General features: G+C 36.2%; 12 protein-coding genes, 2 long non-coding RNA genes and 1 other non-coding gene across 20 annotated transcripts; 12 read left to right on the top strand and 3 right to left on the bottom strand.

Annotated features, from left to right (window-relative positions):
• The first annotated feature begins 3,949 nt into the window (after nt 1-3,949).
• On the top strand, nt 3,950-10,335 carry LOC133877418 (uncharacterized). Its single transcript, XM_062315706.1, has 10 exons — nt 3,950-4,451; nt 4,710-4,784; nt 5,994-6,047; nt 6,307-6,385; nt 6,485-6,612; nt 7,085-7,168; nt 7,698-7,781; nt 8,078-8,229; nt 9,023-9,173; nt 9,544-10,335. The coding sequence occupies exons 1-10, from the start codon at nt 4,059-4,061 to the stop codon at nt 9,994-9,996; spliced, it is 1,653 nt and encodes a 550-aa protein (XP_062171690.1). The 5' UTR covers nt 3,950-4,058; the 3' UTR covers nt 9,997-10,335.
• A 790-nt stretch (nt 10,336-11,125) lies between these two features.
• LOC133877417 (uncharacterized) lies at nt 11,126-21,382 on the top strand. 2 transcript variants are annotated; one of them, XM_062315703.1, is made up of 11 exons: nt 11,126-11,534; nt 11,612-11,679; nt 12,504-12,587; nt 12,723-13,016; nt 14,938-15,077; nt 16,555-16,642; nt 16,928-17,110; nt 17,679-17,840; nt 20,248-20,441; nt 20,656-20,806; nt 21,209-21,382. In XM_062315703.1, the coding sequence occupies exons 1-11, from the start codon at nt 11,183-11,185 to the stop codon at nt 21,380-21,382; spliced, it is 1,890 nt and encodes a 629-aa protein (XP_062171687.1). In that variant the 5' UTR covers nt 11,126-11,182. The 2 variants fall into 2 exon arrangements, with proteins under 2 accessions (XP_062171687.1, XP_062171688.1); XM_062315704.1 differs by lacking the exons at nt 20,656-20,806; nt 21,209-21,382 and having other exon boundaries at nt 20,256-20,383.
• A 7,106-nt stretch (nt 21,383-28,488) lies between these two features.
• Nucleotides 28,489-34,051, top strand: LOC133878262 (aldehyde dehydrogenase family 3 member F1-like). 3 transcript variants are annotated; one of them, XM_062316794.1, is made up of 10 exons: nt 28,495-28,867; nt 29,016-29,084; nt 29,635-29,731; nt 29,869-30,075; nt 31,782-31,906; nt 32,054-32,158; nt 32,267-32,439; nt 32,585-32,675; nt 33,133-33,282; nt 33,598-34,047. In XM_062316794.1, exons 1-10 carry the CDS (start codon nt 28,670-28,672, stop codon nt 33,862-33,864), a joined length of 1,482 nt encoding a protein of 493 aa, XP_062172778.1. In that variant the 5' UTR covers nt 28,495-28,669; the 3' UTR covers nt 33,865-34,047. The 3 variants fall into 3 exon arrangements, with proteins under 3 accessions (XP_062172779.1, XP_062172780.1, XP_062172778.1); XM_062316795.1 differs by lacking the exon at nt 33,133-33,282 and having other exon boundaries at nt 28,489-28,867; nt 33,598-34,051; XM_062316796.1 differs by lacking the exon at nt 29,635-29,731 and having other exon boundaries at nt 28,491-28,867; nt 30,006-30,075; nt 33,598-34,050.
• A 1,134-nt stretch (nt 34,052-35,185) lies between these two features.
• On the top strand, nt 35,186-43,441 carry LOC133877144 (origin of replication complex subunit 1B-like). The gene is made up of 16 exons (XM_062315391.1): nt 35,186-36,436; nt 36,540-36,675; nt 37,580-37,732; nt 37,830-37,970; nt 38,055-38,206; nt 38,286-38,385; nt 38,509-38,631; nt 38,713-38,874; nt 38,988-39,045; nt 39,180-39,358; nt 39,510-39,624; nt 40,241-40,311; nt 40,903-40,998; nt 41,569-41,645; nt 42,466-42,549; nt 43,125-43,441. Exons 1-16 carry the CDS (start codon nt 35,544-35,546, stop codon nt 43,186-43,188), a joined length of 2,604 nt encoding a protein of 867 aa, XP_062171375.1. The 5' UTR covers nt 35,186-35,543; the 3' UTR covers nt 43,189-43,441.
• LOC133878728 (small nucleolar RNA snoR28) lies at nt 37,640-37,717 on the top strand. Its single transcript, XR_009901972.1, has one exon. It is a non-coding gene; the product is annotated as a small nucleolar RNA snoR28 (small nucleolar RNA).
• Nucleotides 43,442-44,546: 1,105 nt separating the features above from the next.
• LOC133877557 (polyadenylate-binding protein RBP47B') lies at nt 44,547-52,452 on the bottom strand. Of its 3 annotated transcripts, none has more exons than XM_062315905.1 (8): nt 52,240-52,452; nt 50,010-50,490; nt 47,331-47,407; nt 47,122-47,252; nt 46,623-46,719; nt 45,834-45,992; nt 45,248-45,348; nt 44,547-45,153 (listed from the first exon to the last, which is right to left on the bottom strand). In XM_062315905.1, the coding sequence occupies exons 1-8, from the start codon at nt 52,369-52,371 to the stop codon at nt 45,063-45,065; spliced, it is 1,269 nt and encodes a 422-aa protein (XP_062171889.1). In that variant the 5' UTR covers nt 52,372-52,452; the 3' UTR covers nt 44,547-45,062. The 3 variants fall into 3 exon arrangements, with proteins under 3 accessions (XP_062171889.1, XP_062171890.1, XP_062171891.1); XM_062315906.1 differs by having other exon boundaries at nt 47,331-47,404; nt 52,240-52,451; XM_062315907.1 differs by having other exon boundaries at nt 50,010-50,408; nt 52,240-52,379.
• A 1,201-nt stretch (nt 52,453-53,653) lies between these two features.
• On the top strand, nt 53,654-64,066 carry LOC133877558 (1-acyl-sn-glycerol-3-phosphate acyltransferase 2-like). Its single transcript, XM_062315908.1, has 11 exons — nt 53,654-53,780; nt 56,819-56,941; nt 59,280-59,319; nt 59,429-59,502; nt 59,890-59,949; nt 60,944-61,021; nt 61,102-61,260; nt 62,742-62,867; nt 63,333-63,425; nt 63,567-63,653; nt 63,726-64,066. Exons 1-11 carry the CDS (start codon nt 53,700-53,702, stop codon nt 63,948-63,950), a joined length of 1,146 nt encoding a protein of 381 aa, XP_062171892.1. The 5' UTR covers nt 53,654-53,699; the 3' UTR covers nt 63,951-64,066.
• A 7,245-nt stretch (nt 64,067-71,311) lies between these two features.
• Nucleotides 71,312-72,888, top strand: LOC133878328 (uncharacterized). The gene is made up of 2 exons (XR_009901879.1): nt 71,312-71,563; nt 72,375-72,888. It is a non-coding gene; the product is annotated as an uncharacterized LOC133878328 (long non-coding RNA).
• A 967-nt stretch (nt 72,889-73,855) lies between these two features.
• Nucleotides 73,856-97,929, top strand: LOC133877392 (xanthine dehydrogenase 1-like). The gene is made up of 14 exons (XM_062315672.1): nt 73,856-74,214; nt 77,102-77,201; nt 77,325-77,433; nt 78,278-79,783; nt 80,516-80,758; nt 80,904-81,218; nt 82,075-82,314; nt 83,315-83,599; nt 83,718-83,939; nt 85,367-85,528; nt 86,615-86,749; nt 91,587-91,823; nt 96,838-97,011; nt 97,284-97,929. The coding sequence occupies exons 1-14, from the start codon at nt 74,085-74,087 to the stop codon at nt 97,524-97,526; spliced, it is 4,101 nt and encodes a 1,366-aa protein (XP_062171656.1). The 5' UTR covers nt 73,856-74,084; the 3' UTR covers nt 97,527-97,929.
• A 2,153-nt stretch (nt 97,930-100,082) lies between these two features.
• Nucleotides 100,083-102,791, top strand: LOC133878388 (extensin-2-like). Its single transcript, XM_062316940.1, has 2 exons — nt 100,083-102,342; nt 102,468-102,791. Exon 1 carries the CDS (start codon nt 100,181-100,183, stop codon nt 102,314-102,316), a length of 2,136 nt encoding a protein of 711 aa, XP_062172924.1. The 5' UTR covers nt 100,083-100,180; the 3' UTR covers nt 102,317-102,342; nt 102,468-102,791.
• A 1,225-nt stretch (nt 102,792-104,016) lies between these two features.
• On the top strand, nt 104,017-104,664 carry LOC133877704 (uncharacterized). Its single transcript, XM_062316084.1, has one exon. The coding sequence runs from the start codon at nt 104,017-104,019 to the stop codon at nt 104,662-104,664; it is 648 nt and encodes a 215-aa protein (XP_062172068.1).
• Nucleotides 104,665-105,115: 451 nt separating this feature from the next.
• LOC133878389 (uncharacterized) lies at nt 105,116-108,070 on the bottom strand. Its single transcript, XR_009901890.1, has 5 exons — nt 107,781-108,070; nt 107,639-107,703; nt 107,373-107,437; nt 106,578-106,634; nt 105,116-105,433 (listed from the first exon to the last, which is right to left on the bottom strand). It is a non-coding gene; the product is annotated as an uncharacterized LOC133878389 (long non-coding RNA).
• A 1,672-nt stretch (nt 108,071-109,742) lies between these two features.
• On the top strand, nt 109,743-110,987 carry LOC133877703 (uncharacterized). The gene is made up of 2 exons (XM_062316083.1): nt 109,743-110,271; nt 110,383-110,987. The coding sequence occupies exons 1-2, from the start codon at nt 109,743-109,745 to the stop codon at nt 110,985-110,987; spliced, it is 1,134 nt and encodes a 377-aa protein (XP_062172067.1).
• Nucleotides 110,988-112,091: 1,104 nt separating this feature from the next.
• Nucleotides 112,092-113,183, bottom strand: LOC133877700 (glutathione S-transferase T3-like). Its single transcript, XM_062316081.1, has 2 exons — nt 112,764-113,183; nt 112,092-112,625 (listed from the first exon to the last, which is right to left on the bottom strand). Exons 1-2 carry the CDS (start codon nt 113,181-113,183, stop codon nt 112,092-112,094), a joined length of 954 nt encoding a protein of 317 aa, XP_062172065.1.
• Nucleotides 113,184-120,590: 7,407 nt separating this feature from the next.
• LOC133878130 (uncharacterized) lies at nt 120,591-122,651 on the top strand. The gene is made up of 2 exons (XM_062316638.1): nt 120,591-122,282; nt 122,407-122,651. Exon 1 carries the CDS (start codon nt 120,642-120,644, stop codon nt 122,223-122,225), a length of 1,584 nt encoding a protein of 527 aa, XP_062172622.1. The 5' UTR covers nt 120,591-120,641; the 3' UTR covers nt 122,226-122,282; nt 122,407-122,651.
• The last annotated feature ends 392 nt before the right edge of the window (nt 122,652-123,043 follow it).

The following is a 123,043-nucleotide window of genomic DNA, read 5'->3' as shown; positions in this document are numbered from 1 at the left end:
ACCATTTTGAGTGTGTGTATGAGCAACAGGATGCTCAACATTAATACCGATTGACATGCAATAATCATAAAATGCTTGAGATGTAAATTCACCCGCATTATCCATCCGAATAGATTGAATTGGATGATCAGGAAATTGTGCCCGTAATCTAATTATTTGGGCAAGAAGTCTAGCAAATACAACATTACGAGTAGAAAGTAGACAAACATGTGACCATCTAGTTGATGCATCTATTAAAACCATAAAATATCTAAATGGCCCACATGGAGGGTGAATTGGCCCACATATATCCCCTTGAATTCTTTGTAAAAATGATGGAGATTCAAGAATTACCTTAGAAGGGGAAGGTTTTATTACAAGTTTACCTTGAGAACATGCAGCACAAGGATAATCACTTTGTAAAAGAATCTTCTGGTTCTTTAAGGGATGCCCATGAGAGTTCTCAATTATTCGACGCATCATAATTGTTCCCGGATGTCCAAGACGATCATGCCAAAGCATAAACATTTTTGGATTAGAGCACTTCTGGTGCATCACAACATGTGATTCAATTGTTCTTATTGTTGTATAATACAACCCGGAAGAGAAAGCAGGCAGTTTTTCCAATATGAGCTTCTGGCCCGAAATTATTGAAGTAATATAAAGATATTCGTCACTGCCTTCATTAGTGGTTTCAACATGATAACCATTTAAACGAATATCTTTAAAACTGATTAAATTTCTTCTAGATTTAGAAGAATACAAAGCATCATCAATACAAAATTTTGTTCCTTTTGGCAATATAATATTTGCTCTTCCAGAGCCTTCAATTAGGTTTGATGAACCTGATATTGTATTGACACTAGCTTTGTTTAATATTAAGTATTGAAAATATTTCTTATCTCTAAGAATTGTGTGCGTTGTACAACTGTCTGCCAGACACAAATCTTCACCAATCATTTTGGAATTAATCATTCCATCAGTATGGCCCATACCTCCATACATAATAAAATAAATATTAAATTTCATTAATCAAAATAAAATAACAAAATAAATTTAAAATTGACAACATAATATATATATATATATTACTACAAGATTACTGTGATTAACAAAATTCATTTTAATCCATTTTTCTTTTTCTTTTATGGATGCTTGATATAGGTCGATCAGATGTTTAGGCGTACGGCAGGTACGCGACAAATGTCTTTTCATATTACACCTGTAACATTTATCGATCTTAATAGTTCTTTGTAGGTTTATTCTGTAAACCTTTGTTTTTATATTCTTTCGCCTCAGTGTGGTTCCACTTCTGGTGGAAATGAAAATTTCTTTTGTAAGAATTATGAGTACGTTCCCATTGACCTCTATAATATATATATATTCTACCACGTCCACGTCCACGATAATGGTTTCCTTTATTACCACAAAATGAGGTTCCATTTGCTTCAGGAAATGGTGTAGAACTCGTTGGACGAGATTGGTGATTTTTCATTAATAGCTCGTTGTTTTGCTCAGCCACTAGAAGACAAGATATTAGTTCAGAATATCTTGTAAAATTACACTCTCGATATTGTTGCTGCAGGAGCACATTCGAGGCATGAAATATGGTATATATCATCATAAGTGCACAGTTTTAACTGTGAGCTGATGTTAAAGAGTGCAACTTCAGGTGCATCCAACAATAATGAGCTTTTTGAGAGGATAACTGTCTTCTGGTACTTGTATCTCTCCCTCAAATTATTCCACAAGGTCAATGAATCTTTTATTATAAGGTACTCATTTTTATTTAATTCATCATGTAGATGATGGCGAAGAAAAATTATTGCTTTAGCGCGATCCTGCAGGGATGCTTGATTTTCATTCATTGCTTTATCACGATCCTGCTGGGATGTTTGATTTTCATTCTTAATAGTATTTCCAAAATTCATAACATCAATATTCATAGCATTATAAATGATAACATTTTAGTTCATATTAATCGCACATGGATCATAAGATTCATATGTTTTAATATGATTCTTAAAACAATAAAAATTTCTAAGCATATGTTAGAATGTTAATTAACAAAATAGATAATAAAATTACTAAATCTTAAAGAGACTTACATAAGAATATCCCACGGATAGCTTTTGATGTTGAAGATCAATAACTGGCTAGAGCTTCGTGCTGATAACGTGTTGTAAAATTAATGAAAATAACAAGACAAGATAAAGAGATTGTAAATATGAAATTAGTTCTTCAGGAACTATGTATGATTCTTCTCTATAATTGTGTATTTTACAAAGTATCCAATACTCCCTTTTATAGACATAGAATCATAGTGGGAGGTTAAGGAATAGGAAAGGATAGGACATGAATTAAAAGGCTACATCAATGTATTACATGAATGTTATGGAATTCTAAAAGATGACATGAATGTGTAGAATTCCAATAGATGAAACTAAATTGTCATCCACCAAATGCATGAATGCATTCATAACAATATGAAAGTTATAGGGAAGCTAAAGTGCTATTGTAGTATATCAAATAGTTAGTTTAGGGAGTGTATAAGGTATACATTGCATGTGGATGAATCTTGATATCAAGCATTTTTTATTTAATTTTTGGTTAAATAGCTTAGAGGTTCCTATGGTTAGAACCTAAATCAAATCGTGAACTCGGTTTCAAAAAACGTTATAGGTAGTACCTGTTTTTAATAGATATTCCCAATTAGTACTTTCGTCAGTTCGCTATCTAATTTTTTAACGGGCCTTTACGTCATACATCTTAGAATTCTGACACCTATTCTGGTTGCCACGTATCAAAAATGATATTTATGCTTTCAATGTTACATAGGTTGAGAAAAATTAATATATATATATATTTTAAAAATAAATAAATAAAACGTTATTTTTTTAATAAAAAAATAGGCTCGCTGAAACAAACCCAAGTGCATTGGGGGTGGCTCGGTCACCCCCTGGCCAACCCTATATATATATATATATATATATATATATATATATATATATATATATATATATATATATATATATATATATATATATATTTATTATTATTATTATTATTATTTTGTAGCTATTTGAGAGTGGTCGAACTACCCCCAATGGCCAACCCTTAATTTTGTGTTTTTTTTTTTCTTAGGCCTTTTTGGGGTGATTGAACCCACCATCAAGAGAAATGGAATGGTCGAGCTGTGCCTTGGAGGTTTTGGCCACCTCCATTTTGGTTATGGGGGTAGCCAGCCACTCGCGTTGTTTTTCTTTTTAGTGAATATATATATATATATATATTTAAAGGTATTTATTTTTTATTTTTTATTTTTCTCATCCTACGTGGCATTGAAAGTATAAGTATCATATGTGATATATATCCACATGACAACCAAGACATGTATCGACATTTTAAGGTGAGTGACGTGGAGGTCCGTTAAAAAATTGGTCGGAGGACTGACGGAAGTACCAACTGGGAATATCCATAAAAAATAGGTACTGCCTATGACGCTTTTTGAAACCGAGATAACAATTTGATTTAAAGCCTAACCACATGTACCTATGATCTTTTCTTTTTTTTCTTTTTTTTTTTTTTTTTATGAATAGATATCTAGCATTTCTCTTATTAAAAATGGTTAAATGCTCCACAGGTACTTTTGTTTTGGATTGAAAATCAAATAGTCGCTTTGCTTTTAAAAAGTGTCACAAATGGTAATGTCTTTAATGAAAAAATTCAGTTGATACTTCCGTCTAGATTTCGTCAATTTTTTTAATGGCAATCCACATCACACCACTTAAAATGCCGACACCTTTCTTGAATCCTACTTAACGGTGTATCACATGTGATACTCATGTTTTTAGTGCCACGTAGAAAAAAGAAAAAAGAAATTTTTTTTTTTATTAAAATAAAAATTAAGAAAAACATATTTGAAGTGACCGGCAACCCATATTGGCCATGGAGTGTCCGGCCATCCCATTTTGGCCGTAGGGTGGCTCGAGCCGCCCCCTATTTCTCTTAAAAACCAGCCTGGCTTCTATTGTCCGTCGACTTATCCCAAACTCAGCAACACATCATCGCGCGGAAAAATGCTGAGACCGAGGCTGGGACTGAGACTGAGGCCCATGCCGTCTCCGACTCTCTCTCGCATCCCCACCGTCTCTCTCCAAAGCCCAACTCTTGCTAAACCCTTCCTTCAACTCCGGAACCCCACCGGTACCAGGCTGCGATTCTTCTTCCTCAGACCTCTCTGTGCGTCCTCCTCTTCATCTTCCTCTTCCCCTGTGGTGCCCCAAATCTCTCACTCTTCGAAGTGCTTCGATGCTGCGGATATCCAGCCTTATCTCTCCTGCTGTATTCCCAACAAGCGCCTCAGAGTCGCCGTCCTTCTCAGCGGCGGCGTCGATAGCAGCGTCGCTCTCCGCCTCCTCCACGCCGCTGGCCACTCTTGCACCGCTTTCTACCTCAAAATCTGGTTCCAAGTACGCTTTCTTGCATGCCTTCGTGTTGTCCAAAGCTGAATGCAGTCTAATACAGTAAAACTGTGTGCTTGAATGAATACTAATAATGGGTACCCTCTGCTTCGACGCGTTTTCAGCGATTTCATTGAAGTAATGAGAGTATATTGAAGTTAGTGATGTAGTACATGAATTTTTTTCACATAAGATTGGCTAATCTGTTTAGCTTGTCAAGTGTTTCTGAGACTAGAATGCTGGTTCTGATGTGTGGTTTTTCTGTAGGAAGACTTTGAGAACTTTTGGTCAGAATGCCCATGGGAAGAAGATTTGAAGTATGCAAAAACCGTTTGTAATCAGGTCACTTTCTTCTCTCATTTGTGATTTTCTTTTTGAGCAAAAAAGTTGAGTTGTATTTGCAGACATAAGTGGCGTGCGTAGATTTAAATTTTTTTTTTTTGTTTTTTTTTTTAATGAATAATAATAATTTTATAGAAAGGAAAGCCCTCGTACACGAAAATTATACAAGAGAGCCGAATATTCTAGGCTACTACAATCTAAAAAAACAAATCAAATCTACCAGATTCTCTGAGACAAAAGTATGAACATTTATAATAATCCAATTCAAAAGAGATCACAGAAATAAGAAAGATTTTTTAAAAAGCACATTGGACTCTCTATCCTCAAAGAGACTTCGATTTCTTTCTCTCCAAATGCTCCACATTAAGAGAGCAAGAATAACTTTTCAGATTGTCTTTTTGGGGTGTCCCTGCCCTTGAATTTTTCAGTAATGATGACGCTATAGTATGTTACCAGGGCATGGCCCAAGAAACCCTGAAAAAGTTAAGAACTAAGTGCCAAAGATCAACAATATACTCGCAGTGGGTGAGAAGATGATTAATAGTTTCCTCATCCTTTTTACAAAGGCAACACCAGTTAGCTAGATGGAAAACCCGCCTTCTAAGGTTATCCGTTGTAAGGATTCTACCCATTGCTACTGTCCATAATAAGAAAGCAATGTGAGGAGGGGCCTTCACCTTCCGAATACTTTTTAAAGGGAATGAACTATGCTCGCGTGATTGTAGCATATTATATAATAGCTCTTCATTGCAAAGCTGTGGCGGCTAGAAGGAGTCCACAACATACTTTTCACTTCTCCCGAATGAGTTTTCAAGGAGTATAATAGATTGAGAAAGGAGACGAGATTCAAGTAAGATATAATTTTTAATCTTTCTATCGTCCAATTAAGCTTCAGTCTGGTGATTTACATCCCTTATTTCTATTGTTCTTTATATAATTTCCAGCCAAGGCTTTTTTCTTTTCCTTTTCATTTTTATAATTTTTTCTTTTGGTTTAGTCATAAATTGATACCCCTTGAAGTTAATTTCATATGTTGAATTTCTGCATAAAATTGCTAATCAAGCTATTGGATGAATAGCAAGCACGTGCATGATTACGATGCAAGGCTCTTGCTCTTATGTATGAAATTTTGAAGCTTCTCTTAATTTTCTTGTAAGGTTATGCAGAAGAGAGGTCTTACAACTGAAATTCGACGATATTTGGTTTCAGGTTGGTGTCCCGCTAGAAGTTGTGCATTTGACAGATGAATATTGGAAGAATGTGGTATGTATTATCCTTCTGATTGTATTTTCTTTGGGTGATGTTCAATTAGGACTCACTTCTTACTCTACCATCAACTGGCATTTATATCTGTTAACTTACAATTGTTTGATGTTCTATCATGTTTATGAATTCAAATTGATTATAATTTTTGTTACTTAGTCTTCTTCATAGCTCACAATCTTGTGTAGTGACCAGATGAAGTCATGAAAGATTTAATTTGGTTTTTTTAAGTGATGAGAATTAATGGTCAACATTTCAGGTGTCTTACATTATTGAAGAGTATCGATGTGGCCGCACTCCTAACCCAGATGTTCTTTGTAATACAAGAATAAAGTTCGGTATGTGATCAACTTAATCTAAAAGATGCACTTTTGACCATTGAAAAGTTACACACATAAACTATTCTTTTGTCTCTTTAAGTGTATGCCATTTTCCAGGTGCATTCATGGATGCCATCAGCAGTATGGAGTTTGACTATGTTGCTTCTGGACATTATGCAAATATTGTTCACTCATCTGTGGAGCAAATGGATAACCCTTCTGTTTTAGAACTATCAAAAGACATGGTACCTTCATGAGATGCACACCACTTATTTCTATTCTTTCCTGTCCCTTTTGGGTTTATTGCTCTTCTTTCTATATCCCAGGCGTGTCCAAAAAATTGTCCTGTTAAATTTGAGGTTTATTTACGGTATTATCTTTTTATTTCCCAACTGAGTAGCTGTTTTAAATGGTTACTTGTGCTTGTTTTTAGACATAAAGGCAACTTTTGTGATCATTATACAAATCTTCAAAGTTTTAATTTGCTTTAAGATTGGAACCTGTATTAACTTGGAGTTTTGAGTTTGTAAATGGGTGCTTGCGGTTCCCTACATGCCTATATGATGGAAGAAAACACAGGACTGCTTTCAGTGGTTTTCTTTTGCAATATGTACATGGCTCTCACTTTGGAAAGGAATATATATATATATATATATATATTTTTTTTTTCCCACCATATTGTCTGGTTTATAACATATTTTAACTTTGAATGTTTAGGTTAAGGATCAAACATACTTCCTTTCACATCTCTCACAGGCTCAGCTCAAGCGAGTTATATTCCCACTTGGTTCTATTCCAAAGGTTAGTTGGTACTAGTTTTACTGCAAGGCAGAAATTTTGGTGTATTAGTTTAAACTTTGTTATTTTCGTTCTGTTTTCACATTATCTAGTTCAAGAACTTAGGCAGCATCTGCTGAATATTTTATAGTCCTTGAAAGATTTATATGGGCATCATAGATTATATTTTCCAAAAGGCATGATCTTATCAAAAAGGATTGTTCTCATTCAAATAATTTGTAATACAATTACAATGTAAATTATTTGATAGATGTTGCCTTGACTCTTCTGCCCTGTATGCATAGGGTTTCTCATTGACAGTAGGCACTGGAACATTCACTATTGTAAACTTCTGAAGATTTTGCTAATTTTTTTTTTCGGTCAGTGTAATTTCTCATATGATTATGCAATCTCTCTTTTTCCATCATTTTCTTCTTTCTAGGAACAATTTAAACTAATCCTTTTTCTGTTCGTATCACTTTGTAGAGCACTTGCATTAGCGTCTTTCTACACTGATTCTCATCCCATTTTATCTCTACCCAATTTTCTGCAGGATGAAGTTCGTGATCTTGCTACAAAATTTGATTTGCCTAACAAAGATAGAAAGGATTCACAAGGAATATGTTTCCTTGGAAAGGTATGTCTATCACGCAGTTGTTTCAGATGCAAATCTATCCATTTGCAGTACTATCTCTGTCCAAAAAATTCTTTCCTAGTGCCAGCATTTGTAGTTGCCAAGCATCAAAATAGCATTTAATTATTCTCGTTATCATATGCCTCATTCATCCTGTAATTATCTTTTATGGATTTATTTTGAGTGGCTGTTATTTCTAACATCTTTTCTTCATTTTTTTTTAATCTTATGAGTGGTTTTATCACAAGGTTGAGAGTTGCGAATGCATTCATGAAACCTCTTTTGTCTTTTGGTTACAGATAAAATTTAGTGAATTTGTTGCTAGACAGATTGGGGAGAGGGAAGGTGTCATATTGGAAGCTGAGACGGGAGATTTCCTCGGCAAACATCGTGGTTTTTGGTTCTACACAATTGGTCAACGCCAAGGTCTACGTCTCCCTGGAGGACCCTGGTATGCTTTCTCATTATTATTTCTGGCATCATTTTCTTACTCCTTTCGTTTTAATTACTGGCTCCACTGTTTCCTTTTTGGACTTCATTGGCTCTTTATGCTTCTTAGTTCTGTTTTTTTTTAATGCTATTTTGTTTATTACCTATCAAAAAAAAGTTCTGTTTTGTTTTATCTGAGGTTATCTTGTATACTTCTTGTTTACTGGGGTGGAACATATTTTTAATGTATTCACTTATCGAAGAACAATAAATGCCAACATTTTTCTTGTACTGGCTCATAATTTCTGTTTCATTCATCCTTGAATTTTGGCCATTAAAAGCAGAAGTGCTACTAGCTTACCAATCAAAATAGAGTAAACCCTTTATTGAGCCCGCTCTGAATAATCCCCACTTTGCTGGATTATTGCCGATATAATCATAAAAAGATAATTTTTCTGGAATTTTTGTCTCTTGCCTTTGGTTGAACATGCTTGATACTCTTTAGCCAATTCGCAAGTGTTATATATATGTTAAAGAAGAATAAGAGTGGGCTGTTCTGACATTTCTTCCAATTAATCATAGCATTTATCGATCTAATAAGATATATTCCTCCATAATGTGATGCTGTGAAAACTGGATATTCTCAAATTGTTGTTACAAAAGTTACGTTACTTTTGTACACTTGAGCATGCTATAGTGTTGATTCCTATGATAGTTGTGTCCAATCTTGTTTCTTTTCAGAATAGGCTTTTCTTCTTTATTCCAACCTTGGTTCCCCTTATTAAGGAATTCTTCCCCATGGCGTATCGATGCAGGTATGTTGTTGAGAAGGATGTTAAAAACAATGTAGTATTTGTATCAAGAAATTATTTCTCATTTGACAAAAGAAGACGCACATTCCGTGTTGGCTCCTTAAAATGGTTTAGTGGGTTGCCTCCAAACCAGTTGTCTCAGCTCCAGTGCAAGGTAGAAGTATACAAATTCTGTATACATGATTCTTCATACATTGTGTTTTGAAAATACCATATGACGTTATTTCCCTTACTACTGCCCTGAAAATGATAATGGTTCCAAGTTGAGTCTGTGTGAATAGCATGCAGATAGCAGATCTGTTGTGCATGTGTGAATAAGAATCTGACTCTTTAGGGTTATTCGTTATTCTGCGATCTTGGAAAATCAGGTGGACTGCTAGTGATAGGTGCAACTTCTGGTCGTAATGATTTTGGGACTACCTGCCATGTTATGCTTCGTGCTATGTTGTTTAAGATTCCAATGCAGAGTCTCAAGTCCCCAATGCTATAAACTCAAAGCTTTACATGTTTCAATAATTTTTCAGGTGAGACATGGCCCTGGTTTTTACAATTGCAGCTTGACAATGGAACCTGGTGAAGATGGTTGTGAAGACATTGCAGTTGTCCACTTATCTGAAGATGATCAGGGCCTGGCAGCAGGGCAGTTTGCGGCCTTCTACCAGGGAAGTACCTGCTTGGGTTCCGGCGTAATTTTGGAGTCTTGGGATGATCAGGGTTTTCCTGTGTGTGCAAAGGCACTTGATATTGCAAGAATGGAAGATAAATCAAAACTTGGGAAACCAGTTAAGATAAAAGTTTTACCAGAAACTCCTTCGGGGTCAGATCAGAAAGATGGTCCAGAACTTTGTAGAGGACTAAAAAGTCCCCATGTTGCTGCCATTAAACATAGAAGACAGGCATCTAAGGAAGAAACAATCTCCAGATTCCCTGCGAATTGGCTGCAAAAGATTCGGGAGAAGTGGATGCAGATCTTTTAGCTTCTGTGATCTCAATTGCAGGAGAATTGACCACAGTTGGAGAGAAATCCTACTAGTGATAAAAAGGTAAGGAAGTTCATTGGATTGTTTGGTCTTTGGGTCGTGGCAACTATTTTACATCATCACATTCTTTGAGATCAGTTGATTGCCCACTTTTTCTTTTTCTTTTTTTATGGGGTGGGCTGAATCTGCACCAAGCTGCAGATATCCATGTATCTAATCTATGCTGTATTTAAATGACGATTTTAAATCCCTTTGAGCTTTAAAGAATTATTCACTTGCAAGGCATGAGGTACTATTTTCTTCAGCAATTGAGCTTCAGAATTCAGATCTTACTGAGCTGTAGATGTTTTGTCTGCGAGTATGTATATATGCAGATATGCAATTGTTTTTGGTCCCCATTAGAATATATAAGAAAACTATATATATATATATATTTTTATCGTTGTTAAATTGTTTATAAGGGAAAGAATATTGGCCGAGTGATGCATGAATCCTTCATCTAAGGAAAGAAAATTTAACCAAAACAAGAATCCCAGCCGTTTCCAATTTCACCCTGATTCTATAGGGTATTTCCCAAGTTTTTTTATTTTTATTTTTTTATTATGTAAATATATACCACATTTGAGTTACGGATCTATTTTATGAAAAATGTTGGAGCTAATACAACTTTTTCTACAATTTTCTTGCTAACTGTGGTAGTTTATAATTAATTAAAATAATAAGTGAGATTTTTTGCTTAATCATTTTTTTGACCGCAACAATTTTGTAAATAAATTTGTAGTAAAAGTTGTAATGTTTATTCATTTCAAATAAAATGGTGAGAATCCTATTTATAATCACTAATATATATATGTTTTTTTTTGGTTCGTAAACCCACCCCCCTTTTTCATAAAAAAAAAAACCTTTGTATCAAGATGACAAGATTGTTCTATATTAGTTCCAGCCAACAAAAAAAAAAAAAAATTGGGTATATTTTTCAAGAAATCAACAGTAAAAATTTAGAATATTAAGTATTATATCTAGTTAAATTATTAAAATTTTATCATATTAAAAATTAAAACAATTATGATATAATTCCAACGAATATTAATCCCGAAAAGGATAAACCCCTCCCCTGTGCTTTTAACCGCCAAACCTTTCCTTCCCAAAACGCGCTCTCTCTCACTCTCTCTCTCACACAGAAATGCAAGCTCTGGAGCTTCTCTACACTCCCACTCTCTCCAAAACCCTTTCCATCCTCTCGCCAATCCCCAAACCCCTCTCTCCATCCTTTCTTTCCCCTCCATTTCTCCGCTCTCTATCCCTCTCCCTCCCCAAACCCCGCCTTCTTTCCCACTGCGTTTCCCGCTTCCCCAACTCCAGTCAACAAGCAGAAAAGGCATTCGACAAAGACGAGCTCGAAGAAGTTGGCGACGAAGAAGCTGATGAATCCGACGGCGATGATTTCTCGGCAATCGATGTCGACGCGCTCGAAGAAGAGGCCAGAGACGCGGCTCGCGAGTACTCGAGCTCGTTGTCGCGCGAATTGAGAATAGGTGAGTCCGGATTTTCCATTCCGTGTGTGTGATTTGGTTTGTGTGTGTGATTTTTTTTATGTGTGGGTTGATATCAGAGGACGAGGCAAGTGATCGAAGCGAGAGCGGTGGGAAGCGGAGGAGCCGTAAAACTGTAACGACAAATGTTAGTAAGCATTTATTTGTTTTCTTTTCTGTCAAGAAGATAGCGGTCTTTGCTAATGTTGTGCAAACGATGAATTGTGAGAGGTGCTAAGCATGAGTAATTCTTGTCCACTTGTTTATTTGTGTATGAGAGAGAGAGCTTAGTTTAGCACTTACTGGAAAACGGTGCACCCACTCGTTTTGTTCTGATGATTTTTGCCTAGAAAATGTAATAAGTGGAAGCCCATTTGTTTCCAAAGGCTATAATCAACATGCGCATCTGGAAGCATGCTTCTATTTTTTTTTTTCCCTTGGCTATTACCAAATGGACAGCATTAGAAAGTAAAAGATCAATTATTTTCTTTTTAATTTTCTTGTGTTCAGCTGGTATGGATAGGACAAGGATTTCATGTTTGGAATTCGATTATGAACTGATATTATGAAACTAGTGTCACAAGTGAAGGTTGATTGTTTTTTTTCAATTTTTCATTGTTTATGTAAGATTTGCCCGAAGGATGTATTTTATGGGTACTTTTGTACTGGATACTGGTAGATACCTTGAAATTGAGAGCCACTTATTCAGAAGATGCAAGAAATTGAGAGTTCAAACGTAAATAAAGTTTAGGACTAGCAAAGGGTGTCTTTTTAACATTTATTATAGATATATGGAGAAACTTGTGAAAAAAGGACCTTAAGATATTGCAAGCTCCAGTAAATGCAATTAAACTGGTATTTCTTGATATTGTTTGATTGAGGTTTGAAAAGAAAATGAAAGTTAGTAATCACTTGCTAAAATTTGTAAATTTGATATTCATCAAAAAATAAACTTGTAAATTTGATGTGCAGATCCCTGACCATCTTCTTCCGAGAGTTACAATTGTTGGAAGGCCAAACGTTGGTAAATCAGCATTATTTAATCGTCTTGTGGGGGTACTTAATCATGATCTCTGGCTTTTGATTTTCTGATTAGCATTGATTCTTTCCCATACTCTGGGAATTAAAATTTGCAATTTCACATGTATGTTTTCACGCAACAAATGTTGACTTTCTTTTTGATTGATGTAGGGGAACAAGGCAATTGTGGTGGATGAACCTGGGGTTACTAGGGATCGCTTGTATGGTAGATCCTTTTGGGGAATGCATGAATTTATGGTGGTTGATACTGGAGGTGTTCTCAATATTTCAAAGTCACAGTCTGATGTTATGGAAGACTTGGCCATTACAACAACCATTGGTATGGATGGGATTCCAGTAGCCTTGAGGGAGGCAGCTGTTGCCAGGATGCCCTCAATGATTGAGAAACAAGCTGCTTCGGCCGTGGAGGAAGCATCTGTCATAATATTCCTGGTTGATGGACAGGTATTGTGTGTGACTATAGGATTACATGCATTGGACAGCTTTCTTCCCTTTATTATTTTGTTCAAACTCATGATCTTTTTCTTTCAAATTCCTATGTTTGTTAGTACTGGAAAAAGGTAGTATGTTCATTGTTGGTATATTTGGAACGTATTATTCCCCTGGACTTATCAAAATAAATATATCATATTGTTGGTTTTCTGGGGGCATAGGAAATTGGTAGTATTTTTATGCATAAATTTAATATTTTCCAAGGAAGTTATGTGTATGTTGAAGTCTTGAAGACCATTTCCCATAGTCAAGAACACGTTGACATATCTCAGGGAACATCTTTCCACCTTGAAATGCCTTCCGAGAAGATATTTCAATAGACAAAGGCCTTATGGGTTTGTTTGACTTTCAAGTTTTTAAGTGGGGTAACCGATGGTACAAGCAAGTTGTACTGATTAAGGTTGAGCTGGCTGTACAATCAGCATAGTTTTTCTGATGAATCATTAGTTACAAAATGAAAGGGCAAAAATAGGAAGCAGATACACACTTGTGCAAGGGGCCTGTTATGGTATATGGAAAGCTATAATTTGCAGCTTTTTTTTTTTTTTTAATCTGATGGATCAAGTGGTCAATGCAAATTTGGTGATGAGTGTGTTTGACAACTTGAAAGCTCTCATCACACCTTGCCCTGATAAACCATGTGATGACTGACATCCTCCTTTTAGGAACCAAAAGTGGAGATACCATTAAATTCTGTTGAAGTTGATGTCATCATGTCAAATGTTAACTGAAACTGGGGATGGGCTTTGCTTTTTCAAGCACTTTCTCATGGAGCATAGCTGTTCCTAGGTCTTACTTGAGTGGCTGCATGTGGGATATATTTTTCTATCTTAATGTAATAAACCTTAGGTAGAATACACCCTTGAAAACTGGCTTGCAAAGGGAGGAAGGTGTTCAAGAGCTTATATACACATGGTTAAAATTGCACTTAACCAATTTGGGACATTTAGAATCGTAAAAACCACCATGCTTCCGAATATGACATCCACAACAGCCCACTTTATCAACATTGACCCATTGGTAACGCTTTCCTTTTTGGCAACTCCACTTATCTATCCGTATTCAGTGACTTAACACTATGCCTATACATAATATTAAGACATTTTAATCCAACATATAAGTTATTCTCTCCGTAACTTGAACCCATGACTTAGTGTCTGCTCTGATACCAAATATAACTGACATAGTGTGTACTCTAATGCCAAATTTAACAGACCTTAGGTATAGCTCCCCCTTGAAAACCGACTTGGAAGGGAAAGGTGCCAAAGAGCTTATATATGCATGGTTAAGATTGCACTTAACCAATGTAGGACATTTAAGATCGTAACAATTTCCTATTCATCTGGCACCATACGAGGTTTTTCTAATATGGACTAGGCAAAATATCCTTGGAATACATTCTTGGGATAAGTTCGGTGAGTGCTTGACTGGTACAACTAAACAGCAGTAATTTTGCCGATGGCATGAGCAATCAGGGTTGATAAAGGCTCATGGATTTACAGTATTTTTAACTTTTGAAGAGCTTGCATGACTGATGCTTTGATTTCCTAGAATCAGCCTTATTTTCATGAATATAATGTCAATTCTGCTGTTTGGTGCAAGGATATCTGAATGAGGTATTCATCATAAGGCTAACTCTTTTTCATGTTCAGTAATGATTTAGTCTTTACCGTATAATGTCAGTTATATTTGTTCTTTATTGTATGAGTAGTGATTTAGTTGCTTTTTTCTTAATTTTTCCCCCTTTTTTTTTTAAGTAAAAAATAATCCTACTCATCTGCAATGTTTTCATTGGTTTCCAAATTCTTGTCCATGTGGGCGGGCTAGTGATTTTAATTTTATTGTACAAGGAAATGATGATAATGCTGAACAGGCAGGTTTGACAGCAGCTGATGAGGAAATTGCAGACTGGCTATGGAAGAATTACTCAAATAAGTGTGTTGTTCTTGCTGTTAACAAGTGTGAGTCTCCACGTAAAGGAATCATGCAAGCGTCAGAATTTTGGTCCATGGGGTAAGTTCTCTTATTTATCTCCTTTTTCTGCTCCAATATTGGGCTTAAATCAAATAGCAGATGCATTTCAGTTAATTGCGAGTTGTCCGGAAATACAACGCGAATTCATTCATTACGTATATATGTAATGTATGTATTATATAAATATGTGTGTGTGTGTGTGTGTGTATGTAATGTAACAGTCTTGTGGTTATATATGTGTACTGTAATGTTATTGTGCTAATTTCGTTCATATATGCATGATGGCGATATTTTATCTATCTAATGCAACAAGGAGCACAATCTTTCATGCTGCATATGAATGTGTAAAACATTTAAACAAACATGAATCTTGTATTATAATTGCTGATACTTGAACTGCATTAAATTCTGTCTCTAACACACTCAAAGCATTCTAAGATTCTTTAGCAGACTTCACTGCTGTATTTCGTGTATTATTTTATTTAAACACACAATAATGTTTGGTTGAGTACCATCTTCTAGTATTCTACCTTTGAAACCCATTGGTGCTACTTACTTGGTTGAGGTTTGCGAGTTGTAATCAGTGGATTAGTGCTCATCTTTTGCAAGGACTTATGGGCTTTTCTTTCCCTTAGGTATTATTCACTTGTGCATTCAAAAGGAGTGTCATTAAGGGAACCGATTTCTTGAGTGTATTGGGTTCTCATCTTAAAATACATTGGAGACTACCGTTATCTACCATAAAGTTCCACTCGACTGGTTTTTGTTGTCAATTTGTCATTTATCTTGTTGGTGTAACTTGTTGTGTTTGGTTGGTAGAGTGTCTCAGTCTTTAAACTTGTGAAAAAAATAGCGTTTTGGTATTGGTCTTTGTGTGTTTTCCCTCTTTTCTTATTCTTTTCTGGTTTCTGAAAGTTTGTTTCTTTAGACAAGAACCACCAATGGTCTTTGGACCAGATGACTTTCTCCTCCAGTGGAAACAGTGGTGGGTGATGTCACGGGTATCAAAGTTGTGTTTACCTCTTTTTCTTGCTGATTATTTCATTTTTCCAAGAATGAATATTCATTTTAAGAGGTTGTAAAACTCTTTGCTAATAATACTCATAAATATGATATTTCACCTTTAAAGTCATGTGGATTCTTTTGCAGACTTAACAGTTTTGCCAAGACAAGGTGAGAGACTAGAAATTTAGGCCATAAACCTAATTTCACGAGTTTAGCAGTTATGAAAATTCAAGTTTTTGCACCCCAATAGCAAAGTAATCTCCTGAATATTGATACTTTATCAAGCATGTTATGTCTGAGATTCTGCTGGTTTCTCTCTCTCTCTCTCTCTCTGTTTGTGTGCACAGTGTTGCCTTCTCAATATATGTAATATACAGTATCATTTTTGTAATTAACAGAATCTGGTCCTTTAATCAGGTTTATAGCATATATGTGGTGGACTCCAACTGCCTGTATCTTCATATATCTGGTTTAATACGCAGTGCATCTCACTTTTTGGTTGATTAACTAGGTTTTCACCACTCCCAATATCTGCTATATCTGGGACTGGAACCGGAGAACTTCTTGATCTTGTTTGTTCAGGACTGAAAAAAATTGAGGTTTGTATGTCCAAAAGTTGAATTTTAACTGACTGTTGTTTCAGTAATGCAGTTTTGATCAAATCGACAATCTGCTTAACTATTTAATGTGTTGATTACTGTTAAAATATATTCTTTTTGTGATATTTTCATGCTGAGCTTGTTGGTACTTTCACGAGTAGAAGTTCTCTATTGTTGCTAGCTTGACAAATTTGCACTTCTGGCTATTATCAATTGTACTGCGCGCACACAAAAAAAAGCAATTATTTTATATTGATTATATAATCTATTTATATTTGTATATAGGGTCCAGAGAATCTTGAAGAAGAAGAAGATTATGTTCCTGCAATTTCCATTGTTGGCCGACCGAATGTTGGTAAAAGTAGCATCTTGAATGCAATGGTTGGAGAGGATAGAACAATTGTTAGCCCAATCAGTGGTACCACTCGTGATGCAATTGATACTGAATTTACTGGACCAGGTGGCCAGGTTTGATTATATGAAAATATCGACTTGTCACTGACTGCTACTACAGTTTCATTTCTGTTATTACCAAAAACTCTGAATACCTAGATGTAGTTCATTATTGGTCTGAGCCAAATAATCCAATATAAGATGCATGATGATGCCCAAAATGTTCTTGTTTTGTACCTCTTTGGATGAAGATTCCACATTTTATGGTCTTCTAGGGAGTTGGCATGCCAAGAGACTGTCAAGTGAAATAGGACATTTATAGAATCTGCATTATGAGGGTTTATTTTGACTGCACAATGATGTCTAGCTGAGGCACTTAGATGTTATTGCAAGGTTTTCTTGCATGTCCACTCTTTCAAGATTGGAATAAGTATAGGTCTTTGGTTGTTGATTAACTTTGTTGCTTCGCATGCATTACAAATGAATGCATGCTATCGGACCAGTGCTGTGTATGTGCTTTAATATTGCTTGAATAGGAGACTAGTACCTATTAATACTATGAATCATTAATGAAAAGTGAAAAATGATTTTATTACACTTGCTGATTCTCTTGGATACTTGCACAATAATTACTTGTTTGCAGAAGTTCCGGCTTATTGATACTGCTGGAATCAGAAGAAGGGCAGTTGTAGCTTCATCAGGTAGTTTGACGGAGGCTTTATCTGTGAATCGAGCATTTCGTGCCATACGTCGTTCTGATGTTGTTGCTCTTGTCATTGAGGCCTTGGCTTGTATCACAGAACAGGTAGTACATCCATGTCTATTTCTGGGGCCATAATCTCCATAATGTCGTAAGAACATGCTTTAGTCTTTTATATAGGGCTGGAAATTTTTTATACGATCTGCAAACCCGACACAAGCCTAACAAGAAATTTGCAGGTTAGGGTTGAAGGGTCTGACCTATTTAATTAAATGGGTCAAGTTAGGATTGACTTATATAGTATTATATTCATGGTCTGACCTGACCTAAACCCAACACGAAATTAGTATGTTAGGGTTGAGGGGTTTGATCCATATAATTAAATGGGTCGAGTTAGAATTAACCTATATAGTTTTATATCCATGCCTAGACATGGCCCAAACCGAACACGCGAACATGAATTGTCACCTTTACTTTTATGCACTCCTCTGTGTTGGAAAAAAAGAAGAAAGAAACTGTATGGTACCTCATTGCAACATGTGGTGAAAAGTCATGCTTATGATGGAATGAACATGCTGTCAGAACATGCTCTGTAGTTTTCTGCCTTATTTTGTGCTGGGAACTGCATTACACCCCATTGCAACATGTGGTGAAAAAAATTGTGCCTATTAATGGATTGATTGATGCTACAAATTGTGATTACTCTAAACTGCAGGATAGCCAGGATCTATTTTCATTGAGTTAAATGATGCATGTCAATAAATTTTTGAAGTAATTACCCTAAAATGTGAAGGGTGTTAATTTTGAAATTATGGACGTTATTTGCAGTATATTATGTGAAGTTGGATATTGAATTATACTCATAAAGCACTGATAGCCTTCTTTTCTGGAGTGACAAAAATTTACATGTTGTGTGCTTCATGAAAACTTTCGACATATGCAATGCGTTTAATGATTTTATAATTCAGAAGGTGATCATTATTAGAAATAAGAACACCTCACCGATACAGCAATCCTTCCATAATTATGGTTGTTGTGGCATGTGCATCCCCTCCCCATCCCACCCTAAAATCCATTCCCTCTTAAATGTTGTCTATTTTTCTATCAAGCTCAACACACACTAACTATTAAATCACCAACTATCCCAAAAGCTTAACTTCATAGGAAATGATGAATTTTATCATTTAATTAATATTTTAATAATTATCAAAAAAAAAATTAATATTTTAATACTCTCATTCACGTGTGGGTTTAAACTCGCACTTAATAAGTGAGGTTCAATTTGTGAAATATTTAATTGAAATGAGATATTAACCGTGGAGTCATTGTTTGAAATAAGGACTTCTGCTTTGATAACATGTTAAATTACTAGTTATCTCAAAAACTTATTCTTATAAGAAATTATAAATTTAATAATTTAATTAATACATTAACACTAATGTCTCCCATCTAAGTGTAATCCTGTCTAACAACCTTAATCCAAGTGTAGGCGTTATGTGTGCAGAATAGGTAGAAAGTACGAAAATCAGGGTGTTTCCCAGGATTTGAACACAAGGTTGAAGAGACAAGAACGCCCTGTTACAATGTTTTGGAATTGACAGAAGAAAAGATAAAATCAAGGATTGCTTTATCAACAAAACTTTTAAGAGATTCTTCTCGAAACATATTTTCAAATAGTCTACCAAAGAGTTGCTGGCTCCTCCAAATGTACCACTTCAAAAGGTTAAAATACTTTATGTCCTCGTTAATACATTACTCTTTTGAAAGAATGCCGAAGGAAAGGGTACCCCACCCACGCTTCTTTTAGCACTCCCGTCCATTGTTTCCAGAACTGTTCCATTGACCAACACATGAAAAGAGAGTGTCTTACAATTTTGAGTTAGCACTTTTGGTCTGTGATTTAATAGTCAAATATGTAACCAAGTAAATTAAAAAGATAAAAATGTTCTCAAATATTTGCGGGAATTTTTTTTTGATAAGTAAATTTAGTTTTATTGAAAGCGTAAGCGCCCCTCCGTACACTGGAAGTATACAACAGGAAACACCTAACTAGAAAAGGAAAAAGAAACAAGAAAATCAGCAAAGCTGATGGATAAAGCTTAAATAAGTCCTAGTCATTTAAGCTTATAACACAATAAGCTTATATTTGCGTTTTATAAGCTTATTGTGTTGTTAAGTGTATAATACTTATCCATTTTGAAATGTGTTCTGGAAGCTTCAATTGTCTGGAAAACTCCAGGCATAATTTTTGAACAGCAGCCTCATTATCAATGTGGATCTTATATGATTTAGTTTATTTAGATTGGTATCTAAATAGAACTAATTCATTTAAGGTGAATGATAGTGATAACACAAGCTTCAAGCAATTTTGAGAGAATAAATTTCTCTTCTGATTTTCTCAAATATGGTATTACTGTTCTTTGGCCTGTTAATCGGGTGACAAGCTGGCTGTCTTCTTTCCACTAGTAATCAATTTTTAATTACATTTTATTGTATTTCCTGAATGTCCTAGGATTGCAGGATTGCTGAAAGGATTGAAGAAGAAGGGAAGGGGTGCCTGATAGTCGTAAACAAATGGGATACCATACCAAATAAAAATCAGCAGACTGCAACATACTACGAGCAAGATGTTAGAGAGAAGCTTCGTATTCTTGATTGGGCACCTATTGTTTATACAACTGCAACAGCTGGCGAAAGTGTTGAAAAGTACGTTCTGCCAAACTCTTCTGTTTGTTTTATAACTTACAGTCCAGTTGCATTGTTTACTTCCTGTGTACTGTGGGTTGCGCCCCTCTATGCCTTTTGAAATATACTTTACTTATCAAAAAAAAGAAAATGCATTACTGTGCATGATATATGGGCATCTTTGCATAGGAAGTCCTAGGCTAGACATTAGTCACACTATTGTTGCTGAATGCAGGATCATTGTTGCTGCTAGTACAGTTGAAAAGGAGAGGTCAAGAAGACTTGGTACTTCCATATTAAATCAAGTGGTACAAGAAGCTCTAGCTTTTAAATCACCTCCAAGGACCCGAGGTGGCAAGAGAGGGCGTGTTTATTACTGCACTCAGGTACGTTTGTATGCAATATCATCTTTTTATTGTGGTTCTCTTATGTCGATTATGAGTATTTTGCTGCACTTTGTCCATGATGCATTACCATAGTTCACGTAAAGAGACAGTTTATCACGTCATAATGTTATTATGTTAGAGCTGAAGTAATTTAAGATAGAATGTTGGCAAACAGCACATGATTTTAGTTCAAGTCCTACTGGATGTGGAGATGATGCTATGCTAGGGACTCACTTTAAGAAGTCCTCCATTTTGATATGTCCATAAAATGAGTCTAGCAGAGACAAGGACAAGAGGGATTTATGGATGTACACTTTTTGTCTATCTAATGAATGTATTTAAAGATGTATTGTATCATTGAACTCGGTGGCACTGTGTAGTTTACTTGATGCCCTTCTGCAGGCTGCCATAAGGCCCCCCACATTCGTTTTCTTTGTTAACGATGCAAAACTTTTCCCTGAGACTTACCGGCGCTATATGGAGAAGCAACTGCGTATAGATGCAGGGTTTTATGGTACTCCAATTCGGCTTCTCTGGCGCAGCAGAAGAAAAATGGAAAAAGACGAAGGTCAGTAGCAGCCTTATTTGTCTTGAAATGTACATTAATATATATATGTATGTTTGTATGTATATGTGCCTTATTTCCTCTTTATCTGTGATACTTGTGAGTTTTTATTGATTCCATGAACATAAAAAATCAGATTATATAGTACACGTGCCTGCAGCTCTTTTGCATAAATATGCGAATTCAGTCACAAAACGGTTCACAATTTTGAATGCCCACCAAAACATCTAATGAGTTTAAACGGCTATGGTTGATTTGTTTACAGGCAGAGCTGCAAGGACACAAGCAAATCTTGTGCCGCGTGACAGAAAATTAGCATTAGCAACATGAGTAACAAGATTCTCGTCATCCCAAAACCGAGTGTTTTTTTTTCCCCCTGCTGTTGTCAGAAGAGTTTTGTTTCAGCTGAAAAGTTGGTGCAGCTAACTAAAATCATCCAACCTTACTGATTGTTGAGTAGTGAAGCAGAATCTGGTAAGCTGCTTGTGAAGGAGGTAGATCATGAGACATACCGACTGAAATGTAGCAACAAGAACCATACCCCGACTGAAATGGGTATGTGTATATAATTAAGTCTGTAACTTGTACGTGCGGTGCCCCTTTGATCTGAGTGGGATGCCTTAAACAACCTACGTTGGTCCCTCATCTATAAAGGCTATCTAGCTGTTTCAACTTTGAAAGTTGCATGACTGTATATATGTATGGTTTGTCTAATTGTTTTGCCTTGCTCATCTGAAGAAAAAGAGGAAAAATATTCTTTTCTATAATTAACCAAGAAGACACCATTCAAAGAACACAATTAAGTTCATTTTCTTTAGAACAATGGATAACCTCTTGATGCAAAATTTGGAATGAAGAAAACATTCTCCAAAATTAGGGTTGGAGATTGTGTGTTTGTGTGTGTGGTATACCTGAATGGTATTTATTTGTCTGCTATAAATTCCAATATCACAGTCCATCTTCTTCACCAATTAAATAAATCAAAGTTAAGGGTTTTGGACCATAAATGGCATTGGAGAGATACCCAAAAGGAGAACATAACAGATAAAGGAGATAGGAGATGGGCATTACTTTTTATAAAAAGTAGGAAGACATATGATTCTCAAACATGTACATATTTCGAATACATATCAATTTAATTAATAGGCTGCATTATAAGTTGAATCCATTTTGAACGAAAACTTTGATATAAATCCAAAGGAGCTGGAATTAAATGGTGAGAGAGAGAGAGAGAGAGAGAGAGAGAGTTTCTAGCAATCCAATCAAATAATAGATCAACATTAATGAACTCCCTTTATGCACCCCCTTTGTATGGAGAAGCAACCGCAGCTCTTCTTGCAGCTACATTGTGCTCATCTATGGGACTGTCCCATATAACATTTGAAGGTGATTCCTTGACAGTTAACCTTGCCATCAATAATCCTACGATTACTCAAGACTGGCGTATTTCATCCATCATATCGGAGTTTTTTTCAACTATTTCCTCCACTCCTAGCTGGTCTGCTAGTAACATCAACCGAAGTGCAAACTTCTGCGCCCACTATGTGGCTGATTGGGCTGCGACTAGATTTACCTCTAGCTGCATTCCCACCTCTGTTTCATCGTTTAGTTCTTTTAGTTTGTCCATTCCTCCTTGTTTTGGAATGGATTTTTCTTTCTCTTTTAAAGTTCCTTGAATTCTTCTTGTAAGCTTGATTACTGTTGTACTTAAAAAAAAAAAAAAAAAACAAAAAAAAAAAAAAAAACAAAACATTAATGAACTCAAATGAGTCAAATAGCACCAAACTCGTAGGGCTGGCAAAACGGGTCACCCGACACGACCCGTTTAGCCTAGACCCAGACACGACACGACAATTTCACGGGTCACCCGACACGACCCGTGAGACCCGTTTATCATAATGGGTCGAATCGGGTCAACAGACCCGACACGACCCGTTTGACCCGTTTAGCTTAAAAGTTTTTTTTTTTAAAAAAAATTTTTTGTAATTACTTTTTTTTGTGGGGGGGGGGGAGCGGGAATTTTATTAATAAATAAATTAAAATCAGCTGCTAAAATCACAAAAGTCAGAAATTGGCAGGGTAAAAAAAATAAACTAAAATCTGTAGCTTTTGCATTTCAACCGAAAAGAAGAAGAAGAAATGTTTCGAAAGTTGACTCTGAAAACTATGTTCAACAATTCCGGCCGGCTTAACGCAAACCTTTGTAATATATCACCACTAAATTGGCAGCAGCTATATCTCCGCGTTGCATTTTTTTTTTTTGTTTGCAATAATAATATGCATTCGTGCTTGAATTGAAGGGCTCTTGATGATTAGCCATGAGGCCGGAGTCGGTGGGTTTTGTCATTTGTGTTTACTGAAACCGTTGCGCCCAAACCACGTAAGAAAGCATCTCCAGGCTGTTGATGGGGCATAGTTTAATTCGTTGACTTGACCCACTTACAAACTCGATCGCCCAACGTTAACTTCAATTCAAACTGTTCACTCACTACAAATACAATCCAAAACGACTTTGACTTTTATTTTGTTTGACACATTCAACTGTCTACATCCTTTTAAAATAACAATTGAATAATATATATATATATATATATATATATATATATAAAACTATTCTTTCTTTCTTATTTTAACACATATACAACTAAATTTTGAATCTACTATTTGATTTATAAGTTCTGTAAATTTAATTACAAATTTTTAAATGAGATGTGTAAAAAATATATTTATATCATTTTTCAAATTGAATAGAAAAAAATTATTTTAATTTAGTCCGTTAAATTAACGTATATTTTTGACGTGATCGTGGATAGCAGTTGCTTCACTAATTAATTAGGTTTAGGAAGCTTCACTTCCTTTGCAGCACATGTTTCCGGCCGTGTAAATCTCCATTCCATGCAAGTTGTTTTCATGGGGGGGGGGGGGTGGGGAGCGGGAATTTTACTTCTAGTGGGCTTTTTTTTCTTTTTTTAAATTTTTAATTAAAAAAAAAAAAAACCTAATCGTGTCTGGCGACCCGCCGCGACCCGACCAATATAAACGGGTCGTAAATGGGTCGATCCGTTTATGACCCAAACCCGTTTAAGGTTGACCTAAACCTGTTAATTTCGTGTCGTGTTGTCGAGTCGTGTCAAAATTGTCGGCCCTACCAAACCCCATTAAAATAAGGGAGAAAAGCATAGAGCTTTCGTGGAAAAAGAAGAAGAAGAAAGAGCTTGTGTGGCTGCGGGGCTTCTAGGGGACTGGGGGTAGGTCTAGTTATTGAACCATTAAATTCACAAATATTAAGGCTGTAGTTTTGAAGTGACAACCGACAAGAAAGAGCTTGCGTGGCTGCGGGGCTTCTAGGGGACAGGGGGTAGGTCTAGTTATTGAACCATTAAATTCACAAATATTAAGGCTGTAGTTTTGAAGTGACAACCGACAAGAAAGAGCTTTTGTGAGGCCATTGAAATATTGGCAACAACTTGTTCATAAAATGGGACCAATCTTCATTAAAATAAGGCCATGTGATTTCTATAATAGCCTGTACGGTGCGTTTAATTGACTGGTTGACAACGACTTGCATACAATGGGATTGAAAATAAAGTTGATAATTTTTCACAGCCCACAAACTTGATACGAATCTAATATGATATTAGCGATATTTGGGTTGAGGGGCTTAATCCATTTAATTTAATGGGTTGGGTAAGGGTTAGCTTATATATATAATCTTAAATTCATGTCTCGATACGACCTGAATCCAACACGTTATAAAAGGATTAGCAATTTTTGATACGAACCGCAAACTTGACACAAACCTAACATTAAATTAGCAGGTTAGGGTCGAAGGGTTTGACAATTTTTAATTAAATTGATCAGATTAGTATTTGCCTATATAGTCTTAGATAAGATCCAAATTTGACACACAAACATGAATTGCCATCCGTAACAAGTCACGACATTGGAAATGTTTCTGCATCAAGTCTTTCCCCTTGTATTTCGAACTTTATTAGCAATAAAAACCTCTATGAATCTTTGTCCCGTTTCTTATATTTGTTACTATATTTCCCCCGGCCACCCCACCCCACCCTACCCAAAATAATAATAATAATAATAATAACAAATTGGTCATTAAGGTTGCGTGTAAAAAGAAAATTAAAATTATGTAAAAAAAAAAATCGGATAAGCAAAATTGTAATACATGCACCTCATCATGGTTGTATGGTGAAGTAGATGAGTCTCCTGTAAATTTCCCAGTTCTCTATAATATACTATTAACACCTGCATGTCGGTCTGTCACCTAACTTTTGAAGCAATTAATAACATCCTATAAAATTATGAACAAGCTCATCCCTTAAGTTTTTTATTATTATTATTATTTTTATTTTTTTATTTTCAAGAAAAAATGAAGTTCTTGGATAATATTGGGTTCGGACTAAAATAGCATGTGAAAAAGAAAGAAAAAGATTTGCGTTGTCAATTGAAGGTCATAATCATGCATGCATGATGCGTACGTACCAACCGATCGAATTAAAGTTGTTGGGGATAAATCCCACTCAACCCGATCCAAAGAGAAGATTCAAAAGTCAAATAGGTCCAAACAGATAAGAATAATGATAAGATAAGAATAATGATCATATCAGAGGTCTAAGAAGATATCAGATTGGAAGTCTAAGAAGATATCCAATTAGAAGTCTAGTAAAGGATTGAAGTCCAATTAGAACTCGGACAGCAGTTCTAGATCAACAAGGAGCAGGAGTCCTAATCCAGGTTTGACTCCACTTCTATGCCTATAAATAGGCTCATACCCCAGGTATAAACTAAGTCTCAGAATTTTATGCATAGAGCATTATTTCTCTCACAGAAGCTAATTTAGGCATCGGAGCGGGACCCTCGGAAGGGTCCCTAGGTTTTGTTGTTTTGCAGAGTTATTGAGAAGCGTGAAGAACATCAAAGGAACGTGCAGATTCATACCATACCGGAAACTGTACCAACAAAAGTCATCTAGTGTTGTTATGATCATTAGTCATCGAATTAGGTGTTAGTTTGCGTTGTAATAAATATCATTAAATTTTGAGATAAGTTCACTTATTGAATACGTGGATTACATGTTGATTTTATATGATCTCACATATTCAATGGTGTGGATTTGCTCATTTTCTTGTGTGGAGACAGAGCCAGCCGGGCCTTAAGCAAATTAGGCGGCCACTTAAGACTCCCAATTTAATAAGGCTTCTAAAAAAAAATTAATAATATATATATATATATATATATTTAAAAAAAACATGTCTTAATTATCATCAATATACATTAATAGGCCCCAAAATATGGTAAAAATAAAATTAATAAAGGCATTAATATAATGTAAGACCCAATTGGCCAATTTTATAAGGCCCCAATTACGAAATATCAATAAAGATTATTTCTAAAAAAAATAAAAAATTAAATGCCTTAATTAAAAAAACAAGATGGAAAGTCTCCTTTAAAAAAAAAAAAAAAAGAAAAAGAATTAAGCCAGCTGTCCCGACGTTCAAATTTGGCATGCACGCTGGCACTGGTAGAGTCATGCAAGAATGGAAGGAGTGAATGTCGGCCAATGAAAAATATAGAACGAAAAAAATAAATAAATAAATTAAATGCTAAGAAGAAAGAAGATGGAAAGTCTCTTTCAAAAAATAAGACTGAATTAAGTCCAATTATTCCACGTCCAACGTTCCTTAAGTGATAAGTCCAACGTTCAAAAAGACATCAAATAATATAAAATGGAATAAATAAATGCTAAAAATAAGAAGATGAAAAGTCTCTAATTAAGTTTCCATTTCAAATCATTCTCTATATTTACCCCCCCCCCCCCCAAAAAAAAAAATCATTCTCTATATAAGTTTTTATTTTTTATTTTTTTAATCTCAATTTTCCTATTCAAGTCGATCTTATTTGAATTTGAATTTCTCTTTTCTTCTCCATTTTTATTATTTTCCTACAACTTACTATTCAAGTCCTTAAAATCATTCTATATCTGATCAGTGAAAAAAGAAAAGAAAAAAAATGTTAGTTACTAAAAACTCAATCAATCAATTGCATTAACTTTTTTATTTAATTTTAAGAAATAATTTTACAATAACTTTTTAATTTATTTTTATTATAGTCATAATATATGTAATTTTTTTTTTGTTATAAATCTTGTTTATTTAATTTGTAAATACTTTTAGTTATAGATGTTTACTAGAAATTATGCTTGTGGATATGAAAAACTAAAAAAATACAAAAGTAGAAAAATTAATTGAATCTAAAAAAGGATCTTTAAATAAATTTGTTATTGGCACTAAACAAAATATAAATGATAATTTAGTTGAAAAACACATAAATGAACAAGAAATTCATGAAAAAGAGTTAGAAGACAATGAAATAATACAATAAAAAGATGACATTGAAAATAATGATATTGACGTTCAATTATGTAATACAACAATTCTTGAATATAAAAATTTAATATGTAATTTTGCATCCCAAAAAGCGAGAAGAATGAATTTTGAATAAAAATATAATTTTAAAATAAATAATATTTAATTTTAAATAAAAAGACTAGCTTAACCTTCTCGCCTAAGGCCTCCAAATATATCTAGCCGGCCCTGTGTGGAGATGGACAAAAAATGTAAACAAAGCATTTCTCTTATAATCCCATGGTTTATAGGATCTCTATTATCTTGTATGTGTATGCATGTATATATCTTTACCCGATTAGGTATGTCAATATACAAAAAGAATTATTCATTTCATTACAAACTTTTTCTTGATATTAAAGCAAAGGTTTTGAATTCAAACATTATCTTCATTATTCACCTATCATTTTGCTTAAATATTCAACATGAGTGTCACTTTTTAAGAAATAGTTTAAGGGCACGCGTGAAAAGTATCATTAGTATATTAATTGAAAAGATAAAGCCTATCATTTCTTATGTATTCAAGCTTTTAAGATAAATTGTAGTTTAACTAACGTAAGGCAAGTCTTTTAGAAAGCCACGTTTTAAATATACCATTGAATTTGTTGGGTTTAGCAACAAATGAGATGGGTAGAGAATGAATTTGTATGATTTTCCAACTAAGAAAGTTATATATTATTATCTAATATAATTCTCTTGAAGTTTGTACAAAACCCAAAAATGTGAAGAGGTACATATAAATTAGAAAAAGGTGATGCTGAATCTCCTCTGAGCCCACTTCATTACTGTATGTTGGTAGTACACAGTGTGCATGACGAGCAGCCTTTATGAACCCCAACAAGCCCGCAAAGAGGTTACTCTGTTTCTCTCTAAACCATGGAGACTGTGAAAGGTTTGGAACAAGATTTAGAGAATATGAGGGAGTATTATAGGCATGGAAAGACGATGGAAGCATCTTGGAGGAAGTCACAGCTCAAAGGCTTGCTTACTCTCCTCAAGGAGAAAGAGCGAGATATCTTTAAGGCTCTTAAGCAAGACCTGGGAAAACATCCTATTGAGTCTTTTAGAGACGAGGTATGAATGTCTTTTTGCATTTTCTTGTTTGAAAATTAAAACTTCAAAAAAGGGTCAGAGGATCATCAGAAGTTTGTAATAATATCTTTACAAGGATTTAATCAGCAGTAAACTTGGCTTATTATATGTACACTGTCCTCATTTGCAGATAGGAACCTTGATAAAGTCTCTGAATTTAGCACTGGAGTCTTTACAAGAATGGATGTCGGGCAGAAAGGTAAGCTGATCATCCATCAGGCTTTATATGGCATTTAAGGGATGCATTTTTTGTGGCTTTGAAAATGAAGAACAGCAGAAAAAGAACCAATTATTTGGATGTCATTCCCTTACAACGAAACCCAAAAGAATATTTTGCTGAGATTCAAGAAACAAAGTTCAGCCATGCAGAGACTATGTACTATCGTATCCCCTTTCTGGGTGACCAAATAAAAAATTCATTCCAGAAAATGGCCTTTTGACACAGATATGCACCTGTCAGGAGCTCTTTGAGAGAGACTTTGTTTAGAAAATGGTTAATTTACTCATTTAATTAGGATTTTAACACTCCATCTTCATTAACGAGGTCTAACATGTAGAATATTTTTTTTTTGAAATGAAAGGTGAATCGATGGAAATAAAGTTAGAAATCAAGATTTTTAGCTCTAATACCATGCATGTTAAATCACTAGCTACTTATATTAAAAGCTTAAGCATATGTTATTCAGGAAGCTATTGGAGAGAAAGATATATATACTAACCACCACGTTTTGGTAATGTATTGTTGATAGGCTAAACTGCCACGAATTGCTTTGCTCACTACTGCAGAAATTGTTCCCGAGCCTCTTGGCCTTGTCCTCATTATATCATCTTGGAATTTTCCCTTTGGTGAGAAAAATACTTTATAGAACAAGTCAGAACCTTAAGATAGTTTTGTTCCCTTTTTTTTTTTTTTTTTTTTTTTTCCAACGTAACATAATTAATGAGGGTGATAAAATTATTGCCATTTTGTATACAAAATATAGGGCTGTCCTTGGAACCTCTGATAGGGGCAATAGCTGCTGGAAACACAGTGGTTTTGAAGCTCTCAGAGTTGGCTCCTGCTTGTGCTTCTCTTCTAGCAAATAATATCCCAACTTACATGGACAATAATGCTGTCAAGGTTGTCGAAGGTGGACCAGCTGTTGGTGAACAGCTCCTACAGCAGAAATGGGACAAAATCTTCTTTACAGGTAAAAACAGTGTGAAGCTAAGTAATCTTATATTTGGGGGCCTTAGGAGAGAAGTTTAAGTGAGACCTTTTATTTAAAATTAAATATTATTTAATTTAAAATTATATTTTTATTCAAAATTCATTCTTCTCGCTTTTTGGGATTCAAAATTACATATTAAATTTTTATATTCAAGAATTGTTGTATTACATAATTGAACGTCAATATCATTATTTTCAATGTCATATTTTGTTGTATTAATTATTTCATTATCTTCTAACTATTTTTCATGAATTTCTTGTTCATTTATGTGTTTTTCAACTAAATTATCATTTATATTTTGTTTAGTGCTAATAACAAATTTATTATAGATCCTTTTTTAGATTCAATTAATTTTTCTACTTTTTTATTTTTTTAGTTTTTCATATCCACAAGCATATTTTCTAGTAGACACCTATAACTAAAAGTATTAACAAATTAAATAAACACGATTTATAACAAAAAAAAAAATACATATATTATGACTATAATAAAAATAAATTAAAAAAATAGAACGATAAAACCTGATTTATCAAAGCTTGAATTCTCTTTAATCTGTATGATATAATTATCTAACACTTTTAACCTGCACAAAGAAAGGCAAATTAGTATAAAATTATTTATTAAAATTAAATAAAAAAGTTAATGCAGTTGATTGATTGAGTTTTTAGTAACTAAACCCTTTTTTTTTTTTTCGCTAATCAGATATGGAATGATTTTAAGGACTTGAATAATAAGTTATAGGGAAATAATTAAAATGGAGAAGAAGAGAGAAATTCAAATTCAAATAAGATCGACTTGAAAATGAAAATTGAGATAAAAAAAAAATGAAAACTTATATAGAGAATGACTTGAAATGGAAACTTAATTAGAGACTCTTCATCTTCTTACTTTTTAGCATTTATTTATTTCATTTTATATTATTTGTTTGGTAGTGTTTTTTTACCGCATGAAAGCCCGATCCTTATTCTTGAAGACTTGAAGTCTTGAACGTTGGACTTATCACTTAAGGAACATTGGACGTGCAGTAATTGGACTTAATTAAGTCTTATTTTTTGAAAGAGACTTTCCATCTTCTTTCTTCTTATCATTTAATTTAATTTATTTTTTTTTTTTATTTTTTCTTTTTTAAGGAGACTTTCCATCTTCTTTTTTTAATTAAGGCCTTCAATTTTATTTTATTTTATTTTATTTTTTAGAAATAAATCTTTATTGATATTTGGTAATTGGGGGCCTTATATATTAAATTGGGCCCTACATTATATTAATGCCTTTATTAATTTTATTTTTACCATATTTTGGGGCCTTATAAATGTATATTGATGGTAATTAAGACATAATAAAAATAAAAATAAAAATTTATTAATATTATTTTTGGAGGCCTTATTAAATTGGGGGCCTTAGGCGGCCGCCTTATTCACCTAAGGCCCCAGCCGGCCCTGTAATTTTTTTTTTTTTTTTTTTTGACATGCCGGCCCTGTAATCTTTCTTTCCTGCATTTGGGTTTTGGAAAATAGAATTAAATGTTAAAACTAATGTTAGGTGTTAAATCACCACTTTATCATAAAAGCTCGAAGTTGTGGGTTCAAACTCCCCCTTAGGTAAGGTCCAACACGTGAAATAAAAGCTCAAGCCGATAAAAAATGATAAATTTAATTAGGCATTTAATTTATATTCTTTAACACTAGGAAGCGAACGGATTGGACGGCTTGTTATGTCTGCGGCTGTGAAGCATCTGACGCCTGTTACTCTGGAGTTGGGTGGAAAATGCCCTGCTATTGTTGATTCCCTTTCTAGTTCTTGGGAAATGAAGGTAAGTTTAACATTAGCATATATGATTTGTTTGTTGTCACATAATTGCCCTCACCTTTGCGTCTCTATTTTGTGTCCAAAATTTATTATATAAAAATTTCATGTTATGACAATTTGCTTATTGGAGTCATTTTGTGCTAATCACAAGGTTGCTATAAAGCGAATTCTTATGGCGAAATGTGGGTCATGTGCCGGTCAAGCATGCATAGCTATAGATTATATGCTTGCAGAAAGGAAATCTACACCCCCTTTGGTATGAAAGTTTCTTAATATATATATATATATATCATATTTGGTACTTCAAAGTTTCTTAATTAGTTTCTAATGAAGCAATATGTTGAAATGAGATGCTCTTCTTTAGGTAGAGTTCATGAAGGCCACGATCAAGGAAATGTTTGGAGAAAACCCAAAAGAATCATGCAGTATTGGAAGGATAGTAAACAAACACCATTTCATGAGATTGAAGGATCTTCTGAACGACCCGAATGTCAAAGCTTCTATTGTTTATGGTGGTTCATCTGACGAAGATAACTTGTAAACAACATAATCTGTTCTCTTTTTGTCCATGCTGGTTAATATTGTTTAAGCTTTCTTTCTTTTGAGAAGTTTGGCTTATATGTGAAATCATTTAGTGTTCATATTTGAAAATGGGATTATAAACCTCCATGCATGCATGCAGGTTCATAGAGCCAACAATCTTGGTGGATCCCCCGCTTCATGCAGCAATCATGACAGAAGAAATCTTTGGCCCATTGCTTCCAATAATTACTGTAAGAGATACATAAGCAAGTATATATACAAACAGTTCTATTTATTGGTTTTGATGGGTAGTTTTGTCTAAAATCTGGTGATATCTGAAGAAAATCCAAATATACATTATTATTATTTTCCTAATTGATTAGGAAAAAAGGTTACAAGGGTGGATCCTTCCCACTTCTGATCCGAAAGGAAAAAGAAATGGGCGATTCAATTAATAAAAAAGGGTAGGCTTCCCAACAATTGATCTAGTATTTGGATGAGGGACAGCTTGAGTGCTCGGGGTTTACCCGTGCGTTAGCACAATATAATTTTTTAATTGACTGGAATACTATTTTCTTGGTTTTAAAGATTGAGAAGATTGATCTAGTATTTGGGTGAGAGACAGCTCGAGTACTCAGATTTTATCTGTGTGTTAACACAATATAATTCTATTATTTAATATAAAATACTATTTTCTTGGTTTTGCAGCTGGAGAAGATTGAGGACAGTATACAATTCATAAATTCAAGGCCTAAAGCACTTGCTATATATTGCTTCACCAAAAATAAATCTCTAGAGAGAAGGATGATATCCGAAACATCATCTGGAAGCGTGACATTCAACGATGCACTTATTCAAGTATATATGTTTCACTACTTTTATTAATTAAGCCTATGTCTGTCTATGTCTTGACTAAATTAATACGGCTGATTAAACTCTTAGCTAAATATTCTAAAAGTTTAAGCTTATACAAAAATTATAAATTTAATAATTTAATTAATATTTTAAAACTTATTCTCAACAACCTAGTAAAACCAAACATGTACGTAAAATATTTAACTGAAATAGTTGGAATAAAGCGTAGAGTTAGAGATCGAAATGATACATTTTATATAGATGATCTTGCTGGTACGTGGTTTAATTTGAAGACTTGTATTGGCTATGTGTGCGTAGTATGCAGCTGATACACTCCCATTCGGAGGAGTTGGTGAAAGTGGGGTGGGCAGATACCATGGGAAGTTCTCGTTTGACACGTTCAGCCATGAGAAGGCCATTGTAAGAAGAAGTTTCCTGACTGAATTTTGGTTTAGATTTCCTCCATGGAACACTCACAAGCTGCAACTCCTTGAGTGTACCTACAATTACGATTATCTTGGATTACTTCTTGTCATTCTGGGCTTGAAAAGGTGTAGACGAAGCTACCAAGCAGATTTTCATTGAGAGATACATATTTATTCACCCAAATAGTACGTAATTAACTAAGGGGAATATGTGGAGAGATGCATTCACGTACATGCATGTTCTCTCAAGTTTCTTTTCTGTCTTGTGTGTATAAAGAGAGGAAATATTGTTTCTCAAAATAATTGTGTTTTTATTTCATTTCTAAATATAATGCTGTTTGCATGTTATATATATATGTAAAAGGAAATCTCTAAGAGATTTATGGAAAACTTCACTTACCTCCCGCCCATTGTGTTACACATATGTAATTTTAATATAATGAATAAAATACAAGATATGTGTATAGTTTTTAATATAACATTTTCATGGGTGAAAAAGTTTAGCATTTAAGCATATTTATCGGCGATTATTTATTTTTCGCGCTAAATTCCAATCACAAGCTCCTCACAAAGTTTTTAGCTCTTTAGTCTGCATTATACTTTAGTATTAGCCAAAGTTCTACATTACAAACCCTAATTACACTTAAAATCCTAATTAATTAACTATTTCACCCAACAAGCTTTTATCTTCCATTCTTACTCGACCCTTAGGTAGTCTAAAACTCCAAATGTGCCTACTTAACACAACCTAATATTTTAAAACAACAAAATGTCACAACTTAACAAAAGGTCTCAAAGATTCTAACTTTATTCATTCTCTTCACACTTTCCTCTTGTTAAACAACCTGAGGGTACGTGTTCTATTGTGACAAACATAGAAGGGTTAAGCAATTATTTATGGCCAAAACAAAGGATAGTCTATAAAGTCTCAAACTTTAATACAAAATTTATTTATTTATTTTTTTTGTAAAAAAAATTATTTTTATTTGTATAAAAAAAAAAACCTAAGCTCTCTCTCTCTCTCTCTAGGTTTGTTGGGTGGCAAGCTGGGGTTTGCTAGGGTTTTCCAGCCCTTAAATAAAGTCTTTCTATGCTTTTTTGAACTTTTGGATGTATTTTTGTCTTATGTACAAACAATTTTCCTAAAATTATGCTATCTCATTCGTGGCATTGCCCAGATATTCTCTAGTGTCTGACGTGGCATCGTTAGAATGCCAAAACGGTCGTTCAAACATTTTTGCTAAATTATAGTTTATAAGTGTTTTTTAAACTTAAAATCTTCGGTGTCATCATCCTCTTAATCTCCAAAACCAAGCAAAACTCCCATCTCTCTCTCTCTCTCTAGGTTTGTTCCATGGCGAGCTGGGTTTGCTAGTGTTTTCCGACTCTTAAATAAAGTCTTCCCATGTTTTTTTTAAGCTTTTGAATGTATTATTGTCTCATATACAAATTATTTTCTTAAAATTATGTTATCTCTCTCGTGACATTGTCCGAAAGTTATCTAGTGTCTGACGTGGCATCGTTAGCACACCAAAACGGTGAGTCCAGACATTTTTGCTAAATTATAATTTAAAAGTTTTTATAAACCCAAAATCTTCGGTGTCGTCATTTGAAAGGAAAGCATGCAAAAATTCCATAAGCAGATGAGAAAAAAAAGAAGGAAAAGATAAATTGGGCAGTGAAAGCTACATGCGCACAGCGGTTCATTCAACGTTCAAAAGGTCTCGAAAATGGAGGGAACGTTTCCCGCCAATTATCTCTCTCTAGAAAAACACTCTCTTTCTCTTTCTCTCTCTCTCAAAACCCTAGCACCGCCATCACTGCATTGTCCGTACGTCAATGGCGGAAACCCCTCAGAAAGCCCACCAGACCCCAAGGAGCTCCAAACACCAACAACAAGTCAAACCCAAGCCCTCACCTTCTCTCACCCCTGCAACCCCACAAACCCTAGCCCCTCGGAGATCCACTCGCCGAACCTCCCTACACTTCAATCCAACCCCCAATCCCCACAAACACGACGACGGAATCGAAAACCCCATCGAGGACGCTGCAAAAACCCCAAGAAAAGCGAACAAAATCAGGGAGAGATCCGTTCGAAAGACGCCCCGGAAGTCGATCAACAATGCCGAAGAAGCTTGCATTGAATCAGTGAAAACACCGAAGTCTGCGAAGAAGAGTGAAAAACCGGGGTCGAAAAATGGAGACGATGTCGTTGAAGTTCAGGTATCGTTCTCGCCGGCATCTCCCGACCCGTCCGAATCGATGGGGAGGAAGAGGAAAAGAGGGGAAGGCGGGATGGTGGTCACGAGAGCTATGGCTTCATCAAAGTCGGAGAAGAAGAGGGGCTCGGCACCGCCACGGAAGCGGGTGTATTACAAGAAAGTGGTGTATGATGGGGGCGAGTTTGAGGTGGGGGACGATGTGTATGTGAAGAGGAGGGAGGAGGCAAGCTCAGATGGCGAGGAGCCGGAAATGGAGGACTGCAGGGTGTGCTTTAAGGTCGGGAGGGCTGTGATGATTGAGTGTGATGATTGTTTAGGTGGGTTTCATTTGAAGTGCCTGAAGCCGCCGTTGAAGGAGGTTCCGGAAGGGGGTTGGATATGCGGGTTTTGTGAGGCTCGCAGATCAGGCAAGGAGGTTGAGCTCCCGGTGCCACCGGAGGGGAAGAAGCGGTTGAGGACGATGAGGGAGAAGCTGCTTTCGAGCGATTTGTGGGCTGCCTGCATTGAAAGGTAGTAGCTTTTTGTTGTTTTTAGCTGAATTATGTGAATTTGTGATGTTATTGTAGTTTGTAATGTGTGTAGATTTGGTGCTTTGTTGGTTGGAGGTGTGCAGTATGTGGAAAGAAGTGGATGGTAGCTTTTGGTGTCGGGTATGTTGGTATATAATCCCGGAAGAGACTGCAGCTGGAAGACAACCACATAATTTGAGGAGGGAGCTTTATCGCACAAATGATTTTGCTGACATTGAGGTGGTAGCCGATATTTTCTCTTGATTATATAGCTATTGATAGAACAGATACCACTACAGCTGGGATTCGTAAAGTTGCCTACAGTATTCTGTTTGGGAATCTTTTTGTTCAAAATTCTTGTCTTTGACATTCTTACAATTCTGTATCTATTCTAGTAAAATAGTACGTGCTTTACTTGTTTATTTGTGTTTATCAGTGGAAATCTCAAAGCCGCTAGCAAACGAGCGAGAGAACCCCTAGCAACATACTCAAATTTTACTATAGGAAATAAGCATAAAGAAAAAAATAGAGAAGAAAATGACTGATTCAGCTCTCATTCTGGATGAGAGCGGATGTTAAAAAAATGCATGGATTTACATATAGTGATGTATCATTTCTGACAGCTGTTGAAGGTTCAGCAAAGAGAAAGTCCCAAGTCACCCTCCGCAGTAATGATGGACAACCAGGGACATCATATCTCCTAAAGCAAGCCCAAGTGATCTATTTTAACATTCCATAGCATATACCTAACTATCCAGTTCGGTGAAGTTAGATATATAAGTTTTTCATAATAATGCGCGGAAATACCTTAATTTTTTCGAAATGGGGATAGAACATTCATCAATAATTGTTTGACTGTTTCCATTGGCAGGTGAATTGAATTCAACCCAATAAGTACATAAAAGTAGGGCATCATGCTAATTGTTTTTTTACCATTTCCCCATAACTTTCTGCTTATATACACAGTCCACTGAACAATTTTGTTAAATGGTCTATTAGGTTCTGTAAGTTCAGAAGTATTCTGAAACTGCAAAATCCTCCTAATTTCTAGAACTAGCTTTTGATGATAGTTCAGGCATCAGCTTCCATTCTTTCTTGGTTATCATCCTTAAGTTTGTAACAATGCTAATGCACATTGCTGCAGATGGATTCTATTCTTAGACACTGCTCTGTCATGAATCCTAAAGAATATGCCAAGGCCATTAATGAAGGGGATGATGTTTTTTTATGTGAATATGAATATGACATTTATTGGCACAGTTTCAAGCGTCTTGCTGATATTGATAATGGTGAAGAGGTAAGAATTCCAGACGATAGAGGCAGCATTTGGGGCTTTCAATGATATCCAAATTGAATTAGCATTTAAGATTTATGGGCTTATTGTTATTTGGTAGGATGGTGAAGAAGTTGACAATGATGAAGATTGGACGCTCTGCAAGGATTCAGATTCTGATAGAGATGAAGACTTTGGACATGAAGAGGAGAACTTAAAAAAATTACTAACCAAACTTTCCCCAGCTCAGGAGTTGGCTGCAGTATGACACTATTCTTTAGTTCAAACTTGTGGATTTAAGTTTGGTGATTGCCAAATTAAAGTAATCTATGTGTAATTACTACAGAACTCAAGGAAGGGACAGTTCTTCGGACTTCAAAAGATAGGGACCAAGAAAATCCCAGAGCATGTAAGATGCCACAAGCAGACTGAACTTGAAAGAGCAAAGGCGACACTTTTGTTGGCATCATTACCTAAATCTCCACCTTGCAGGAATAAGTACGTGCAAATTGAAATGTTATAGGTTTTCTTATGTTCATTTGTTCTTACATTGCAATGAAGGACACTTTTTTTTCAGAGAAATGGAGGAGATTACCGCATTTATCAAAGGTGCCATCTGTGATGATCAATGTTTGGGACGTTGCCTATACATTCATGGTGTTCCTGGAACTGGCAAGGTAGGATCTGTTATAATGTGTAAAATATAACTCTGTTGTTTGAGTCATGCTTCAGATTCCCTAGTTTTCTTCATGCATAACAAATTTTACTTATTTGATCTTCTTATGTTTATGAATCTGCAGACAATGAGTGTACTAGCAGTAATGAGGAAGCTGAAGTCTGAAGTTGATACAGGAGGTGTAAGACCCTACTGTTTTGTGGAGATTAATGGTCTAAAGTTGGCATCCCCTGAGAGTATATACAGGGTAAACATATTAAATTGATCCTATTCTCTTTTTGGGGTTGTATTCTCCGGTTGTCCTATAGTGAATCCTATGTTCTTTCAGGTTATATACGAAGCATTAACTGGGCACAGAGTCAGTTGGAAAAAGGCTCTCCACTTGCTGAATGAGCGTTTTTCGGATGGAAAGAAAACCGGAAAAGAGGATGACCGACCTTGTATCCTGCTCATCGACGAACTGGATCTTCTTGTAACAAGAAATCAGTCGGTAACTGGTTCATGTTGTGATGTCAAATTTTTTTAATAATAATTTTAAGGTCATGTTTTTAAGACATTTGTAAAAGATTGAAAGTCACTTATCCATATCCCTTTTTCTCACAGGTTCTATATAACATTCTTGATTGGCCTACTAAGCCACATTCCAAATTAATTGTGATAGGTATGTCTTATGTTGATTAGGCTTCTTCCCAGCAAATCTAAATAACAAAAACAGAAAATCAAGATATTGATGGGGATGACAATGATGATGTTGATGGCTGCAATCTTATTTCTTTTTAATGAATATAAATTCAGGGATAGCAAATACCATGGATCTTCCAGAAAAGTTGCTACCTCGTATTTCAAGTCGTATGGGTATCCAAAGGCTTTGCTTTGGCCCTTATAACTATCAGCAGCTTCAAGAAATCATTTTAAGTCGTCTTAGAGGCATTGATGCATTTGAAAAACAAGCTATAGAATTTGCATCAAGAAAGGTCAGTGTTTTGCTATTTGTTTCATCATGAAACTTGATTTTGCCTCATTAATTTCTTGTCTAATAAATTGTTTGCAGATGATAAACACTCACTCTATGATATTGTTTGTTCATTTTTAAATTCAATCTTAACATTCTGTACTAATATTCAGGTCGCAGCAATATCAGGAGATGCACGCCGTGCTCTGGAGATATGCAGGCGGGCAGCAGAAATAAAAGATTACAATATTAAGAATCTGAAGTCCACTACCAATTCTGTTCCTTCAGGTATATGGACTTATTAATTTGTTCACTTACAGTGGACGATCCCTTGAAAGTTTTAGGTTAAATCTTGTTTTGAGTCCATTGCACCCATGCACAAGTGTAAAATGTTTTACCACATCTGTAGTGTCCAGCGTTGGGCAGATTGATGTGTACATCCATTTGATTTCATTTTGTAAATCAGTTGTCTTTTTTCTTTTTTTTCTTGATCTTGTCAATGTTCAAGATCAATTAGACTAGTACATCTGTGTGAAGAAAGGTTTGCATGTGGTCCCCTTTCCCCGAGGGGGATAATGTGTTTAATTGTGATCATATTTTACACCTTTCCAATACTTTAAGCTACTCCAGTGACTGCATGTTTTTAGCTCGGTCCAAATTGTTAGCTTTATTTTAGTTTTCTTTTATGACATTGATGGTATATGAGATGTTATTTGGCGCTCTTACATCATACGAGGACAAGGTCCTAATGGTAAAGAATGAGAGATGGACTAGAGAAATTAGCTAAACCATTCGTCATAATTGACCCTTCTTCCTATGTAAAATAAGTAAGACACTGCGTCATGAGAAGTAGGATTTGCTTGTTCTTTTCAATAATTTAATATAATATCTCTCCATTTTACAGGAAAATCACTTGTTAGTATGGCCGAGGTGGAAGCAGCAATCCAGGAAATGTTTCAGGCACCTCATATACAGGTCAGTTTAATATTTAGTGTATATGTAGTCAATAATGAATTGGGATCTATTTCTTGGCCACACCTATCCTCCATTTGTTCGAGTGGTAAATGACATTTTGGAAGAAGATTCCAAAATGGTCAAATGAGGCATGTAATGTTGTGATCTATATGTAATATGCTATGAGACAAATTAGATGTGGATGGACGGCCTTTCTTAAAGGTAGCATGCTGAGGGGAGAAGAAGCTGTTTTCTTGTGAGATATCAGAAGACTTGGAGAGTTGATTTGTTGTGAACACGTTGATGATTCAAGTGTTTCAGAGCCTATATAAGTGCCAGACTTGTTAAGAACTGTAACTCACAGAAGAAAAGCTACTGTTATAGGACCAAAACTATCACAGGGCACAAATCATTGAGTAACCATTGACTGATTGAATGCTTTTTCTGCCGCATCGGTCGACAAATAGGATTCATTTGCTAGCTTAGGAAATAGTCATTTCAAAGGGGTGACAATAATGATTTTTCATTTATATTACACTTGCAGAGTGACAACAATGTTGTGATCTTCTTGGGATATGCCTTAATAACAATTTTTGTTTTTTCCTTTTGCAGATAATGAAAAGTTATTCCAAACTGAGCAAAATCTTCTTGACAGCTATGGTGCATGAGCTTTATAAAACAGGAATGGGTGAAACCACCTTTGAAAAGGTCTACTTCTCAAACTTCTCTCGTAAATTTTTTGTTCTTGCTTTCTGTTTTGGTTATATTTGGATTTCTTTTCATTTTCTGACATTTCACAAATATTTCAAAGCAGAAACCTTTTAAACTCATCAAACATTCCAACTGGTGGAAACCTTGGAGCAAATTTTTTGTTTCTTTATTTCTTTTTGGGTCAGTTAAATAGCTGGCACCCTCAAAGAATCTGAGAGATTCCTTGATGGAATATCCAACTTCCAAGGACTGAACCCAGCCTTTTACACAAAGTTTGGGCAGGAATCTATTGGTGAATACTTGGAGCTTTCTGTATCCTGAATTTTGCTTCTTCTTTGCATAATAGATCAACTAGAGTGCTCTGCAAACATGAAAATATTAAGTGAAAAGCTCGACTGTAGTCACTGGATAGTACAAGTAGAAACTGAATAAGCATGACTTTTAGTTCACCATTACCCTCTGATGCCTTCAGCCAGCTGGAACTGTGGAAACTTTTTAAGAGTGTAAGAAATTTAAGGTTAAGAATACGTGTATGTGTATTTTATTGAATTTTTATTTGTACTGCAGTTGGCAATGACTGTATCATGTCTCTGTACAAGCAATGGAGAAGCATTTCCTGGATATGACACACTCTTGAAAGTTGGGTAAGTCATGTCATACTATTGTTTTCTTTCTATAGAAATTAGAAGAAAACATGGTCTCACAGTCATAACCTTTACATATACTTCAAAGGGCATATGGAAACGATGATGAAAAACTCTCTCTCCCATTTCAAAACAATTGTATTATGCTTTCTGTCCTCTTACTTACATATTTGATATTAGCTTTTTAAAAGCATAATCCCTTTTTCCTCTCTGCATTTCATTATATTTTCTGACCATTTAGGGATGACCCTTTCTTATATAGGTTTTATTATTAATTTGTTTATGTGCTTGTGGATGTAAATGACTTCCATCTTTATAATACATCATTTGTTATGAACCTAGATATCAAGTCTGTAGTGGAATAAATTAAAATAGGTTTTTAGAGGGAACCTGGGCCTCCTTCAAACATATGTTCGAAAAATAATTTTCTGAATGATTCCTTCATCAACATTAAGCAGTCCTTAAATAGACTTACAAACAGATAAGATAAATAATACTCACTAATGATAAACCCAATTTTAAAATAATGATAATAAAACTAATCTGAATTCTAATTGATAAAACTATCCTTAAAATAGCCATTAATCCTTATTAAATAAAATCCTACTCTAACACAACTTCTAACCTATTTAAGAATAATCCTATCTGTAACTGTATTTTGCTTGTAATAACAAATTGAGATAATTCTTTTTCAATTTCTTCAAGCTGTCCCCCTTAAATAATATAAACTGATATGGAATTCATTTAGTAGAGTTGATGTTAATGAATTCCATGTTTAGGTGAAAAAATGAAATTCCTTTATTTAATTTTTTTCTGGCAGCTGTAAGCTTGGTGAATGCAGAATACTTCTATGTGAATCAGGCGCTAAACACAGGTTGCAAAAGTTGCAGCTCAATTTTCCAAGGTTAGTTGTCTATCAAGCCCTCAGCTAAAACAGATTGGATCCAGTTGACCTTGCCATGTAAATTTCAATTACTGCAATTATACAAGCATGAAAGGAAGTGTCTTGCAACCGAACTCTGCCACTAAGCATAACTTTCTTGGTTTTCTATGTACATTTGCCGGCGCAAGGGCCACTAGTATAGAAGACTGTCAATACCAAATGTAGTTCCAATTTCATTCACTAATTTTATCCTTTATTGGTCCTTCAAATGCTACGTCTCTAATAGAAAATTACTAGCACAAGATTGAGGGTTCTTGTTTGACATTTAAGCTAGTCCTGTGGAATTCTGCCCAATCCTTAGAATTGGTTATCCTCTTAGACTCATTGTTTTTACTCTAGGATTGCCATGGCCACCATATTGAGGAAACTTTTTGAGAAGAAACAAACATTTATTGGTTAATTGTGATATTCTTTATGCATTTGCAGTAGAAAAAAGAAACAAACATTTTAAAATCGATCATTCAGGCATACAAGATAGCATCAGAAAACTTTGAAAGCATTGTAATTTTGACTAATTGCATTCTGCTATGTGGCAGTGATGATGTGTCATTTGCACTCAAAGACTGCAAGGAGATCCCTTGGTTGGCTAAGTATCTATAATTCAAGACCCAGAATCACATTCAATATTTAATTTCAGAGCAATTTTGACTTGGTTCTCAATACTTTTTTTAATTCCAAATTCCTATTAATTCATGTTATGTTATTGGATACCTCCATCTTTCTTTCCTTCTCTTTTTAAGTATGACAACAATAAGTTCATCTTGGAGAAATTGAATCTTTTTTTTCTTTTTCTTTTTTTGAGTAAGAAATTGTATCTTGTTTTGAGGCGTTGTTATTTTTCCTAATTGTAAACTTTGTGAGACAAATAAACTTTTAAATTTTATTTTGTTTTTGAACTTTATTCAATCTGCACTGTCTTTAACTTTAGCCCTATCATTCGCCTCATTGAATTAATTGAATTTTGACCGCCTAAATGCAAATTAATCTGAATTCCTTAGCTCTGGTTACTACCGTATTGGACTTTGATTACTCAAATTATTCTGCACAAAGATAGAAAGACAAAACTAAATAGAAATGAATTACCCTAAATTTTGGAGAAGGTTTGGGTTTATGGATTGCCTGTCGAAATCATTTTTCTGCAAAGAAAATAATAAAAATGATTTCCCTTAAATTTTTGCATAAGGTTTGGACTTAATATTGTTAAAAATTACATTTTTATCATACAATGTTGATTTGATAATCTCAACTAGCCTTTAAATCAGTTGTGAAAAAAATAAAAAATATAAAGGATTGGTTAAAACCGTTGTATCGGCATTTTAGAATAATTATTCTTGAGCTTGTCTTTCTTCTACGTTTATATAATTGTCATAGATGCAAATAGAGAGGGTTCAATCATCGAGCCACTGACTCAATCCAAAAGGTTCCAACTCGAGTAACCCTTTGATTGATCAAAACCTTTTTTTTTTTTTGAGATTTCTGATCAAATGCGACGAGTTGAATGTCATAAGTGGTTCTTTGAAACCGACTTGACTTCATTGTCTTAGTTCCAAAGGAAACTAGCGACCACCGCCTTCGGTGGCTGCTAGATCTGTGTCTAGCGGCCGTCGCCTTCTAGCTTTCAAGCCGAACTCAACTTCATTGTCTTACTTCAAAAGAGAACTAGTGAGCACCACCTTCATTGGCCACTAGTTCTGCCTAGTGGCCACTGCCTTCCAACTTCCAAGCCGACCTCCAAACAAATGTTGTCGGTGTCGACTCGGTTCGGCACCCCGAGGTGTTGAGTTGAAAGTTGGAAGGGTGGATATTTTTGACCCAGTTGGGTTGGTGCACGCCCCTAAAAATAGAAACAATCAAGCAACGATGCTAAGATTATTTATTAAACTAACCAATGATGTCTTGACCTCGTAGCTTAATCTCGTTATATGGGAAAGGCATATTAAACTTCAAAGATTCAGGGAAAATCACAAATGAAACGAGCTATTTATAACCAGTAAACCCAGGAATAGTAGCTTGGTTCAAGCCAACCTACTTGGAAAGATACAATTAGCAGCATGCAAGAGGAGCCAAATAATCTGCTGTTGACAACACATAACAAGCAACAGTCTAGATGTGGGTCCAAACTATTCCTATGCTTGAAAAGAGCTCTGCTGATTAGTCATTCTTCCAGTATCAACATCCACAACGCAAATAAAAGGAAAGTGTCACCAAAAAATGATAATAAATAAAGAAAAATAAAAAGCTCAAATCCACTAGGGCATGTTATACTGAACTCAAGCACATCCCGGCTGTTTCAACTCCAGATTGTAACATCATAGTCCAACTGTGGCGATGGTGCACCAAAGTGAAGCATATACTGAATGTTTTTTTCTCCAGGCTGCAATTTATCATGTCAAACTGCAAGCTTCTGTTCTCTGTCAGGGCTCCAGGAAACATGGAACAAAACCAGAATATCAAACAGGTTATCTTAGAGAAGCCTAAGTTTGCTGCGACAGGGACGAGGTTTTCTGCCATAAGGGCCGCCCTAAAATAGCACTTCCATGAATAGAGAGATAAGCGGCATTTAACCTAGCAACCAACATACAAAACAAATAAACAAGATATTAATCTTTTGTGGTTTGGTCCTAAATTTATATTGCAAACAATTGAGAAGAGAATTTACTTATCAACATCAGGCGTAGCCATGGGATCATATAATTCCTCCCTTTGTTCAACAGCTGGCACAGCACCTGCCATAGCAGCCACATCTTGTGCACCATCAACCTAGAAAAGAACCATTTAGGCATAGAGTCATTTTCAAGAAACTTGTGATCCATTTAGGCAACCAAATATGTTCTCAATATGTGTTCTCTCTGTTAAGTGAAAATGTGGGATGGACAATAACTATACATGGTTGTTTAGAAATAGTCAAAACCTGATTCTCATGTGTAGGAAGGGTAATAACAATACATGAACGACCATATATATTCCGAAACCCAATTTTAGAGTAAAAGTCAATTATTTCTAATTTCACATTTTTCTCATCAACATTTTTAAAATTATCAAGAAAAAACTTCATGGCTTAACAACTTAATTCATATATGCTGTTCACTTTCACTTGTTCCAGCACAAACTTAGTTGATACTAGAAACAATGGCTCACTTGGCCAAAGTCTTGGCCATAAAAAGAACAAATGGTTCTACTTCTGTTGACTAATACAGCAGCCCATGAGAAGAAACAAAAATTGTTTTGGAATAACATCAACTTACCTGCTGAGGGTACTGTGCATAACCAGGATATGAACTGTACGCATACAATGATGGATCATGAGTAGCCCCATAAGTATAGGCATCATAGCCTTGTCCATAACCATAATAAGCACTCCATTGACTCGGATCTACTTGCTGACCCCAGCTACCAGGTAAGTCCTATAAGTCAGTACCAAAATTTTGTCAAGGCTAGATTAATGTATATGGAAAATTAACCGCATGGGGAGAAATTCCGGTACAATACAAGTGGGTTACCATACAAGAGGTAAACGGAGACATTATGTTCATGTATACCTAAACCATGCCTTACCAGTAAAATGTAGTTAAAATTACAAAAATACAAACAAAAATTCATCATGTTTATAAAAGTTGGTATGACAGTTGGGGAGCTCTTTGATAAAGGCCTTAAATCTCACTCTTTGTTCCCTCCTGCTACTAAGACAATATATGGCTTAATTTACCGCCATTCTACCTGAAGTTTGTAACATTAAGTCTCAATTTATTCAGGTGTTCCTGGCTTTGAAATAAAGCATTACATTGCAAGGCAGACATGAGCAACAATATCCTTATTAACTGAATCAAAGTAAGCACTTAATAGAGAAGAGCTAAAAACAAGGCTAATGCTAGGGAGCAGCACTTTATCCAGAATTTATTTGGAAAAAGTGCTGCTCCAAGACACTTGTAATTATTCATGGAACAGTAAATTACAAATGTGTCATGGAGCAATACTTTTTCCGGATGAATTTCGGAAAAAGTGCTGCTCCCTAGCATCACTCTAAAAACAATCACCTGTTTAGCTGTCGGACTCCTACCCCAAGAAATGCGGACAATTTGTTGACCAATCATCTTTCCCTGCATCTTTTGGATGGCATCTTCAGCTGATGCTCTACATAAACAAATGACGTAGCAGAAATCAGGAACCCCGTTACCACAGAAAAGGATAAGTAGAGAAAAGACTCAGAAAAAAATTTGGAGTGAATTATAGAGTTGACTTTTTGCACTACAAGTTTTTCTTACATTCTTCCATGCTTCATATTTTTGCATCTCAATTTGTCTATACAAAATGGACTTGTAAGGGCTATCCTATAATAAGTCAACATTCTAGCATAACCACCAATGCTTTTATAAAAGAAGGTAAAAAGGAAAAGGGAAAAAGAAAAGTTCATTGGTATGCTAGTAGCTGCATGAGACGTTATCAGCAAAAAGAAATTATGGAAAAGTTTTACATCCACCGTCTAAATTATAAGAGCAATCAAGTAAAGGTTTCACACACAAGCAATTAACAAACCTTGTCCCAAACTGTACAAAACCACATCCTTTGCCCACAGGAGTCTTTACGTAGACAATTTCCCCAAACTGCAAAAAGGTTTGCTTCAACTCCTCTTCTGTGACATTAGGATCCAAGTTACCAACAAAAATCTGCAATAGGAAAAAAAAAATAGTATGAATAAGAGATGAGACATAAAAACCCAAAAGACTTCAGTATCTCTGACTTACTGTAGTATTATTGACATCAGAATCTGCTGGAGGCGTAGGCACTGGTGTGGTATACAATGGAGCTGGATATACCGCTGCTAGAAAAGTGCACAGGTAAGAGCACGTATCAGGCCCAAAATAGTATTAGAAAACCAAATTGAGCATGAAACACATGGTTCAAGCATGACAAAACCCATCTCCTATGTAGGCAAGATATGAAAATAAAGCAGTACTTGAACAGGAACCGAAAGCAGAAAGAAGATACCTTGTCCAAGCTCCAACTGTTATTCATTTTTATCTTTCTTCAGGTTGACACCTTAAGCTACTATACTTTTGATAGAACAAAGAGGCTTTTTATTTAAAAAAAAAAAAAAAAAGGTTATATAGACCCTTTTCTTAACCGCACGAGTAACATTGTTGCCAGATACCCCAGCAAGGGCATGGACATGGGTATGCCTACTAAACACTTCAAATAATGCTAAATATTTCAGGAAGCTGAAGAATCTGACACTTAAAGATACAATTGGATCCGTCAAGTATTCCTGAAACAATTGTTCCCTCAATATCCACAAGAAACAATGACTAGCTAAGACTATTTAAAAGTTGAGACAAACTCAGATGAGGTCAACAAGCAGGACATTCCACCAGAAAACTTTTCCCACCCAGAGAAATCCAGTAAAAAGATTATCCAACAGAATTGTATTGTGTACACATCATAGCAAGTAGATGATCTCATCATCACTTCAAAATGCTAAATTGACATTCTTTAATTCTGTCTGAGAACTTCACTCTGATACTTCAGATAGGAAATATTATTGGAAATATCTTCCCTCTAGCAACGACTGCAATATCTCCTAAAATATTGGTCTATCATTGGAATGCAAAAGGTAATACCCAAAGCACTGCTACCCTTAGCAAAAGTAGAAACACCAATAGACAGGGACTATGCATCAGAGAATACTGTTGGAGCTATATGACAGGACCAATCGATAGAAAGGCTCTAACACAGCAGGGACCAGGAGATTGGATCTAGCCATAAGAAGAATGGTTGAAGAAACCCTGGAAATTAAAATGGGCAGAAAAATATTTACTGCAAAATGTATTATTTATTTAATCAATATTTAAATTTTTGAACTTGGAACAAGCATGAAGAAATTAAAGATACTTCTTTAGAAGTACGAAAAGGATCCAACGACTTTGAAAGAATTTTCCAGAAAATCCCCAACGAAAAATACAAACCATTCCTTCTTTTCCATTGAATCGATCATAACCACTACCTATGTTCCACGAAATTGTGCAGAAAATTCTGTCTCTCTCACTCACATACATACACAGATGTGGATCTTCAATCGGATAGTGATCTCTCTGTGTGATATGGATGCTCACGGGGCACTTGCCTGTGATATTCTCAAGAGGGCAACATTTCCCCGATAGCAAAACTCTTGTGGAAAAAAGAGATTAAACAAATGGAAAAACCTTCGCATGAAAGAACCATTAAGTTAAAGAGAGAATTCATTGCTTCTTTCCTAGAAGATTTTTCAATGCAGCAGGCATGCTTTACAGGTTGAAAAAGTGAGCATAAGTATACTGAACTACTATATTTTCTATTGGTATACACAGCCTGAGTACCAAAATCAAAGACGTACTAAATTGATAATAACACAATCAAGAGGGTCCCAAGCACCTGTCACTCAATTTCTCTAGACAAGTACATCACCAGCCTATTTCATCACAATTTACTTCAACTAATAACCACAAGATAATAAAACAGTAAATCTAAGAGGAAGGGGAAGTTTGTCAAGTGAGACCTCATGACAAAATATCTCCATCAAGATAGTAGTGTTTTCCAGACAATGGACATAACATGGTCAAAAAAGAATGGAAAAATTACATTTAAGCCCCCAAAATTACTAGCCGTTTTGGAAGTAGCCCCTCAAACTACCAAAAAGACCCCATTTGTCGAAATATTCCCATAATACCCTTGCCGCGTGCCATTTTTTCAATTAAAAAATAATAAAATTAAAAACAAATTAACAAACAGAGAAAATTTTAAAATATGAAAAAAAAAAATAAAAAAATAAAAAAATAAAAAAATAAAAAAGGGCCACCCCCATTTTGGCCATGGGGGTGACTTTGCCACCCCCAAGGCCAGTTTGGGGGTGACCAAACCACCCCCAAGGGCCATGGGGGTGGTTCGGCCACCCCCAAGGGCCAAAATGGGGGTGGCTGAAACCACCCCCAAGAGGCTTGGGGGTGGCTCGGCCACCCTTGTTTGGCCTGGGGGTGGGTTTGGCCACCCCCAGATCGGCCAGTCAAACCCACCCCCATAGCCCTTGGTCCTTGGGGGTGGCCGAAACCACCCCTTTGCTCCTTGGGGGTGGTTCTGCCACCCCAATACTTTTTTTTTTCTTTAATTTTTAAATTGTTTTAAATTTTATTATTTTTTAATTGAAAAAATGACTCTTTTTTTTAAGTAAATAAAGTTTTATTGAAAGCGTAAGGCGCAAATTATGAAAATATTTCGACAATGGGGTCTTTTTGGCACTTATTGGTAGTTTGGGGGGCTACTTCCAAAACAGCTGGTAGTTTGGGGGGCTTAAATGTAATTTTTTCAAAAAGAATCTATGAAGATAAGAAAATGGGTCATCTGAGACTGCAACATGACATTGTTTCTATGAAAGTTAAAATGATATATATCACCTTTAGTTGCAGGATATGGTTGAAAAGGAGTGGTTTTCTTCGGCGTAGCTGCGCTAATACGCATTGGCCTAGTTGAGCAATAGACACCATTCATTTCAGACATTGCCCGATTCCTTTCTGCCTCATCAGAAAATTTAACAAATCCATATCCCTTTGAGCGCCCAGTATTTGGGTCAGTCACAACCTTGGCACCTCTAACAGATGGATATTGAGCTCGGAAGGTCTCTTGCAACAGATAATCAGTAACATCAGGTGCTAAATCCCCAACAAAAATAGAATGCTCAGGCCCAGCATCAGGACGCCTTTCCCCAATACCAAAAGAAGCCCAGTTCAACCTGAAAGTTAGCTCAGTTCCAGGCATTAGAGTCCCATTGTAAGTCTGCAGAATCCTTTCAGCTGCTGCATGGGAAACAAACTCGATGAAACCATAACCCTCAGGCTGGCCAGTGATCTTGTTACGTATAATCTTTATTGAAACTACCTGAAAAGAGTAAATTTGTCCATTTTAAAATTTAAAAAATCTCTTTCACCGCCATGCTACAGAACTACAAAATAACCGCATTGTCAAAGTTTAACACCTCATGACATCTAGCATTAACTAACTTATGAATCCCAAGGCAACATTATGTGACATCACTGAACAAGCTGGCATTTTGGCAAGTGTTTACAATGATTTTTACCATTCATGTTTTCAAATCACTAGTCACTATGCTTCACTGACCCATTTTCAACAGTAATCCGTAATGGAGCCTGATTCACATTAAAACTAATAAAACTTATTCTCAAACATGGTCAGTTATTTACCAATGAGCTTTAGCTCAAATGGTACTTCCTCCCTTTGTAGCAAGGGAGAGGGTGAGGTCGTGAGTTCAAGTCCCCATTGGGTGTGTGCTTAACTTACCAGTAAAAAAAAAAAATAAAAAAAAATGGTCAGTTACTTTAAATTACATATGCATGGAAAAAAAAAAAGAAGGCCCATAACACTTCCGAAAAGATCCATGTGAGGAGAAGGGATGCATACAACGCAACTTGATAAGCTAAGAGATGCCAAGTAATTCAGTTAAACTCCAACCTTCGGAGTACGATTAATTTAAAGACTCAGATTATTCCCACAGCAACTGTAAATAAGCACTAACCCTCTGTCCAATCCAATCTGAAAAACGGAGACCTATCCTGAAGTATTCAAACTGAAACACTCCTTCACTACGAACTTAAATAGTCACTCTTCACAATAGAGGTCTTTGGTTGCTAAGAAAATGTAGAAACTTTCTCAGTATATTTATGACATTCAAACACAAAATGCGGCGACTCATGGAACAATTTTGACTCCACTGACGATTAATTTTCTTCCTCTATATTCTTCTCAATCAATAACAACATAACAGTCGAGACCTTTCCTTTTCTTCTATTGACCAAGTTCACAATGATCAGACAAAGTACAAAGGTACTCTGAATCCCATCAAGTTCATATAGCCTATATATAAAGCAAAAGTTGCCCCAACACGCATTCATAACTTGTATATGCCCATAATTCACATAACCCCATAAGTAATCACGAATTCATACATATACCGTAATCAATTGGTTTGATAACTAAGAAAAATTCAAATTTTAAACACCAATCACAAATTAACTTACAACTCCCCCACATCGAAACCCGATAAACCGAACAATGACGTTTCATTTTTCATACTAAAAATAAACAAATACCCTTTTTTTTATTGAGTATGTGAATATGTAAAAGCCATTGAAGATTTTCAAATCCAAGCCCTCTACCACCTAGAAACATCACACACTCAAAGCAGCATTAGGAACCCTCAGAACCCAAATTTTAAACACCAATCACAAATTAACTTACAACTCCCTCACATCGAAACCCGATAAACCGAACAATGAAGTCTCATTTTTCATACTAAAAATAAACAAATACCCTTTTTTGTTGAGTATGTGAACATGTAAAAGCCATTGAAAATTTTAAAACCCGAGCCCTCTACCACCTAGAAACATCAAAAACTCAAAGCAGCATTAGGAACCCTAAGAACCCCACATCAAGAAAGCGAAAGACAAGATAACAACCCATAACCAACTGGGAGTTTAAAACTTCCATTTGGGTGTCTGAATTTGAAGACAAGCATCAAATTTTCCTTACATACAAGTATAACAAAATACATACATTTACACAAACACAGAGAGAGAGAGAGAGAGAGAGAGAGAGAGAGAGAGAGAGGACCTCGCCGGTCTGAGCGAAGCAGCCATGGAGGTAGGACTCGTCGACCCAGTACTGCAAATCACCTATCCAGAGAGTTCTGACTTCCTCCACCGTAGTTGGCTGGTGGTAACCCTGAGACGACATCGTTGCCATCACTGTTGTTGCCTTTGTATATGCTTGGTGGGGTTGTGACTGCGCGCAAATCACCCACCGCTCCTATATACCCTCTCTCTCTCTCTGAATAAGCTTTAAATTCTCTTTTTCTAGAAAAAAAAAAAAAAGAAAAAGAAAAAGAAAAAAGACAAAGAACAACTTTAAAATAAATAAACAAGCAGTTTTTTTTTTTTTTTTTTTTTTTTGTTAAATACATTTTTGTCATGTAGTTTAACAATTAAAAGGAAAAATGTTTATTTATATGGATACAGTAACGTGAATAACATTTTAAATATATTAGGAAAAGCTTCCCTTTTCATTATAATAATTATTATTATTATATAGTAATTTTTATAAGAGGAGATTCTACATTGTCCATTATGTGAGGTATATAAAAAAGATTGATATGAGTTTATGTGACTGACTCCTAAATCTAATAAATAATATAAATTTCGAATTATTCAACAACAAAAATGCATAGGTTGTGGACAAACAAAATTGATAAATTGCTTAAAATTAATTTTAAGCACGATTACTTTAATACCACGTTAAATTATTATTTATCTCAAATTTGATATGCATGTCAATGTCTTTGACGCAAATAACTCATGCATTGCACAGTTTAAAGATTAGTATTTTAATATGTAATACTAAAAATAATATTTTTATCTCACAATGTTGATGTGACATTCTCAATTAATTTTTAAATCAATCATTATTTTTTTTAAAAAAAAATAAAAATTGATTGAAACAGCCACACCCATTATTATAAGATAGTAGTGTGATAAAAATGTAATATATAATGATAGTAGTGTGATAAAAATGTAATATATAATATTATTCATCTATTAATATATTATATATAAGAGGAAATATATTAAAGCTTGGAGTTGGAGGGCTTTCAATGTGTTCCAGTGCATTGCATGTCAATGTGTTTCCTTCCCTAATTTTATTTTTATTTTTTTCAAAATATCTTTATAATCTTTTTAAAACCAATTTTTCACCTCTAATTGTTTTTTATTTAATTTTGCGCCCCACCTAAAATTATAATTCCACCCCGGGACTTTTAACGAAATGAGCGAGCGACGTGGTTGGGTTTTGAAAGCTGAATTGCAGAATGGCGAAAGCGCATGCAAAGCATATCAGATGCCAAAAACTGAGCGCTTCATGCAACGATAAAACGAACTCTTCGTTGAGAGCCCCAAATGCCTCTCTCTCTCTCTCTCTCTCTCTCTCTCTCTCTCTCTCGCTGTCTTTGCAGTTATCTCTCTGTTTTTTTTTTTTTTTTTTTTGTCTCTACCCCATCCCCATAGCAGGTAGGACAAGGCATGGCGATCCCAGCTGTACTTGTTGTTGTTCCTCTGGGCATGCTATTCATTCTCTCAGGCCTCATTGTCAATCTTATTCAGGTATTTGTGATAATACCCATTTGGTTTTTTTGTGTGCATGTCAATGTTCCAACATGTTATTTAATTCTTTGGTTTTGGGGTTCTGAAAACAATTTTTTCTTTCGATGTTTTATGCTAATTAATACTTTCAAATCATTGTTATTGTTGTCATCATCATCATTTTCTTGTTATTGTTGTCACATTATCATTATTTTTTTTTTCCTTCAAGGCAGATTGGTTTTTACACAAAAATTAAATGCTTACATTGTATTTCATCTATGTCAAACTTTTAGACTGGCATTTGGAATCAGTGGGGTCATTGGAAAAAAGAATAAAATGAAAACAATTGAAGCTATTTCCCAACTTCAAGGCAGATTGGTTTTTACACAAAAATTAAATGCTTACATTGTATTTCACCTATGTCAAACTTTTAGACTGGCATTTGGAATCAGTGGGGTCATTGGAAAAAAGAATAAAATGAAAGCAATTGAAGCTATTTCCCAACTTCTTGCTGATTGGTACACTAGGAAGTTCCATGGTGATCGAATTGTTCCCTTGTTACAGAAAAGTTGAGTGCTTGAAATGAATTATAGCGGATATTATAATTGATGGGGTCATCATGAAGATGACTTAAATTTTGCGGGGTGCATATGCTAGTCCCTTCAGAATTGAATGGTCCAGTTGTCACTTGAGTATAATTTAAAGGTTACAAAACCATGATCTAAAATAGGTTTATTGGAGAAAACATGAGCTATTACCACAACTAGGGGAACAAATATGCTGCCGTTCTTAAAATTTTCAATATCATATACACTGCTGCAATTTCTGTAATGGCTGCATTTTTGTCTGTGGGCTTTGAAGTTTGGAGATAAATTTCCTATGAAACACATTGGATAATTCTCCAAACATGTTCCTTATTAAGTTTGTATGATGCATGTGTAGATAAGGAAATAAAAGAACTCTTTTATTGGCTAATTAGGCTAAAAAGTACTATGGCAATGAAAACAATTGAAAAAGAAGAGCAAGGAGAAGAAATTAAGATTAGACAATAAGTTACATGGTTTGGCACTATGATCTAAGGTCATAAGGGGGAGACTAGCTAGAAGATCATTTTGCTAGATGAAGGAAACAAGGAGTATAATTGGGATTTAATTTATCAGATAGCTTTCTCTTGTTCATTAAACCCTGACCTTTGAATAAAACATAATCTTATGTTTGGGGTTACATAACATAAGAAGTTGTTTCTTGAATATCTCTTGGTAAAATAGCCAAGTGCACAACGATTTTCACCTTTGCTTGCATTTGGATCCACATTGCAGACATTTCACCCTATGTATAGTTTCTGTCTAGTCTACTCTTATAGTTTCACCCTTCGGTCACTGAGGTTTCCACTTCTTTTTTATTTTCATAAGAAAAATAATTTTTTTAAAACAAAAATTGAAGGTAGTATAGGAAAACAGAGGATGTTACTTATTTATGCAGGCTCTGTGCTAAAGTTTCTTTCCAAAAAATAATCAAGTATACCATGAGTAAAAAAATCCTGTAAAGTTGATGGAATACTTCCATTTAATGACATCCAAAAAAGTGGGATTTGAATCTATCAATAGAAGCCTCTTGCCCTCAAAAGTCTGTCTGTTTCTTTGCCGCCGTATAGTCAATGGCAACACATTCCAAGCTCTATTCCTGAATGAAGTAGGTTTCTATCAATAGAAGCCTCTTGCCCTCAAAAGTCTGTCTGTTTCTTTGCCGCCGTATAGTCAATGCAACACATTCCAAGCTCTATTCCTGAATGAAGTAGGGTTCCTTCACCAACATTGAAGCAGCACAAGCACCAATTAGAGATAACCCATCTCACACCCGAAATCATGAAGGCAAAAGCGCCTAACTCCATAGCAGTTGAGCAGTGAAGTAACACATTATCTGCAGTTTCTCCATTTCACTTACAACACATTCACTTTGAAGAAAGATCAAACTTTTACGTGATGTTTTCATTATTTACTTTACTTGTCATCATACCTACTGATAGTGGTTGGAGCAAAACTTCACCAACTTTATCTTACCAGTAGGCCTTCTCATTTAGAACAACAACTTTATGTCTTAAATTTACTAAATTTTTGTCATTTAAGTGAGTGCAATAGGATACCTTTTTGCTATCTTTAAGCGATTTAGGTCTTAGGATTGTTAACCGTCTCTTAGGAAAATAGCAAAGTACGATACATCTTATTATAGTTATTTATTTACCTCACATTTTAACCAATTATTATGACTTAGTAATTTATGTTCATCTTTGACATTTTGGATCAGATTTTACCTTGGTGTTTGGTTCGATATTCTATTTTATACTATTGTTTTTTCTTGCCCCAATATATCTTTCTTCCTCCTCTACCCCATCCCCACCAGGAAGAAAAGAAAAAGAAGGTAAAAGAAAGAGAAGAATGACAAAGAAAACAAATGTTCTTAGGGTTGATAGTCTGATAAAGCGAAAGAGGATTATTATCGACTTTTGTTGTATGTATTAGCAAACTGGTGGAATGGTAGATAAACTGTTGCTTTGCAGTGCAGCACAGCTGCAAAGATATGTGGCCTATTGTGTTTGTGCTATTTGGTGTTAAATGGGTTATGCTAAAGGCAGTGGTTGCTCTACTACGGAGTTGGAGAAGGAAGCCTGCATTATTTAGAAGCATAGTATGGAATGTGGTGCCATTGTGTTTCACTTGGACCATATGGTGGGAGACTGGACTTTTGAGGGTCTGAGGTTTCTATTGATAGGCTTAAGTTTGTGTTTCTGGAATTTTTTTATTTTTTATTTTTGAATTTTCTACAATTTTTTGTTGTAATGTTAGGGGGACACAGTGCACAGCTTCTGACTTTAGTCATCCATTTCTGTTTATTTTCAATGAGATTTTTGTTTACTTCTCGGAAAGAGGTTCTGTAATGTTACCACTGAATGGGATAGAAGATAAAAATCTTTATTTCATATGAAATATAACGCTTCAGTATATTTATAGTTTTGCCCTACTTCATACATTTGTTCAGCTTTTATAGATTTGCCTTTTCAGGCAGTTTTTTTCATCCTTGTTCGTCCGCTATCGAAAAATATGTATAGAAGGATCAACAAAATAGTTGCAGAGCTACTGTGGTTGGAGCTTATATGGCTCATTGACTGGTGGGCTGGTGTCAAGGTGATGGATTTCTTTCTTAGAACAGTTTATACATTTGCTTATTTATATGCATCTTTTTCCCATATTTTTCACCTTGCATCCCAGTCTCCCAGATGCTCATATAGTCCACATTAAGGATCTGTTTTTTTTGAAGTTGTGATTTCGTTTGGTATTAGGTGTGGTTCTAAAATAGTTATGATTAAATAAAAATCTTCTTTTTTTTCTTTGTTCTTTTTCTTTTTCTTCTTCTTCTTCTTCTTCTTTTCTTTCTTCCTTTTTCTTTCTTTCTTTTTTTTTTTTTTTTCTTTTTTTTTTTTTTTTTTCATATTGTAACATACTAACACTATTAGCCTTAATATAACAACGTACTGACACTTCTAACCAAATTTTTTTTCGTATTGCCAACCCTATGGAATGATGCTATAGATGCCTCCATATTGGTAAATTCTAGATTGTTTCCTCCAAAGTTCTAGCTCTGCTTATATTTGTGAAGCTCAGTTTTCTTTGTTTTTCTCTCTCTAAATCCTCCTTTGCACTTGAAAAACATTAATATTCATTAACTGTAGAAGTTGTTTTCCCATGCATGAGACTACATGCCAGAACTAGGAATTTGTCATAACATATGGAGCAAATTTTGGAGAATTAGAAAGAGAATTCACTTATTCTACATTTTCTATCTTTTTTTATTTTTTATTTTATTTTTATTTTTAAAGCGTATTGTTACTATAAATATAATAAGGAACAATATAGTTTGAATCTATACCTCAATTATTCTACATTTTCTCCTTATACTGCATAGTAACTAAGACCAAAAGTTGCCATTTTGAGTGACCTCTTTGCTAGAGGAGGTTTTCTTCGAAACACATTTTTATCTTCTTTTTTTTTTTTTTTTTTTTTTTTTTTTTTTTTTTTTTTTTTTTTCCATGCTCTTGACATATAAAACATCCAAGATTGCAAATCAACCCTTTACTTTTTTTAGCAGCAATAAAATAGTCCAAAGGCATCAAAACCTGAAAGAGAATACTCCTCTTTCAGAGTTGCCATGAATAAGTAAATTATTTGCTAATGCTCAACACATAGGTATACCACATATTTATGAGGCTAGCACCCCAGGTCAATTGTGAATCCTCCCAACTTTAAAGAGTGCCTACAAAATTGTAAGGGGTTTCATAGGAAGAGAGGCGATGAAAGTAAGGCCTCGTTTAGTTTGCGGAATGAGTATTACACTGGGAAAGGGAATAGTTATTACTCGGCATGAAAGAGAGTGGAATTGAATAGTTATTCCTAACACATACTTTAATTGGAATCGAATCAAAAATACTAAAAAAAAAAAACAAAAAAAAAAACCCACATTATTTCTTTTATTTTTTTATTTTTATTTTTTTAAAAAAATCAAATTAAAAAACCCCCACATTATTTCTCTTCTGTGGATGGCCAAGCCACCCCCAAATTCTCATCGAGGGTGGTCGCAGCCACCCTCGAAACCCATCAGTGGTGGCCTAGGCCACCCCCGAAGCCTATCGGTGGTGGCCTAGCTACCCCCAAATGCACAGGGGGTGGTCGTACCACCCCCGGCTCCATCTGTGGCTGGCCGACCACCTCACTTAGGATCATATTTTTTTAAAAAAAAATAATTGAGAGAAAATAGAAAATAATATGAGTGGTTTTTTTTTCCTGGAAAATGTAGTCTATTCATTTAGGAATACCTATTCCTCTCATTTTTGAGAGGAATATGTATTCCTCTTCGTAAGGGAATAATTATTCCCATTGAAATAACTATTCTAAGGAATAGACCCCTACCAAATAAAGAAATGATTATTCCATTGGAATAGTCATGCATTCCAGTATCTATTCTGTGAACCAAACGAGGTCTAAGTAAAGAGAGAAAATATCAAATAGGGAAATGGAGTAGGCAAGCTCCTAAAATCCAGGGATGAGGAGGAAAATATAAGTGAAGAAAATTTGGAGTTTCCATAAAAAGAAAAGCTCCATAGAAGCTTGGATGGACCTCACTAACAATAGGAAGCAAGAGAGAAAAAGATATGCACCTCAAAATAAGACAAAAAAAAAAAAAAAAATCACTTTTCATGTCTTCATCGTGTTAACTTGCCAGTATGGAAAGTAATTATGCCATTGTGTTGCTTTATTTTTCGTGTACAAAATTCTGCTTACATTCTCCGTTAACACCAAAACTATGATGGTTTTGGAGATTCAAAGTTTATTCTGAATCATGTGATATAGTTGTGGTTATTTTTTTGCATATTGATTCACTTACATGCCTAGAATTCCTCACCATTTGCGTCTACTTGGGTTTTTATATCCACATTGCAGTCTAACTAGTTAGACCTTCTGGATGCAGGTTGAGGTGTACACAGATTCAGAAACCTTTCAATTAATGGGTAAGCTAAAATATTTATTTTCCCCCTTTTTGTTCATAGTGAAACTCTAACTGAAAACAGTTGCGAATCTAACATATAGTAAATTATCTTTTATTGGAGATATATTCAGGTAAAGAACATGCACTTCTCATATGCAATCATAGGAGCGACATTGATTGGCTTGTTGGTTGGATTGTGGCTCAGGTAGCTTACCCTTGAGAACTTTAATTTTGAGGCAACTCTTATACAATTTTGTGTGTCCATATGCAATTTCTAGAAAACCACTTCTACCCTCTCCCTTTGTCTTGGGAAAGCGCAAGTGGAGGTAAAAGTTGGCTTTATCTATTATTTTAGACTAAGTTTTTCTTAAATCACATTTTGTTCCTTGTAATGAACCTGAATTTATCCGAAAACTTATAATAGCTGGTGAGCATTTAAAAACCATCAGGTGTACTTGAATATTCAGAGAACATGTGCATGTCATATACTCCTTAGGCCTCATTTGAAATTGTATTATATAGAAACTGTGACTTTTACGCATGCTTAACTTACTGCTCCTTTTCTTTCTCTTATTGGTGTTGCTCATGACAGCGCTCGGGTTGCCTTGGTAGTACACTAGCCATCATGAAAAAAGCAGCCAAATGCCTCCCTGTGAGTTTTAAATCTAAACTGTATTCCTCTGTTTTTTAATTTGACTAGTCATTTAGGAATGAATAAAAAATATTAGTTAGATCCTATGTTTAAGATTTTATTTGGGTAGCACTGGCAATTTGCAACTCCAGCTTCATTGATGAAGGTCATGGAACTGAAGATAGTTTATGAAACGGTTTCTCAATCTTTTATATTTATATTTTGGTAAGCGTGCTTTATAATAAGTATGATAGATATAATTGATGAAGTGAAAGAGAAAACGAACTTAGTTTTGAGATATTGATCACCTTAATCAATTTGACTGAAAATAATTTTATCCTAAATCTTTTGGTAGTTGCGACCTGAGGAAGCCCAATTTGCAATGAAGTGCACTAAAGCATGAGCGAATTATTTGGTTTAAATAAGTTGAACTTCATTTTCTAGAGGCTGAAAGAACAATAGACCTAAGTTATTAATCTCCCTTTTCCATGTCTGTTTTCTAAGCAACCGAGTATAGATTTAAGATTTTCCCTTATTTATGTATTTTGCAACTCTGTTACACTATAACATGTCATTGATGATATCTTTATGTATACTTCACTTTCTATTACTTATTTTCTACTCCTTTTCCAATGTGATACTCTGGGTTCTCTTCTGATTTCTGATAAATTTTTTACTATTGCTAACTTTGAAATATTTGTTTGCTCTCCTCCTAGTTCTTCTAAACAGTTAGAATAGCCATTACCTCCATCATCATCACTGTTGTTGTGAAGAATCAAATCATCAAACTAAATGCATTACTTGTGGAAATTGTTTAGAGGAATGGCTAATTCGATAAGTTAATTGAAAATTATATTTCGTGTCCATTGTTGGAAAGAATTTAGTGTCCATTGTAGGTAAATCTTTCCATTTGGGTTTGTGTAATTATTTGGCTAAGTTTCTTATTTTGAGTCATAGGTTAGAGATGATGTTTCTTTGATGATAAAGGGACAAAGAATGTGGTAAATTTTTGCAGGTCATAGGTTGGTCAATGTGGTTTTCTGATTATCTTTTTCTAGAAAGAAACTGGGCCAAGGATGAAAGCACATTGCAGGTACCCTTTAATGCATTTGAAGAGACTTGAATACATGTTTGCTGTGTCACATTCATATCAAATATGGTTTTGTGCTGCAGTCAGGTTTTCGACAGCTTGAGGATTTTTCATTGCCTTTCTGGCTGGCTCTTTTTGTGGAAGGAACGCGCTTTACACAAGCAAAGCTATTAGCAGCTCAAAATTATGCTGCTTCAAGAGGGTTGCCTATTCCTAGAAATGTTTTGATTCCTCGCACTAAGGTGAATTTAGCTGAAAACTTTTGTAATATTTTCATACGAAATCATTTTTGGTGATATAAGTGTATGTTGTTTCGTGTTTGAAAGTTAAGGGGATTTTCCTTTCAGGCTGGAGTTCATGTTAGTATTCTTTTTTTCTCTTCCTGTGGAACATACCTAGGGGAAGTGCCTTGATTTTCAAATGCTTACCAGTCTAACTTTAATTGAGCTGTAATCTTAGTAAGATTATTGCCACTCCTATTAGCACACAGACTTTATTGTGTGATATATATATATATAAAATAAAGCTTTGATGGGTAAATGGTTATAGAGATATGCTTTGGAGAGGGATGCTCTTTGGAGAAAGGTGGTGGATTTCAAATATGGAAGTATGAAGGGTGGTTGGTGCTCTAAGGAGGTTGGGGGTTCTTTTGGTTTTGGAGTTTGGAAGAGTATTAGGAGGGGATGGGATGCTTTTGCAACTCATGTGAGATATGAGATAGGGAATGGTTCAAAAGTTCTGTTTTGGCATGATGTGTGGTGTGGGGAGATTCCTTTGAAGACTCTTTTTCCAGAATTGTTTCTCATGGCTAGAGGCAAGGATGCTTGGGTGGAGGAGAATATGCAGAGACAAAATGGCACAATTCTGTGGAATATTTTGTTTTCTCACCCAGTTCATGATTGGGAGGTGGAAGCGATTAGTAGATTTTTTGAGATGTTGTATACTCTTAAAGTTAGAAGTGAGGGAGATGATAAAATGTGTTGGATTCCAACGCGAAATAAATCATTTGAGGTAAAGTCTTACTATAAGGTTTTATCTAGTCCTATTCAGTCTTCATTTCCGTGGAAAAGTATTTGGAAAGTTAAGGTCTCCCTGAGAGCTGCTTTCTTTATGTGGACGGCAACTTTAAGGAAAATCTTAACTTTGGATAATTTACGAAAGAGAAACATTATTGTGATTGAGTGGTGCTTTATGTGTAAGATTTCTGCAAAGTCCATTGACCACTTGTTTCTGCATTGTATGGTGGCTACAGAATTGTGGAGGACGATTCTGCAAATGTTTGGGGTGGAGTGGGTAATGTCGCGGTCGGTGAAAGATATGTTGAGAAGTTGGAGGGGGCAAAAGGGTAATCGGACATTGATATCGATTTGGCGCATGGCTCCATTGCGTTTGATGTGTTGTGTATGGAGGGAACAAAATGCACGTTGTTTTGAAGATTGTGAGACTGATTTGATGCATTTGAAAAGAATGATGTTACAAACATTGTTTATGTGGAGAGATAAATTTCAGTTTATGCATGAGTGTTCTTATTTTGATTTTATAGATAGGTGCTCTCTTTTTTCTTTGAATTAGGGGCTTCATGTATACGTCCTGTGTACTATGGGTTGCGCCCCTTTGTGCCTTTTGAATATACTTTACTTATCAAATATATATATATATATATTTATTTATTTTCCTGTCAGTTGGAGTATGTATTTTTGATATTGATTTAAATTGCTTTCAGGGTTTTGTTTCAGCAGTAAGTCATATGCGTTCATTTGTTCCAGCAATTTATGATTGTACGGTGGCCGTTCCTAGAAATCAGCATCCACCTACAATGTTGAGAATATTTAGAGCGCAGTCTTCTGTGGTAGGAAAACAAAAGACTTGACAACTTCATTTACCATCCTAATATTTATTGATAATATTGTAATCAATTGATTTCTGAGTATGAAATTATAAATTGACCTGATAAATGATTAGTGGTTATGCTTATTTGAACCCTATAGAAACCAAAAGAAAATTCCTGTTAACTGACATTCACAAACTGAGTCTCATTGGCTTTTAGCTAGTAGCAAACAACAGATGGACATCTTATACTGAGCAGGCTAGGTGGGTCATTGGGGCCCAGTCTTGATTTAGAAGACTAATGCTCTTCTCAAAAAATTTCAGCTTTTTGGCACCAATTTATGTGGTATATTGGGGAAGTTAGAAAAAAATTAATACAGAGAACCATTGTTAACTATTCATTTTCTTATAGGGAGTTGTGGCAAGAAAGTCATGAGAATATCCTTTTCATGTTAATAATAAGTGTCATTATTCTTTAATCTTACAGGTAAAGGTGCAAATCAGGAGACATTCAATGCAGGAATTGCCGGAGACGGTTGATGGCATCGCACAATGGTGTAAAGATGTATTTGTGACGAAGGTATGCAATTTGGTGTTTTAATATATTTGTTGAGAAGAGGAGTGTGCCAAATTTTGAAGGGCTATAAATGTATATAAATGTTTGATGTTTTCTATCTGTATTTATTTTTTGATTTTTTTTCCCTTTTCTCTAACCGACCAGGATGCTTTACTGGAGAGATACTTTTGTAAGGACTCATTCAGTGACCTACAACAGCAAGACATTGGTCGACCCAAAAAGTCTTTGTTTGTAAGATATCAGTCTCATAATTTGAACAAAAGTAATGTTATTATCCTTTTTCTCATTTTGTTCTGCAAACAGGTTGTGATTTCTTGGATATGTCTCCTTGTCTACTGCATCGTCATATTCTTTCAATGGTCTTCTCTCCTATCCTCATGGGAAGGCATTGCATTTTCAGCAATCTTCTTGGTCCTTGTTACAATTGTTATGCAAATTCTAATCCAATCTTCTGAGTCGGAGGGTTCTACCCCTGTCAGTATACTGCCACAAGACCTAACCGAGGAGGAGAAGCTTCTTCAGAAATAATTCGAGATTCAGCAGTAGTTTGTAGCCAGTCCATTTGTAACCACAAAAATTTTCTGATATCATCATGGAATCAGCCAGCTCACCTATACCCTTAATATAATGGCTTGGAAAATGTAGTATATGTTCATAGCTTATTATATGGGATTGGATAAGGCACCATATGTGCATAACTTACATTTGAGTTTCCTGGGGATCTCCTCAGAGATTAAAACAATATTCTGAGTCACAAAATCCTTCTTGTTCATTATCATTATCATTGTCAGTAACTGTACAGTATTGAATCCATGGGGCCACCTTTCTTATGCATAGAGTGATGACAAGCTGAAACAACTCCCAAGTCGAATGGCTCCAGAGAAGTATCTACGCTTTATACATTCTCTGGACTGGTGCCACTGGTGTTCTTATTTTGCTCAGCAAGGCACTTTTCTTTAGCCTCATTCTCAATTTGCCTCTGCAACTCCAAATTATCTTCAAGCTTTCTTTGCTGCTCCACATATTCTAGATGAGTAGGGTGCTGCCCCTCACAACCACCAGCTGGCTACAAAACAGAAAGGAATTGTATTTTATTAAGACCATGACAATGTTTGCTACACTAAAAAAGAAATAGAACAAAACTAGACAGTAATACAAACCTCAGAATCCTAAGCCTTTCTGTAACCTTTTCTCTTCTTTGATTTTCCCGGTCGTCGTTGCCTTTTTCCTTGGTCAGTGTTCTCCTTGGCATCAAGAGCAAGCTCTGTTAACAAAGCTTCTATTTCAACATTAGCCTTCTCTTCAGCATCTTTGTTGACCAGTTCCTCCAGGTGTGCCTGGAAAGAAAAGATGTATCCCAAAAACATCAAAACAGCAGTCGATCAAAATAAGGTAACAACATTCAAGAAAGAAAACATCAAATAAAAACAAACCTTCATAAATGACTTCAACAGGGGCACCATGACGAACCGATAGTCAAAAGTACTCACCATCCCAGCTGGCTGCCCTGTCTGCTGCATGGCAGCAAGAGTCGACAGGATTATAGCATCAAGTTGGTAAAGCTGCAACACTTGACATAGTGAGACCATAAAGGAACAAGCTTTAATTTTATTCTATGAATAAAGAATAATAAATAATTTGCCTCTCGATCCAGGCGATTTTTCTGCCTCTGGATTGCCATTTGAATTTCACTCTCTGCTTCTGTTTCCTTCATAGTACTCCATATGATATCCAACTCAGCATCATCGTCATCCTCAGTCTCGAGATCTTTCCACCGTTTGAAGAAGAGGGATACATAACCTTGTGGATAGTACCCTGAAATTTGTTCTCTTTTCGTATTTTCATCAACAAATATGCTCTCAACAGTCTCCAATGGTCTCTGATATCTCAAATACTCGCCTTTTCTTTCACACATTCTGTGCAAACGGCCACATTCATCTTTAACGATCTCGTAGAACTCCATTGCTCGACTTCTGCAAGCTTCTCTCCCACTTTTCCATGCATTTATTTGCTCCCCAATTGTAGAATTTGTAGGACCTTCCGTCCAAAGCCAAGAAACAAGATCAGTGTCTCCTCCTCGCAACAACATGTCATCAAGAAGGAGGGCGGATTTGTCGCAGCTGAGATCAATCGTCTCTGGAGTGATCAAAAGCAACTGATTGTCTCTAACGCCATCATCCTCCCACGTGATCTCACCAAGACAGCCCAATGCGCAAACACCGGCCAGATCTTCCAAGAACTCAAGAACACTGTTGAGTTCCGGAACTTCCAAAAAGCATATCAAGGGGAGTGAATGGTGAAGCCAATTATTATCTGTAATCACCAATTTTGGAATTTGGTTTTGCAGGAACTCAATTATCAAGCTCTGCAGCTTCTTGAGATGGCTCCAAGCAAGACATTGATTCCTCGTAAACAATTGCAGTTTCGCACGAATTCTGTCGATGATTTCTGCCCGCTCACTTTTCTCGTAAATATAAGGCCAATTGGCAGATGCGGACCGGAGTCGTTCCATGATCTCGGCAGCGGAAGTCGATTCCACGGGCTTCCAAACGCCGTTTTCGACCATGTTAACGGCCCATTCTGGGGCTTCAACCGGTACAATCGATTGAAAAATCTCAGACAGAACACCTAAATGACCGGAAATATGCTCGTCAGGGGAATCTTTATCACAAAGCTTCTCTTTGCAGCAACAGCACTCCCAAAACATCCATGTTCCCTTCTTCGTCGTCTTGGCGAAATCTATCGCTTCCGTCAAAACCTCCTTTGCCATTCGCAACTTATTCTTATCCAAATACGCTTTGAGGTCTTTGATTCCGATTCTCAACAACTCCCTCTTGTTTTTCACACTCATATTGTCGTTCCAGAAGGCCCTGACTCGACTGATCGTAGCGGCGTCGTTCGACTCGACTTTCTTGAACTTCCTTTTCTTTCCAAACCGGTCGTCCAGCGAGGGCCTCCGCCCTACGATCTCCATCTTTCTCCGTAGCGTAGCCTCGAACTCGGCCTTTACCTCCGCCAAGGAATTATCCTCTAAGAGTCGTTCCCACTTGTCCCCCCTGTTCCCACCTCCAAGAACGATGATGTGCCTCTTGGATTTCTCTGTGAGCTCCACGAGTGAGTTCCTCACTATCTTCTCGAGACGCGAGGCCGAGACCGGGATTGGGTCCATCGGATTCTTGATCAGAAATGCGCGTTCGCATTCTTGGACGGCGGCAATGTCGTACGAACCGGCTTCTTCTTGACCCAGGGCTTCTTTTTGTCGGGCGAGTTCGAAGAGCAACTTGGCGTGTCTGTGTACTAGGGAGATGGAGTTCGGGGACAGCGAAAGGGCTTGGTGTAAGAACGCAAGGGCTTCGTTGAGCTGTTCGAGTCTGCTGTTGGGGTCGCAGGTGATCGACGCGCTTAAACAGTGAATACCGCTCCGGTTGACGGGGTAAATTTCCGGGTGGCCTGAAGTGGAACAGGCTGCCTGCAGGGCTTCCCATGATTCGGCGGGGGAAGTGTCGAGGATTGTATAGCGTTCTTTAGGGATGGATGCTGATGGAGAAGCATCGGACGGTGGGGGATCAGTGGAGGGCGAGGGTGCCGGGCATGGCGAAGCGGGGTCCATTTTCTTGGAGGGAAGTGGAAAGAAAGAAGTTCGATTTAAATTTATAGACGGAAAAAGAAAGGTGGGCGGAGGGGTTAAATAGGTAATTTACTAATAAACCGGTTTTCCGGTTTCTGTTAATACCTACCAGATTGGATTTCTTAAGCGCTTTTCCTTCAATTTCTTTAATGCTAAATTGCTAATTAGATTTTATTATTATTATTTTTTATCTTCTTGATTTTCTTGGACGTGGCTTTTGCCCAAATATTACAAACATGGGAAATTATATATATATATACACTGTACATTACCTATTCAGTACTCCCTAATAGGCTATTGGTGCCGTTTTCCTAATCGGTATAAAAGGAAGTTCATTCAGTTTGCACCTTTTCCTAAGTGCCTCTTCAAAATCTATAAATAAGGGATTTATCCTCTGAATTTTGTTGGGTTTTTAGTATTGGCAATTTTAGTGTTAAAATATATTTTGTTGTAAGTTTAAGTCTGAGTTTAGTATGAAGACTTTGCTAAAAGAAGACATATCATCAGTATGAAGATTTTACTAAAAGAAGACATATCATACTTTGGTGTTCGAACGCCTTGTGAACATGTCTAGACAGGATTTTCAGGGAGCATCAAAGTATTTGCATGTTTGGACGGCCTGTGTTGATGTTTGGATAAATCTTTTAAAGAACTCCCAAGTCTTTTCGTGTTCGGACATAAGTTTCAGAAAGTTCTCATATGTTTTATGTCAGGACAGTGCGGCATCATGTCCAGACATTTAGGGCAATGAGAGTCTTGACGTCGCCTAGTAATCCTATTTCGTTTAGAACTAGGTTTTCTTTAGAAGCATATTTAAGGAGACTTCTAGGCAAGAATTTTTTGAGGATTCTACTCTAGAATTCAAAGAGTTTTTACTTTGTCATTAAATATTTATGTCAATTGCTTTTTATATTTTGGTGATTGTTTGTTTGTGGTTAATTCATTTTTTAGTTTCGTATTATATTGGCATACACCTATTCCAAGAAATTAATAAGAAAATATTCTTACATCACTGCAAAAACTTAGTAGTAAATGACAAATAAAAAAAGAGTCTAGTCAGCTTCCTCAGTCAAATTCTCTGCACCAGTTTGGCTGGCGCCGGCATTCTTATTTTGGTCAGCATCTCCGCTACTCAGCTTCAGGTGCTTTTCTCTAGCCTCATTCTCCTTGTTTTGCCTCAAATTCTCAGAAGTTTCTGCAATCTGTCTTTCAACCTTGTCATAGCCAAGCCGCCTAGATTCGGCCATTACTATCCATCGGCTCAGTTCGCTTAGAGGAACGCCAGTTTCACTTCACCCAGAAAGGAACAAAAAGTTTAAACACACATCTAGAAAAAGTTTCAAATTGCAAGTATGAAGGACTTGCACTATGTTACTATTCTCGTTTTGCTGATCAGCTTTTGGTGGGAAATAATTGCGGTAAAGGTCTTCTACAGCCAAACAGTAATCTTCTATATCCAAAACCAAACGGTACGGTGCTTTTCTACAGCCAAATCAGAAAGATGCTTTTGCATAGCCTCACCCTCATTCCCTTTTTCCTTTCGCAACTCAAACAGTCTTTGCAGCTCCCCATACTCACTCCTCTATTGACTTTGTTTATATACAACCCATTATAATCTCCAACAGTCGGTTTCTCGCTTTCTCTTTCTCGACGGAAGAGGCCGACGGGTCCGCGGGATTCCGGATCAGCAACGCCTGCGATATTCATTTGAACTGCTAGCTCTCAGTGTTTTTCCTTGTAAATGATCAAGTGTTTATGCTCTCTTGAACAACATGGAAACCAAAAGAAATTCCTATCAACTAATTAACAAGCACAAACTGAATATGGAGTAATTCTGCATGCACATTAAATGTCTATGAAAAAATGAGGTGGCTTTTAAAATTACCGGTCATTTGATCAAAATCATCATTTGATCAATCACACGTCTAATGGTAATTTTAAAATCCACCTCATTTTTTATGGACACTTGATTGACACTTAATGTACATGTAGAATCACTCGGCTCAACCTCCCTTTAAGAAGGGTATGATAAAAATTTAAAGGATTAAATACATTTTTGGTACCCGAGTTTTAAAAACTTTATTTTTTGGTACTTGGGTTTCAATTCGCATCACAGATGGTACCTCTGTTTTGGAAAAATATCAAATTAGTACCTCAGTCAAGTTTTTTGTCCAAAAACTAATGGCCTGCCAGAGGGTTGACACATGTTTTAGTATAAAAATAAAAAATAAAAAATAAAAAAATCTTTAAAAATTAAATAAAATATTAAAAACTTAAAAAAAAAAAATGAAAAAGAAGAAGAAGAAGAAGAGGGGTGGCCCATTTTGGCCAAGAGAGATGGGGGTGATTTGGCCACCCCATGGCCCAAAAAAAAAAAAAAAAAAAAAAAAAAAAAAAAATTGTTCTAGGTTTTTGGCCCTCGGGGGTAGTTCGGCCACCTCCAACCCCAGACCGATCAAGAGCCACCCTTTGACCAAAATGGGGATGGCTGGCCAAGAGCCACCCCTATTATTTTTCTTTTTATTTTTTCAATTTTTTTAATTAATTTTTAAAGATTCTTTATTTTTTTTATACTAAAACACGTGTCAACCCTTAGGGGTTGGCACTTGACGGACCGTTAGTTTTTAAACTAAAAACTTAATTGAGGTATTAATTTGGTCTTTTTTTTTTTAAAATAGAGGTACCATCTTTGTTGCGAATCAAAACTCAAGTACCAAAAAATAAAGTTTTCAAAACTCAAGTATCAAAAACGCATTTAACCTAAATTTAAAAGATTTTGGAGGGGCCAAGTATTACTTTTTCTAGGGGTGTCCGAATATCATTAGATTATAAAGGTATGAAAAATTTTCATAAAATTTTGGGGAAGGGGGTTTGCCGGGCAGGGCATGCTTAATGTGGCTCTGCCACACCATGCTCAATCGACCTCTACTGAGCTTGGTATTAGTGTTGATATATCTTTACTACTTATTCTTTATGGTTTGAACTGGGTTTTTGGCAATCATCCAAAATGTGTATCACATAATCTAATAAAAACAATTTTCTTAAACCAAATCCTATTTCTCATGTAAATCTAGGTCCCAAAACAGTATTTCATCATCATTTTTAATCCGAAAGAGACCTCTAAAATCAAATGGGTTGTACATAATTCCTTTAGGCCTAAATATAATTTGTAACACTTGAGAAAAATAAAAATTTACAAAAAGCATAAAACTTAAAAAATAGAACAAATTTGAACTTAGGACGCTTGTTAAATAAGGTACGGACTAACACGGGTTAATTGGCCCGAGGGTGTCGGACAGCTAGAAATTGATCAGAACTTGATTTGAAACTTATGAAATATACAAAATTTCAAATCGATCTCTTCCAAAGGTGTGAGGATACCGTCTAAAAGATGAGGCTTCAAAGATTTGTCTAGACTAACAAGGAGTAGCGTCCGGATGATATTAGATAATGGCCAAGATGGTACTTTTATGCGCAGATTTGATGGATGAGACGTGTTTTTAATGCGAAAAATCAGTTGTGGTCTGGATGAGGAGAATTATTCGTCCTGAAGAGAATATGGGTTTTATAGAAATATTTCGATAAAAGTGACATTTTTGATACACTTTAGTAGTTTGATGGGTCACATTAATACACTTAAAAATTCAGGAAGCTATATATTTTAAAATCAATTGTCAGTTCAGGAAGCTTTTTTATATTTTTTTCCTTCTTTTTTTCTTTTTCTTGGCTCAAAAATCTAATGATTAACCCTTTAATATATACAATAGTTGTTGGCCCGTCCACACCTTGATGCAATATTGGCATAATCCAAGCCTAAAACGAAGTGACTTTTGCTATAATTACTTTTTTTCCCCATTGTATTTGGCACCAAGGAGAAGAGGAGTATGGCTCTTTTCTTTTGAGAAAAAAAAAATATATATATATATATATATATATATCTAACAAACAGAGCAGTAATCTTTTTTAACTAGTCAATCGTGTTGTGTGCATGAAGTGTTCCTAACCTATTAGGCTCACAATGACACAACCTAAGCAGTAAGTTTAAAATGTCAATGCAGTAGCATAAAAGATTAGTAATTAAGGCATATGTTCTTAATTTTTTTTTTTCTTGGCTCAAAAATCTAATAATTAACCCTTTAATATATCCAATAGTTGTTGGCCCGTCCAAACCTTGATGCAGTATTAGCATAATCCATAAATCCAAGCCTGAAACAAAGTGACTTCTATTATAAATACCTCTTTTTGTCGAAGCAGTAGCACAAAAGGTTAATAAAGAATTTAATTTGTCCTTAATTTTATTTTTATTGGCCCAAATTTAACAACCCTTTGAAATATCCAACAGTTGATGGCCCCAGTATTAGTATAATCCAAGCCTGAAACGAAGTGACTTTTGCTATAAATACTTCTCTTCCCCCATTGTATTTGGCCCCAAGGAAAAGAAGTATGGCTAAAACTATAATATCCATTTTTATTTTTGCTATCCTCGTAATCTACGGCTTTCTTGTAAACGGAGGTAAGAACGCAGTTTTAAGTTTCATTATTGCGGCCCTCAAAGGGTAGTTCAATCGACTGGGGACCATGCCTCATAAAGCGGAGGTCACTAGTTCGAATCCCCCCTCTTGTGTGGATATGTCAAAAAAAATAAAAGAAGTTTCATTATTGTGCATGTTATATAAAGTCTTGTTTTCTTCTAATTATTGTGAGAATATTAACTAAATATATGATTAATCAACCATTTCTTATATGTTTAATCTTTTGGGATAAATTTTGATTTGACGTTATATAAGAGCAGTGATATTAGGTTCGAACTTTGACACTACGGTTTAACAAATTTCAATTAATTATGCAATGTGTTGAGTGAGTGTTAGAATATGAATTGAATGATTAAATTAACTTTCTTCTATTAAGTTAAACTTTTGAAATAATTGGTGATTAATTGATGTGGTATTAGAGCAGCATCTGCAATTTACCTCCCATTTCAATTAATTATTTCACTTGTAATTTAAAAATCTTGATGAATTAATATCACGTACAAGGTCGAATTTTGAGCAATTCTATAACTTTTGGATTTGTAGGCAAATTTTAGTCATATAATAGTACCATCAAGAAAATTTTCTCTAAAAATTGTTATACTAAAAAAAAAAAAAAAATGCAACATGTATCGATGTTTTAGAAATTCTATTTATAATATTAACATGATTTTATAACTCACAATATATATATATATATGTCACTACATTAGCCAAGAGAATATTGAGCAAATAGCAATATTCTCTTTTTCTTTCTCTATCTAATATTGGCTTTAATACTTCCTCCTATTGTAGAAGGTGGACATGAATTGGGTTCAAAACTTTCTCATAATATTCTACATGTAAGCAAAAAATTCCGGGGAAGATGTACTCATGGGCCACACTACACGGCTAGGTGTAGATTCGATTGCGTGTCGGAGGGTTATAAAAGTGGTGTATGCTTCAGCTATAAGTGTTGCTGCTTTTACAAGCTACATCCCAACCGGTAGAGAGAAAGATGCAAGGAGAATAAAGGAGACAGAAAAGGGGATCACGTCTCTTGAAGCGAAATGTCACTAGTTTGAATTTTTCCTCTTGTGTAAATATATCAAAAAAAAAAAAAAAAAGACAGAAAAAAGAGGAAAGGGATCGAGAGATATAAGGCACTACGATTGTAATTGTCTTACTAAAATAAATTGTGCACATGGTTGGGTTTGTGATTGCCACTATATATATAGATATGTGGTAAGATGTGTAGTTTAAAGTTGTTTGTAACAATATGTTGTCAGAATTACTCCATAATATAATAGATGGTGATACTTCTTAGAAACCTAGAAAATTTATGTTGCAATTTGCTACTTTATAATCGCAACTTTGCAGCCCATGTTTTGGCAAATGAGGTGTCTAATAATAATGTTGATCTATGCTGGTTGGAAGAGACTTTTATTGAGTGTTAGTAACATTATTCTCGAAGTGCTATGTCAACAGAGATAAAGATATGAAGTCTCACCTATGAAGCATCCCCAGTCTCTTGGCAGCCACCCCCTGCAGTAAGGTACAAAGTTGATTGGTAAGTGGTTGTGGATAAGAATTGTGGAAGTATTAGAATTGGCATTGTTGTAAGGGACTACGAAGGCGTTGTCTTAACTGCACGTAGTACTACTAGAAATTTGTTAGTTGAACCGTTGTGGCCGAAGCCTTGGCTACTTTACAAACAGTAGAATTAAGTAGAGAGATGGGTTTTAATGACATTATTTTGAAGGGGAATGCCCTACATATTGTAACATCGATTAAAACGGAGGAAAATTATTATAGCAAAATTGGATATATAGTTGATGAAATAAAAGAGGGTTTGCATTAGTTAAGATCGTGGAGCGTTGCACAGTCAAGAGGAGTGCAAATTCGGATGCTTATACCATAGCTCGAGAGACTATTTGTACATTATAAATAGGGTTTGAGTCGAAGAAACTCCAAAGTACTTAAGGAATTTTTGTCCTCAGATGAGTTGATGAATTTTCAATAAAAGTTTGACTTTTGTTGAAATAAAAAAAAAAAAAAAAACTCATCTGTACTCGTTAGTGTAGTTCATGAAAAGTTAGAATTATAAAATCGAATGTCTCATCAAAAAAAAAAAAAAAAAAAAAAAAATTTATATAAACGAATATGGATGAACCTAAAATTTTAAGGTCAAAGTTGAAATAAAGAACAAACTGAATATTTTTTAGGTAATTACATTAAAATAATAGTAGATATTGCGAGCACGTTGCAAAATTCATGAGTCATACCTTTTTTCCCACCATACACGTGAAGAAGGTACAAACGAATAGATTCAGTACCGACTCTCTTGCATTACGTCAGTCAAACAAAGAGTTTGCTGATGAATTATCGTCTTCTCCCAACTATTCCATTTCAATTTGATCACCAAAACCAAAATAAACGGAAAAACTCCGCAACACACTTTGAGAATTGCATAACGTAAAAGGGCGTGAGATAGTTTCGTTCTGATTTCGAATTCGAAAAAACAAAATGGGGTCTTTGAAGAACAAGGAGGACGAGCTGGAACAGGTCGGAGAGGAGGCGATACTGTACGTGAATGGAGTTCGTAGAATTTTGCCTGATGGGTTGGCCCACATGACTCTTCTTGAGTATCTCAGAGGTACAACATGGTTTCTCAAGCTATGATCCATTTCTCAGATAATTTTGTGATCTGGGTTTGTTTAGTTTGTTTTCTTGCTTAGAAATCAGAGGAAAATAAGAGAAAAGAAAAAAACAAAAAAGAAGAAAGAAAGAGTTTTGAATTTTTGACTTCGTTTTGATATGATGTGGGATTGCCTTATATATTGGGTTCTTTGCGAATCAATCATTGTCTGGTCGGTCGCCCCACTTGAAGTTTCTTATTCTTTTTGAATGATGCTTTTTTTGATTTGAATTGGGTTTTTGAAGTTTCTTTGTTTGGTTGTCCGGAAAAAATGTTGTGAAAGAAATACGAGAAATAGGAAGTGTTGAAACTTGACCAGTGGCGGAACCACTTTTGTTGTGGGCTACGGTTAAACTTACTTGATCCCATAGCTTTATGAATTGAATCCCATTCCTCTACTCCTAAAAAGGGAAAAATATCACAAGATTACTATATAGGTGTTGCTATAGTAAAGTTCGCTATGGATTAAGATGTTTTCGCATTATGAATTGAATCTTTTTTTTTTTTTTTTTTTTTTTTTTTTAATGAATAAAATTATGAATTGAATCCTATTCCTCTACATCTAGAAAAGAGGAAAAATATCACAAGACTACAAGATGATTGTTGCCATAGTAAAATTCATCATAACTAACCATTCTGTATTATATGATATTTTGCCACGCTAAAAGTTTATAATTTATATTCTTATTCATTGCAAAATAATATTTCATAATGTTGAATGGCTGGAATGAAAAAAAATTTGTGCCTATTTGGCTATTTTCTAATATATGGATATTTTTTCCTTAGTGTATATATCATCATTTACATACATTTGAGGGATTGTGACTTAAATTGCTTGGGTCTATAAATATCTTACTTTAAGAAGGGTATGATATAAATTTAAATGATTTTGGAGGAACCAAGTATTACTTTTCCTGGGGGTGATTGAATATCATTAGATTTTTAGGGAATAAAAAATTTCCAGAAAATTTTGGGGAAAGGGGGCAGGGCATGCTTAATGTGTCTCTGCCACCGAGCTCAATCCATCTCTACTAAGCTTGATATTATTGTTGATCGATCTTTTTACTTTTTTAATAAGTAAAGTATATTCAAAAAGCGTAAAGGGGCGCAATCCATAGTACACATGACGTATACATGAAGCCCCTAATTCAAAGAAAAAAGAGAGCACCTATCTATAAATTCAAAATAAGAACACTCATGCATAAACTGAATTTTCTCTCTCCACATAAACAATTTTTGTAACATCATTTTCTTCAAGTTCATCAAATCAGTCTCACAATCTTCAAAACAGCGTGCATTTCATTCCCTCCATACACACCACATCAAACACAATGGAGCCATATGCCAAATTGGTATCAAAGTCCGATTACCCTTTTGCCCCCTCCAACTCCCCAACATATCTTTTTTACTTATTATCTGTGGTTTGAACTGGGTTTTTGGAGTTTGGTTTGTCTGGTCTACATGTGGCTCTGCCACTGAGCTTGAACCACCTCAGCTAAGCTTAATAATGTTGTTGTTTATTCTTTATTACTCAATTATTTTTCATTTATATTTTTTTTGTGATTTGAATTGGGTTTTTGGAAGCTGGTTTTTTGGGTTAGCTTGAAAAGTATAGAGAGCAATGTGAGGAAAAGACATTCTTGAAGCTCAACTCACCTCAGTTAGGCGCAATATATGTGGGCTAGGCTTGAAAAGTATCTTTTACCATTTCCCATTTTTTATTTTTATTTATTTTTTTATTATTATCAGCAACCAAGAAAGGATTAACATTTGTTTCTGAGCTATGTTTATTTTATTTTTTGATAAAGTTTAACATATGCTTTTGCTTTTCTTCAGACTTTAATTTATAATTCTAATTCACCTCCAGTTAGTTAACCGTAAGTCATGCTCATTTTTTTTTTTTATAAAATGTAACTCTGTTTGAGTGCTAAGAAGTTTGATAAATGGAATGCTGTTTTATGTTCATTGTTGATTTGTCTCCCCTGGATTTCTGGCAAGATTAAAGAAGGGATTTAAATGGAGAAAAGAAAAAGACAAAAAGAATTACTATTCACCAAGCAATGTTTTTCTTGGGCTTAAAATAATATGCTATTTCGCCTGCTCCACAATTTATCGGTAACGGAGTAGCAGCTTACTAATAGAAGATAAGGAACATCTTATTTATAATTTTTCTTTGATGTACTGATAATATTTTCTATTCATCGTTTGTTATAATGTAATCATCATTTCTAACATATTGTAATGTTCCAACTCTAATTGCCTATTTGATTGAGGTCAAAATCTTGGAAATTTGCAGTACCACAAGAAATAGTTTATAATGGTGTCCAGTGCTTCTTTTGAAAGGGCTCTTTTCTAGCATAATTGAATTGCAGAGCTGATTGTTCTTGATGAAGCTCATCATATCATATGCTTTACCTGGACATATCAATATCTCATTTTTTTTTTGGCTTTTGATAAAAAAAAATCTTACTCTCTGGTTCTGAACTTTCATGCATTTCAAATGCCTGAGTTTAAGTTGTTTCAGGGTGGATATTTTATCTTAAATTTCATTAAAATGCTTTTTTTAGTCCTCTCTTTTTTCTTAATTGCCCATTCCTTTTACTGTCTTATCCCTTGATTGCTTCTTGTTCGTTTTAAATTTGGTGGCAATACATTGTTTTGTTATTGACTAAGATGTGTTCATCGTCATTGCTTTTTCTTTGTTTTATTGTAGTAACATTTTGAGCTCTGGTTTTATCATTTGTCCCAAATGTTTATTATCTACTTCCTCTTAGTGTCAGTGTATGTAGTCCTCTATGGGGAAAAACCTCATTATAAAATACCTTTTTCCATTTTGGCAATAAAGATATTGGTCTGACGGGGACAAAGCTTGGCTGCGGGGAAGGTGGTTGTGGAGCCTGTACTGTTATGGTTTCTCATTATGATAAAATTTTGAGGAGATGCGTGTGAGTCTCTCTCTCTCTCTTGCTCTCTCTGTCTGCATGTGTGCCTCTCATGTCTCCTTCCTGTGAGGGGTGTCCCATAGTATGTTAGAAATTGAAAATCTTGCTCTGATAGCTCTCTTTCAGGCACTATGCTGTAAATGCATGCTTGGCTCCTCTTTATTCTGTAGAAGGGATGCATGTAATTACAGTGGAGGGACTAGGGACCCACAAACATGGCTTGCACCCAATTCAAGTAATGTTTTCTGCTTTTCATGATTTTATCTACTTCTGTTGAATTTTATTATAGTTGTTTTTATGTTATTAAATATGCTCAGTTAGTAATAAAAGAACTTTGTCATTAATAATTCAAAATAGCTGTATAAAGCCCTATTTAGAAATCTATTTCCATTATTGGAATTTTAAAATATTTTGCTAACGGAGTAGAGTTTAGATCTGGTCCAGAACTCCCCCCCTTTGCGTTTTCTTTATGTTCCCCAACAGGTAAGATAATGTGAAAATTTATAACATTCTTTTTTCCTGTTGTGGAATTAATCTGAATAGGTGCAATATGTATGTGCATGATTTGTATGACAAAGGAATGTTGTGCTTAGTAATTTCATCACGAGTGTTTTCTCTAGAGATGAAAGAGAAAGATGTATTAATAAATTTAACAATTCATCTTGATATAATTGCAAAACCAATTTCTTCAAAGCATTGGAAAATTATTCTTTTCTAGAGAAAGTTGTTCATATCTTGTAAACCTAGTAGCTAGATTCAGAAAAAAAATCCTGGCAGCTAGTATTTTAGTTGATCAATTTGCTCTGCTCTTGAAAGTGCAGTAGTATAGTTATGTTTATTTTGAATCTCAGGTTGTCTGCATTTTGTATTCCCTTTATAACGTTGTTTACTGCTGGGGCAGTTGAATTCTGACTATTGAGCTGGAATTTTTGTTTGTAACTGTTTTTACAGTTGTGTTTAGTAAAATCTTATATATAAAAGAAGTGTTTATTTTGAATCGAACTTACTGCAGTTATTTTCTTTGGTTTTGAATTTGACTAACTGAGGTCATCAACCATATTTGTTTGAATGTTCTGCAGGAATCATTGGCACAATCTCATGGCTCACAATGTGGATTTTGTACTCCTGGTTTTATCATGTCCATGTATGCGTTACTAAGGTCATGTCAAACACCACCTAGTGAGGAGCAGATTGAAGAATGCCTGGCTGGAAATTTGTGTCGATGCACAGGATACAGACCAATTGCTGATGCATTTCGAGTCTTTGCCAAAACAAATGATGTTCTATACTCTGATATTTCTTCACTAAACCTTCAAGGAGGTGATTCTGTTTGTCCTTCTACTGGTAAGCCATGTTCATGTGGATCAAAATCTCCAAGTGGTACAGATTCCACCAAACCAAGTATGCCTTGTAATGATAGGTATGAACCTGTCTCTTACAGTGAGACAGATGGAAGCAGATATACAGAAAAAGAGCTTATCTTCCCCCCTGAACTATTATTGAGGAAATTAACTTATTTGAATTTGAGTGGTTTTGGTGGGCTTAAGTGGTATCGACCCTTAAGACTTCAACATGTGCTAGAGTTAAAAGCAAAATATCGAGATGCGAAGTTATTGGTAGGTAATACTGAAGTAGGAATTGAAATGAGGTTGAAGAGAATGCAATATCAGGTTTTGATCTCTATTATGCATGTGCCTGAACTTAATATATTGAGTGTTAAGGATGATGGCTTAGAGATAGGCTCTGCAGTAAGGCTCTCTGAACTCTTGAATGTTTTCAGAAAGGTTGTAAAAGAGCGTGATGCTCATGAAACCTCTTCCAGTAATGCCTTCATTGAACAGTTGAAATGGTTTGCTGGAACACAGATAAAAAATGTTGCATCTGTTGGTGGGAATATATGTACAGCCAGTCCAATATCTGATTTGAACCCCCTTTGGATGGCTGCTGGTGCAAAGTTTCGAATCATTGATTGCAAAGGAAACATTAGAACAGTCCTGGCTGAAAATTTCTTCCTGGGTTATCGTAAGGTGGATATGGCAAGTGATGAAATCTTACTTTCTGTATTCTTACCATGGACTAGGCCCTTTGAGTACGTGAAAGAATTTAAACAGGCTCACCGTCGAGATGATGATATTGCAATTGTAAATGCCGGGATGCGTGTTTATCTTGTGGAAAAATGTGAAAACTGGGTTGTTTCAGATGCTAGCATTGATTATGGTGGTGTTGCTCCACTCTCCCTTTCTGCAGTGAAAACAAAAGAGTTTCTCATTGGGAAGTATTGGAACCAGGAGCTGTTGAAGGGTGCTTTGAAAATCCTGCAAAAGGATATCTTTCTAAAGGAAGATGCTCCTGGTGGGATGGTGGAATTTCGAAAATCTTTAACACTTAGTTTCTTCTTCAAATTTTTTCTATGGGTTTCTCATCAAATAAATGGGAAGAAATCCATTGACAATGTACAATTATCTCATTTATCTGCTATACAATCATTCCACCGCCCACCTGTTATAGGAAGTCAGGACTATGAAGTTAGAAAACATGGGACTGCTGTGGGTTCTCCTGAGGTTCATCTTTCATCAAGACTTCAGGTATGTACATGGGAAAAATTATAGTTTTGATGGTGTTGTATCCTTGTTGATCTATCAAATGTTGATATGCATTTCTTTCTTTATTGGGATAATTACACTTAACCCCCCTGATTTATCCACGGTGTGGCGATTTACCCCCCAATGTACCAAAATTGGTACATGACCCCCCGAACTTGCCAACGTGTGGCAAAATCAACCTTCCGTCCAATCAACCGTTCGTTTGGACGGGAAATCAGTCACGTGCACGTCACGTGACCGTTTAAGACAGAGACCCTCCCCAAGTCACGTGACTTGCCCGTGACTGATTTTCCGTCCAAACGAACGGTCGATTGGACGGAAGGTTGATTTTGCCACACGTTGGCAAATTCGGGGGAGTCATGTACCAATTTTGGTACATTGGGGGGTAAATCGCCACACCGTGAATAAATCAGGGGGGTTAAGTATAATTATCCTTTCTTTATTTTATAATAAAAATTTGCAGGTATGAGGCTTGCATAACTTCTTCTCTGCTTCTCTTCATACACGTCACATGTGGACATTTGGAAATTTGTTCACATTTGCGGAGTATGAGGAGATTATCTTCTCATTTGTTGATTGGCTTAAATTGGGTTCGCCTTTATCTTAAATCATGTAAAAATGCTTGAGTTGTTAGTGATTATCTATTATATACTTATTCTTAATCGATAAAGAGTATTATCATGATATTTTTGTTGATATAATTACTTCTTCTAGGTTACAGGAGAGGCAGAATACACTGATGATACACCGTTACCGCCTAATGGTTTGCATGCTGCATTGGTATTGAGCCGAAAACCTCATGCCCGTATTCTTTCAATAGACAACTCAGGAGCCATGGCTTCACCTGGCTTTGCAGGCATATTTCTAGCTAAAGACGTGCCTGGTGATAATGATATTGGACCAGTTATCTATGATGAGGAACTATTTGCTACAGAATTTGTCACTTGTGTGGGTCATGTATGAAGCTTCCTGATTAAATTTTTTAATCTACTTCAATGTTCATTCATTTGGGTGCACTCTTCTTTTTTCTATGGGATGTTTTGGATCTCCCTTATCCTATTTCCTTTTTAATCCATGGAACTATGTATAAATCTGTATGCAGGTTATAGGAGTTGTTGTTGCTGATACACATGAAAACGCAAAACTAGCGGCAAGGAAAGTTCATATTGAGTACGAAGAGCTCCCAGCCATCTTATCAATAGAGGATGCCATCAATGCCAAAAGTTTCCATCCTAACACTGATAAATGTTTGAGAAAAGGGAATGTGGATCTTTGTTTTAAATCCTCTGAGTGTCACAGGATCGTGGAGGGGGAGGTGCAAGTGGGAGGTCAGGAACATTTTTACTTAGAGCCACATAGCAGCTTCGTATGGACAACGGATGGTGGCAACGAAGTTCATATGATCTCATCCACCCAAGTAAGTAGCTTGTCTCCTCTGTTTCATAGACTTATCCAAGCCATAGGCTTCTCTGAACCAATTCAGATTTAATAAGATATCTGATGAAATAGAATACGAATTCAGCCGCTTTTTGCAGTTTTTAGCTTCTTCACTACAAATTTCCGGATATATTCTGCTATATGAGTGTATATTGTTATTATGATACTCAGGGATTTTGTATCAGCAGAATATTTGTGTGGGAACGCAGGATGTTTACATAATAAATAAGAAGTTCAACATTGGCTTTACAGCATTCTTATTCTTGAATTGGACTAATTGGCATGATGAAATTTTCCCAGCAATTCATTTATAGAATCAAGATTTAGCATGACTTTTACCTGATCAAAGTGATGGGCTTCAATATTCCGATCCTTCTTTCTGTATAGGTCCATTTGATATCTGCCATAGTCTTCCCAGGTGCCCAGCTGTTTACTGCTCCTAGTTATCGTTTTAAAGTAAATGCATCTCTTGTGGTTAATTTTCAGATTGTACTGTCTATGTTAGCAATTCTTGCACATCTGTTTGTCGGCATGTGTTGGTTCAAAGCCACAGAAGTGACCTCTGATAATTATTGCTTGCTACCTTTTGTAAAGCTTTCTGAAGGCTGCTTCTTATAAAAACCTTTATACTCACTGTATAAATTTATGGTATGTTTTGTCTCTTGTCCCTGGTCTGTACATATTTCTTATGTATTAGCAATACTGTTGTGAAAAATTGCAATTCCACTGCCTGGAAGCTTATTAGTTGCCAACGTCAATTCGGATGTCTCAAAGATGGTTCTCTGATTGCTTTAACATTTTTCTATTTTAAGATCACAGTACAACACTTTGTGTAGGCCCCTCAGAAGCACCAGAAATACGTTTCTCATGTTCTTGGTCTTCCAATGTCAAAAGTGGTTTGTAAAACCAAGCGAATTGGTGGTGGATTTGGTGGGAAGGAGACAAGATCAGCTTTTGTTGCTGCTGCGGCTTCTGTACCGTCATATCTGTTGAATCGACCAGTGAAATTGACATTAGACAGGGATATAGACATGATGATAACTGGGCAGCGTCATAGCTTTCTTGGGAAGTATAAGGTATTGTATTCGTTACTCTAATTTGATTATGCTGTAGAATCAGTATACTTAAGTTCAACAATTAGTTCTATTTCTACAAGACCACTTGATAGTGTTTAAGATGAATTCTGAACATATATATGTGCTAAAGGATTCAGTTTTGTTTTAGTTTTTGAATTTCTTTGACAAACTTGAAAGAAGGATAAACCGATAGAGAAGAGTTTTTGGTTCAGCCTCATATGTCAAGATGTTGGCTTTTAGTATATACAGGCCTGATGACATCTTGTCATATGGTTTTTTTACCAGATGTGACCAAAATCTTTTAAATCTGGTTTTACTCTTGCTTCTGTTCGAATTGGAAAAAAAATGTAATCTCAGCTTTCTTCTTCTTCTTCTTTTTTTTTTTTTTTTTTTTTTTCTTGGGGGGGGGGGGGGGGGGGGGGGGTGGAGGGGGGTCAAGGGGAGAGAGATTGTACAAAAGGCTCAGCAGCACATATTGAAGTGAGCACCTATCCTACTACATGGTTTTTATTAAAATGTGACAAAAATTCTCTAATATGGTTTAAGTCTTACTTCCTGTAATAAAGTGAAAATATGTGAGAGGGGTGTTGGTGGTTGTAGATAAGGCCTTTTTTTTTTAAAAAAAAAAAATATTTAGCGTAAGAAATGGAGAAGAAGAGGAACGTGAAGAAACACTGTAGCTCGTGCACATGTTGGAAACACTGTAGCTCGTGCATATGTTGAATTTATCTATAAACTGCTACTGCTCTAATTCTTTTCATTTTTTTTTTTTTTTTTTTTTTTTTTTAAATCTTGTCATTAAAGATAAAGTACTCGGCTTAAGCTAACTCTTAGGCTGTGTTTACGGGAAATGTTTTCCGTAGTCTCTGGTGTTAGTAGCGGGCAAAAAATGTTGGTTGATGGAAAACAATTTCTTGAGTCAGAATATTCCCAACCTACTCCACTTTTTATTGAAAGTTAATGTGATGGAACAAAACAATGATGAAATGACATGACTTAGGTCGGGTTCACCAATGAGGGGAAAGTGCTTGCTCTGGATCTTGAAATCTACAATAATGCTGGAAATTCACTGGACCTTTCTCTTGCTGTCCTTGAGCGTGCTATGTTTCACTCAGATAACGTCTATGAGATACCTAATGTGAGGATTATTGGAAGGGTTTGCTTCACCAATATCCCCAGTAACACTGCCTTTCGAGGATTTGGTGGTCCTCAAGGCATGCTTATTACTGAAAATTGGATTCAAAGAATTGCAGTAGAACTCAAGAAAAGCCCGGAAGAGATAAGGGTAAGTTGTATAGTCTCCTTCATTTGTCATTCTTTTGATATGGCTGCAGTTTATAATCACTACCCTCATTGTTCTTATTGTTTTTCCTATGTAATTTTTCGTTTGGGTTTCTTATCAGGAAATTAATTTTCAAGGTGAAGGTTCAATATTGCACTATGGCCAACAACTTGAACACTGTACCTTGGCCCAGGTCTGGAATGAGCTGAAGTTATCTTGTGACTTTTTGAATGTCCGTAACGAAGTTAACCAGTTCAATATTAACAACCGGTGGAGGAAGCGTGGAATCGCTATGGTACCGACCAAATTTGGCATATCCTTTACGGCTAAGTTTATGAACCAGGTAACAAGTGAAACAATATTAGTTATTAGTTCTAGAATCATGATTGATGTTTTATTTTTAATAATATATAGTGGCTGTATATGGAATTACTTGCATCTTTGTGGATCAGTTTGGTTGTGTCCTCTGAAAGAAGTATTATTACCTGAGAGGATACACTCCTGCTGCATGAGAGCAGGGGCGTGGCTGTCCGGGATGAGTCTGAGTGAGGTTCCTGTATTTGTAATTTCTTGGTTCATGTAACCTATGCCAGCAAAACAGGATAGAACTCCCTTGGATATGTACTGGGAGATGAGGAGCTACTGCTAAAAAATTTTGCTTCTATATTTCATTCTTGCCTTTGAATCTATCCATTGGACAGAGATCTTTGGGGTAAAATTTATTGTCTGATGCCTGATTTGATTATTATGTACTAGAGGGTGGTGCATACTGTGTGGTTTCCTTTCAACATATTAATTCTCCCATCATGTTACAATTAATCCAACCTGCTTGAATTACAGAAATTTATAGTGGGCGTCATGGATGAGGTGGCACAACTTTGAGTTATCGAAACTTTCATTTTACCACTTAATGGTTGTCTTGGATTGATTGTCTATTCTATATGTTGCATGATCTAAATATTAAAATATTCAGTTATTAAATGAATAACTATTACATGCCATTTGCTTCCTTTGCTCTTTTCTTTGCTTTTGTGTTTTGTGTGTCTGTGTTTTTTTTTTTTTCCTTATTTTATTGATGCATCTATGAACTCACTAATTAATATTTTTTTTTTCCTTTTTATGGTTTGTTTTTACCATAATTATTTTGATTCCTTAAATTGCTATTTAAATTCTTATTTTTTTTTTCCTTTTATTCTTCCTACCATGAAATTCTTGTGTTTTTTTAAAATGTATGAAAACCTATGGATACACATAGCGGTATGATTTAAGAGCACAATTTTGCACATTTATCTTTCTTGAAACCTCAGCAGTACATTTGCACATTTAAGAGCACGATTTTGAAACATGGAACCAAGGAGTATGATTGACGTATGCTGCATATTCTGCATGGTATTATGTCTATTCTCTCTCTTGAAGTGTTACTACAGTCTGTTTCATCATTCCAAATTTTGATAGTCTGTTTCATCATTCCAAATTTTGATACAGTTTGTTTCTTCATTCCAAATTCTGATGAGTTCTTGGACGCAAAATACATCTTTAACTTGCTTCATGTGATGCATTGAATTCATTCTTATCATCTTTTCAAGTCTAACATTTTCCTACAACTTACATATTGATCTGTTCTGTATATTTACAGTTGTTTCAACCATTTCATTACTGGTGGAATTGGTTTTGTGTTTATTATTTTGGGATGTGACTCTTGCATTCTATGTTTATTACGGAATCATGTTAACAGAATCCTGATTGTGCAAGTCTTCCTATTGACTGTAGGCTGGTGCTCTTGTTCATGTTTATACTGATGGAACTGTTTTAGTTACACATGGAGGTGTTGAAATGGGGCAAGGTTTACATACGAAAGTTGCTCAGATTGCTGCTTCTGCCTTCAATATCCCTCTCAGTTCTGTCTTTATATCAGAGACAAGTACTGACAAGGTAATCAGCGCCCCTTTTGTTAAAAGTTTTACATCCTGTTTCTTGTAAAGTAATTTACAGTAGACCAAATTCGGTGGAAAAACCTCTTTGGTAGTACTGGTGGGACATTGCATAGCTGTTCCTGTTAGCCAAGTATTAGAAATGTTGAATACAAGGGCATGGATGTGTAATACTTTTCCTTATAGTTCTAGAAAGCCTCTCCTTGGTATTACTTGCGGGACATTGCATGGCTGTTCCTGTTAGCTAAGCATTAGAAATGTTGAATACAAGGGCATGGATGTGTAATACTTTTCCTTGTAGTTCTAGAAAGCCTTGACGTATGTGAGATGATGATGGAATCAAACATATAGGAATTCCATATGCCTATCTCACATAGGGAGCTGCACCATTAACAAGTTTTGTAAAATTTCTAACTCTATTCCATTTTAAGAGAGGATGCCCCTTAAGTGCTTCTATTTGTCAGAACAATTCAAAAGGAAAATGTGATCATGTTTGGCAACCATCTCTCAGCTCCCACTCTCTCTCCCTCTTTTTTTTTTTTTTTTTTTTTTTTTTTTTTTTTTCACTTCTCCCAAAAAAGTCAAATCCAAAACATTCTAACCTTTTTTTTCACTTTTTATATCACATCAATCATTTTTTATTACTATTCAAATAACAAAACCCACTACAAAACAAAACTTTTTCCACTTTTCTATAAAACAATTCCAAACTTTTTAATACTTTATATCACATCAATCACTTCTTACTACTATTCAAACAAAAATTTCACAACACAACCATTTACCAAACACACCCTGTGTTTTTGCTTTCTAATGGATTCTGAAGCTCTCTGTATTGGCAGTTTTGTGACAAGAAAGGTTTTCTGTCACCAGTCTCCATAGAACCATTTGATAACATATTTAAGTGGAAGGAATTAATTCTTACAAGATTCTGCATGTGAACTAGAAATAGATCATGGATTGCTTTTGAATTAAATATAGTCTTGATTTCTTTTATTCTTCATGCATAAATGTCTACATGCATGAATAAATACATGTATTGTATACAGAAGCAATCATATGTTCATGTTGTTTTCATGGTGGTCAGGTTCCTAATTCATCACCAACAGCTGCTTCTGCAAGTTCTGATATGTATGGATATGCGGTTTTGGATGCATGTGAGCAAATAAAGGCACGTATGGAGCCCATTTCTTCACAAAATAATTTCAGCTCATTTGCTAAGGTACCTTCATTTTCATAATTTTGCATAAAAATTACTGCACCTTGATCCTTGGATGAATGGATAAGTTCCTTTTATAGTGTATGATCTGTTTCTTCACAAGTGTATGATCTGTTTCTTTTTATCCTTTTCTTCCAAGAGCAATAAACAAATGCTTAAGGAAATGGAGAACATAGTATTTGATGTGAATGATATCTTAGATGTATAATATTCTTCTCCTGTGTTTTATTATAAATAGTGTGGTTAAGAAAAAGTAAATTGGAGTTTGTTATGTATAAGAAAATGTTTGTTGGAATTCCTGCATATATATATATTTTTTTATAAGTAATTTCAATATCATTAAATAAGCGCAAATGGGCACAAACCTAGTACATAGGGACTATACAAGAGAACCTTTACTCTGAAGAAAAAGATGAACAAAAGTTCAAAAAATCTTCGAAGCTAGAGACAAGCAAACTATGATGTGCAAATATCAAAGTATAGAAAGTGCTGAACATGATCTTCCGCAGCTTTATCACCAAAGTCTTTACATTTTTTGTACATAACCTAGTACATAAGGAGTATACAAGAGAACCTTTACTCTGAAGAAAAAGATGAAAAAAAGTTTAAAAAATCTTCAAAGCTAGAGACAAGCAAACTATAATGTGCAAATATCCAAGTATAGAATGTGTTGAACATAATCTTCCGCAACTCTATCACTGAAGTCTCTACATCTTCAAAGCTCCAAGCATTCCGCTCTCGCCAAAGGCACCACATTAAAGACGATGGAGCCAACCTCCATACTTCCATAACTATACCACGCCCTACCTGTCCTCCTCAACTGACCAACAAATTGATTACCCATCTAGGCATAATCCAATCTACACCAAACTGATTAAGAATGAAACTCCATAACTATTGCTATTTCACAATGTATTAGTTAGTTATCAATAGACTCTCCACTCTTTTTGCACACATAACACCACTCAACCACCGCAACATTTATTTTTCTCAAATTATCCAGTGTCAATATTTTTCCTAAGGCCACTATCCACACAAGAAACACCACCTGCAAGGGATCCTTGATTCTCCATATACTCTTCCTAGAAAAAGGGGATCCATTCGGACTAATTAACACTTGATAAAACGACTTCACTTCAAACTTGCTCCTTTTGGAAGGACTCCATCCTTTTCTATCCTCGTCTCCTTGTCTTAGTCTGAAAGAATACAACCTCTTAAAGAAAGATAATACCATCTCCACCTCCAAATTCTGAACTGATCTAGTAAAAATTACATTCCAATGAAGAGTCTCTTCTCTAAACTGCAAGTTATTCACCACTCACGCATCCTTTTTCTGTGCAATACGGAACAAATCTGGATAAGATATCTTCAACGGACTACCACACCACACATGATGCCAAAAATTAACCTTTGACCCATAACCCACCTCATGTCTAACAAATTTTGAAGACACCCCCTTATAAATTTCCATACTCCCACTCCAAATGTCTCTGTTACCCCCTTAGAGCACCAACCTCCCATTATGCTATTATATTTAGTCTCTATTACCAATCTCATAGTGCCTCTCTATCCGTAGCATACCGCCACAACCAGTTTCCCAAAAGGGCTTGATTGAATTGAATCAGATTTCTAACTCCCAATGCACCTGACTTTATTAGAGTACAAATCCTTGCCCAATTCACTAAATGAAATTTAAACTCATCCCCAATACCACTCCATAAAAAATCCCTATGAAGTCCTATTAGCCACTCCCACTGGAATAGGAAAAAGAGACATAATATGTAGGTAAATTGGATAGCGTACTCTTAATCAAAGTCAATCCATCACCCTTAGATAAATAAAGTTTTTTTTCGATCTAGCCAACTTATGTTCTATTTTTTCAATAATGCCATTCCAAATGTATGACATTATAAGAAGCACCCAATGGCAAACCCCAATACTTCATTGGAAATGAAGATACTCTACAACCCAGAATACTGGCCAGTTCTTCTACATCTTCCACTTCACCTACACGAACAATTTCTTGTTTTGCTAAATTGATTTCCAATCTCGAAACTGCTTCAAACAATAAGAAAAATACTCCGCAAATGTTGAATTTGTTTGGAATTTGCATCACTTAAAATTAAAGTACCATTGGCAAATAGTAAATGAGATACTAACTCTTCATTATTCCCATCCCCACTAAAAAACTTGACAAAAGTCCCCTATCCACTGTAGTAGCCATCATCCTACTCAATGCCTCCATAACCACCACGAATAATAGTAGCGATAACGGATCCCCATGTTTCAACCCACGAGAGCTAGAAAAAAATCTAGATGGTGTACCATTAATAAGAATGGAAAATTGCACTGTAGATATTCAATGTGCTATCCAATTTCTCCATTTCTCTCCAAATCCGCATCTCTTCAACAATTAGAGCAAGAACTCCCAATTTAAATGATTATACGCCTTCTCCAAATCCAATTTACACAACACTGGGTTTCCTCGATCTGATCTGACTATCCAAACATTCATTAGCGATTAGCACTGAATCCAAAATTTGTGTACTTCCAATGAAAGCATTCTGTGAATTAGAGATAATCTTTCCTAACATTGATTTTAGCCTATTTGCTAAAACTTTGGAAAGAATCTTTTTTTTTGATAAGTAATAATTTCATTAAAAAGCGCAAATGGGTGCAACCCTAGTACACATAAAGTATACAAAAGAGCCCATAATTAGAGGATATAAACGAACATGAAAGTAAAAAAATCAGCAAATGACATACGACCTGGACTATGCGCCGAAACCCACAGATATAACATATTGAGCACATTTCTACAAAGAGCCCCAACTGTAATCTCCACATCCTCAAAAAGCCTAGAATTTCTCTCTCGCCACAAGCCCCACAAAACACATAAGGGAACCTGCTTCCAAATACGGATAGCAGAACGACGACCTAGCAAAGTGCCCCAACCACTCAATAAATCCATAACACTACTAGGCATAACCCACTCCACCCCAAATAAGCTATAGAAATAACTCCAAACAACCCGTGCCACATTACAATGAAGAAGAAGGTGATCAACGGATTCCCCATGCTTGTTGCACATGACACACCACTCTACCACCACAATACCACGCCTACGTAAATTATCATGAGTTAAAATCTTTCCTAAAGCAGCTGTCCAAACAAAGAAAGCCACCCGCTTTGGAGCTTTAACATGCCAAATACCCTTCCATGGAAAATAGGCCGTCTCGTGACAAACTAAAGCTTTATAAAAAGTCTTCACTTCAAAATTCATCTTCTTAGAAATATTCCACACCACCCTATCGACCACTCCGAGCTGAATCCAACTAGAGTATAACTGTTCATAGAATGATATCACCATCTCCACCTCCCAATTCTGAGCATATCACGTAAAGAGTACATTCCAAAGAGCCACACCTCCTACCACCGACAAATTATTCACCACCAAAGCATCCGGGGAACGAGCAATAGAGTACAAAGCCGGATAGCATAACTCGAGAGGCCTGTTCCCACACCATAAATCATGCCAAAAGCGAATATAAGACCCCTCACCCACCTCGAAACGCAAGTACTTGGCTACAGTATCCCACCCCCTTCGGATAAACTTCCAAACACTCACACCATAAGGTCCCATCACCGGTAAAGAACTCCAACCTCCCCTCACACTCCCATACTTCACCTCAATCACCGATCTCCATAACGCATCACGTTCCTGCGAAAACCTCCATATCCACTTCCCCAATAAGGCTTGGTTAAATTTAATAATATTACGAACTCCCAAACCATCGACCTTGATTGGAGAACAAACTTCATGCCAATTTACTAAATGAAATTTAGTCTCATCCCCCATACCATTCCATAGGAACTCCCTTTGAAGCCGCTCCAATTTCTTGGCTACACTCACAGGAACGTGAAACAGAGATAAATAATAGGTAGAAATGCTGGACAGTGTACTATGAATCAACGTCACCCTACCACCCTTAGATAAATAAAGCTTTTTCCAACTAGCCAGCCTTCGCTCAACCTTCTCAATAACCTCATTCCAAATAGGAAGAGATTTAAAAGATGTCCCTAACGGCAGACCCAAATATGTCATCGGCAGAGACCCAATTCTACAACCCAAAATATGTGTCAACGAATCCACATCATCCACCTCACCAATAGGGACCAATTCGGATTTTCCAATATTAATTCTCAACCCAGACACTGCTTCAAAACATAAAAAGGTACACCTCAGATTTCGAACATGTTCAACCTGTGCCCCACAGAAAATATAAACCTCACCCACTAAGTTAATTGGCTGGAAGTCCTTAACGTCTATAGCTCATGTTTTCTTTGGTATAAGAGAAACAAAAGTTGCATTAAGACCCTTCACAAACTTCCGTTGACTATGAAACTCCTTAAAAACTGCCATGAGGTCCTCTTTCATTACCTCCCAACACTTCGGGAAAAAAGGCTATAGTGAAGCTATCCGGCCCTAGCGCCTTATCACCATTTAAATCCCTCGCTACCTCCCACACTTCTTGCTCCTCAAAATCTCTTCCCAACCAATTACTCTCTTTCGCGTCAATGGAAAGGAACAAAAGGCCATTCACCTTTGGTCGCCAAGTAAACTGTTCGGAATACAATTGATTGTAGAATTGCACTTTATGCTCCTTTATTTCAGTAAAGATAGAAGACATGGAACCATTGATTACTAAAGAATCCATGTTGTATAGCTTCTCTTTATCATTAACTTGTTAACTCCAAGTACGGTTTTATATTGGGCTCCTTTCTTTTTGCGGGAAATTTTCTAATGATGAGAACTTTGTTGTTTTTCAATTATTCCCAGCTGGCAACTGCATGCTATATGGAGCGAATAGATCTTTCAGCACATGGATTCTATATTACACCTGAAATTGGCTTTGATTGGACGACTGGTCAAGGAAACGCATTCAAGTATTACACCTATGGTGCCGCATTTGCGGAGGTTGAAATTGACACATTGACTGGAGATTTTCACACAAGGGAAGCAAACATTCTCTTGGATCTTGGATATTCTCTCAATCCAGCAATTGATGTTGGACAGGTTCTTTTCTTTTGACTTCTTTTTCTTCTGTCTCTCTCTTTAAAGTTTTAATTTCCTTTTTCATTTTCTCCATTTTGTTCTAAGGTGTCAAGTTATTATGACACCTTTATGCAGGATCTGCAAATTTTAGCATTGCCTTTTAAATTTATTACTATTATTCCTTTCTTTTTTAATACATATTTTTGGCTTAGTACATCTGTGAATCCCATTATTTTATCCTTTAATCTTTTCTTTTCTTTTTCTTTCTTGTAAACTGATTTTAGAATCAGATAGTTAAAAAGACACAAGGGATCTGTTTTTGCAATGGAGGATGGCTTTTTGATGCAGGCCAATTTACGAACAGACTAGTTTTACTAACAAGTCATATATTGTGATTACAATATTGGACGAAGGCAGTCTTGGTGGCATTGGAAAGCTTATTCAAAGGATAGAAAGTCATATTTTCATGAAGATTTTCCAATTCCAATGTTTACTTGGTCAAAACGGACCATCAATAGAAGTTCAACAATCTAGTTCGGGAAGCTCGGTAGATTTTATTTTTTTATTTATTTTTGAAATAAAAATCAGCTTCAACGACCGAGTTGCAACAAGATAATTTAGTCTTTTCTTTTTGCAGGGCTACAACCCTATTTTCTCTTTAAGCTCAATAAGGATGGCCTGGCCACCCAATATGTTGTTTTTATCATTTTTCTATCAATAAGAATACTCTAGGGAGAGTTTTTCTTTAATTTTCCTACAAATCCTTGATTTTTCTTGGTTTGTGGAAGAGGTGTACGTTGTGTGATTGTTAGATTTGGGGCTCGCTACACCGCACTGTATCAATTGGTATCGGAGCCAGGGTGCTTAGCATCAGTTGGTATGAGAGCCTAGGTTTTCTTTCTTACTTGTAGAAGACCACGTGGAGGAGGAAATAGACATGCAACCCTGGTAAAGTGTATGCACATGAGGAGACAACACGTGATGAACAACTGATGACACGTTTGCAACGCTTAAGGAGTGGATTATTGGGTTTGGTGATCAAATTGAGCGGTTTGGAGATCAAATTGTTACACAAATTGAGTTGCTAACTGAACCATTTTGCTGTCATGGGTGATACAAATGGGCATTGCCGTCAACCAAAATCCACGTTTTGTGGAGGAGGGTGACGAGTTTAGTGTTGAGGAGGCGCGATTTCAACAGAAGGAGGTAAGGCTTGATGCGCTATATAGTTGCGCGCCACCTTGACTGTTGTTAGCAAGCCTCAAACCCATCTATCAATTCCATTTCATGTGGAGGAGGAAGATGAATTTGTTGATGAAGTTGAAGACCCTTTTCAATGTTACTTGGATTGGAATTCTCCACCAATTTATGATATTGATGTCAATGATGAAGCTCTTGTTGAGGTAAGTTCTTTGTCATATGATCAAGAAGTTGACCAAAATTGGGAAACATACCATATGTTTGATGAAAGTCCAAAGAGTGAAGTATTTCAGTTGGGTCTTGAGGAAATTAATTTTGTAGATTTTCTTATGGTTGAAATTTTCTATCAAGTTTTCCTAATCAAAATTTTGATGTTGGTTTCGTTAAGTTGGAGGAAAATTTGATTTCTAGTCGAAGAGAAATAAATGATCATTTTTGGCAAAATTTTATGGAGAGTGAGTTGGAGAAAATAAGTAAAGGATGCGTGAAAATTATATTATCTCAAGTTGGTGTGAAGAATTTCAGAGCTACTATTCAGAGTCATGTGGTTAGTTGCAAGATATTTCTTTTTTGATATCAAGTTGTTTTGCTATTGAGAAGGATGGGATGAAAGGGATTGATTGGGTATCGGAAAGATCAAGTCAAGGTGGACTCGAATTCAAGGACGAATTCTTTCCAACCTGAAGAGGATGATGCAGGGCAGTTTAAGAGCAAACAAATTTTACTAAAAGGGTCATATCTTGTGATTGCAATATGGGATGAAGACAATCTTGGTGGCATTCGAAGTAGATGTCTAGGTCGAACCTATATCGACCGAGGTGATGATGCATCAACTCCATACAAAAACCTGAGGCACTCTATCGATGACTCGATCATTGACCAAGGGGCTCATTAGGATTTTTAGGTGTTTTTTTTTTTTTTTTTTTTTTTTTTTTTTTTTTTCCAAATAAAAAGCGGTTCGATCAACCGAGTTGTGGCATGATAATTTTGGGTTCGTTTGGCAAAACTATTTAGAGGGTGCTTTTTACTTTTTGGTTGTGACGTGACAAGATGAAAGTACTTTTGAGTGTTTTGTGTTAAGCGTTGTTTGTTAATGCTTTTGTTTTTTACTAAAAAGGAAAAAACCTACCCTAAAAAGTGTTGCCAAACAAGCCCTTAGTCTTTTGTTTTCGCAAGGCTACGGCCCTATTTTTTTTGTTTAAGCTCAATAAGGACAGTCTGATCACCCAATATGTTGTTTTATCAATTTTCTATCAATAAGAATACTCGAAGGAGAGTTTTGCTTTAGTTTTCCTACAGATTATTGATTCTTCTTGGTTTGTCGAAGAGTTCTACGTTGTGTGATTGTTAAATCTGTAAACCACTGCACCACACTACATCAGTTGTTATTAGAGCCAGGGTGCGCTTCGTTTGTTGGTATTAGAGCCTAGGTTTTCTTTCCTACCATGGCACAAGGAGGACCATGTGGAGGAGGAAATAGACATGCAAGCCTTGGTGAAGTGGAGGAGCGTGAGGAGACATGCGATGAACAATTGATGACACGTTCGCAACACTTGTAGGAGCAGCTTGTTGGGTTTGGTGATCAATTTGAGCGGTTTGGAGATCAAATTAGTGCACAAATTGAGGCGCTAACCGAACAATTTGCCACCATGGGTGGTGCAAACGGGCATTGCCGTCAACCAACCAAATCCACATTTTGTGGAGGATAACAAGTTTAGCGTTGAGGAGGTGCAATTTCAATATAGCGAGGTAAGGCTTGATATGCTAGATCAGCTGCGCCCCCCCTTGACTTGTTTGATTTTTAGTGGAAGAGAAATAATCAATATTTTTTGGGATAATTTTATGGAGAGTAAGTTGGAGAAAATATGTAAAGGATGTGTGAAGATTAAATTATCTCAAGTTGGTGTGAAGACTTTCAGAGCTACCATTCAGAGTCATGTTGTGGTTAGCTTCAAGATATTTCTTCTTTGGTATCAAGTTGTTTTGCTATTGAGAAGGATGGGATGAAAGAGATTGATTGGGCATCTGAATGATTGAGGCAAGGTCAACTTGAATTCGAAGACGAATTCTTTCCAACCCGGAAAGGATGATGCAGGCCGGTTTATGAGCATACCAGTTTTAGTAAAAAGACCATATCTTGTGATTACAAAATTTGATGAAAACAATCTTGGTGGCGTGGGAAAACTTATTCAAAGGGCTACAAAGTTATATTTCACTAAGATTTTCGAATTCCAACATTTACTAGGTAAAAACAGACTATCAATAGAAGTTCAACAATCTGGTTTGGGAAGCTTGGTTGAACTAGATTGATCGAGGTGATGCATCAGCTCCATACAACAACTCGAGGCACTCAGTCGATGCTTGATCGACCGAGGATGGCTCATTAGGGTTTTTAGGGCTTTTTTCGCTTTTAAAATTAGCGTTTTTTTTTTTCTTTTTTTTTTTTCTCGAGATATAAGAAGCAACTTGATTGACTGAGTTGCGGTTGGATAATTTAGTCTTTTGTTTTCACTTCATAGATAGCGCATTACTTAAATTTATGCACTGATAAATTTTTGTTTAGGTCATTTTGGAAATTCAAAGTGATGGATTTAATTGTTAAGCAGTTACCATGAATTAATTTACCACCTATATATTGAAGTCATCTTGTGTTGATTGGGTTTATACAAATAGATTCCACAATATTTGTTCTTGAAGTCCTCTGTTGTCAGTTACAAAGAGTTAAATGGGAATAACCCACTTTGTGGTTTAGTGAGCATTTGAATTTTGACTCAGATAGGGGGTGCATACTCCTGCATTCCACATTTGATTTTGTTGGATGCTTTTATGTAGACATTTCCAATCCGACACAGCTAAGACTGTTGCAGTTTCAGTTTCCTTAAATTTCACCTAGGCCTTGAAGAGAATAGTCTGATTTCGAAGGAAATTTGGGTGTTTTTAACTTGTGCTCTAGTTTCCATTCCTGAAGTTGAGATGTTTTATTTGTGAAGGTTATCAACATTGCCTTTTATAACCCCAAACGGTTGGTTTAAGTGGTAAAGATCTTGGTCTTGGTGGCATTTCTGCTAGGTCTGAGGTTTGAATTCCCTTGGGTGTAAACAATTTCTTGAGCCAGTCCGTCGGCGATGCCCGACAGGGGTGAGTACACAAAGTGGCCCTGCCTTGAAGGGGTTCCTCGCTGTAATTTTTTTTTTTTTAAATAAAATAAATAAAATTGCTTTTTATGGGGTAAACTGTACAGTATCAGACTTTGCTGCTTTGTTCTCACCATCCTAGACAAAGTTCATACTGCGGACCTGCGGTTTACATTTGCAGATTAATTCAAGTAGGATGTAATTGCCTCTGCAAACTCAATACTAATCTGTACTTCTAGTTGCCTTCAGTATTATGTAATGAACTGATAATGTAACTGAAAGATTAAAACCTGTTAATTGAATTATCAAAGAGCTATACAGTTGTTTGTCATTTACAGATTTACTTATCTGATGTTTATACGGTTTGAATAAATCCTGTCTATATTGGTTCCTCAGCCTTGTAATGTTTCAGCAGCTTAAAATCATGAACCAAGTACTGAATCCTTTTCTGGCATTCCCGTGAATGCCAGTCCTGCCTAATATTGATGAACTTTGGAAACCCATGTTTGAACTCCAGTGTCATTTATTTCGTAGTAGCTGATATAATTGTAGAGTAATATGTTCTGTGTGGTGTCATGGACATTTGTAGTGATCATTAATTGCATCTTGAACCTGTCTTTTCTTGGAGCTTGTGCACCTGAAACCAAAACAATGTGTTTTTATCTTCTCATGATTTGGTGCATGCTTTGATTTTCTAACAGATTGAAGGAGCCTTTATACAAGGTGTAGGTTGGGTAGCCCTAGAAGAACTGAAGTGGGGAGATGCAGCTCACAAGTGGATCCCACCTGGCTGCCTTTACACATGCGGGCCTGGAAGTTACAAAATTCCTTCTATGAATGATGTCCCTTTCAAATTCAAGGTTGCACTTCTTAAGGTACACTCAACTAATTGCTTCTCAATTACCTTTGTCAAGAAAGTGCAGGAGTGGGGAGGGGGGTGGAGTTGCATCCTGATGTTCCAAATAACTGAAAATATACCTTTATATTATGATTGGTTGTTTTGATATGGAATCATCTTTATTATCATAAAGAATCTCTGCAAACCCGGAGATTTGGTTGAAAATGAAAAACGTAGGTAGAAATAATATTGTCAATTAAATCTATGTTTTTACTTCTCTGGCTTATGTGTTTCTTTGCTAATTGACAGGGTCATCCAAATGTGAAGGCTATTCATTCATCAAAAGCAGTTGGTGAGCCTCCTTTTTTTCTGGCCTCTGCTGTCTTTTTTGCCATCAAAGATGCCATTATAGCTGCCAGAGCAGAAGTGGGTTGTAATGACTGGTTTGCTCTGGATAATCCAGCAACACCTGAACGCATCCGAATGGCCTGTTTGGACGAGTTCATCACGCCATTAATTAGCTCTGATTTCCGCCCGAAGCTCAGTGTTTGATCCACCGGTCTTGTTTCATTTGCTTTCATCATGTACGGTTTCTATAGTTTTAGGCTATTAGCCATACCTCTGTTATGCACGGCAAAGGCAGGGAGGGCACCCTTCTTGCAACCAGTTCTTTCATGTTACTCTCATGTTAGTATGGTGCAAAAAATGTAATTACAAGCAGTTATTCTTGAACGAGTCAATAAAAACAGGCTTTTTTTTTTTTTTTTTTAATTTTTTTTTTAATCTGTATTATAGAAAAACAAGTTAATGCTACAATGTCCTGCCTGAGAATGTGTAATTTAGAGACTAATATAAATAATTCCTTGACCTCATGGGGATGTCATGAGGTGAGCCATAATTTATCTTCTGGGGTCCAAACTAATAAAATAATATTGGATTTTTTGTCGTCAGTAAATTATTTTACCTAATGCAAATTAATATAACCTATTCTTCTTGTAAGTAGCATCTGCGCATTAAAAAAAATATATATATATATATATTACTTAAATATTTGAATTTTTTTCTTTGACAAATAACTGAAGAATTAATCGATTTTTGGTTTAGTTTTGCCAAAAAAAAAAAAAAAAAAAAAGGTGAACAAATCTATGAACTTCTTCATTTAAAAAATTATGTTGTGAGAGGCTTCAATGAAGTTTCATTTTCATGGGACTTTTAGACAATTTTCATAATTTAGAGAAGATGATAATCTCTAAAGTTTCAATATTCAATCAACACGTACTTTAAAACAATAAAAAAAAAAGAAAAGAAAAAAGAAATTCGACTGTTGGACACGTGGACAAAATAAAGCAATTATTTTGAGAATATATCAAAGAGATCAACAGATCGATGGAAAGAACGAGGAAGAAATCTTCATCTGAAGCCTTTTGACTCTCCTTTATAAGAAAAGTCTTTATTTGATAATCTCTTTCGAATTAATTAACACCAATTAAGCTCTATAACTATAAGATTAATGTGTACGCTAATTATATCTAGATGACCAAACTTGCTTATAATTTTGCCAATTTCAGTGTGTTAGCCAATTGGCTAGCATAATATTAACGTTACGTACTTTGACTATTTCACACAGATGGCGATATATAATGTAATCAATTCGTAACATGACCATTTCACTCCACATGATGATAATTTGATAATGTAATCAATTTGTAACATGCTGTCACCATGACCAATTATTATTATTATATATATACTTTCGCATTGACTTGGAAATTTCCTAATGAAAATGTGTTAATTAATGTTATAGGCAAGTATAACCTTCCCATGACGGATTCGGTTTTTCTCTTAGTGTCGGTTTAGTTTAGAAGTTTCAAAACAAATTTAATGAATTAACGCGATTTTTAAAAACACATCACTTGCCTATTGCAAAATGTGGACTCACTTTTTGAAACCGCCATTTTTTTTTTTTTTTTTTTTTTTTTTCAAATGCACTCTTAAATGAGATACTTTTCGCAATTTTGTTTAAAGATGCACATTTAGCTTACGAAATCGTGAGCCAAATGCATTATTAATTAATAACCTATATACATATATTAGGAAAGGGTTACGGCCGGGTATCAAAATCATGTGTCGTTACAACTTGGATTACATAGTTGAGTTGAAAGCGAGTCATATATATATATTTGTTGAGATTTGTGTATAAATCTAAATAGAATAAAAGCGGAAGCAAGAAAGAGAAAAGAGACAGAAAATTATATTGCGAGTATATTCTAACAATATGAATGACTATTTGGCATAGAATATTTCAAAGTTTCATACCTCATCACGCGGTTATCTTCTCCAAAAATTGCTTTTAAATGACCTGGAAATTATACGACAAATGAAACTGACACTTCATCAAACCTAAGCTTTGTCGGCAGTGAACAGCTGTGAAGCCATAGAACAGGCAATTATCTTGAAATAGTCATAGGCTTAATGTTAATTATATTAGCTGACATTATATCATTGTCAAAATATTAATATTTGTCAAATTAAACTTGGTATTAAAGCCATTGAAAACCTTTTATACCTTTTAATTACTTAGATCCAATAATGTTTTCACACCAGCTGCATGCATGTTAGAACCTGTTCAGTCCCAAAATCTTAAGCTGTCAAAAAGGTGCTTACATAGGCTTGATCGATGCATGTTAGTGCTTGATTAATTTAACAACATGGATTACGTAGCTTTTGCTAAAGAGATGAATGGATTACCTAGAACGGTGATGACTGACCAGTTCTACCTCCTCACAAAGTGAAAAATCTTCTATCAATTAAGCCCCATTTTAAAATTTAATTAGAGTTCTTGATCATGAATATTTCTTGAGTCAACCCTCTCTCTCTCTCTCTCTCTCTCTCAGCTGGACTATTTCAAGGCATAATTAGCACACGACTCAATAAGCTAGAGCATTCAGATCCCAATGTCGTCGTCGTATATTTAATTAGAAAAAAAAAAAATAATAAGGAAGGGAAAATTTCAAACCTAAATGATTGATTGGTTATAGGTTGGAAGCTTCATATACTATAAAACAAATGATCTACTCATTGAGGGAATGGCTATATAAACTGTGAGCTTCTCGTGAGTGCTCATTCACAAGTAGTCGATCTAAATCTTCAAGCTAGGCATAGAAGTCGATCACCTAACTTGGGGGAGTTTCTAGTGTTGCTCAAAAATGGCCAATCTTTGGCCTCACTTGGCCTGTGTATTGGCATTATTCTTATTGGCCACCAATGTAGCAGCCGATGAGAAGCCTTACATTTATGCATCTCCACCTCCGCCACCTTACATTTATGCATCTCCACCTCCGCTGACTTACATTTACAAGTCTCCTCCACCACCTCCTTACTATTACAATTCACCACCACCACCAAAATTCCATCACCATCCATACCACAAGAAGTCTCCCCCTCCACCACCATATTATGACTATAAGTCACCCCCACCCCCACCGCCATCACCATATCCTCCTCCATATATTTATAAGTCTCCTCCACCACCATCTCCATCTCCACCTCCCCCATACATCTATAAGTCACCGCCACCTCCATCACCATCACCTCCACCTCCTTATATCTACAAGTCCCCACCGCCACCATCTCCCTCACCTCCCCCTCCTTACATTTATAAATCACCACCTCCTCCATCTCCGTCTCCACCTCCACCCTATGTTTACAAGTCACCACCACCACCATCTCCCTCACCTCCTCCTCCTTATGTTTACAAATCACCACCTCCTCCTTATGTCTACAAGTCACCTCCTCCTCCATCTCCATCACCTCCCCCTCCCTATGTTTATAAATCACCACCTCCACCATCTCCATCACCACCTCCTCCGTATGTCTACAATTCACCACCTCCACCATCTCCATCACCTCCTCCTCCATATGTTTACAAGTCACCGCCTCCCCCATCTCCATCTCCACCTCCTCCCTACATCTATAAATCACCTCCTCCTCCATCTCCATCGCCTCCTCCTCCTTATGTTTACAATTCCCCACCTCCCCCATCTCCATCACCACCTCCTCCCTACATCTACAAGTCACCACCTCCACCCTCACCATCCCCTCCTCCACCTTATGTTTACAAGTCACCACCTCCTCCCTACATCTATAAGTCACCTCCTCCTCCATCTCCATCGCCTCCTCCTCCTTATGTTTACGATTCCCCACCTCCCCCATCTCCATCGCCACCTCCTCCATACATCTACAAATCCCCACCTCCCCCATCTCCATCACCTCCTCCTCCCTATGTCTACAAGTCACCACCTCCTCCCTATGTCTACAAGTCACCACCTCCACCATCTCCATCACCACCTCCTCCCTATGTCTACAAATCGCCACCTCCTCCTCCATATGTCTACAAGTCACCACCTCCACCATCTCCACCTCCACCTCCTCCCTACATCTATAAGTCACCTCCTCCTCCATCTCCATCACCTCCTCCTCCTTATGTTTACAATTCCCCACCTCCCCCATCTCCATCGCCACCTCCTCCCTACATCTACAAGTCACCACCTCCACCCTCACCATCCCCTCCTCCTCCTTATGTTTACAAATCACCACCTCCTCCATCTCCATCTCCACCTCCTCCCTACATCTATAAGTCACCTCCTCCTCCATCTCCATCGCCTCCTCCTCCTTATGTTTACAATTCCCCACCTCCTCCCTACATCTACAAGTCACCACCTCCACCCTCACCATCCCCTCCTCCTCCTTATGTTTACAAGTCACCACCTCCCCCATCTCCATCTCCACCTCCTCCCTACATCTATAAGTCACCTCCTCCTCCGTCTCCATCGCCTCCTCCTCCTTATGTTTACAATTCCCCACCACCCCCTTCTCCATCGCCACCTCCTCCATACATCTACAAGTCACCACCTCCACCCTCACCATCCCCTCCTCCTCCTTATGTTTACAAGTCACCACCTCCCCCATCTCCATCTCCACCTCCTCCCTACATCTATAAGTCACCTCCTCCTCCATCTCCATCGCCTCCTCCTCCTTATGTTTACAATTCCCCACCTCCCCCATCTCCATCACCTCCTCCTCCTTATGTTTACAAGTCACCACCTCCTCCCTACATCTATAATTCACCACCTCCTCCATCTCCCTCGCCGCCTCCTCCTTATGTTTACAATTCACCACCACCCCCATCTCCATCGCCACCTCCTCCCTACATCTACAAGTCACCTCCTCCTCCATCTCCATCGCCTCCTCCTCCTTACTACTATAACTCCCCTCCTCCACCATCCCCATCACCACCCATTCCCTACTACTACAACTCGCCGCCTCCTCCCATCGCTTACTAGACCAATCTATATTTCTCTCAGATTACGTAAGTATATTACGTGGAAGCATTTTCTTTAATTAATATACATACCTTGTCGTTTTTATTTTTCTTTGCTTCAGTTTTGCCATCATTTTGTTATTTATCATGATTTGGACTATTTTGTTTTGCAGTTTGTGTGTTGATGAAAAGAATAAATGATGGTGAAAGATCAGATACTGCGATCGGGGTTTGTTTAATATATGGCATCGTTCAATGTCAATCAAAAGAATCCGCTGAGACAAATGGGCATGACAGACAGAAGGGATCATTACTGATCATACTTTGCAGCGCCTTTGCAAAAGAAGATTTATTTTCTCGAGTTGTTTTATAAGTTTTTTATTTCTTAATTGGAACCTATTTCTTCATTCGTGGACGTACATATGCTAAATGTGTCTTTTCTTTTCTATAATTAATTGGACTATTTCTGTCCATTCCATATATATGTGGTTAAGTCATTGACTCTCTCTCTCTCTCTCTCTCTCTCTCTCTCTCTCTCCCCCAGTTTTTACTGTTTTTATAATCCTGAAATCACTCAAATAAAAACAATTCAAACTGAGGAATTCAAAATCGTTTAATTTAATCACATGTTATATTCAGCCATTAACAAATAATCATATGACCCATGCATAGTTATCTAAGTGTAAAATGGATTATATAATTGAAAAAAAATGTACACATGCATGGATAGTCTTCTCAATTGCCACTGATGATTATTTAATTTATTTATGAGAGTCGGTCGATCTGGAGGATCGGAGAGCTTTGTCAGGGGAGGGAGGATTATTAATTTATGCATATATAAGGCTACAAGATCGAGATAGGAGATCGATTTTTAAGGAATGCGAACAAAATTATAAAGACAGAAAAAGGGACAGAAACTGTTTTGAAAACTATAAGTTGTACGTGAAATTTGCATCAAAGCAAAATTATTGAATTACTAAAATTTCTGGACTACATTTAAGACCATATATCGATCGTATATATCATTGGATATATAGAAGAGAAGTATATATCTCAAATGAAAGTTTCTCATTCATCCAAAAAAAAAAAAAAAAAAAAAAAAAAAAGAAGTATCTCAAATATTGGTTTTACCTTTAATTTTACTTTGCCGTGCACATTAATGAGCAACACCAAGACCTTCACCGGCCAGGTAAACACCATGTAATTATATGACAGTCCAATTATATTGTATGAAAACTTTATATATATATTCCAAGATTACTGCTAGGATTGATTCCTGGTTAGCCAGAAACTTATCCTTTGTTGGGAGGTTACAATTGTTGTCTTCTGTTCTTCTTAATGTGCAGGTGTATTGGACTAGGGTGTTTATCCTTCCTAAGAAAATTATTCATATGCTGGAGCAAAAATTCAATAGGTTCTTGTGGATGGGTAAGGATTCCAAAGCTCATGCAAAAGTTGTTTGGCATCATATTTGTGTCCCTAAGAGGGAGGGCGGTCTGGGGCTTAAAAGGCTAGAAGTGTGGAATTAAGCTTCCATGCTGAACCATATCTGGTCCTTATTTGCAAAGGCTGGATCTTTATGGGTTGCTTGGGTGGAGTCTACTTGGTTAAAAGGGAGAAGTTTTTGGCAGATCCCTATACCACAAGCTTGCTCTTGGAGTTGGAAGAGTTTGTTAAAACTCCGTGATATTGCAAAATCGTTTATTTGGTTTAAGGTTGGCAATGGTAGTAGGATTTTCTTGTGGTTTGATCAGTGGCATCCCTTTGGTTATTTGCTTGATAACTTTGGCCACCGTGGTATATGATGCTGGTTTTCCTGTTGGGGCTAAGCTGTCCACCATTATTAGAAATGGTTCTTGGTTTTGGCCTTGCGCTCATTTGGATACTATAGTTGCAATTCAAAGTAAACTTGCTGATGTGACTATTGGGAATACAGATCTGCTGGTTTGGAAGTCCAGTAATGGTATTTATTCCTGTTCTGCTACTTGGGAGTTATTGAGAGAGAAATGCCCTACTGTGGTATGGTGGAAGATTGTTTGGTTCTCCATGTCTATACCTAAACACTCCTTCATTCTTTGGTTGGTTTTCCGAGAAGCTCTTGTTACTAAACTACGGATGTGTAGTTGGGGCTTTACAGGGCCTTCAAATTGTCTCTTCTGCCATGGATGTATTGAGAGCAGAGACCATCTTTTCTTTCTTTGTGGGTTTAGTCGAAGAATTTGGTTTGCTCTTATGAAGGCTTGTGGCTATTATGATCCTCCTTCAGACTGTGATTCAGTTGTGGTTTGGAGTGCTGCTAGGCTGAAGGGCAAAAGTTTAAAATCTTGTCTTGCAAAACTTTGTCTTGGAGCTTGTATCTATCATTTGTGAAAACAACGAAATGCCCTGCTTCATGGCATTACTCCTAAGACTGAAGAAGCCATTTTTGGCCAGATTAGATGGGAAGTACGCTCCAGAATTTTGGCAAAAATTTCGGTAAAACCAGTGGATAGAGATTTACCTCTTGCTTTGCAGTGGAATCTCTTCCCGCTTTTGTAATTTGTTTTGGTTGTTGTCCGGTCGCTTGGCCTTGTAATGGTTGTTGGTTAGCTGGTTTTATGTTTTGTAGTTAGTGTGTTTCCTGGTTTAGGAAACGTGAATCCAGGTAGCTGGTGTGACGACCCGTTTATTTTTTTATTTTTTATTTTATTTTTTTGTTTTGTTTTGAAAACATACAAACGGATCTTCACAGTGGCACGACTATTTGTCGCTCAGCCAACATAACGTATACGTTCCATAACATGTACCTGATAATCAGAATTACATCTAACACAATGGAATATAAATATCAATGTGCAGCGGAACACATATCAATAGCGGAATTACATCTAATACATAACTGTTATCAACAACAAGAGCCATTTACAAGTCTATCTATTTAAGGCTTATAAACACATTACACTAATTACATACCAAAATACAGGCACAACAAATACATGTGCCACGTAGGACACGAGCCATAAATAAAACACCCAAAATGCAGACTACCCATGAGTCTGTGACTTATGACTGTCGCGATATGCTCCAATCATAGCATCCCATACGCTAGTGGACGAGTCAATATCTATATCCGCAAAACCTGCAACCAAAGTATCAATGTCTGTATGGTTGCGGGGGTTGCCACATCCGTACAGGTGGAATTATGAGCCCACCGCCTTAGCATAAATCAATACACTAAGACCTCAGAGGTATACTATTCACTGAGTTTTCGCAAAGAACCAACTTTTCCCTTTTTTAGTCGTGAGTACACTATAACAGCTACCAATTTTATAAACTTTTGTTTGAAAACCCTCATAACTGATATAGCAAACACCGGCTAATAGAAAACATTTAAAGCATACTACGCAGCTGAGCTTATACGTAGAAGTTCCATTGTTAGAACAACTGCATACATCCTCACCTACTATAATACTTTTGATGTAGTGAGACTTAGAAAACAATAGTATTTAAATCATGCAACCATCCGATAGAAATATACATAAGTTCTTTTCCATTGAGACTCTTATGCATACTAATACGTCTAGCATAAAACTACTATATATCATAACATGGAAACAATTCAATTATTATGAAACAAATGCTATGCATGCTTGTCGTTCGTTTGCCTAAGGGAATTGAACCCCGGTCTTGTTCGATGCCTAAGGGAATTGAACCCCGGTCTTATTCGTTTGCCTAAGGGAATTGAACCCCGGTCTTGCTCGATGCCTAAGCGAATTGAACCCCGGTCTTATTCGTTTGCCTAAGGGAATTGAACCCCGGTCTTGCTCGATGCCTAAGGGAATTGAACCCTGGTCTTATTCGTTTGCCTAAGGGAATTGAACCCCGGTGTTATTCATATGCCTAAGGGAATTGAACCCCGGTCTTGTTCGTGTCATGCTTAATGCTCATGTTCAAATATTATACATTTAATTTCATGGACATGCCTTTAACACATGCTTTATTCATAAGATATAAACAGTTCAACATATCATTTTCTCAAACAATTTGCATAACTTAAATTTCCAACTGCAGTAGATTATAAAACACTTCAAATCATATCTCAATATGTCAAACATATTTCATACTCATATCTTAAATCATCTTAAATCACATAAACATTATTGTCATATTTCAACATAATTAAAACTACTCAAAACATCCAAAACATATAATTAACATATTGTCGGTTCGATATGAAAAACACATTATTTGCATTTCTATAAAATACATAAAAAGTAACTTTTCTCAGTGAGTAGAATACTCACCTTGGCTGCGCGGATATTAAGCACTAGGTCTCCTAGACACCACCTTGCAATGCGTTACTGTGAAAATACACATTGCACATTATTTGACATTTCTAACATTAGACCGACATTTAGCTCTTAAATTACTCAAGAGCTAACCATTGGAAAACCCATAATATTTTAAGGGTCCCAATTACGCACCCATAAATCTAGACACTACCTAAACTCAATTAACACAAACCCAAAATATTTACTTGGGGTTAGACATTAATCACAATCTAAAATAATTACCTATAACATCAAATATTAATCACAAATTATATTCACTAATCTATAAATTATTTTCACTAATATTTTCCCAATATTATTAACCCAAAAATTATTTTCATTAATCTTTTACAATAATTATTAACTTATTAACATAATTCATTAACACATTTAAAATAACATTAACTCATAAGAAAGTCTTAGGGTTAACCTCGAAAGTACTATTTAAACTAAATACCCATAATTATTTATTTTTACTAATATTAGAACTTAACTCATAAATACTTATTTTTACAAAACTCATAGCTACTTTAGGATTAATCATCACTATAACCACAATTAATCTACAAATTAACAATCTAAGTTTTAAACACTTAAAAACTCCAAATCAATTTAACCCATCAAATTAGAGTTTCCAAACTTAAACCATAATTTATAAATCACTACCCCAAATACAATATTATTATCCCATAGCATATATTAAAGGTTAATCACATTAAAATAATATTTTAACAAAATACTCAAAACTAATGTCTATGAAAAACTTACCAAAAATTTATCAAGCAAAGACCAAATGTTCAGGAAGCTCCTACCAACTTCAAACCACACAAAATCTAGAGAAAACGCCAAGTTAAACTCATTTTTACAAGATTTATCAAAAATCTCTAAAAATGCGAGTTTAGCGATTTACCTCAAAACGTTCGGTCAAAAGGTAGATCGAACTTTGAGGATCACGTTAGCATTTATTAAAGGTTAATCACATTAAAATAATATTTTAACAAAATACTCAAAACTAATGTCTATGAAAAACTTACCAAAAATTTGTCAAGCAAAGACCAAATGTTCGGGAAGCTCCTACCAACTCCAAACCACACAAAATCTAGAGAAAACGCCAAGTTAAACTCATTTTTACAAGATTTATAAAAAATCTCCAAAAATGCGAATTTAGCGATTTACCTCAAAACGTTCGGTCAAAACGTAGATCGAACTTTGAGGATCACGTTACCGAAGTCGGATCTAAAATCGAATGGCTAGATTTTCGTAGATCGGCAATTTTTTATACGAAGAACCAAGGAGAAAATGAGAGAAAGCCACCGTTTTTCCGGAATAGCCGAGAGAAAAGAGGCTCTGCCTCCTTTTAATGCGTGGCGTGCGCTTACATAAAGGACAAGACCTGCTCCTTGTTTAACACCCATACTAAAATTGTTTGTCTTTTATTCATTGCTTTATTGTTTTTCTTTGTTTGATTTCTTTCCACACACTAACTCATCTCCCTTTTTCTTTTACCATTTTATTTTCTACATCTTTCCCATTTTGCCCCCTTTTTATTATTATTTTAATGCCCATTTGGCCATTGTTTTTTCTAAATGGACGTTCAGCCTTTTGATAGCCATTAAGAGCATCCTCGTCAACCTCTCTAAAATTTTCTCCAAATTTAACTCAAACAATCTACTTTTTTGATTTTATCTCTTACTTTTAAAAAACTCCATACATCAAACTCTCTAAATATTTCTCTATTTTAACTAAATATTATATTTTATTAGTTTTGAAAATAACTACTTTAACTGTCAAAATTGATTTCCTTCATCAACTAAGGGTGCGTTTGGGATTGCGATTTCGTAGACAATAAGTGGGATTTTAAACCAAATCGCAGAACATAGATCGTTTGGGAACTGTGTTTTTAAAAATTGCGATTTGAAAACGCAGAAAATCTGCTTTTTCAAATCGCAGATCAGATGGTACTTTTTTGAAAACACAAAATTTTAAAGGTAAATTCGCGATTTTAAAGGCTAAACTGCGATTTTACCAAACGCTTAACTGCGTTTGTAAAAATCACTTTTTTCAAATCACACATTTTAAAATCGTTATTTTAAATCGCACTTTTTGAAATCGCAAACCCAAACAGACCCTAATTTAAATTTCCTAGCCTTCATCCAACGTCCAACATTAATTCCCTTCAATACTGTGCTTTAATTAAATTAATTGAACCAATTAACAATAAGCCTTGACTTTCAAACCACTGTGCTTTAATTAAATTAATTGAACCAATTAACAATTAGAGAGATGAATGTCCAACGTTTAACGTCCCTCATCCCTCAAACCACTGCACTTTAACGTCCAACAACCAGCCAAAGAGAGATGAATGTCCAACGTTTTTTTTTTTTTATTATTATTTTTTTTTTATAAAGAACGTCGAATGTTGTTGTCTTGTTGAGGACACTGTGATTTAATTAAATTAATTGAACCAATTAACAATTAGCCTGGACTTTTATTGTCTTCAACAACCAGCCAAGCAACTTATTTACTGCACTTTAATGTCCAACAACCAGCCAAAGAGATGAACGTCCAACGATTTCTTTTTGCTTTTTTTTTTTTTTTGATAAAGAATGTCCAATTGTTGTCTTGTTGAGGAGAAGATGAATTTATCGATAATAAATTTGACAAATACCAAACATCAAACAAAACTGAGCGTTCCTTTAAAACAACAAAGGAGAACATGAATTGATAATAAATAAGGCATGACAAATATCAAACAAAACTAAGCGTTCCTTTAAGAGAACAAAGGAGAACATGAATTAATTGATAATAAAGAAGACATGACAAATATCTACCAAAACTGAAACTGGACGTTGCTTTAAGACAACAAAGGAGAAGAATTTGTTGATAATAAAGAAGACATGACAAATATCAAACAAAACTGGAACTGGACGTTGCTTGAAGACAACAAAGCAGAAGATGAATTTATTGATAGTAAAGAAGACATGACAAATACCAACCAAAGTTGATTGAAGTCCGAATTTTAAACGTAGCAAAACTCATAGAGAGTTCTTCAACTCAACCTTCTTGAAGAACTCGGTAGAACTCATCTTGACTCTCAATATTTGTTTTCTTGTTATGGCTCGTTCTTCTTTTTACAAAATGCTTCTTATGGAATCAGACTCTGATGAAGAATTAGAGATAATTGCAAATCTTGCTATGGAAGAAGAAATATCAACATCACATGGTCGTCCTAAAAAATGTCGCACATTCATTCGGCGTGACCGCTTGCAAGCCGGGGAAGATCTTTTTCGTGACTATTTTGCTGAACCACCAATATATCCTCACAAATATTTTCGAAGGAGATTTCGAATGAGTCGTGATCTTTTTTGCCGTATTCAATACGCGGTTGAAGCCAACGATCCGTATTTTGTCCAAAAAAGAGATGGTTCCCAAAGGCTCGGTCTTACTTCCCTTCAAAAGATTACTGCCGCACTTAGGATGCTTGCATATGGTGTTACAGCTGACTTTATGGATGAATACTTGAAGATTGGAGAAACCACTGTCGTTAAGAGTCTTAAAAGGTTTGTTCAAGCAGTGATTTCAGTTTTTTCAGAAGAATACTTAAGGTCACCCAACAATAAAGACATCGCTAGATTGCTAGCGGAAGGCAAAAACTGTGGATTTCCAGGCATGTTGGGGAGCATTGATTGCATGCACTGAAAATGGAAAAACTGCCCAACTTCATGGCAAGGTATGTATTCTGGTCATTATCACAAACCAACTATTATTTTGGAAGCAGTGGCTTCATATGATCTTTGGATATGGCACGCTTTTTTTGGTTTACCTGGATCTCATAATGATATAAACGTACTGGAAAGGTCATTTATATTTTCTGACCTTGTTCAAGGGCGTGCTCCTCCTGTTAACTACACCGTTAATGGTCATAACTATAATATGGGATACTACCTTGCTGATGGCATATATCCACAGTGGGCGACATTTGTGAAAACAATTTCATCTCCACAAGGAAATAAGAGAAAACACTTTGCTGCAGCCCAAGAGTCAGCAAGGAAAGATGTGGAGCGGGCATTTGAAGTACTTCAAGCACGATTTGCAATAGTACGTGGACCTGCACGATTTTGGAAACTTGAAATGCTCAAAGACATTATGATGGCATGTGTAATTCTACATAACATGATCGTTGAAGATGAGCGGACTAATAACAGAGACGAAGACTTTGAATATGAACAACTCAATGAACCACTTGAACCAGTGACACTCGGGGCTACAAATGACTTTAGTGAGTTCATTCGACGCCATCATTCCATTAGAGACAGGGAAACTCATTCTCAACTCCAGTTGGACCTTGTCGAGCACTTATGGCAACTACATAGCGAGGCATAAGAACTACAGATTAGTTATGGATATTTTGTACTAGTTATTAATATTAGCATGTTATGTTTGCATGTTATGTTTTTATTATTTTTTTTTTATTTTTTTTATTTTTGGTATTGTGTTGTAATGACTAAATATGTTTATAATGTTATTATGGGTGTCATTTCCTAACTCTAACTCAAAACTCATTGTCTACAAACCATGGTGTACCTACGGTTTTTTGGTTTACTTTTACAAATAACTCCAACCAATGACAGGATTGAAAAGACAAAGCTTTTGCTTAACATGTGTTTTTGAAGTTCTTTTGCTTGAGTACCTTCTATTGATGGGTACCAAACTAATGGTTTTATTACAGAAAAATGCAATCTCGTAAACAAATTACTCTGTTGTAACGTGAATCTTGTAAGTACCAATGTGAATTTAAAATAAGCTGGATAATTTACTCTGGACACTGGAAGATTCTTGTAATTGTCCAAGATTATTACTTATGATGTACTTTGCTCTTCATGGGTCACGTATTAAAGTGTAGCTGCATTTATACTTGAAAATAAGCATTGATTGGGGTTATTAGATGAGAGGAAACCAAAAAGAGGCTACTGGATCGAGTAAACCCAATGACAATCACAAAGAGCTAGGTGTGAAAAACAAGTGCAAGATGTTGGGGGTTAGCACACATGCTTCTCTGCCATGTTAAACTATTCCAATTGAGCTGCTTGAATGCTCACCAGTAGTCTGTCATCCTAACAGCTTCTATATTTTATAACATGCAGCTTGAATGCCACCGAATATAATTGATTCTAGTATTGAATGAAGAATTAATTGCATGGAAGGCACCAAAATAAATCCAACATATTCTTGTTGCAACAAACTTCAAATACCAAAAAACTAATGTTCAACAACATCACCATATTCCACCCACCAAAAAACTAATGTTCAACAACACCACCATATTCCACCCATATCATTTAAATTACATGAGGATTATCAAAAACCTATTCAAAGCAGTCATGGATATTAATTTCTAAGCATAATCCTAGTCAAAAGTCCTAGCCTAGCAAAATAGGACATAATTTTGTGTGGTGCTTACACTAAAAGCATGGGCCACTGCAACCTTCAAGGATTGTGAATTTGACCTTCAAGGATTGCCTTTTTGCGTCGGCGAACATATTCTTGGCCATCTTCATCCAATTGACTTATATCCATCAACATAAATTCTTTTATCTCTCTCTGTTCTTCCATTCGAAGTGCTTTTTCTCTAAGGCGCAATTCCTCATCTCTAAGGCGCACTTCCTCTTGCTTAAGAAGAAACATCTCTTTGTCTTGCTCACGTGCTTCCTCAAACAGTTTCATTTTCTTCTTCTTGTCTTCATTTATGTCACTTAGTATTGCAATAACACTTGGATTCGATTTTTCTTTGCTCTTTCGTTTCTCCTTTTCGGCTTTTCGGCCTATTGGTCGCTCTATGCCTTCAAAAGCTTTGTGAGAGGCTTCCTCATCACCTAGATTTATCACAACTAGTTTTTTCTTCAATTTTACATTGTCCATGTGAGCCATCCATTTTGGATGAAACCTCAAAATAAGCCACGAATGTTCAAAGTGAAAGGGTGATTTTTGAATATCTAAATACATTAGTCTTGCCTGGCCAATCTGAAATTCATTAGCAAATACAACATAATTAGAATCTTTACAATAGGCACACTAAACATGATAATGTGACAGTATATGTGCCTTACGTGCTCAATGTATCTACCACTTAACACACTCAAGACCATAATTAGAACATACCTTGTCTTGCTTAGTCAAGCCACTTTGTGACCTCTTTTCAATTTGGGCTAAGAAGCCACAAAACTTGTTTACCGCAAGTTGAATCGTTGACCACCGATTCATTAGAGAGGTCTGATTACGGTTGGCTCCAAGTGTCTTGTGTTCGTGAAAGTAGTCACAAATTCTTTCCCAATAAACCTTATGTTTTTGCTGATTTCCTTGAACGGCATCCATGGAAACATAAAGCCACGCCTCCACAAGCAAATTGTCCTCGGCAATGGTGAAGTTGCTACCCCGACACGATTTTTTAATAGTAGGTTCAACCTCAACTTGGGGTGAAGCCTCTTGGTGTTGACTGATTTCATTTGTGCATTCAAACCCAAGATCATCTCCAGTTATAAGATTGGTGTAGTAACCGGATTGAGGAGTTTGTGAATCCATCACTAATCAGCCCCCATAATCCAAACCACACACCAAAATTTAGTTAAAACCTTAAACAATAAAACAAAATAACCAATTTAAGAAAGGAATAAGCAACACAAGTAGCTTTAGCATGAACTCTAGAAATATTAAACAATAAATGTGATTGATTGATTTCTTCTTATCAAACCAATTTATAATAGAGTTAGGATGTCTTTATATCTAACTCTGTAAATGTGTTGACAGCAGACCATGATGTAGCCCAAGATGCTGCTGTCAACACAGTAGCCCAAGAAACTACCACTAAGACACTGCCACTGAGGCAGCACACGTTGCACCAAAAACAACTACCACTAAGCTGCCTAAGGAAACAACATCTGTCGATATTGCAGCACTTAATGCTGTAATATCAAACACTGCCAGCAAAGGGAAGCTTCAAGACCTACATGGAAACAATCAGCCAACCATTGATGATGCAGACACTGATTATGCAGCATATCATGCCACAATATCACACACTGTCAACAAAGGAATTTCCCAAGACATGCATGGAGACAATCTGCCAATAGCCAATGATGTCAACACCACACCCGCCAATTATGCAACACATCACACTATGAAAGGAAAGAAAGAGGACCAAGAGATGTGCAATCAAATTGTTTGCAAGAAGAACGAAAATTAAATTAAATCTAAACCATTAAACAAAGACCTTTCTTTTACCAAATGAAAAACAAAAACCAGAAAGAGGAAGGGTACAAGCAGTTGTCAACCTTTAATGGAATAACACGATGGGATGAGAAGGCTAGCTAGAATGATTTAATGGAATATCATCAATGAGTCCAATTATAGTCTAGTAGTAAACATGGAAGAAATCAATAATGAAATGAAATTCAGAGAGGGAAGAGGCTAGGAACACAAATATTTATGTAGTTCGATCTGTAATTTCATTTTATATGTTAAAGCCTCAAGTGTTAGTGCAATCAACGGCTCTTGAAGTATAAAAATGGAGAAATAATGAAAACTGTAGCCCATTAAGGCAAGGGGACCTAATCTAATTAAGTATTCATTATAAATAATCCAACCCCTCTTCCCCTAGTGTTTATAAACATGGTGATCATAATGCTCTGGCACAAAGCCAAGAAAACCAGCAAAAGCTCCAAAACCCCCCAAATTGCAGTTTGCCCCATTTGTAAATATGCAGTTCTCCTTATGATATCTTGCTCCTTATCAAACCAAATGTGCTTGATTGATTTCTTGCTTTCGTCCTCTTTAGTAACCATGTATATTTGCTGAAATTTCAGATTCAGGAATGCACTGGTGATCAAGAGAACAAGGTGTCGTGCAATACATATGTGTGTATTAAGATGATATTAAAAAAATTGAAAAGCCAAAAGGAGTTATGTTCCATCTCTGCTCCCATAAATAGGAACTGTTCATCTAAATAACAAATCCACTTCCCAAAATCAAGAATGCACAATTTGTTTTAAGAAAGGAGTAAGCAACACAAGTAGAGAGAAAAAGCCAAAGGAGAACTTTTTAACAGTAGAGAGAAATAAGCAACAGAGGCTACTCAAAACAACACAAATGAGAGAAATGCCACAAGAATTTCATGCATTGAACCAGGAAGATACAAACTGGGTTGGTACCAAACAGAGGCTACTCAAAGCAGACAAATAAAACTTAATCTAAGAAACCCATACAAAGAAACATCAACAAACTCATCAAGCTGCAAATGGGGATAAAAGAAAACCCATACCCCTTTGAACTAAACCCATTCAGAGCCCCATCCCCCTTTGAACTGAACCCTAAGAACCCAAGCAACCGAGAGAGAGAGAGAGAGGGAGAGAGAGCGGTACCGAAGCAACGGTGGAGCTGGAACGCGCGAGCTGGAGTCTCCGTTGAAATCGCACAAAGTGAAGAAATCGCACAAAGCAAAGCACACAGTGAGAAGAAGGCGCCAAAGAGAGCTGGAAAAGAAACTGGAAGGCACGGAGGAAAGTGAAAGAAGCGGGAGAAAGGAAATAAAATGATATCAAATGAATGGCGTGAGAGCAGATGTGCGTTAGACTTAGAGAGACTTTCTGACAAGAGTTATTTTGAGGAAATTATGGCCAGCTCGATGCACGACAGGTTTTGAGGAATTTCTCTATTATTTGGTGAAATGTTTGAATTACCGACTTTGATGTGGATGCTCTAAGTTTGCTTTTATTTTTCCCCCCCACCCTTTATCAAGTAGTTACGATTCTTCACCTAACCATTCCTCTTTTTCTATAATGGCTGATAGCCATCATTTGTATTAGACTTCATTTTATTTATTTATTTATTTTTATTCCATCTATCTTATTTATTTAATCTTTTTATTATTCTATTTATTATTTCTTTTATCTTACATTTATTTATATTTCCAATTATATATATTTTTTTTTGTTCTTTTCTTTAGACTTTAAGAATATCACTCATATTTTCTTTTCATAGCTACCATTGACACTTCCATAGGATAAAAATAAAACAATGTGTTTTATTTTACCACACCAAATAGACTTATTTTTATTTAATTATAATAAACCCATTAAATATTTTCTTGGACATTACAGCTGGAGTGACTTTCTGTATTGTTGAGTTTGTTCTATAAAGGTCTTAATTCATCCAAAAAAAAAAAACTTTATATATTATATACAAGATGATAATTAACCAATCTAATTAATAGTCGTTGTTGATAGATATTTAATTTTATCTAGCTAATCTGTTAGAGCACTCTCAGTAGGTTTTCAACCATTTTTCCTATATTTAGGGAACAAAATTACTTTTTGATTCCCTATAAAAAAATCCTCACAACAGATTCCTTTAATTTTCCCTATATCAAATAAATGCTCTTTCTTTATCTTATTTTATCATTTTTTCTCCTTCTTATTTTATTTCTTTATTCATTTTTCTTTTTTTCTTTCTTCCTCTCTCTCATCTTCTCCAAATCCCTCATCTCTCACCTCCGCCTCCCTCACCCTCCACCGCCACCTCTCCACGACCTCCTCAATCCTCTCCCCAAATTCCACCACTCCTCTCACCTCCAAGCAGAAGACACGATTTGTGCTCTCCCTCCTCAAGTCCGAGCAAAATCCCCACACCATCCTCGACATTTGACGTGCCGTGTCCCTCAGCACCGACAACCACCTCGACCGAATTGCCTTCTCCGTTGCCGTTTCCCAGCTCTCCGGCTCCTTGTTGGCCTTGACGGGAACCTCATCTCCGATGTTGCTTACGTTGATTGTGTTGGCCTCTGCGTTGATGACGACCTTGAGGGATTTCATGGAGGGGCTCGCGTTGCTTGTTGTCGGCGGCATTGACGAGGATCTCGTCGAAGATCTTGTATTTTTGTGTTTAGCCGTGAATAGATTTTCGGTGGGGTCCTTCGTTTGAGACGATGGAGGACGGTCCTGGACGGAGCAAGGAAGAAGGAGAGAGGAGAGAGAATAGAGAAGATGTGTTTTTGTTATTAAAATAATTTGTTGGAAAGCTATAATGCTTCCCAATGTATTGGAAAGCACTGTAGCTTCCTAACAAAAAAAAAAAAAAAATGCAAATTTAGGGTATCTGCTGTGAGTCAGTTTTTTGTATTTTTCATAAAATTTTTCCTAAATATAAGGAAGTGAATCAATATAGGGAGTCTGATGGGAGTGCTCTTAGAGCACTAGCAGCAGACACCCAACAATTTTTCCTAATTTAGTGACAATTTAGGGAATCAAACCACTTTTTGATTCCCTATAAAAAAAACACCTCACAATAGATTCCCTTAATTTTTCTTATATCAATAAAATACTATTTTTTACTTTTTTTTTTTTTTTTTTTTTTTTTTTTTTTTTTTTTTTTTTTTTTTTCTCTTTCTTGCTTTGTCGTCTTCTCCATCATCTCCTCCATCCGTTCTCAAACTCTGGTTCTCCACCTCCAAGCCGTCGATTTGCTTTGCAGCTCGCTCGATCTTCCACCAGACGAAGCAGCTCTGTGACGTCAAGCGAGCGAGGCTGGACTGCGCGGAGGAGCGTGGGAAGTACACGCCGAATGGACGTGAGAACACCGCCTTCTAGGGTACCTTGGCCGAGCTCGGCGACGGCAACGGTGGTTTTGGAGGTGGCGTTTCCTGCTTTAAACGCCCCGACGAATTTTGCAACCCCATTGCCATTCTCACCTTCCCAGCCACCATTGGTACCAATCCCTCTCTCTCACTTTCTCTCTCTAGAAACACGCTTTTACAGTCCTGGGTTGGATATCTTGTTGGCTTGTTGCTCTGTGGATTTCTTTGTTTTTGTGAGAAATGGCCCTTCATTCACAACTTCTCTCGTATATCTTTTGAGAAGAGGGACAAATTCTGTAGAAATGGTCTACAAGGGCGTGAAGGAGAGGACAGAAAAACAGATGTACGAGGACAAGGGCGTGAAGGAGAGAGGAGAGAGACGTGTTATTTTATTTTATTAAAATAATGTGTAAGGTAGCAACAGTGCTACCCAAGCAAGTCCATGGATAATAAGGAGACTGCTATGGCCTGTATTTTGCAACTTTTTTTTTCCAAATTTTTCCTATTTTAGGGAAGATAATCACTTATAGGGCATTTACTACTAGTGCTCTTAGACGGGTTTAAAATATCATTCAAAGTATTTAAATAATGTCTTAATTAAAATCCAATGCTTCTATGACGAATTGATTATCACCAAGTCAAATCATTTTTCATACAAAATGAACACAAAATAAGCCCTTACGACTAGCTTGGTGTATTATAATATTTTTTCTGCAATCACCAAAGACTTATTCTTAATTAATATTTACACTCCTTGAATCATTTCTATGATCACATCATGACAAGACACCACGAGTACTACTTTGTATAGTACTTATGAGGGAAAATATCATTTTAGCCCCTCAAATTATTCCTCGTTTTGCGTTTAGCCCTACAAATTGCCAACACTCCGACTCTAGTCTACCAAACTACCAAAACCTTTGAAAAAAGTCCCATTTGGAGAAATATCTCCATATTACCCCTGACACGTGTCATTTTTCAATTAAAAAAAAAATAAAAAACTAAAAAAACAAAATTTTTATTTTTTTTGAAAAAAAAAATAAAAAATATGCGGTTTGGGGGTGGTTGCCGAGCCACCCCCTTGGGGAGGGGGGTGGCCGAGCTCCACCCCTCGAGCCTTAGGGGTGGCCGAGCTCCACCCCTCGAGCCCTAGGGGTGGCCCGAAAAGCCACCCCTAGGGCTCGGTGGGTGGCGCTTGGCTGCACCCGGCCCCTGGCGGTGGCCGCACGCCACCCCCCGAGCCCTAGGAGTGGCTTTCGGGCCACCCCAAGGGGGTCGGGGGGTGGCGCGCGGCCACCCCTAGGGACCTGGCGCCACCTCTAGGGGTGGCTCGCGGCCACCCCATTTTCCTTTTTTTTTTTTTAGTTTTTAGGTTTTTTTTTTTAAAAAAATATTTTTTAATTAAAAAATGATACGTGGCAGGGGTAATACATGAAATATTTCGCCAAATGGGGCATTTTTCAAAGGTTTTGATAATTTAGGGGGCCGGAGTCGGAGTGTTGGCAGTTTGTAGGGCTAAACGTAAAACGAGTGGTAATTTGGAGGGGTAAACCGTAATTTTCCCTACTTATTATTATTATTTTATTTTTTTTCATAAAGTAGTTTTAAAAAACTGTTTTTAGAGAAAAAAAAGGAAAAGGAAAAAAAGCAAACTCGCAAGCAAATATTTTATATGGTTTTGTTTCCTAAATTAAGAACATAAAACAGTTTTCAAAATATTACTTTAATATTTTCTAAAAAACACGTGTTTGAAAATAATTCTCTAAACAGTTTTTTTAAACTCTTTGAGTTTTTGTTTTATAGATTAAATACAGTTTTCTGTTTTGAAAAATACATAGAAAATAAATCGGTACTTAAGTTTGTTTTTTTTTTTTTTTTTTCTTCAGCTTATTGTCTTGCCCGAGAGGTAATTTCTTTCGTCATAAATAGAGTTTAAATTAAATAAATTTCAAACTGAATTCATAATATTGTAACCAATGAGCAAATGACTCCTGTTCGGTTGATTTTATCGATAAATATTGTTAATTTGTTAAAAAAAGAAAAAGGAAGAATGCCGTAGAACTTTATATGATAAGAAGTTAATAAGAACCAATGGAGAAAGAAATGTGCCACGTAAAAGAAATTAATGAAGAAGGGTTCTTTGGCTTACTTTGAACTTTCCTGTACATTAGTGCTCCCATCACGGCATCATCACCCCCAGGTCAGGTCCCCACACCTGTCCACCGTAGCCCTTAAGCCACGTTTGGTGGTACGAATACAGTGAGGCTGTTGTGAGTGATTTTTTAACGTTTTCATTAAATTTACTCACCAAAATAACTACAATGCTATTTTGATGAGGCTAGTAATGCTCAATTATACAAGACTAGCCCCATCAAAATAGTTTTTTAGTTATTTTGATGGAAACATTTTTTTTTTCATTTTTTCTCTCATTTTCTTTTCTCATCTCTCACATACGATAATGTATTTATTTCATGGATATGAAGGATTCTTTGTAAAAAGATTAAATAGAGAAAGAATAAAGGAATATTAAAAAAAATATTATTTAAATGGAATAGTGATAGTAAATAGTTAAAATGGAGAGGCTGCTGCGAGAATTTTTAAAAAGTGGCTTACCAGAATAGAGAAAAGTAATTTTTAATTACTTTAATGAGTAAAATTTGACGAGGCTTACATTTTTTTCAACACATGTAATATTTTGAGCAATGTCACGAGTTCAACATTTAAGTATTTTAATTAAAAAATTTCGGGACTTTCCAAAACATAGAAATATTGAGTAGAAATAATTTAAAATAATAAAAAGTAGAATTCACATTTTCAAAAATGTGAATTACTAAAATGGCCCAATATATTATCTTTTTTCCTGAATTAAAAACATAAAACAGTTTTCAAAAATATTATTTTAATATTCTATACCTACGTAGGTACATTATACATATAGCTCTTCCTATATGTGACTGAGATGCTTCGACACTGAGTGCGTACGTTTCTTTTTTCGACGTAATATTTTGAGCCTGTCAAGAAGTTCAACATTTATGTATTTCAACTAAAAAAATCTCCAATTCCTTTAGTGAAAATCTGATTATATATATATATATATATATATATATATATATATATATATATATATATATATAGTAATGTTGCTTGCACTGTCCATCTAGACTATTCTAGGCAGAAGTACATGATTCATTTAGAGGCTACTCTATCGATAGGAGCCCACTACCCTCAAACTTAGATTATAGATTAGTGTGAGGTTTTGAAGCTTCATTTACCGTTAATTAAACAAATGCTGCACGTACTCATTGAAGGAATGGCAGTATAAATTGTGACCCCTCTGTGCTTATTTACAGGCAGTCCAAATCTTTGAGGCATAGAAGTCGCCTGACTCTCGGGGTTTTCAGTATTGCTCAGAAATGGCCAATCTTTGGCCTCACCTAGTCTATGCAATATTGGCATTGTTCTTATTAGCTACCAATGTAGCAGCCGAAGACAAGCTATTGCTACCACCATTTGTCCCATTCCCATTTCCACTACCTAGGCCTCCCCCACCATCTCAGTCACCTCCTCCTCCACCACCTCATCGTCTACCGCCATTCCCGTTCCCATTTCCACCACCTAGGCCTCCACACCACACCCCACCACCACCACCACCACCACCTCATCTTATACCGCCATTCCCGTTCCCATTTCCACCACCTAGGCCTCCACACCACACCCCACCACCACCACCACCACCACCACAATCTCCGTCACCGCCACCACCATCACCATCTCCGTCACCTCCTCCCCCACCACCACCACCACCACCATCTCCGTCACCACCACCACCACCATCTCCGTCACCACCACCACCATCTTCGTCATCTCCTCCTCCTCCCAAGGGGTCACCTCCTCCCCCACCACCTCCGTCACCACCACCACCATCTCCGTCACCTCCTCCCCCACCATCTCCATCACCACCACCACCACCACCATCTTCGTCATCTCCTCCTCCTCCCAAGGGGTCACCTCCTCCCCCACCATCTCCGTCACCACCACCACCACCATCACCATCACCACCACCACCACCACCACCACCATCTCCGTCACCACCACCACCACCATCTCCGTCACCACCACCACCATCTTCGTCATCTCCTCCTCCTCCCAAGGGGTCACCTCCTCCCCCACCACCTCCGTCACCACCACCACCATCTCCGTCACCTCCTCCCCCACCATCTCCATCACCACCACCACCACCACCATCTTCGTCATCTCCTCCTCCTCCCAAGGGGTCACCTCCTCCCCCACCATCTCCGTCACCACCACCACCATCTCCGTCACCACCACCACCACCACCACCATCTTCGTCATCTCCTCCTCCTCCCAAGGGGTCACCTCCTCCCCCACCACCTCTGTCACCACCACCACCATCTCCGTCACCTCCTCCCCCACCATCTCCGTCACCTCCTCCCCCACCACCACCACCATCTTCGTCATCTCCTCCTCCTCCCAAGGGGTCACCTCCTCCCCCACCATCTCCGTCACCACCACCACCATCTCCATCACCACCACCACCACCACCATCTTCGTCACCACCACCACCACCCCCACCATCTCGGTCACCACCACCACCACCATCTCCGTCACCTCCTCCCCCACCATCTCCATCACCACCACCACCACCACCATCTTCATCATCTCCTCCTCCTCCCAAGGGGTCACCTCCTCCCCCACCATCTCCGTTACCACCACCACCACCACCACCACCATCTTCGTCACCACCACCACCACCACCATCTTCGTCATCTCCTCCTCCTCCCAAGGGGTCACCTCCTCCCTCACCATCTCCGTCACCACCACCACCATCTTCTTCACCTCCTCCCCCACCATCTCCGTCACGACCACCACCACCACCATCTCAATCACCTCCCCCACCACTTCGATCAGCTCCTCCTCCTCCTCCTCCTCCTCCTGGATCTCCATCACCTCCATTTGCTCCTCCTCCTCCAAAGTAGCTGCCACCACCTCCCAATGTTGACTAAAACAAACAGTCTTCGTACTAATTAGTTTGTGTAAGTATATTGTATTGAAGCACTTTATCTAATATGCCTGGTACCTTTTGTTTCTTTTTCTTCCTTTTACTTTCCCCCGCCTCATCATTATCTTATCATTATGATTTGTTTTTTGTTTTTGCAGCTAATAAAGTCATAAAATGAATAATTGGTGCTGAAGTAATCAGATGCCATCGTCAGGGACTAGTTTATTACTACTGTTCAATGCCAAACAAGGCAACCTACTTGAGACAAGGGGGCATATATATATATATATATAACATACAATGAAGGTCGACGTACATGATGCCATGATGCCTTGCAGCTCATGTGCAAAATATGATTTTATTCTCTTGAGTTAGAGATATAATAAATTTGTGATTCCTATAACTGGACCCTACTTGTTCATCCATGCACGTATGCTTAAGGTGTCTTTTATTTTCTGTAATCGGATCATGTTCGTCCATTCCATTTGTGGTTAAGCCGTTGTCTTTCGCATTTTCACTTTCTTTTCTATTTTACCAAAAATAATGTTACATACCACATAAATATTCTATAAAACTGATATAGGAATATCTACTAACCATTTTTTTTTTTGAAAGAATGAGTAAAACTATATATAGACAAAAGAATCAACTGTACAAAATGTTCAACCGAACACAACGTTACAACCAAAAAGAACTCTAGGCATTCGACTAGAATTCAAAAACTAAGAGACAGAAAACAACACCAAAACACCCAACTGAACTAAATCAGTAAAGTGGTATCAACATTCCATTTAT

This window comes from Alnus glutinosa, chromosome 9 (assembly GCF_958979055.1).
Source record: "Alnus glutinosa chromosome 9, dhAlnGlut1.1, whole genome shotgun sequence".
NCBI classification, from domain to species: Eukaryota; Viridiplantae; Streptophyta; class Magnoliopsida; order Fagales; family Betulaceae; genus Alnus; species Alnus glutinosa.
Note: the sequence above shows the minus strand (reverse complement) of the source record. Positions and strands in the feature narration are given on the sequence as shown.

Excerpts from the sequence above, each read along its gene's own strand:
- LOC133877392 (XM_062315672.1), top strand. The coding sequence starts at position 74,085 with ATGGGGTCTTTGAAGAACAAGGAGGACGAGCTGGAACAGGTCGGAGAG. Across the intron at positions 79,784-80,515 it reads ATCTTTCATCAAGACTTCAG|GTTACAGGAGAGGCAGAATA; the intron begins GTATGTACATGG and ends TACTTCTTCTAG. Across the intron at positions 82,315-83,314 it reads GCTTTCTTGGGAAGTATAAG|GTCGGGTTCACCAATGAGGG; the intron begins GTATTGTATTCG and ends GACATGACTTAG.
- LOC133878388 (XM_062316940.1), top strand. The coding sequence starts at position 100,181 with ATGGCCAATCTTTGGCCTCACTTGGCCTGTGTATTGGCATTATTCTTA.
- LOC133877703 (XM_062316083.1), top strand. The coding sequence starts at position 109,743 with ATGCTTCTTATGGAATCAGACTCTGATGAAGAATTAGAGATAATTGCA. Across the intron at positions 110,272-110,382 it reads CAAAAACTGTGGATTTCCAG|TGGCTTCATATGATCTTTGG; the intron begins GCATGTTGGGGA and ends TTTTGGAAGCAG.
- LOC133877704 (XM_062316084.1), top strand. The coding sequence starts at position 104,017 with ATGGTAGTAGGATTTTCTTGTGGTTTGATCAGTGGCATCCCTTTGGTT.
- LOC133877144 (XM_062315391.1), top strand. The coding sequence starts at position 35,544 with ATGGCGGAAACCCCTCAGAAAGCCCACCAGACCCCAAGGAGCTCCAAA. Across the intron at positions 38,386-38,508 it reads GTGTTCCTGGAACTGGCAAG|ACAATGAGTGTACTAGCAGT; the intron begins GTAGGATCTGTT and ends ATGAATCTGCAG. Across the intron at positions 38,875-38,987 it reads TTGTAACAAGAAATCAGTCG|GTTCTATATAACATTCTTGA; the intron begins GTAACTGGTTCA and ends TTTTTCTCACAG.
- LOC133878262 (XM_062316794.1), top strand. The coding sequence starts at position 28,670 with ATGGAGACTGTGAAAGGTTTGGAACAAGATTTAGAGAATATGAGGGAG. Across the intron at positions 29,085-29,634 it reads AATGGATGTCGGGCAGAAAG|GCTAAACTGCCACGAATTGC; the intron begins GTAAGCTGATCA and ends TATTGTTGATAG. Across the intron at positions 32,159-32,266 it reads GGAAATCTACACCCCCTTTG|GTAGAGTTCATGAAGGCCAC; the intron begins GTATGAAAGTTT and ends GCTCTTCTTTAG.
- LOC133877700 (XM_062316081.1), bottom strand. The coding sequence starts at position 113,183 with ATGGATTCACAAACTCCTCAATCCGGTTACTACACCAATCTTATAACT. Across the intron at positions 112,626-112,763 it reads GCTTGACTAAGCAAGACAAG|ATTGGCCAGGCAAGACTAAT; the intron begins GTATGTTCTAAT and ends AATGAATTTCAG.
- LOC133878130 (XM_062316638.1), top strand. The coding sequence starts at position 120,642 with ATGGCCAATCTTTGGCCTCACCTAGTCTATGCAATATTGGCATTGTTC.
- LOC133877417 (XM_062315703.1), top strand. The coding sequence starts at position 11,183 with ATGCAAGCTCTGGAGCTTCTCTACACTCCCACTCTCTCCAAAACCCTT. Across the intron at positions 11,680-12,503 it reads GTAAAACTGTAACGACAAAT|ATCCCTGACCATCTTCTTCC; the intron begins GTTAGTAAGCAT and ends TTTGATGTGCAG. Across the intron at positions 13,017-14,937 it reads TATTCCTGGTTGATGGACAG|GCAGGTTTGACAGCAGCTGA; the intron begins GTATTGTGTGTG and ends AATGCTGAACAG.
- LOC133877557 (XM_062315905.1), bottom strand. The coding sequence starts at position 52,371 with ATGGCAACGATGTCGTCTCAGGGTTACCACCAGCCAACTACGGTGGAG. Across the intron at positions 47,408-50,009 it reads ACCATATCCTGCAACTAAAG|CAGCGGTATATCCAGCTCCA; the intron begins GTGATATATATC and ends GCACTTTTCTAG. Across the intron at positions 45,154-45,247 it reads GCTACGCCTGATGTTGATAA|GTTAAATGCCGCTTATCTCT; the intron begins GTAAATTCTCTT and ends GTTGGTTGCTAG.
- LOC133877418 (XM_062315706.1), top strand. The coding sequence starts at position 4,059 with ATGCTGAGACCGAGGCTGGGACTGAGACTGAGGCCCATGCCGTCTCCG. Across the intron at positions 4,452-4,709 it reads ACCTCAAAATCTGGTTCCAA|GAAGACTTTGAGAACTTTTG; the intron begins GTACGCTTTCTT and ends GTTTTTCTGTAG. Across the intron at positions 7,169-7,697 it reads CACTTGGTTCTATTCCAAAG|GATGAAGTTCGTGATCTTGC; the intron begins GTTAGTTGGTAC and ends AATTTTCTGCAG.
- LOC133877558 (XM_062315908.1), top strand. The coding sequence starts at position 53,700 with ATGGCGATCCCAGCTGTACTTGTTGTTGTTCCTCTGGGCATGCTATTC. Across the intron at positions 59,503-59,889 it reads TTGGTTGGATTGTGGCTCAG|CGCTCGGGTTGCCTTGGTAG; the intron begins GTAGCTTACCCT and ends TGCTCATGACAG. Across the intron at positions 61,261-62,741 it reads TTTTGATTCCTCGCACTAAG|GGTTTTGTTTCAGCAGTAAG; the intron begins GTGAATTTAGCT and ends AATTGCTTTCAG.